This window comes from Protomyctophum parallelum (genome assembly GCF_964188405.1).
Source record: "Protomyctophum parallelum genome assembly, chromosome: 18".
Taxonomy (NCBI): domain Eukaryota; kingdom Metazoa; phylum Chordata; class Actinopteri; order Myctophiformes; family Myctophidae; genus Protomyctophum; species Protomyctophum parallelum.
The window spans coordinates 1,646,761-1,790,939 of NC_139716.1; positions in this window are offsets into that span (position 1 = coordinate 1,646,761).

Below are 144,179 nucleotides of genomic sequence, written 5' to 3' on the forward strand. Positions count from 1 at the left end.
TGTCTTCTGATTGATTGATTACAGTTTGCAGAAAAGAGCACAAGAAAGTACAGTTCAATACAAGGTCTGCTAAGAGGATTTATAATTACTAGTCCTTACCCGTTGTGAGATATTTGTCCCCCCCTTGTGGCCATGAAGGGTACTGCGCCCGGGTGCGTTTGTAATTGACTAATAAATTCATTAATAATCATTAATGTGTCAAATCGAAAAAAGGGCTTCGTTACGCCCTCCATACGCCCCCCAGTACCTCCACAGTGCCCCCAGTGCCTCCCCAGCACCTCCCCAGTGTCTCCCCAGTGCCCCCCCAATGCCTCCCCAGTGTCTCCCCAGTGCCCCCCCCAATGCCTCCCCAGTGTCTCCCCAGTGCCTCAATTTACAATTTACAATTTACAATTTAGGCATTTAGCAGACGCTCTTAATCCAGAGCGACTTACATTTAAGAAAGAACAAAAGCATGGGAATACATCACATAAAAGCATTTATCATGAAACATGCGTAAGCTAAGAAGGTAACAGTGGAATATCTATATGATGAAACTATACATACACTATACATAATAACCTATACATATTCACTACTATGCTATATTATGTACTATGGCGTGCTATGACTATATACAATACAATTATAGTGCTGTCTACATAACATGCTATAAGTCTGTGTCAAATGCTATCTAAGCCAACAGAAATGCTATCTAAGGGGTTAGGGTAAGTGCTATGGGCCATGATGGAGTCTGAAAAGGTGGGTTTTCAGGCTACGGCGGAAGATTGGGAGTGATGCTGCAGTTCTGACTGCAATGGGAAGTGCATTCCACAGTTTTGGAGCCAGAAGGGAGAAGAGTTTGGGACGTGTGGAGCGTTGTCCCGGCGTTTTTAGTGAGGGTACTTCCAGTTTCCCTGCGTTGGCTGATCTGAGTGCGCGGGAGGGTTTGTAGGGTTCAATCATACTTGTAAGATATGGGGGAGCCATATACCTTTGGTTGCTTTGAATGCCAGCATCAGAGTTTTGTATTCTGTGCGGGCAGCGACCGGGAGCCAGTGGAGGGAGCGGAGCAGGGGGGAGACATGTGAGAATTTTGGCTGGTTGAAGACCAAGCGAGCTGCTGCATTTTGGATCAGCTGGAGAGGCTTAAGTGCACATGCTGGTAGGCCAGTAAGGAGGGAGTTACAATAGTCGAGTTTTGACAAGACTGTTGTCTGGATTAGGAGCTGGGCTGATTCCTGGGTGAGGAACGGTCTAATTCGTCGTATGTTATAGAGTGTGAACCTACATGATCGAGTGACAGCTGTGATGTGAGCTTTGAACGAGAGCTGACTGTCCAGGACAACACCAAGATTCCTGGCTGTTGGGACAGACGTTACCAGGGCGTTGTCTACGGAAATAGTTAGCTCCCGCATAGGGCAGGACTTAGCTGGGAAGAAGAGAAGCTCAGTCTTGTCTGGGTTCAGCTTGAGGTGGTTGGAGGACATCCACTGTGAGATGTCAGCCAGGCATGCAGTGATGCGCTCTTCCACCTGAGTGGCAGAGGGGGGGAAGGATAGGAACAGTTGTGTGTCATCGTGTGCCTCCCCAGTGTCTCCCCAGTGCCCCCCCAGTGCCTCCCCAGTGTCTCACCAGTGTCTCCCCAGTGCCCCCCCAATGCCTCCCCAGTGCCCCCCCAATGCCTCCCCAGTGTCTCCCCAGTGCCCCCCCAGTGCCTCCCCATGCAGTGTCTCCCCAGTGCCCAGTGTCCCCCCAGTGTCTCCCCAGTGCCCCCCCAGTGCCTCCCCAGTGTCTCCCCAGTGCCCAGTGTCCCCCCAGTGCCCAGTGACCCCCAGTGCCTCCATGTCGCTCCCCAGTGTCCTCCCCAGCACCGCGAAAAATGGCGCCTGGGGCGCCAGATTGCTCAGGACCGGCCCTGACTCGGCGCACGCACATGTGCCATTTTCGGACCCCTCAGTGCCCAACGTTCACGCAAGGGCATGGGGCACTGGAGACGTGTGGATAGAGCCCTGAGGCACCACTGTCAAATAATAACGTATACATATAATGCAATAAAGAATTATTCAACTCTTTGTCATTAATAATACTGTAAGTACATGATAATACTCTGTAAGTATCCGGCACGTACAGAGAATGTTAGAGAGGCAGGGGCTGAAATCCCATAAGAGGACACTTTTGGCCCAAAGTAGCAGATCTACAAGCTCACAACGCAACGCGCTGCGACGTGTTGTGAGCTTGTAGATCAGCTATTTTGGGGGGCGCAACCCTGCACTCTTTATGTACTGGAGATGCGGTGTACGGCATGGATTTAGAAACAAATTAGTTCAGGAGACTTTGGGAAAAAAAACAATTCTCCTGAATGCTGCCTTCCGGTATGGCATAAAAAACATTATGCAAAAAAACATATATTAAAAAAAAAAATATCAACAACTTGAACAAATTTAAGGTTTATTTTCACTAAGGCTGTCAAAAATAACGCGTTAATGGCATTAATCAATTGCGTTAATTAATTGCGTTAAAATATTTAACGCAATTAACGCATGTTAGTGTTCCCCCTAACATGCGCCCGTGCGCGCGGCTCAGGAACGTCCAGAGCATAACAAATATGTCACTGTGTAGCACACAGTCATGATTGAACAACACCAGAGAGATAGCTTGTGTATTGTAGTTTGGTTGCAAAGTGGTTTGATTCTGTAACTCTGTTGCGTTACTTTGTCTGCCTAGCAAAGCCCCATTAGGCTACACTGCACACACACACACACACACACACACACACACACACACACACACACACTACTAGTGTTAGCTATCAGCGCGCTGCAAGAATCACTCGGGTCCGTCGCAACTTGTGGACATTTTGAAAATGCCATTAATGTTTGTCCGGCTGGTTTCGTTTTGTCCTACGCGATTACGTGAATCAGCATGGCTGCGCCTGCAGTAGGCTATTACCAAAACAAACACATGGTACTTTTGTGTCGCACATGGAAAGCAACTGGAAACGACCATGGATATATTAAAGACAGTTCTCCTGTGCTGCTGTGCACCGCGGAGATAATGCGCAACTCCAGGTACGAACCAAAACACTGACTGAAGCTGATTCACGACTAACTATCTCCAGACTAGTCCTGCAGTCCCGCAATGAAGGAGAGACAATCTCGCCTCTCACTACAGTCCACTAGAATGCCATTCTAGCCTTAAAACCTACATTTATATGTTATTCAATAATTACTTTAGCGCAAAATATAGGCTTTTCTAAACCAAGCCCTGTTTCCAAAAATGCTTATGTGCCATTATTGTATTTTGTGAATTTCAATTAACTATAGTCTACAGTTTAACCTCAGCTATTTTAATTTCAAGGACCCCCAAATTAAATTGATAGAAAGTAGCCTAGGCCATTTTATTATGATTTTCATCTCTGTACTGGGACTCCAGTCTCCATTCATCCATCCATCCATCTTCAACCGCTTATCCTTAGTCGGGTCGCGGGGGCAACAGCTCCACCAGAGTGTTCCAGACTTCCCTCTCCAGAGCAACATTAGTGACTTCCTCCTGGGGGACCGCAGTCTACATGGCCAAAAGCCAGTGTTGATTTAACTCAAAGTGTAGGCTAGGCCTACAAATGCTCACATCACATCATGTCTATACTAAATGCATTAGAAAACAAAAATCATTCAAAAACAAATGTATATCCGCTTTCTGTCATTTATATTTCCATTTCCACAACAATAAACAGGAAAACATGGCATATTTTGGACATAGTTCGAATGGTGATTAATCATGATTAAATTAATTTTGAAGCTGTGATTAATCTGATTACATTTCTTAATCATTTGACAGCCCTAATTTTCACATAACACGTGTAAAAATTGTCATCAGAAAGAGAAACAGGAATATCCATAAAGGCCTATATCCATAAGGATATAGGCCTTTATCCATACTAAACGTCCTGGGGACTTGCTTCCATTCTGGTCCTATAATGCAGGTCAATATCCGAATATTGATATATGATTTCAGCTGTTACAATTCTAAACATGCAAACATGACCTGCTTCAATTACTTCAGTCTATAGAGGGTATGCGCATGCATAAAGTGAATGGCATATCGAGGGGCAAATCGAGTGCCAAAGTGAGTGGCAAAGTGAGTTTAATGCTGTTTAATTAAATATATCGCAATGCCCAAGTTCACTACCTGGTATTTCACTAACCTTTGAGAACGGCCACACCAACATCATCATTGCTTTTCATGAAAATCCGCTTTAAAATGGTGTAATCGTTTGACGTAGTGTTATATAATAATCCAAAGTGGCGTCACAACAACAGAGCAGAGGAGGAACGTGCACGCTGCACGCCGCCATTGCAATGCACTAGGCCTCAATTTCCCAGAACCCTTTGCATGCCAGTGGGACGGATGTTTTTCCGATGACATAATCAAACCGCATCACCTATGTCTGATGCGGAAACCCCGTAAGTCTTAAAACGCATTAAAAGCGCAAATTAAACAATGAAAACGTGTGTAACTCGTTATTTGGAGGGAAGCTGTATTCTACAGTCAATTCACTCGTGTAACTCGTGTTTGGGAGGGAAAGTGTGTGCAGCTGCAGCATTGTTTTCTCACTCAACAGTAAACACATGCAGTATAAGTGTACACAGGGTAAATGCACATTTCTAAAGTGACAATTTAATCCATTCAGGACGGGAACCCCTTTTGGGGGAATACAAAACGAAAAAAATGTTGAATGTAGTGAAAAGTTCATTTAGTATTTCACTCCCTCTCTGAAATCTGAAATTATCTTGTATACAGATTAATTTGATTGTATAGTAGTCGATCTCTATACTCTGTAAAATTAAAGGTATATTCAGTGATTGCATTTGATTCAGATATCACCCCAAAAAAAAATTATTGTGTTAATACACCTTACTATAGAGTGCGCTGACCATATAAGGGGTACCCCTCTATCCCCAGTGAGCCCCTGGGGGTCAAAAACCCTAGTTTCGGTTTGGGCTGTGGGACCCAAATCTCTGTCCAATCAGGATAGAGATGGGCCTTCCTCCAATCAGGATCGAGCGGTGTACGAGCCTAGGCTCGTAACCCAGAGCAGAGCGTGTGCACAGTCAGTGTTTGTTTACAACATGGCGGAGAAGTCAGACCAACACGGGAAAATTCCTATTCCTAATTTACCAGCTACAGAAAAACAAGCTAAAAGATTAAAGATTGTGCAAGACAAGAAAACAGCTGCTGAAGAGAAAAAAGCCGTTTCTAAGGAGAAAGTAGTAGTTCAGAAAAAGTCTCTGAATAAGACGAGAGTTTACATTGGACCTGCTTTCGAACGGTGGAAAAAACTCAAAGAAGAAAAGACTTTGAGAAGCGACGCAGAAGTAGCTGTACTACTACTTTACCAGTAAGTAATATCTTACTCTATTGTGTATTCTATATTGTTGTTATGCATTTACGTTAGCTGCTCTGGTCCATAGCCCTAATGCCGTTTGCTGGCTATGGGGCGGTTCTCTTCCTGGCTCGCATGAAACGAAGCCTCTCTTGTTACGAAAATAAAAAATAACGGTCCACCTAGGCTACTCGCCAACACAAAGGCGGATTTTGTATTTAGAAATGTTGGTAACAGAGGAGAGACTTGTCTTCATTTCATACGAGCCATGAAGAGAACGGTCCATATACAGCCAGCTAAAGGGCATTAGGGCTCTGGACCAGAGCTACCTTTACGTTATTTAGTCTCTTTGTTTTTTTACCGAGCGTGGTTTGGTTATAGCCATGCGGTTTTGTAAATGGCGTTAGTTCAATGAAGCACAAAATGTAACCTAGTATTGATCTGTACAGCTTCACAAGATGATGCCTGAGAAAATGGCCTAATGTGTGTGTTTTCTTTTCCTTTTTCTGTAGTTATGAAAGAGACTTGCGACAATCGACGCCGTGTAAATCAAGGAAAAGACCCCCTCCCCCATCTTCAGTGTCGAGCCTTTCAAGGAGCGAGAGAGAGTATGTATCATATTGTACTTATTTTATGTATAGCTAACGTTGCTGCTGTTGTAACAAATCAATTTCCCCTCAGGGATTAAAAAAGTATTTTCCATTCCATTCTTGTATTATCCAGCATAATGTAATTTTTTTTTATATATATAAACTAACAGGGATGATGATGAACCACATCTAGAGGAAGAAATCCCGAAATCACCAGAAGCTGCCGCTCATCTATTTGAAATTAGGTTTGTGCTATGTTATTTTACCTGCCTGGTGTCTTTGAATCATCGTTAGGCCTATGTCTTGTATACTTATTGGTTCATATATTTAGTTTACTGTGGCCTAAAAAAAATCTATATAACCATTGCATTCCAACCTAGGCTGAATCAACCAATTGACCAATAGTGTCTTGTTGCTGTAGAGCTCAAGCAATGTACCTTCGGCCATTTAGTTGTAACGTGCCTGAAACAAATATACTATCAACAGTAGCGTGAAGATCTAAAATAAATCCTCTGTTTTATTTATTTTTTCAAGGGAGGAGGAATATTTCCAGGATGTTCAAGTGGAACTTGAAATTCCATTTCAGGAATCAGCTACTGAGCATCAGCTTGAATTAAGGTTTGTACTATATTACAATATAATATTGTTTCCATTCCATTCTTGTATTATCCAGCATAATGTACAATAATGTACAACAATTAAATATCTGTTTACACAAGCAAAAATCTTTGAAAATCGTGATCGTTACTGAAGTTTAATAATTTGATTCTGCATTTTCTTTCTGTAGGGAGCAGGGTAACTTGCCTGATGTCCAGGAGGTACCATTCCAGGAACCTATTCTTCAAATAAGGTTTGTGCTACAATATAATATTTTGATTCTCATATAGTAGTTATGTGGTTAAACAAAGTGATGAAAAATTACATAGCAGTTGTACTCATGACTTCAATGTATTTATTTACCCCAGTATGTCCTCTCTGGATTTGAATGATCCAATTGATGCAGAGGAGTTCAACAGCCTTCATAATGCTACGTGAGTTGACATCTTTTGTTGTTTTTAAACACTTTAAAAAAAAAAGGTTCTGTGTACTATTACATGTAGTAAGAACTCTACACATTGTTTTCTGCAGAATCGATTGGGAAGATGACGAGACCTGGCACAGTGGTTTGGAAAGTTTGCCATTTTCATCGTCTGAAGAAAATCTCACTAGAGAATTCGACAGCGATGAATTTGACAGTGATGATGACTATCGTCCCCGCTTATGTGTTCGGTAGGTTAATGTAACATATATCATTTCAATGACATATCAATTTCTTGTGATTATTTCTGAATCTGATCCTACTTATTCCTGCAGTACTGGTGGTGCCCTGAAAGTGACCATTGCTCATCTTCCCGTCTTGAGTCTTGATGAGTCTGTACATGATGGAGGAGATGACATTGAAGAAAGCAATCCACTGCGAGATGAAGATCACGAGTTAGATGGCGGGCCCACCATTCTCCAAGACCCTGCCTGTATAGCTTACCACATGTCTCTACATCAACTAGTGGAACGGCTAGAATTACCAGAGACTGAATGTAAAAAGTGTGGAACCCCAAAACCTTTTGATGTTCCGATTACTTCTCGTGGTACAGCAGCCATAATTGAATGGGTGAGTTCATTTATTTATTTTTTACTGTGTAATTTGCTGTGGTACTGAATGCAGCTATTGTACATTCCTGCATCTAATTTTCCTGTGTTTTACAGATTTGTACACAGGGTCACACAGTGTGGAAGTGGTCATCCCAGCCATATGTGAATAATGGAATGCTGTATGGAGACTTCCTTCTGTCCTGCAATCTCCTATTCTCAGGAAACAATTACGCCAAGCTCAGACTCCTATTCAAATTCATGAATATGGGCATGGTAAACAGGACCACATTCCACAAAATCCAAGACCTCTACTGTGTGGACACGATCACAGCGTTCTGGAACAGAAAGAGGAGTGAGATCATCACGCAACTAAAAACCAAAGCCAATGTTGTGGCCCTGGGTGAGTGTCTGTATATAGCACAATACTTGAGAATGAGAATAGGCCGATGTTCTCATGATCACTCATTTCTATGAGAGGTCTAAAGCGGTATTCATATTCTGGATTTTCGGGGGTGAGGTGACCACCAAACTACAACATGACGTCACTGAGCCGCGGTGAAGAGCAAACCACCGCTCTCCCCAGCCCTTCTCTCTGTTTTTACTCACCGCCGCTCCATGTTGTTACAGCTCCGGTGGTCAGCTCACCACCAAAAATCCAGACTAGGAATAGGCATTTACACGGATTTGAATAGTCCAGATATATTTGGAACGTAATGACATGTGATATATTTTGATATTTTGAATGATCAGGACTATGAGAAGGCTAACTTGTGTCATTATTTAATTTGTTTATACTAGGTGATGGTCGGATGGACAGTCCAGGTCACTGTGCACAGTATTGCACATACACCACCATGGACAATGACACAAAAGAAATCATACATGTGGTCAACATGGATAAGAGACAAACTGGGAGAAACTCTGTGATCATGGAGAGGGAGGCATTCATCCAATCATTTGACCAGCTCCATGCAGAATTGAACCTGTCAGAGATCTGTACCGATGCACATATCCAAATTGCCTCTCTTTTTAGTAAGTCAATCTAATTTCATTGCTATTGTATTTGGAGCATTGCGTCCAAAATATGTTCTGTCATTACAGTGCTTTATGCAGTACTAACAGAACATGGGATTCCATGTTTTAATTATGCAATAAATGTTTTTCAGACAAGGGGAAGTACAAGGACACTGGAGTAATTCACTCCTTTGACATCTGGCATGGAGCAAAAAACCTGGGCAAAAAGATACACGCTGTAAGTGCACTGAAAAGTGTGAAGTACATTTGATTGCAGTGTGCTTGGGTACATGTAATGGTCAAGAAATAATATACATTCAATCTAATTTATTTTCTCCCTATAGCTACATCCATAGTAACTTTTTGCCTGTTGATTGAAATAAAATGTTTGTTTTTATATATTTTGATTAGGCTGCTCAACAAAAAGAATGCTCAGCCCTCAATGACTGGAATGCTCACATCTGCATGCTCAGCCCTCAATGACTGGAATGCTCACATCTGCACTCACTTCTGGTATTGCTGCGAAAAGGCCAATGACTATGACACATTTTTTGTAAGTATTAACAACACTATCATGTATTGTTGTCTTGATTGAATTGTCTACACCACACAAGTGAGACATTTCAGAGTAAACACAACACAACTTGTTTTGCTGTGTTGAACAAATTGACAATTTTTTGTTATCACCAAGTTTGTTCAATCAGATAATCTTATCTGTATATCACCAGCATGTAAACACCATTCCTATCATAACCACTTGAACTATAGTATCCAGACTTTGGGGAGAACATTAGCACAAAATAAGAACATATTCATCACCTACAAACATTACAGTACGTATCAGCAAATTTGCTGGTGTACAAAAAATATCAAGCTCAGGTCTGAACAATACTGAATTGTTGTTTTTTCAGAATAAATGGTCTGGGGTCCTACACCACGTCACAAACAAACACAGATGGCTTTTTAATGACGGTGGATGTGACCACAACATGCCATTGCCAGCAGAAGAGCGAGACAAGCCGTGGATCGTGCAAGACTCTACAGCACATCAGAGACATCGAGAAATTGTTTTCAACGCACGCTGGCTCAAGTCTGTTCACCACTACCTGACATTCAGGTTAGTAAAGCAGTTCTGTTTTTAGGAGAGTCAGGTCTGATGTGTAGCACAGCAAAATACTGGCCAAGAAATGGTTTTGTGGTGAATGAAAAAAACAGACAATAAGTGCTAAATACAAATGCTCTCTATTCTGTTTGTGTCTGTTTAGATCAACTGCCGAACTGGAATCGTTCCATAACCACATGCTAATGTACGCTTCCAAGCGGTTTTCATTCTCACCCCCTGCGTACGGAGCACGGATTCTGCTCGCTGCATTGGACTACAACCATCATGTCCATCGATTACCGAAACTGAAGGCAGATGGATCAGTAAGGTATGTTCTACATGAACACATCGTAAGCTTTTAGTATTCATTATATGCATTAATGAATGAATTATTATTGTTTAGTTTTACAATTGCTGTTATTTTTACTCACAGTCTCAGCAAAGCATGGAGCAAGAAGTCTAAAGGCTATCACTTGGTGGCAAAGAAAGTGGACAAGGATTATAGCTACATCCCAGACCTTCAAAACGCTGTTCTGCAGAAAAGGTTGAGCAGTGGGGGGATGCCTTCAAAAAGCCACAAGAGGCCAGACGATGCCAGGCGCCTAGGAGTTCTGTCTGGAGTCCCAGCCCCTTCCATAGAATACTTGTTGCAGCAAAGAGCGAGCAGAGAGACACGTGAGTGATACAGGCATAAAGTGCCAAGCACTATATAAATGCACCATCACATATGATCTGAAACGTCACATTAAAATGACCCCCATAAGTGACATTTGTGACTTTTGAAAATAATAAATAAATCTATCTCAAATGAATGTAGTACATAAGACCACTCAATCAAATGAGTTGTACTACAGAACTGTCAACCGTCTGAAACGTACTATTTGCCTCGGGATACGTTAGAAATAAGATTAGATTTTTGTGGATACTGATATTTTATTTATTATTTATTTATTATCATAAAAATAACTGCCTGACCAGTAGTCTACTATAAATAATGACAGTTCTTATTTGTGTTCTCAAAGGTCCATCCTTGCCAGAGAAAGACACGTGACTTCAACGTCGTCTGCTCTCAGATGTCGCCAACTGAACCCCGCACACAGTGACCATCAGGTCTGATCACGGATGTCGCCATGCGTAGAGTCAATCTGCTTGAACAATCCAGGCTTCTGCCAGTGAAAGACTCCTTTAGTACTTTACCCCCGAGGACGATTCTAGTTTTTTGAAAATCATATATTTCTGTCAGTGGTGCTCAACCTTTCCATAACATTGACCCCCAGAATTATCTGTATTTGGCCTTTGACCCCCCCATCTGAAAGTATGTTGTTCCAGGCATCCCCCAGAATCAAAGATTTGAGTTAAAAACAAGATTATATATTCAAAGATGTGTGCCACATTTTCAAGATAAAAAAAGGCTGATCTAAAAGCGTGCCGCACTGAGCTTGTAGATCTGCTATTTTACAATATCTAATGTATAACATAATGCTTACAACAACAAAAGGGGTTCCTGTACATAAGAATAATTACAAAATGATGTGTCATTTTTATTGTGTGTATACCGATATGTTTTTCTGTTTTTGAGTGAAATAAACATTTTAAATCTTGCAAATGTATTATTGTTGCATAAAAAGAACGATACTGACAATTATGTTATAGTACATTCAAAGTGTTATTTCACATTGCAAAATGTAACATTTTACAAAATATTGACACCAGAGTTGAAAAAACGAAATTGTAAACTAGTAGGTCAGTGCAGAATAATTAAAATTATTTGCACACTAGAGATCCAATACGAAAATTGATGTATTTGGCCAACTACTGCTGTGACTTCTCAGTTGTAGGGTTGTAAAACTAGTATGTGTTGTAATGACACGCGTTGTGAGCTTGTATATTGTGAAAATTGTCACTTTGATTCAATACTTTACTGGCAGAAATGTAAACGGTAGGATACACAATACAGTCAAACACTTAGTCCCAAAGGATGTCACAGAATAAAATACTTGGGATCTTGTGTCCTTGTGCCACTATAGTAGCTTTATAGTTTTTTAGGATATTTACTTTGGAAAAAGGTAGTCTTACATAAAGCACAATAGTGTATATTGAAAAGACAGCCTGAACATAATTCTACATTCCGTCAAAATGTCTGGGACGGGGCTCTGGGACATTCTACATTTTGCAAAATGTCTGGGACGGGGCTTTGGGAGATAGGTGGGTTATGAGTCTAAAGATCATTACAATATGAAGTATGGATTAGGTTGTTCTGTAGTCTATGACAGACAAAAGCATTTGGTCATATTCAAACTTCGTTGATATGCTATATGAAATGCTGACGCAAGAAAATGAAAAAAAGAGCAACCTGCATTAGCTCAAGTCTGTTGCTCTCCCCAGGTTGGCGGAGGGTGTGTACAGCCCAGGATCACATTACATAATTGACACAGGGGTGGGTGAAAAAAGAGTTACGAAATCGTGGGATAAAAAATATATATAAAAATGAAAACATGACAGGTTGCAGGGCCCTGGCATAGACAAGAACAACAGTGTAATAATGATGAAAGACCTGAAATATTTAGGAGGGGGAAAAACCTTCAAGTATTTGTATATTTTATATAGCATATTCTATATAGAGCACCAATAAAGACACGTTGCTTGATTGAAACATTTATTCTCAAAAAGAACATTGAGGTTCTCCCTCATTTGCAATGCTGCCGAGATTACACACACACACACACACACACACACACAAATACAAGACATTATGTAGTAATACAAAATAAAAAAAATCCACATGCATGTAAGGCAGAAGCAACGTAAAGTGAATAGTTTAAAAAAGTTATTGGGTATATCGTTTATACCAGCAGCATAGTTCTTTAGTAGTGCAAACAGCAATTCACAGTTTATCCGTGAATAGTTAAAAAAAGTTATTGGGTATATCGTTTATACCAGCAGCATAGTTCTTTAGTAGTGCAAACATCAATTCACAGTTTATCCTATGTGCAAAATATTGGATTGTTTCACATGGAGGGGGGTGGCTTTGTTCGTTGTGACCTACACCCTACTGGGGCGAAAGCCGGTGTACTGGCCGTTGGAATCTGGATATGTATCTCGAATAACCCAAACACAACACGATGGCACGACAACTCTATTTCCAGATCCCAGCACACCATACTGCCACATAACAAACTGCCTATAGGCCGCATGACGGAACTGTCTGTTTCTGTCATTGTGGTTTTGGGGTCTCCCCTGATTACGGACCTCATTCCAAATACCAACGGCCAGATGCAAAACTCCTCCCTGGACAATGAACACATTCATATGAGGTAGCCTGGATGTGCACCATTGCGGCTGCTGACGACAGCAAAGGTTCTCTACATCTGTGCCCATCTCCCGACAATGTCCACAAACACACCAATGTGGAATCACTGCGGGAGGTGGTGGTCCTCCTGAGGTCTGGTTGTTCGGGTGACGCAATGCCCAATATATTAGGCCAAAGTCAGTGCCTTGGGCCCTCAGCAGCGTCGCCAACATCTCATCTCGAGATAAATTCCCCATTGCTTCCTGAAATTACAATTATAAAGTATTAGTATGTTATGATATGATATTTGATCAATACAAATAAAAGTATTAGGACATTATTCACACGTGATAAACAACATACAAATTAAAAGGAGAGTAAAGGCCTATTCATAATCCAGTTTTCAGGGAAGAGGTGACCACCGTTTGCTTATGAAAACAGAGAGTTGTGTTGTGTGAGCGGTGACCACCACTCACTCAGTGACGTCATATTATAGCTATAGGTGGTCACCTCTTTACCGAAAAATGGAATAGGAATAGGCCTTTAGCCCCCTCCCCCTCCCTCTCCCCCTCTCCGATGGGGTGTCCCATTCTCGATCATCTGCATCATGCGATCTGTGATAAAAAAATAAATATATATATATATATTGCATTTGATTTACAGATAGAGAGCTTTGGCAATGTAAACGTATGTTTTCTCATGCCAATAAAGCCCTTTGAAAATAGAGTGAAAATAATGCTACATTCCTCTCACACCTCACAGAGCTTCACACACTACCCCCTGCCTGCATGGGAACCTCTGAGGTGATGAGCAGACAGTCTCCTAATCCCCCCATGATGATTGACAGAGATGTACATGACCCATTGACATAGAATATTGCAAATATGGACTATTGTGAAAAATGGATACCACAATGGTTCATTCATTTATTTACCCGATTCAAGGAATATATATTATCATATATATACATATATATATATATATATATATATATATATATAGCAAGTTAGCAACGGGGGTCATCGCCATGTTGGCTTGGTGGTGATCAGAGATCAGAGATAGATAGCCCCAGATAGGTACAAGGTTTGTAACTCAAGAGTGTACAAATGGAACCAAATGGACCCTACGTACGGGGCTACGAATGTATTTGGTTCCATTTCTTCACTCTCAGAATTATGGGGGTCCTTGGAAAATAAAACATTTGAGAATCGTCAAGCCTACTACCAGTTTGTCCTAACGGGTCGTAGAAATTATTTAGAATGCCATTCAGTAATTGGCCATTATGATCACAATAACATTTAGATACAAGTCAAAGATTTGACACGGACAAGAACAGGTTTTTGCACTTGTCCGTGTACAGACATAATGATGACCCATAGATCGCGCGGTGAAAAAGTTGTTGCAGTAAAACAGAAACGAACTGTTGCCTAAAACAGAAATGTGCATGGATAGGGGCTGCCAATCGAACCTTTTCTGCTTATATTTTTTACTTTCAACCACGTCTTTCAATTTCAGAAGCTAATAAACCTCTGACCGACACAAAACAAAGTCTCTGACCGAGGCGGCCAATGGATAGATGTTATACGGGTAGACTAGTAATACTAAATAGCGATTATATTTCTAACTGCATATGCCAATGAATACTATAGTGTAGCGTCAAAACCAAAACATAGAAGGTGATTTTTATAACAGCATATACCGGTGCTACTAACGTCTTGAGCAGTAGTAAAACTATAGCTATTCGTACACATAAATGATAAATCACGTAAATATAAAGCGAACGGGTGAATTGTAGCGCCAGTCTAAATGTTCTCAAAAAGATTATATTTTGTACTTACTGATTTGAAGATGACGAACTCGACTGATCCATGATGATTGTTTTTTTTTGCTTTCTCCTGGTGTAAAAATAAGTTTAGTATTGAAAGTTGTTGACAGTTGTGGTCTGCGCTCTGTCTGACTCTGTGCGCGTTCACGAAACAATGACGAATGCGAGGGAGGGGGCTTCCGGAGAAAGAGGTGACTCTCTTGGCGCCCCTAGTGGACCGGGGTTCTCAAAAGACTTCAGATCACTGACTATACCTTTAAATAAATGTAGCAATAGCACAATGTAGAAAATATTAAGTCACACGTAAAAGTCATGTTTCCACAGATTGCTTGATTGATTGATTGAAGTATTTATTAACAGTTTGCAGAATTTCATATGAAAGCACTAACTCAACTTTACTCAACTTGAGTAAAGGTTTAGTAACTTTACTTGGCTTCCAAATATACATCATGTATTATAGTACCTAAGTAAGAGTACTCAAATATATCAAAATGTGTCTATCACCTATTTGAAAATGGCAGATCTACAAGCTTGTCGCATTACAGCGCATTGTGAGCCTGTAGCCTGCATGGCTATTTTCCAAGGATAAAACCATGAAATAGGTTTCAATTGGTTAATGTATTTCTTGTTATAATATACTTATTACTACTACTTTGAAGATTTACATTAGTATAACAAGAAATACATTAACCAATTTAAACCTAAAAATCACACCTTTTACCATGATACATAGTTTAAAATGCATCTTTTCACCATGATCATGTAAGATGAGATGACAACTGAATTTATAATGTGATAGCCTATATATATAAGCCCCGAGCTGAATTAAGTTGGCAAATGTGACACGAGTTAAAGACAAAAAGCTGTATATAGGGCCAGATTTATTTAGTTGCAACTATACGCGTTCTTTATCCCAACTACACAAAATGTCTTTTATAGCCGTTATCCAAACTCACACCACGTGATATTGTGACTGAGCTTGTAGATCAACTCTGTTTTGGAAAACCTTTTTCTCTGAATAGGGATGCTGGGTTCAAGTGGTTATTAACTTGTAAAATAATTGCCATCAAAAAGTACATTATTTGCCTCAGAGATGTAGTAGAGTCGTGGGTCATAAACCTTAATCCCATTACCAATACAACTTGTAACATGTGAGTTTAGCTTGTGTTATAACATGATGATTGTTGTCTATACCTCTATTTCAGATACCTTACCCATGGGGATTCTATTGCCACCATAGCCTACAATTTCCGCGTGGGAAGATCCACTGTGGCTGAGATTGTGCCTACTGTTGCTGAAGCCATCTGGCAGTGTTTGGTACCAGAGTTGATGCCCGTGCCGACGAAGGACGAGTGGAAAGCTGTAGCCAATGTTTTTGAGCAGAAGTGGAACTTCCCTCACTGTGTGGGTGCACTGGATGGCAAACATGTTGTCATACAGGCACCCAGACATTCGGGGGCCCGTTTCTACAACTACAAAGGCCAGTATTCCATCGTCCTTCTGGCTGTTGTAGATGCCAATTACCTGTTCCGATGTGGGAGGTTATGGCGCATCCAACGACAGTGGCATCCTCTGGGCATCAGCGTTTGGTGAAGCTCTAAGGGACGGAACACTGGACCTCCCTGACGCTGAGGACCTGGGACCGGTCCCATATGTTTTCGTGGCAGATGAAGCCTTTCCTCTGCGGCGGGACATGATGCGGCCAGTCCCTGGAAGGTACCTCCAGGCCTACTCCCAGAGCATTTTCAACTATCGTCTGTCCCGTGCACGGATGATGGTGGAGATGACCTTTGGTTTGATGGCTTCACAGTTCCGTCTCTTGCACACGGTGATTGATCTGAACCCGGAGAATGCGGAGAAGGTTGTGAGAGCCATCACTGTCCTACATAACCTTCTCAGATGGCACCGGCAGTCATCTGCTTCCGACGTGGCAGAGGAGATTCCAGAGTCCCTCCGCCCAACTGGAACGGTTGTTGAGAACAATAACCCAGATGAAGAGGCTCGTGCTGTCAGAAGTAACTTTGTGGAGTACTTCAACTCACCAGCCGGTGCTGTATCATGACAGGACAACCATGTTTAATCCTCACCTACCCATTACCCTCATTTAATTTTCCTTCTCTATTTAATTTGTCTTCTCCTCGGATCGCCACCTTGTAGTGGTGGAGAAGCTTGTGAGTTCCAATGAACCTGAGAGCTATGCCGTCTGGAGCTTTGCTCCTGGTAGGGTCACCCATGGCGGAAAGCTCAAGGGGGAGGTTCCAGACAAAGTGCGATCCAACCAAAGCAAATGAAAGCTGCAGCATACTTCACGCAGTGTTGCAAATAGCCTGCATCCTGCGACTCACTAAATTGAGAAAGGACCAAATCCTGTCACCCTCTGGGGGTTCTGGCCTAGCCTGGGTAAACCCCTCCCCCCTCGCCAGATTTGCATTCTGCCTGAGGGGTGAGTCTGGCATCATCGCCTGTGTGGCTGTTTAGCCGTGGGGCGGGAGAGTAGCGTTGACGGACAACCCCTTCAGCCAATCAGCGTATATCAAAACAAGAGGCGTCATCTAAACGCGTTCCGTTCCTACTTCCTCCTGTCCCCCACACACACACACACACACACACACACACACACACACACTCTAAGCACACACACACACACACACACACAGTACATACTCTCTATGCATTTCACACAGCAGCAGCGAAATCTTCTTAAGTTGCCACACTAGCAGTCTCCGTTTATTTTGTTATTTTGTCATTGTTATGGCTGAATCGAATGTAAATGATTTTTGCCGTCTATGCAAAGATAATTGTCGGAAAGCCGGCCGTTTATCTAACACCAGGAAGATTTACGAACGGGATCCTAGCCAAAGAACCATATATCAGCGTCTGGTTTCCGTTGGCGTACAGCTGCTTCCACAAGAGGACAAATCATTGCGTATTTGCAATAAGTGCTTCAGACAGATGACAACAATAGAGGAGTCGTTATTAACACTCCACAAATGGAAACAGGCAGAAACTGGTGCCGAACTGGCCGCTAGTAGCCGATCTCCAACCACTCCGACGCAAACCACACCACCACAAACGGAGAAAAGGATGAGAGATTCCCCGATTAAAACACCACGGGCAGCCAAAAGGAAAAGATATCACCCTCCTACTCCAAATCGCAAATCAACCCCACTCAAAACTCCAGGGACAGTCACAAGACAAAGTGTGATAGAGGTAAGAAGTTCACAATCACAACGATGTACTAACCTGCTATTTATTATCTTTATCGTCCGTATCAACTCTGTGGCTCAGCACCAGCATTCTGTCAGTCAAGCAAGTTAAAAATTAGGAATACGAGACTGCTCGCCCCTTTACCAACTCGCCCCCGTTTTTTTTGTAGCCTAATGTAGTTAATAACAGTTCATTTAGTATTTCCCTGAAATCTGAAATTATCTTGTATACAGATTTATTTGATTGCATAGTAGTCGATCTCTATAGGCCTACTCTGTAAAATTTAGAAAGAATAACATGTCACAGTGACTGCTTAATTAAGTTAATTTAGGACCTTCTAGCAATTTCGTTTTATTTATCACAATTTTTCCATGTAGCCCATGTTTTGTAATGGCATCATCATGCTAGTATGCCCGTGGATATACAGAGTGAAATTGATAACAAGTGATAACAGTGAACAATGAGTGATAACAGTGTGATAACAGTGATAACAAGTGATAACAGTGAACAATGATACATTTATATTATAATACCTTTTAAATAATCACAAACATGAATTATGTTTGTTATTTACAGATAGGTAGAGTAGTGGGGCGAGATGGAAAAGGGACGAGCGTACCTGTTACCAAAATGAGAGAGAAGGTTTTCACTTACATTAGTGGTTTTCAACCTTTTAACAATGCCAATTTGTTTTTGTTTTTTTGAGCCACGGACCACCATTTCATGAGATGTAGTCTTGCTGACCCAACACTAAAGAATGTTATCGTTGGATACGATTTTGTCCACAATTTCATTCTGTAATTATTAGACTTATGTAGACTAAATTAAGTTACTGATTTAACTCTTGATACCGTAAAATGAAACCAAATGGACCCATAAGGGTCAAAAGGTAAATAACTTATAAGGGTCCAATTGGTTACAAACTCCATCATTTAGCTGGGGACCAGCACCACTGGTGGTCCCCGGACCACTGGTTGAAAACCACTGACTGTTTCCTGTTTCAATTTAAAATGTAAGTTTTACTTTGACACTGCTCATGCTCTGCAAGTCTGCATACCACTTTGTGTTCAAAGTATGGTGTAAGAAAAATGTTTATTGATAACAGAAGATGTAGCCTATTATAAAATATAAACCTAACCTCACGTCACCAGGCTTTCCACCTCTGAGGAAAGCCTAGTCTGTGTTACTAAATTGCTGTGTGAATCGGTCAGGAGCGGATGATATCAAGTTGTATTCATTGTTTTGTAGTCATCAGGCACCATCAATCTGGAACTTCCTGTCCCTCAAACAGCTCACACAGCTGTTGGATTGCAGTATGAGATTATATTACTTTAAGATAAGACACCCCGACCCCTGTGGTGCTGACAGCATCCTAACAAAGGCTTTGATTACAGGCCTGGCTGTAAATAACTAAGCAGTTTACTCTTTCTTATGCAGTCACCACAGTTTGTATGTCCCAACTGTGTGTCAGCCAGTGTACTTTATCTGACCAATATTCATCAATGGTTCCTGCCTGATGACTACAAAACAATGAAAACAAAGCAACGATATCATCCGCTCCCGACCCGGAAAGGAATGCTGCCCTGGCTATTATAAACCTATAATTATGTATTTAAGTTGTAATGCACACTCTGCTTAATCTTTCAGGTTATCATCCATTATCCTGCGGCTAAACCAATCACACTGAGATGCCCCACATCTGCAGCAGGGATTTTGGAGAACATTGCAAAGGGGAAATGGTCAACTGCCGCAAACCTCATCATGAAACACGACACACTGCTGGACACAATCAAAGAACCTGCGCTCATTCTCCTAAACAATGAATGCAAGAGACTTTGCCTGCCAAAACAAGATTTCATGCTGTTTCGTTGTTCTCCCAAAAACTTGAAATCCTTTTCATTTGCCAAGATGGGGTCAGATCTCCAACGTCTAGCTCCATTTCTGTTCTCACTGTTGTCCACCATCACAAACCAGTCTCCACTCCAAATCTGTGCTGCTGCATCGGTACTCTTGAGAGGAAGAAATGAAAAAATGCCATCTGCTTTTGCATATTATATAAACAGTGTTCTGCAGTATGGTGGGGCAAAAAAGGCTGTGTTTCAAAGACTTTGCAAGTTATGGATTTCAACCAGCCATGGCTCAGCAGTCAAGAAGCAACGTTTACTGGCAAACACATGTGGTGAAGCACTTCAGAAGCTCAAAGCTGCCAACGAATTGTTCCTCAACCCCCAGCCAAACTCAGATGTTGACCTGGAACTCAACCCCCAGCAAGGCTCGGATGGAGATGTTTTGAGATGTATGGAAATGCTTGAATTGTCTGGTAAGAGGGACAGAATATTTTAATGTATAACCCTCAAATTGAATATAAATGTTTATAAAATGATTTTTTTTTAATTATTCATACCCAGAGCCTTATAATAAATGTAATTATTTCCTATTATTCTTATTTTTCTTTTTGCAATAGAGGGAGCAACACCGAGCACTTCAGCTGTAAACGAGGCAAGTGTCAGAGAGGACATGGACTGGTTAGACATGGACATCCAGGAAACCGAGGAACAACAAAGCACTTCACAACAGCAGCCCAGTGAATTAGAATTCCAGACTTTCAATACATTAATGGCTGCCGCAGATGCATCACCACCACTAAGCCTAGAGTTAACCAACCAGCCACCACACAGCTACTCAATAATATTAGACAATCTGGACTTCTACATTCCCACACACCACCAGTCAATAGATAGATGCAACAAATCCATACACTGGACTCATCTCATGGCTGTGGAAGACAGAGTACCCACCCACCACCTCAGCAACGAGAAACCCCGGCTGTCTCTCACAGGGTACCCCATTAAGACATCTATGCCTAGCCGTGAATCGCAATGGAGCATGGAACAGGAATTCATTGTACTCGGAGCAAGAATCCTCACCCAGCATCTTGACGCCTTCAAACCCCTACGCAACGTTGCAGTCCATCACATTCCCCATGAGTATTCAGAGAACATGTCAAAGGCTTCCACCCATGTAAGTGCTGTTAGCTAAACAATGCAATTAGTATTAACCTTCACTGTTAATGTGTATAGACATAAGCCTGTGTTATAATCACTATATTGTCAATATACTCTTCATAGCATCCCCTTGGTCTCCTCTTTAAAAATGAGACAGTATCTGACGACCTGCAAGCCATTCTGGAGCATATACAGACCAAGTAAGTACTTTTAAATGTGGAGTGTGTGTGTGTGTGTGTGTGTGTGTGTGTGTGTGTTTGAGAGAGAGAGAGGCTGAATGGTGTTAAAGACTTTTGTGTATTTTGTAGCTATGTACCAAAGGGCAAGGATGGCATGGAAACTCTCCTGGTTGGAGGTGACAGGCTCACTGAAGGTGCCAGTCGCAAAATGCAGTGGACCATGGGCAATGGAAGATCACCGGAAGTAAGACTGGCAGGAATGCAGTTCAAGTTTGAAGACTGGCACGCTATCAGAAACCTTTATGAAGTGAGTGAATTGAAATGGTCAACAGATGGTTACGAAATGAATTGTTTTTTTGGCTAATAAAATAAAAGCTTGTGCTGTCCCCCAATAGCATGTTGACTTCAAGGATATCTTTATATTTAAACACACAATGCCCTTGTCTAAGAGAACATGTAATAATACTTTATGTTGTTGCAAATTGTACAAAGTTTGATTACCATATAAAAACACATCAAAGAAGAAAAACTGAACAATCAATATTACCAACGGCATAGATTGAAGCTTCAAACTTTTGTTTCTGCTATAGTGTAATCTAATACAAAATGTCATTCAGATATATCATAAGGTCTTCTTCAAAGACACGTCTGCCAAAGACCACGGTACCTTGCTGGCGAACATGAACAAGCTCAGGTTTGTAATACCGGCTCACTCAAAATGTAACCCTATTCAAAAATACCTTATGATCATATTAGTTGGATGCTCATAATTTCAGTTTATTAAACCTGTTTATTTAACTGTATCTTCTGTTTATTCTGCAGTGAAAACCGGCCCCATGAATTTTGTCCTGTCCATGTGCATGCGTGCGTGTTTGAGTGAGTGAGTGAGTGAGTGAATGAGGGAGAGAGAGATAGGGCAAAGTGATCTATGATGTCCTGTCCCCAGTGAACACCTGGCCACTATTGGCTTGGTATCAAAAGATTCAACTGGTTAGTGTAATTGTCTGTCTGTCTGTCTGTCTGTCTGTCTGTCTGTCTGTCGTGTGTGTGTGCGCGTGTGCACACGTGCAAAAGGAGTTGGCCCAGTCGTCTTGCAAGTGTGAGTCTGTGTGTGAGGGAGAGAGAGAGAGAAAGAGGGGCACAATATAGTGCAATTAAACTGTTAATATGTCCTGTAGGTGCAGCAATGCAAAGAAGGGCCCAAAAGCTGCATTCAATGCTTATAAAGAGTTTGTGGCTAAAGACACAGCAGCACTTTTCCTGGCAGCAGCAATGACCATTTTTCAGCTGAAGGATGTCACTGGTATAACACATTTTGTATCAATTAAAACATTTTCATTCCTATATTGGATTAATAGTATTTCAATCAACATGCTGTTTTTTCTTGCACTGTTTCCGCTAACAGAAACACCTGAGGGATTCATCCCAGACAACGTAAGGGATGCAGAGGATATGGAACTCAAGCGGACGTGGCTGCATGACAAAGCAGCGCTAGTTGTGAAAACCTTTGTCAACATCAATGACACCACGTCTGCCGTTGCAACAGCAGTTACCCTGGCCGAAGAACTACAACCTGAGGTTTTTTAACATTTCCAGAATATTAATTTATTTGTTTGTTTTGATGAGGCCGTGCCATCTAGACTAAAATAGTTATTATGTATGTTAGCAATAAAAAATATGTAAACCATATTGTAAGATATTGCATTGTGACTGTCACTGTACCACAGGGGTGCCCACCCTTTTTTGACTTGAGAGGTACATTCAAAATGACCAGCTCAACAAGATCTACCCACCTGAAAATAGTTTAAATATGTACCTGAGGGTGCTTTAGAATAGCGGCGCTGGCATTACATATAAGACAAATGCACTTGGAATGGGAAATAGATGGGGGGGGGTGGAATAGGTAGGGTTTTTTTTGTATTTAATTTATAATGCTACCGATGTTTGTGCACAGCAACACTGAAAACAAAATGTTGCATTGTGGATTTGAGCTGACAGGTGCTTTTTGATGTCAATCAATCAAGTCACATTTAATTCAAGTGGCAGATGCCAATAATTGTCTATTATATATTTAATTGAAATATTCTTTAGGGGCATGTTGTCATGTGATCTACCTGCACAGCCTTGGGCACCCCTGCTGTACCACATTTGTCTTAGGCATAGCACACTGTATTACACTGTCTTTCTTTTAAGTCTTACACTGTTGTCTCCACAGACACAGTTTATGTGCCGCATGGAAGGCTGCTCAAAGGTCTACAAGCACAAGAAGTCTCGCAACACACATGAGCTCAAATTCCACAAACTCCAGCTACAACCTGATGAACCGACCTCCCCAACCACCCCTACAATGGACCACAAAAGCGAACATTCAGTGGCAAGATTAAGCTTTGGTTTATTTTTGATGAATTTACGCGATGCTGTGAAAGAAGGAGACGGAAAGAGGCTATTGAAGCTGTACAAAGTGGCTCTTATGTACTATAAAGCCTATGGTCACACTCAATATGCCTACAGCACCTTCCTGCTATCGGTGCAACTGAATGCCACTCTTTCACCCAAGTTGGTCCACAGCATCACACATAACCGTTTTTGGAGCAGCAGGGGTGGGAAAGGAAATAACATCAGCCTGGACTTGCACCTGGAACACCTGAACAATTTCCTCAAGTCTTTCTTGAAGGGCCTTGGAGCAAACCTGACCGAGCAATCTGCCAACAGAATTAGTAGGTCCATCAGTGTCCTCAAGCACTTGTTAGATGCCACAGACGCTGAGTTGGGAGTGGCCAAGCAAAGTGGCAGGCATCACACACCTGACCAGACAAACGACATCCGAGCACTGGTACAGGTTGCCCTTGAGGGAGAGCTCTTTGCAAGTCATCCCGGCAGAGAATTCAGTGCCTTCCCTGGTTTTGACAGGAACCTCCTGTCCAAATTCGATTACAGCGAATTTCATTTGTGGATGAAGGCTAGGCTAAGAGAATGGAGAGTAGTTCAAATGTGAAAAGTATTTTGTCTCCCATTTCTCATGTGCAATTGCAACTTTGTACAGGGACATATTTTGGCTTAACAAAGCTCTGAATATAGGGTAACCATTTGTCCTTTCCATTTCTTTTATAATTGTAAATTGTGTGTATGTATAAATGTAGTTATAAATGTTGCTTTTTCATTGTTTAATTTGTAAAATAAAATGCTTGGAACACCACCTTTGCATTTCTTAAATAGCACTGTGTTAATACAGCATATGGTCTCAAAGGACAGGCAGTTGCAGGCAGTCGTCACAATTTATTGTGAGAGAGAATAAATTGATACATACATGACATGATAGGAGATACTGCAGGATATAGTGTTTTTGGGTCACACCTCTGGCAATTGCTTCAAAGGATTAGACAGAGAATGGCTTTCTCTACAGGGTACTGCATGGGAAGGGAATCTCTTGAGGTGTTGACCTCCCAAAAGTGTTACCCAAATAATGATTCTACATTCTGGACTTAATTAACCCCTGAGCTGCATGAGACCTGCTTTATTGGATCAACCCAACAAAAATGTTTCCCGTTACTAAAGCCAAAATTTACCTGGAAAGTGGTCCATCTTAACATTCTAATGGCTTTGATTGTTATGTCATGTTGATAAATATTTAACTGTCCAGAAGAGAAAAGCACTCAATGGATGGCTGATGTTTGATGTCAATCTCACCTAGCTCTCCCGGATTTAATCCACACCATGCAATAAGGGAACACCATCTTAAAATATATATTTAGATCAATGAGCAAGGAAATTGATAAGAAGCTCCTGGATTCTGTTTGTCTAGCAGTGGTTTAAAAAAAATATCAAGGTCCATTATTTGGCATTTGAGATTTAGCCCATTCTGTGTGTTTTAAGCATTGTTATACTGTAGCTGTTGAAACATAGAACTACAAGCTTGTAGATCTGCTATTTTCTTCTTACAGAGCGAAGGTTTTTAACTCAAATCTTTGCTTCTGGGGGTTCCCTGAACAACATTTTCAGATTGGGGTCGGCAGCCAATGACATATTTTTGGGGGTCCTTGACATGAAATTGTTTGAGAACCATTGACATAGAAACATGCGTTTCAGAAAACTCTTAGATTTAGAAGACATTTGTAGAATCGTCCTCAGGTCTAAATGGGTTAAGCTCTGACCTTAAACGTTAAATATTTTGTTATCTTTGGATAAGATTTTGTCCACAATTCCATGCTATAATGTGGTACCATAGGAGAGAGAAACGTTTACCAAAATAATTATTCTACATTCTCTAATTGTGTATACTGTAAATTAAGTAATGCAGACTATAATAGAACTCTAGGGAGTGTAAAATGAAACCAAATGGACCCGTCACTCGGTAGACTTAAAAAGCAAGGCTTTTGCACACCTACAACAACAGACAATAAATAGAGTATCCAACAATGAAAACTTTATTAAGTTGCATTCAGAAAAGTACATAAGTATGACTCAAAACAAAACAAAAGTACATGCTCAGGCCAACTTAAAATGTCATCATTTGAGCTGGAATTGGAATCCTCATTGGAATCACAGTATGTGTCTTCATCCGACTCATCAAAATAGCCACGGTAGTACATATCTGGCTGACAAAAGCTAGCACCCTCTGGGGGGTTGGCAGGCGGCATATCTTCAATGTCATGAAAAACATCATTGATAACTTGTAATATGTGCCGTGCATGTTCGTGGCTGTAGACAGGAAGGTGGTTATCTATGTAATCTATGTCGAAGATGTGTGCACACTTTTCCAAAACGGCAACAATCAATTGATCACTAAATCCTGTACAAGCAGCCTGGCTAGTAAATAGGTATGGGAGGTCTGCAACCAAATCGTTTTTGTACTTCTCCAACTGTGCCTTGATTAATGTTTTGTGATTATGTGTAACCACTCTTGACTGCAAAGGTACACAAATCTTTTTCTGCTGCTCATAAATGGGTAGAGGCTCCACACAAACACCTGATCCATCACATGAACATGACTTATGGCAAAATGTACAGCACAGATGACCTGGCTCAAGACTTTCTGTGATCTCTTCAAATTTACTATACAAAGCTTTTCTTAAGCAACTGGTTCTGCCTTCCTTAACCAAATCTCGTACTGCCTTTTCCACATTAAATGACTGTTTTGTGTCTTATAAAACTGCGTGTGATTGCACTCCATTTCTCCCAGCTCTGCCAGCCTGTTGGACTATCGCTTCTTTGTCATTTGGTGGACCAAACATCACCACATGAGAGATATTGGGAAAGTTGAGGCCCATCCCTAGCGCAGTTGTGGCAGCAACAACTCTGCAATTCCCCTGTCCATTCAGTGAACTAATTTGTTGTCTTTGTCTGTCCCTTTATGGTACATGCCAATCAGTTCATTGTCCCACTTTTTCTCTGGGTCCCTGTCTAACCAGAAATCTTCACCTAGTTCTGCTTTCAGATAGTGGTACACCTCTGCTGTCCTGTCACGTGACGGGCAGTAGATAATGATCTGTGCCATCGCTGTTCCCTTGGCTCGAACATCATCCACTATCCAGTCAAGACATTGTACTTTTTCTAGTCGTGGTGCTGAGGCTAGTCCTAGCCGGATGTTGCTTCTGTTGGGGCTCACAATCACCCGTGTTGCATTCTCCATTGCTAAAAGTCTGGTGACTCTGTCTCTGGACTCCATGTCTGCTGATGCGGTCAGAGCCAACACTGGCCTGCCTGAAGAAGACATAAGAATAAGAATATAATACATGATGACACAAATAAACAGAATAGTGCAATGGTAAATTACAAGACAAAGATAATTAGCCTGGTAAAACAGAATGTGAGTTCACGTGACCGGCTGGTTTATCAAACTATCGGATGAGACATCAGACCAAACCAACAGAACAGGTTTATTCATTATGTACCGCACTACAGTTAACCCATTTAGACCTGAGGCCGCATCTGTGTCGCCTTATAGCTTTTATCCATTATTTAAAACTGTAGCTGTTGAAAAATAGCAGATCTACAAGCTCGTAGCGTGGCACTCACCTTGTTTCACAATGGATCGTAGTACACTAAGCTTTGAAAAGCTCTCTCTGAAGGCAGGTTTCCCCTTTGCACCCAGTCCCCTGATAAAGACAATAAAGCAGACAATGTTGATTACCACAATGAAGCCAGTAGCCTAACGTTCCACTTGTGTTCACACTCACAGATAACATGTTGTTGATTGATTGAAAATATTAATACGTTTGTAGAACTGGGGGTCATCCGGTTTCTATTCATCAGAACATTTAAAGACAAATATACACTTCTATGCAACAACAACAAAAAAATCATCATATACACATGGAAAATAGTGGGCCTACATTGACTAGCCCTGGTAGTCTACTCTACTACAGTGATTTTTAACCAGTGGTCCGGGGACCACCAGTGGTCCTTGAGCGGGTTACAGGTGGTCCCCAGTTAAATTATGGAAAGTTGGTTACCAAATGGACCCTTATTATAGATTCTCTCAACTCTCTCTATTGTTAAACCTCTGCATTACCTAATTTACAAGAAGTCTACACAATTACAGAATGTAGAATGTTATTTTTATCAACGTGTGCCTGCTATCTCTCCTAATAGTACCAACAACAACATGGAATTGTGGACATTTTATACAACAATAACACAATATTGAGGCTAAATGTCATCAAATGGTGGTCCGTGGCTCAAGTTCTGAATAAATAAGGTGCCTTGATATGAAAAGGGTTGAAAACCACTGCCCTACTAGTCTACAACACAAATAATCATAAGTTTAAACAGTAACAGGAGATTCTATATATTTACCATTTGTATGCAACGTGTACTTCGTCGACCACTATTCCCTTGATGTTTTCACGATACACAGGACTTTCCAGCATTTTCAGCCACTTCTCATTCATCAGCCAAGCCTCTGGACTGCCAAATACTAACTGATAGGATCCCTGTTCTAGGCCCGTAACGTTGTGAACACCAAGCTGCATAGCAGTAACTCCTAGTTTTGTTGCTTCTTTTATCTGGTCCTCCATGAGCGCGACGAGTGGCGAAACAACGATGAAGATAGGATTGCTGTCGGGGAACATTTTCTTTGTCACCAAGGGAGCCAGTTGATATATTAAAGATTTTCCAAATCCAGTTGGAAGAAGCGCCAAAACGTCAATTCCACGGAGAAAGTCCACAAGTGCATACTCTTGCTCTTGTTTAATTGCTGTTATTGAATCCATTTCTGCAATAACTTCATCTATGGCTGTTTTTATTCCATCTGTAACGTCGCTGCTATCTACTAGCTCCGCCATGTTTGTTGTTGTGAATGAGTCGAGGAGTTCACACGTCATCAACTGCTCAAATCGTTCCTGATTGGCCAACGTGCGCTGTCAATCACAGAGCCCTGAGCTCGGTCGCGGATTGGCTCGTACCAAAGCTGATACAATCTTAAGGACTTTGTATTACTATTTAGCCAGACTCACCCCTCCTGGCAGAATGAAATGTTGTCCAGCAGGGGGAGTGGGTTTACCCAGGCTAGTTCTGGCCCTCTGGGATGCCAGACTCTAATGTTGTTGAAGAAGGACTCATAAAATGTCTTTGGAACCCACCCCTGGGTCCCAGGACCCATTACATTGAAAACCTATTTACACCACTGGGCCCCTAGTTCTCTTGGACTCCATGTGACTGGACCCTCCTGACCCACATCTGTTAAGGACAGTGTCTCCCCACATTACACAAACGCACAGGCGTCCTCCATGAAGGAAATCTAGCCACTATGACATCCCTCATTTTACCGGTTTATTTTAAATCTTCCCTCATCCCAAGTTCTTCCACCTTCCCAGTAACTTAGTCACTTCTACATTTCGCTGGTACTGGAGTCACTCTGCTGTCACCCAGTGAGGCTGTAGGCGAGAACTTGATGCCAGCAGTCCTAGGGTCCTCACTGTGGACTGACATTTTTGTGCAACATACAAAAGCAGCTACCTTTTTCAAACAATAGTAGTCTATTTCCACAAAAAAATACATCCATGTCCTACCCATTCCAAAAAAATACCTTGAGACTGGCAAGTCAGTAACTACACTGGCTTTGCTCAAATATTTGCCACGGACATGGAGAAGTCTTGCCATAGCCATATTTGTCTGTGTATCGAGTACTAGGGCTGTCAATTGATAAACATATTTAACCCACCTGAGGCCGATTAAAGAAAAAAAGGCTTCTAAATCAGACAATTTTCTGAAAAAACAATGTTCCGAACTTCCTATATATAACTATTTCATGTCAAGTACCCCAAAAATTACTGTATATGTAATTGGCCGCTGACCCCCATCTGAAAATATGTTGTTCCAGAGACCACCCAGAAGCAAAGATTTGAGTTAAAAACGTTCGCTCTGAAAGAATATATATTCAAAGCTTTGTGCCACATTTTCATGATTTCTCGAGTGCCGTGCTATGAGCTTGTAGATCTGCTATTTTTCAACAGCTAAAGTATAACATAATGCTTAAAATACCAAAAGGGGTTCCCGTCCTGAATTAATCTGATTAATCACAAATGAATCGCATATTTTTTCAAGTTGTTAATGCTCTCATCAACTAGGGGTGGGGATATGGGTACCTCACGATACTATGGTGATATTAGACCCTCGATAACGATATCACGATGTTCTATATATTGGGGGATTGCAAAAAATGAAGAAAAAAAACATAAAAGGCAAGATCTGGACTACTCAGTCACAAACTGGCTAATAAGTACATGAATCGTCCCTCCCCCAAACAGTAAAATAACTAGTCTACAACTTGTCTGTCCACAACAATGGGCACTACTAGTACTAACTAATCAATCCACCCCTAAAATATGTAGTGAAAATGTAATTGACAAGAAACAAACAAAATAAGATGTGCTGAGCATAACATGCAATGAACCTGGACCGATTCCAGGTATTCATCACCAACTTGTTTTATGTATTTTAAAGTTGGGCCCATTTTACCTGTAACAGTGTATCGATTATTCATCGCGGGAGGAATTATTGCGATATCTCGTAATATTTATATATTGGCACACCTGTATCATCACTGTGGGCGTAGACAGATGCTTTGCTTTATGCAAAAATGCATGTTTTTTTCAATTATTGGAACAATGACAAATACTCTCCAGAAGTAACAAGGTCTGGTGGGCAATGGAAAAAAAGGAACAATATTAAAAATAATTATTTTATATATAGACGGATAGGTTGAAATCAGGTGATCTATTCTGGGCCTGAACGTCCTTGCTGGGAAGGAGCATGCTGACGGACATGGAGAGCTGTGTCCTAAATTATATGTAGGCCATATAGCTAAAACAAATAGGCTAAATATGCGATTAACATAACAGTGAGTTAATTGCAATTAATCGACATTGACAGCCCTAGTACGGACACATTGATGATCCTGCACCAGTCTAAACCTCTTTAACTGACAGTGAGCAGTGTCCCCATGAGCAAGTAACACATTTGGGAGGCTCCACACTATTCATCCTAGTTCCACACCCCACTGAGCAAGCATCCTCATTCCTCACCCCCCAGAAGGAATTTAGTGAGAGCGACAGACATTTGCCCTCACCGCCTGGCTTCCCTCCTGCAAGTCAAGGTTCTGTTCAAGACTACAATCATACAGCACCATTCTAATCTTCCGACTGCTTCAAAGGGCTGGCCAATAAAAAACTGACCAAGTCCAATGCAACACATTTGGATTTCCATGACTGCAGTGGGATTGGCTATTTTCTCCCGCTGTAACAATTTAATTCTGTCATCTTCTTAGTCATGTCAGTGTGAATTTAGCTACCTTAAAGTACCAACTGCTGACTAACCTCGACATTACTGACTGTTCATCAGCTGGATCTCCATACATAGAGAAGACAACACATCCTCTCACATCAACAGGATGACTAAACAAGTTCAGCAGAATAGTATAAAAGGAGCAGACCTCCCCTTGTATAAAATATTTCAACCAACACACTCAAGAATCTACAAGACCATCCATCCATATAGCTAGCCAACAACAGTCCCAGGATCTTGGGGACTGTCCAAGACAGGACACAGACCTCTTCAAGACTACATTAAAGACCTTTGACCTTCAGTAGACAATCACGATCAAGCACACCTCAGCCCATACGAGCCAACGTATCTGACCACTCCAGGTACCTTTACTAGATTCCTTACACCATCTTTCCAATGACACGTGTTAAACATCCCGGCTCAGGTTCTAATCAGGTCATAATCCTAGCCTTTGAATAACAGTCCTTTTTTGAACTATAGTAGTCTATAGCCTGGGGGAACATTAGACAAAAATAGCCCATCTACAAGTTTACAATGCAACGCATTGTGAACTTGTAGAGCGGCTATTTTTTGGCAAAGACTAGACTAGGGTTTAAGTGGTTAAGCACTAAGTTGAGCAACAAACATGACGTGAGAGTATTGAAATAGTTGACACCCACTATATTGTTCAAGGCTAGATTTCTGACAAATCTGCGTTCTTCTGGGTTTTAGTTGGCAGACAATCGGCATACAAGACCAGAGGCATACAAAAATAACCTTTAAAACTGATGTGTTAGGCTTTGTAACATCTGTCAATCTTCACACAAGCAAATCAAACTGAAACAGTCTAGTCTTCAAATATTTTTATTCACAGAATAAACAGAAAAACATTGAAAAATAACCAACGCTCATCCGCTGAAAAAACGTAAGATAGGTGCTGGAGCCACAAAGGGAACATGAGAAAAAAATAAAGGGAAGCTCCGCACACAATCAATTTAGGTCAGGAAATCTGGCCCTGAACATAACTTTCATTAGTTCCATCTCCGTCCTCATCTGAGTTTCAGGATCCAGGTTCCGGAGCTGGCTGGCTATGTACAGGCCAAAATGGGCTGCCCCATCCCTGTTTTGGAGCTCTGCCATGGCCCACTGCTCGAACGCGTCTGGGCCTGGGGCTGGGGCGTCACGCGGCGGGGCCTCCTCCTGTCCAGTGTTCCTGGCCCTCCTTCGACTGGATGCTATTTAGTAAGGTTAAAGCATTGAACATTGAGCAATATTGCAATATTGAGCTGCACTGGATTTTGTATTGTATTACAGAGCTTGATTTAGGATGGTATTACATAACGTTCATGTAAGGTCTGAATTCTTACCACTTGTAGAAGTGGGGGGCCCTGCCACAGGACGAGCAGCTGGTGGTGGGGGACCTCTGGGTCCCCGTGCTGCTACCCCCAGATTGGAATTCCCCCCGCGGTGGACTATAAAGTAAGTAAATTACGTGTTATATTGAGCTGAAGTGGATTTGTATTGTATTTCAGAACTTTCATGTCAAATCTGAATGTCTTACCACTTGCAGAAGAGGATTCTGGAGGAGGATTCTGAAGACCAGCAGTTGAGGGACCAGCAGTTGAGGGACCAGCAGTTGGACTCGCCGGGTGCACTATGAAGTAAGATTGAATGATGTGTTATATTGAGCAGGAGTGAATTCATATTGTATTTCAAAAAGTTTGTGTCAAATCTGAATATCTCACCAGTTATGGGAGTTTCCTGCGTTTGTCTAGGCTGCAGCTGGGGACCCGGACCCGGGGCTCCCAGCGCTGCTGGACTCACCGGGCGGACTGTGAAGTAAGATTCAATGATGTGTTATATTGAGCAGGAGTGGATTTATATTGCATTTCAAAAAGTTTGGGCCAAATCTAAAAATCACCACTTATGGGAGTGGGTGGTCTCACATGGTGTACACCAGTACTCCCCCCGTGTGCCACCGGCAGTGATGGCATGGTCACGGATACTATTGGGTAATAATCAAACATGTCTTACACTAGGTTCAATAGTTTTATTAGATTTGTAAATTGTAAAGCACAACTAGACTTGAGTAGAGGTTTGGGTTGTGTAGTTTACCTTGCCATATTGGAAGTCCAATATGAAACAGTTGGGGATTTGAAATATTAGACATTGGCATAATCATTCCTCTTTCTTTGTGCAGTGTAAAGGGGGAGACTATTCTGGATTATAGAGCAACTGTTGAACATATCTCACAAAGATTTTGAGTTGCATCATGGCTACATTACTACAAAACACAAACATCTACCAAAGTAATTTGTCTTGAGTGAGTCATCTGAATACCTTACCATATCCATGTCCAGCAGTGCTCCCATGTCCTCCTGTGTCCTCCAGTGTGGTGTCTATGAAGCAAGGTTTAAACATTTACTGTGTAGGCCTACATTTTTAGAGTTTGCTGTTGTATTTGTAAACAGTCTGACTGATATGTATCTCTTACCACTTTCAGCAGGGCTGGAATCATTGTGCTCCACCGCCTGCTGCTGGCTGCTCCCTTTAAAGTTAGGTTCAAACATTTGTTAGGTACAGCTATGACAACTGATGTCCTCCACAATGGCAATGACGATGTCATTCAATCAATCTTTCAGTAAGCACATGCTGACCTGCAGTTGGAGACGTCCGGCTGAAGTTGGATGACGTTTTCCTAGGTGTAAGGGTCTAGGAAATGCAAGATGCCATAGCAGATCCATTTTGTTTTAGGGGCTCCCCCTGCACTCCCGCTTGCCTTCAGCTCCTTCATCCTCAACTTCCGATAGTAGTCCTTGATGGACTTCCATCGTGATTTGCACCTGTTAACTGTATGTGGCGGACACCAAAAGCATTTTGAGATGAAGTAGAAATAGTTTGTGTTCTGTCCTATTCAAATTGTTCAATTATGGGCTAAGGCAATACCATGGAGATTCTTAGTTTGAGATTCTATTTTGGGAAACCTGAACCCTTCAACAGCAACCATCTCTGCTTCATATCTTGACAGGATGAAGTCATGTACACGTTGGTTGTTTTCAAGCTACACTGCAGTGTATGTTGACAGTATTCTGTATGTATAGTGGCCACAAATATTTGGTCCAATATTTTATATAATTGTATAATGTATTATCTTTGGTCAGTCTTTTACTACATACAGTATAAATTAACTGGTGGTATTTGGGATTCATCATCTGCTGTGATACAGCTGCTGGATCGAAAATAAAAGTCTTCACATCATTGTAATTTGTGCGTTCTGGTTTCATGAGTAGGAAGAACATTGACAGTACATGATAGTTGTTTATATGTGTGTAGCTGTACAGGTTCAAGTATGTCCACGCATCATACAGATGTCTGATATTGATTTTATTTTCCATGCGACTTTCAACTCCTCCAGTCACCAAGACACCGTGAAAACTAGAATAAGAACAAACATACATTTGTTGAGTTGTAGGAGTCCATACTCATTGTGAAATAGGTATTTAGTGAGTCCACACATGTGCATTCAAAAGATCACACTAATTCCACAGTTCTACATTAAACAACATTAAACAATCCACAACAACACATCACAATAAAATAACAGATATGTATGTACCGTGTGCGCCTTTGAACCATGTGCAGAATGATAATATCGTCTCTCTCTCCAGACGTTCCCAAAACATACAACTTTTCTCCAGGAAGTCCGTTCAACCTCTGACCCTACTGACAGGTGACGTCACGTGAGTGACGTGACACTAATCACGTGACTCCCTTTCAAAGGGTGCATTTTTACCTTGAGAACAACCTTTTTAACATATTTATTGCCATACTTAAATTATATTTATTCATAAAGAAATCAACCTTTTTACCCAAGTATGATCATAACCAAAACCATATTTTATAATTTAAGTTTATACCTGAAACCACTGTCTCTCGTTCTGGGACAGTTACACTCCCACCAATTACTGCAATTCAGGGTTTACATAATTATTTGTAATAAATTCAGTAATTTCCTGAACCGACCTCTTAACTCTTAGGTCAAGACTTTTAACCTTTTAAGGTAAAAATGAAACACTTATCCCTTTTCTTCCCTCCACACAGGTATTATAATGCCCATTTGGCTCCTCTCTAAGATGGTGAATGCGACTGTTCACATTCCAATGTACTCCCACCACTGGCTTGGTTAAGAGCTTGCCATGATCCCCCTCTGAAACTCCACTGGCTTGCTTACTGTCAGGACTTGACTCCAACACTTCTCTGTAGTCGGGTATAAACCTGTGAACGTGTAATCTCCTTCTCTCAGGTGTCTCCTTCATGTTTTTATCTGCATGTATCTGCACTTCATGTTTCTTTTCCACTTCACGTTCTGGTACCGTTTTGTACGTATACTGGCTCTCTTCCTTTGAGACTTCCATCTCCTCTTCTAGACTGAGTGTTGTGGAACTTGTTTCTCTACTGTCCTCTGTGTCTCTGTCTTCCGCTGTCTCTATTTTGTTCTCTGCTTCAAGGGTTCTGATGACAGCAGCTGGTGTCATTGGCAGAAGTTCCTTGACTGATATCCGATGACACACAACAGTCACCTCTGTTTTCTTTACTTTCTGTGGTATGCTGCCAACGATGCTCCATCCTAAGTCAGTCTTTATAGCATACGGCTCGGTCACCTCCCGTGATAACTCTCCGTGGTGCCAATGCTTTTGCGCAGTCATACCCAATTAGTAACCCTACCTTGCAATCCATCAGCCCTGTCATTTCGTATGCTATACCTTCCAGATGCTTCCACCCTTTGGCCGTCTCTGAGGTGGGAATTTGTGAACGCTCATGTGGGATAAAATCCCTGGTATAGGCTGGTGGCAAGTCAACATGACTTTCTGAGTCAACTCCTCTAACTCTTAGCCCACTAACTCTTTCACTATTAACAATGCAGTCTTTTCCCATCATAGTGGTAAGCCTCAACTTGACTGGTTCCATAACTGCCCCCATTCTCTCACACACCTCCTTGTCTACAAAGGTGTTGCTACTCTGGGTGTCCAATAGGGCATACACTAGGAGCGGCCTTGTTTCAGGGGTGGTGGTCGAGGAAAGCCATACAGGCACTATCATGGATGTGCTCCCACCATCACCTCTGTTTACACAGCACGAAAGGATGAGGTGCTTTCTTCTACTTGCTCAAGCTGAGAAGATGATTCATCTCCAACCGGACGGTTTTCATGAAGGGGTGTCGGATGGTATTTCTTACATATGTTGCAAGTGGCCTTTTTCTTGCACTCTATAGATTTGTGCCCTCTTCTAAGACAACCGAAACATAGGTTATTGTCAAATATAAACTTTTTCTTGTCTTCACCAGATTTGTCACAGAATGTCTTGCATTTGTAGATGAAGTGGTTCTCTCCACAACATGTACATTTGACTGTGTTTGAGGAAGCTGAGGGAGGTTTTACTTCCTCGTCTTCAGAAGTGTCCCCCGAACTACTCCCTCCTGCACTGTGTGTCTTTGCCACCATTTTTGGCTCATCTCTGGTACTTAAGTTTGTGACCAACACATTTGCCTTTGGGTGCGTAATGTCTTTGGATTGCCTCTCTTCCACATGTTTCAGCGCATGCAAGGAGCTCACTGGGTTGCATGCAATATATGCTTCTTGTGCAATAAACTCTGCAAATTCTTTGAAACTAGGGTAATCCTCATTTTCTTTCAGGCATTTTGAGACTATGCGATTCCACCGAGAGGTCACCCAGTCAGGGAGTTTGTGGAGCATCTCTTGATTCTTTTCCCAGTCGTTCAACGATTGAAGCCCCTTCACATGTGGTATGGCATTGCTGCAAGCTTTAAGAAAATCACCAAACTGTCTTAGTTTAATTGACTCTCGTGAACCAATCTTTGGCCAGTTCTTCAGTTTATCTCTAAAGGCACGCTGGATTATAAAGGGGTGGCCATAGCGTTCATTCAGTGCCTCCCATGCCTGATCATAGGCTTCTTCATCCTTCCTGAAGAAGCTTCCCTCCAACACAGAACGTGCCTCTCCTCCGACATATTTTTGCAAGTAAAAGAGCCTGTCTGCTGTGTTTGTGCAGCGGCGTTCAATTAATGCCTTGAAGCTCGTGCTCCACTCTAAGAAGTTCAGTGGTTCGCCTGTAAAGATGGAGGGCTCAGGTGCAGGTAGTCTGGTAAGCACCATTGTGTCATAAAGGGCTTGAACTAATGACACTTCATTGTTGGTACTGTTTGACTGTACATAGTCCTTACACGTTCCTTCACTTTTTCTTTCTTTCTTGCTTGCACTTTGTATGTCTGTCTTGTTTTCGTTTTTTATTGTTCTTTCATTTTTTGGTACTGGCTGATGAATGGCCATTTTGCTACGAACTGATCTCTCCTCAGAGCCCTCGCTTGAGTCTGCTTCCGAGTATGCCTTAAGCTTGGCAGTTAGTACTTTAATATCCCTCTGATTTTCTAGCTTTTTGAGCTCTGTTGCCATAGCTTGTTGCTGTGCTGCCATATCTGCTTTCATAGCACGTTGCTGTGCTGCCATGTCTGCTTCCATAGTTTGTTGCTGTGCTGCCATAGCTTGTTTTTGTGCAGCAATAACATCCTCCATATCCATTTCTGCTTGTTTTGCAGCCAATTCTGCTGCACAATCTGCAATTTTTGCTAAGACGCTTTGGTGTTCTGATCCATGTTGTGAGCATTGCTTCCCAAAGCCAAAGGTAAATGTAGTCTCCACTAAGGACTGGGCATATTCTTTGTCAAACACTGCATCGAGTCTTGTCATTTCTTCCTCAGTATTAAACTCCAATCCTACTTTTCCCTGGCGTAATTTCAAGAGCTCCATCAGCTCTCCTGTTAGGGCTACACAGCCATCTATTTTTCTCCTAGTCTCAGTAGAAGGTGTTGACTGTGCTCGTATGTTATTATACGCATCTTTCAATTGTGTTTCCAACGCTTCAACCCGGTCCATCATTTCTGACAATTTACTGTCAAGGCACTCAAATTTCAGATTTGCACGTGCAAATCTCACATAACCCTTCCAACCATCATACAGAGCGCTAAATCTATTCTCCATTCTGGAAACCTCTTGTTGTTTCAGTTCCTGCATTTTTGGGGTAAACTCCTCTTCTGAGACTTGGAGTATTTGTAGTTTAGCATGAATTTCACCTATTAGTATTTCTAGGCTTTCTCTTTCTTTATCATCACATTCTGTTTCAAGTTTTTCTTTTAGTTTGTTATATTCTATTTGAAGAGACTCAATTTCTTTCTCATCTTCTTGGCCAGGCATAATTCTGTTTTATAACCTGCTGTATAAACCATCAACTTATAGTAAATACTCAAACTCTGAAGTGCAACTTAGTACAAATCAAACCCAAAACTGTATACATTACTGATATTAAACCTTGTAGGCCTAAGCCTATATGCACTCTGCATGAATAATCAATGCTAATGAACTGTCAAAAACACATACAAATAGAAGGTAGTATATGCATAGCAATACGACATCAATACAGCACAAATAACTTGCTATTATTATTATTATATATTGACCCTTTTGTTTGTTATTTTTCTTTGACAAAAGGTCTATTCTTGGTCTATTTTCCACTGTCAAACCTTGACGTCTGGGATGATGATGCAATCTTGCACACAAGTCTCTTGTAGAACTGTAGTGTACACTGATCAACGCTACCCTCTCCTGGTGACACCGCGCCACTGCAGCTTCAGTTGTTCAAAGCGGATTGTCAGTTCTTTCGTCGGACGTTCTCTCTGCGTCTGCGAGACAGCGACACGTTCTTGCGCTTGGATAACAAAGTCTCTTGTGGAGCTGTAGTGTACGCTGGATCGACGCTGCCCTCTCTTGGTGACACCGCGCCACTGCTTCAGTTGTTCAAAGCATACTTCCTCTCGTTGGACGTTCTCTCTGCGTCCGCGAGCCAACGACACGTTGGTAATGTTCCACTTATGTCAGTCTCTTTTCAACAATGTTGGCGTGCCGTGTTACATTCTCTCAATCCCTCTGGGACCACGCTGGCATGCCGTTTTCTCTGGTGAACCACGCTGGGCGTTACGTTTTCACTGTAGCTGTACAGGTTCAAGTATGTCCACGCATCATACAGATGTCTGATATTGATTTTATTTTCCATGCGACTTTCAACTCCTCCAGTCACCAAGACACCGTGAAAACTAGAATAAGAACAAACATACATTTGTTGAGTTGTAGGAGTCCATACTCATTGTGAAATAGGTATTTAGTGAGTCCACACATGTGCATTCAAAAGATCACACTAATTCCACAGTTCTACATTAAACAACATTAAACAATCCACAACAACACATCACAATAAAATAACAGATATGTATGTACCGTGTGCGCCTTTGAACCATGTGCAGAATGATAATATCGTCTCTCTCTCCAGACGTTCCCAAAACATACAACTTTTCTCCAGGAAGTCCGTTCAACCTCTGACCCTACTGACAGGTGACGTCACGTGAGTGACGTGACACTAATCACGTGATTCCCTTTCAAAGGGTGCATTTTTACCTTGAGAACAACCTTTTTTACATATTTATTGCCATACTTAAATTATATTTATTCATAAAGAAATCAACCTTTTTACCCAAGTATGATCATAACCAAAACCATATTTTATAATTTAAGTTTATACCTGAAACCACTGTCTCTCGTCCTGGGACAGTTACAATGTGTACTTTACACAACTTTGTAATGCTGGGTATAAGTATTGTTACATGATTCACTCCTTGACATTGCAGCAATGACAATTACCAAACAATAGCAATATTGGGAGGTTAGACGGGAATAGCACATTCAACCAACATAGGTGCAGCCACATGGTCTATGGAATATGGATCAAAGTATTTGGTAAATGTTACATATACTTACGTTCAAGGCCTGATTCTGCACTTATTAGACGCCAAGCTTGTTCTTTTTTAATTGTATTTTTATAGTCGGCATGACCCAAGTTATAAATGACTGGGTGCCGGCTGACACTCATGATGAGCGCCTCATCTGTTGCCTCTATTTGTATGTCCTGCTCCTGCGACATGCTTGCTGCTCTCTGATATATATTGATTGTGCATTGGGCTGTTTTATAGCATGTGGGGGGAAGGGGGGGCACAATCAGTACTTGATGAAGTAACGGGTGAGCACCAAGGAAGAGTGGACAAAAAATGAAATGGGTCAATTTGGAAAATGTATGTTTTTAAGTACAGTAAATTATGCATGATTAGAACATGCTTATCTGACAATTGGGGTCTAATATTTTTACTGTTGCTACCTGCACATTCACAATCCAGTCATTTGGGTGCATAAACAAGAAGTTTAAGAATGTATTTAGCCTGATAATGTCAACCGTGCATGTTCACATCATGTACACTTTAATAAATAATTGGGTGCCGGCTGACACTCATGACGAGCGCCTCATCCGTTGCCTCCAGTTGCCTGCTCCTGTGACATGCTTGCTGCTCTCTGATATATATTGATTGTGCATTGGGCTGTTTTATAGCATATGGGGGGAAGGGGGGGCACAATCAGTACTTGATGAGGTAACAGATAGGTGAGCACCAAGGAAGAGTGGACAAAAAATGGGTCTATTTGGAAATTTTATGTTTTTAAGTACAGTAAATTATGCATGATTAGAACATGCTTATCTGACAATTGGGGTCTAATATTTCTACCATTGCTACAAAAGTTGCTACCTGCACATTCACAATCCAGTCATTTGGGTGCATAAACAAGAAGTTTAAGAATGTATTTAGCCTGATAATGTCAACCGTGCATGTTCACATCATGTACACTTTAGTTTATATGATGTAAGGTGGGTGCCTTAATGGCTGCAAGTCCAGGGCACAGGGGTGCTTTTGATTGATTGAAATATTTATTAACAGTTTGCAGAATTACAGTACCAAGTTGACAGATATAAATCTGAGTGAGGCTATTCAAATAGCGAGAAAAAAGTGAGAACCCAAAGTATCAAAACGCCAAAAGATGAACTCTAGAGAAACTTAGAGTAGTGCAAAAGACCTGAAAGGATTTTGACACAAGACACAAGTTCTTAAAGTATCTAAGTTATCTTTAGTTTTCTTCAGATCCAGAGCGTGTACAAATGTAAAGTATAGAGAAGAGATAATTATCCTAAGTGCTCTGAATGAAAGTCACATAATTTAGCACAAACATATATATATGTTCCGTGATTAGGATTCTGTTAATGACTTTTTATCTCATGGGGTGAGAGTGTATGTTTAGCCTCATCTTTAAGGCCACAGTTGTCATGTTGTTATCCATTTAACTTATTTCCCTTTGGTACAATGGTCAATCTGGAGTGGGTGACATTTGATAGTGGAATTAATACACACGCAAATATTGATATGACATCACTGGGATACTTTTTTAACATAGTAATAAGATGTGAACATAAAATATGAAACAATAAATCATAATGAACAAAATACCCATCAACAAGCTCACATCATGTCACGTTGCTTGTATAGGCTACTGCTATTTTATGTCCCCGGGTTCAAGTGGTTAAACGTACAGTATAAAGTTATTTTCAATGTCATGGAACAGGGTTACAATAAATAAATAACAATATAATTCAATTTATTAGTGGCAAGATACTTTTCAACCTGTTCATAGACTATTTTTCCATCACTTTCGAGATGGAGCTTAGAATAGAAATAGGGCGGTAGTTGCCGGGTTCTAATTTACTCCCTTTTTTGTACAAGGGGGTTACTTTGGCCAGTTTAAAATCTTGGGGGACCTGTCCCTGTTTGATGGAGAGGTTAACTATGTGGGTGATGACTGGAGCTATGGAAAAGGCTGAGTCTCTGAGAAATTTGGAGGGAATATTGTCATGGCCAGTGGCCTTGTGGGGTTGGAGAGCACTCAGTTTTTTAAGTACCTCCTCGGTTGTTACCATTGCCATTTTAAAATCATCTTTACAAACACCAAGGTTTTTGTAGAAGGCTTTGATGTGCTCTACACCAAAACGCCCAGAGTGGGAGGGCAGTTTGCTAACCAGCTTTGTCGCAATGTTTGTAAAGAAGATGTTCAAGTGCTTGGCTACATCGAGTTTGTCAGTGATGAGGGTGTTATTCGATTTGATGTTTATGTTAGTAAACCTGGTTTTTAGTTTCCGACCACAGCCTAGTTGGTTGTTTAGTAACTTCCATAGCTCCTGAGGATTGTTTTTGATTTCCTCGGCTTTATCATTGATAAAGTTACATTTGGCTGATTTGGTCATGGCAATTACACCGTTTCTTAGCTTGTTACACTGGGCTTTTAGGTTGTGCAGTTTGGTTTGGAGATCACTGTCGAAGCGCTTGCACTTGGCTAGTTTGGACTTGCATTTAAGAAGTTCAGAGCATTTGTTGTCTCTGGCTTTCATTGCAGTCAGTATGTCCGAATTCATCCATGGCTCCGAGCGGGTTTTGACCCTGACGGTTCTCAAAGGAGCCATGATGTTTAGTACTGATGTAAATTTGGTTTTAAAGCCAAGCCATGCTTCTTCGACTAGTGAGCTCCTGAGCACATCGGACCAATCCAGATTCTCCAGTTCCAGGTTAAAGGCCTCACTAGAGTAGGTTTTGAGGTCCCTAGATATGACTGTTTTGTGACAGTCAAACTTTAGTTTTTGTATTTTGCGGGTACAGAAAATCATAAAATGATCACTGAGCCCACATACAATAACCCCTTTCTTTGAGATTCTGGATTTGTCCGAGGTCAGAATGAGATCAATGACAGTTTGAGTAGAATCACACACTCTTGTGGGTTGGGTAATTAGCTGACTGACACCATGCAGATCACAAAACCGACTAAATGACTTGAACACAGGAGCTTCCTTACGACGCATATCCGTATTGTAGTCGCCAATCAGGATCTTCTCTACACATTCCTCCCCAGCTAAGCACCCCTCAAGTATATCATAGAACTCATTCTGATCAGGGGGTCTATAGACGGTGCCCACTAATACTGATTTAGCATTTTTGAAAATTAATTCAACCCACACAGTTTCAATTTCATCATGCTGCAAGTCAGTACGAGTAATGTATTCAGTATCTTGGTGAATATACATGCACACGCCACCACCAAGCAAACATGAGAATCACTGCTTTACATTACTTCAGACGATTTTGGACAGACAATGTTACTTTGAGGTGCCCAGATATCTCCCTGTATCCCTCGACATTCACAAGTCCCTCCCAGGGGCGTTTGGGTCTGTGAAAGAAGAAAACTCCAATTGAAACTCCGCCCGTAGATGGCCTGCAGGCTGCATCTGTTCCATTGGCTAGTGCATATCACTGCCGGGTGACACACTGCTTGTCGGCAGCTTACATCTGCCGCAGAGGAGAGCGTCAGCTGTAGGCTGGCCGTCGCGCAAGTCGTCGGCGGAAGTGGAGCATTTTCTCCATCCACCAGCTGTCTAAAAACCCGGTTTTTCGGCTGCCGACAGCCGAGACTGTCGGCTGCGGAAAATCTTTTCCGCTATGGTGTGGAAACAGGGAGAGACAGGCTGTGAGTCACACGCACGCACACACGCACTGACACAGGCTGTGAGTCACACGCACGCACACACGCACTGACACAGGCTGTGAGTCACACGCACGCACACACGCACTGACACAGGCTGTGAGTCACACGCACGCACGCACGCACTGACACAGGCTGTGAGTCACATGCACGCACGCACGCACACACACACGCACTGAGACAGGCTGTGAGCGATACTAAAATAATACAAAAACTAAAATTCAATTTAAGTTTTTTGGTGTTTTAGAGATATTTTGAGATGGGGGTCCGTGGCCCAATAGAGATAATTCTGGAGGTCCTTTACATGAATAAGGTTGAGCACCAACTGACATAGAAACATGTTTTTTTCAGAAATCGATTTGATCGGAAAAAAACAAAAAAAATGTGTTATTTTTTAATTCAATTCCTACTGTTGATCAGGTTATGCCAAAATACAAAGGTTCGTTCTGGAAATTGAAGCATGGTCCTGATTCCTTTTGTGGGCTAGAATATTAGAAAGGTGAACCAATATTTGATATTTGTTCAGAAACAAACATCAAAAAACGTGTTTCTTTACAGTCAATTCCTTAAAGGGACACTTCACCCTTTTAGCTAAAAAATATATATCAATGACCTTTATAAGATTTACTACACTTTCCTGGCGTTATTTTTCGTGTAATCTCTGGTTTTAGATTTTTTTGATTATCCGATTTGCACTGACGTCAGAGCCAACGTTTTCACTACACGTCCGGACTACAGGGTGTTTCGTCAGACTGCAGTCTGACCAGCCCCAAACACAGCCGTCACGTACACCGGGGTGTCCCTAATATTGTTCCACCTCCTACAACCTTTGATGACCCCACCCCTACCGCACCGCTGCATTCCTCGCAGCTCGCATTGTTTTGTTTACAACATGGCGTCTGCAGGAACACCAGAGAGTGAGCGCTCCATGGACGAAGAGGACTACTTTCAAGTCATTGTGGAATCCGAAGTACAGCAGGGTTATTTATTTGAACCCGTGTACACAGAGGAACAACTCCGGCGCAGAGACGAGGAGGAGGCAGCTGCTGCTGCAGCCAGGCAGGCAGCAGTAGTTGCTGGGACGGACGTGGAGGAGCAGCGCGTCGGGAATGATTTGTGGTGCCTGTGCACAAACTGCGTGCCCATGGACAGTGAAATTGCCTCGCTGTGTTGTCACGAATTCCCCCGTGCACAATTCCTGATAGATGAACTGTTGGATGAGCGAGATGCCAGGGGGGGGGGGGGGGGGGGGGGGGCACCAGGGCTGCCGATCTGTGTCACTGTCCACGGCAGCTTTGGAGCGCAAATAGACAGACATGTCCTGGAAACCTATTTCAGGATTCCCAAAAGAAACTGGGCGGAACAACCCAAACCAGCGGGTGTGGATGGACTGTTGTTGACTCACGAGTAAGTAAGTAAGTAACTTAGCCTGGTTAATAAACCAGACTAATATCGCACGGATCCGCGGGATATTAGTCTGGGGAGGCTCAGCTTGGATTTCATTTCTAGGGAAACATTTTCTCTTTGACGCAATTGGTCAGAGCTACTGTCAGTCAAAGGTCTCAAGCATTGAACGTCACTGTACCAAAGCCCGCCCATATTGCATACCGTGTCCCTATTGGGCGCCCACATTCTCTGGTGTAGGAAATGGGCGTAAAATTGAGCCTCTCCAGACCGAAATCCGCCGGTAGGCAATTTTTTTTTGCCAACGGCTGATTCGGTCTGGTTTATTAACCAGGCTAGAGCCAACTAGCCCTGGTCCAGTGTCTAACGCACTGGACCAGTGCTAGGAGGCAACACGAGTCCTGATCTGAGTGAATTAGCCTGTTTTCTAAATACAATAATAAGCCTGGTCTATCCTACTTGAGCAACACAACAATATGGCATCAATCTATTTATTCTTGGATTTCTGGAGCCACAGGCAGCTGGAATTGTGTTATTGTTTGTCTGACTAGTGGTGGCTTGCATTCCTTCTTCTAGACCAGTGGTTCCCAAACTTTTTCATGTCAAGGACCCCCAGTTTGACATGCATTAGTCTACAGACCCCCATTTTAATGGCATTTCTATCTCTGGAAACCCCCATTTATATTGTAAAATCAATGTTGTACACATGGAACAGTTACAGATCAAGGGTCCATTTGGTTCTAAACTATCATTTAGCTGGGGGTCCCCGGACCCTACCTTGGGAACCACTGTTCTCGTTTTACATGTCAATATAAGACTGTGTATATTTACTGTAAGCATTGAAAGTAAATTCTATTCAACTGCTATGTATTATTTTTCGAGCTGTCATATTCCAGACTGTGTCTGACATAGTTGTATCTAATCACTTTTTACTGTCAATTATATCTTTCAGTCAATATCGCTTGGTAGCCTACAGGCATTTCTTGGAGTGGATCTTACAAGGAGAGAGACTTGGTGCTGACAACCGTATAGTCTTACCGGCTTGTGTCATAAAGGCCATCCGGTCCAAATTTCCCTCTCCAACGGGACAGTACCGTGGTTTCCAGGAAGTCCGTGCAGCTTTTGGAGAACTATAACAGCTACAATATAGGCTACTTCAACTTCATTGAATGTTTGCCTATAATAACACTGAACTTCACATTTTGGGTGCAATATTGTAATAAGTAGGCTACTGTATTTATTACTTGACCAGTAATTCAACTGTTTCATAACCATTTGATAGCATTTCAGCTGTGGCACTGACACTGTAAAGTGAAGGGTCCTTTTGAACATCTTCATTAGAAATGGTCTGATAAGTCTCATTTGGCCTAGGATTTATTTGACAATGTCTGATAAAGTATTACTGTCCATTAGTCAGATAACAGTGAAAACTACCCAAGAACATGTGAATAGTAAAAAACATAAGCAGAGAGCTTAGAGTGCTTTCTAAGCATCCAAGTCTACTAGCCTGAGGTCAATATGTATGATGTATCACCATTATCAACTTCACGGGCTGACAAATAACAATTGCATCTTACATGACATAGCTTGGTATATGCTGGGAAAAGGACACAGTGATGCAGTAGTTTTTTTTTCTTTTTACTTCAACATCGGCACATACAAGAATGTTCTCTAAAACCAGGGCATTACAATTACAGTATGCAAAATTATCCATGGCAACCAACCATTCACTCAAAATAAACAAGCAATGAAGGCCAGCCTCAAGAGCTGCAGTCTGGATCCTGAGACCAACCGCTCTGTAGTCAGACATGGAGTAGAGGAGTCTGAAAAGCGCCACATCCAGGAAGCCAAACTGAAGCGTCCAAAAGATCAGAGCAGTTCCTCCCTCTCACCTAGCCACCCCCCAGACATCACATGCCCTCACTGCAATGGGACATTCAGGCACACCTTGATTGACAAATACATAAGCAATGAGATACAGGTAAAAAGTTTGCATTGCTGCTTGATTCAATAGGCACACCTACTGTAGAAGTAATAGTAACATTGTATGCTTTGTCGTTCCTCAAATTGCATTGAGTAAGCTATAGAATAAGCATGAATGCACACAGACATGTTCTGCCAAAACAGTATGGGTATCCAACACACTTTCCTTGTACTACTATGTAGGCCTACTAATATATAAATATGATATCTGGTCCAGTTATTGTCACATAACAAGTTTAGAGGAGTGAAAATGTGTGAAATGATTTGCATTTACAAAATATAGTAATACAGGAAGATAGAAGTGATAATTCCTGTTTGATGTGCCACATAGCCATGCAGCAGCAAGACTCAACACCCAGCTTGATGGATCATGGAAAGTGTTCTGCCTTTTTCAGCACATGCAGTTTGTGGACCATTTGGAGGTCCTCGTGATGTGTACTTGAACTTTGAGTGTTGAACAAAACTGCCATTTTCCATTTCCTGCAAATGAGAGCCATAGAAGACAAGAAAATGGTCAGATCAAATGTATATACACACACACACACAACACTGCAGGGTTCAAGTAATGACAATGGAATGAGGCAGCACGACAAGGAACTTGAAATTGCTGACCGTCTCCACTGCTGCAACACAGTAGATTCCCAGCCTCCTGTGGTCCATAATCAGCTCCTTGAGTGTCCTTCGTTGAGTTTGAGGTCGTCATGACACCACTGTACAGTCTTGCCGTCACTGAAGAAGCCCATCAACGTTGAGTCATCTGCATGGTCCCCGGCAGCAACTGCATCAGGAGAGGAGAGGTGTCACTGTCACAATCAAGGAGAAGACTTTTGGTTTCTCATCATGTAGGACTTACCTGTTAGAGCCGACTCATATGCCTGGCCAGTAATTCCTGCAGTGGAGGTGCAGGTGTCGGAGCAATGTTGGGGGGAAGATCTGGTTGAGGCTGATGAAGTGAGGATGTCGGGGCTTTGTAGTGCACATCTGGGTCCTGATGGCGCTCATAGACCATGTCCATGAGCCGGTGTCTGAAGTTGGTGGTTCGAGGCTTGTAGATCCTTTTCATGACCCATTTGCCTGAGCGCCTGCAGGTGACCCTCTTGTGACGTAGTGCTCCTAAAATGAAGGAGAAAAAAGTTTTGAGAAGGACTCACCATTGAAATTATGCTGCAAGTGTAACAAATAAAATGTGATATATCTGCTCACAAAACACACCTGTACAAGTAGTGGCTTGCCTCCTCTTTACAATATTTTCATTCTGATCCATAATCGCTAGATGAGCTCTCTCCTGCATCCCCATATAGGAGAAGTGTTGGCGCTTAGGCATGTACTTCAGAAGAGCACTGTGGAACACCTCCAGCTCACCTGTGTGTTGCAGCCAGAAAGCACATAAACATCTAGGGCTCCATCTTGCGCCACCCTTATCCCCAAACTAAACTAAACTTTTTACTATTTTAAAAAACATTTTAGAATAGTTCAACTAGCCATCTACATCGAAACATTGTGAGCTTGTATATCGGCTATTTGAACTATTTTAAAATGTTTTTTAAAATTAGTTTAGAGATAAGGTGTTGCGCAAGCTATAGTGCCTACTGTAAAACAGTATGTATCATTTGAAAATTGGAACTTACCAGTATGCTTGAAGAGCCCCATTTGTCGAAGGTCCTTCAGAAGCCTACCGTCCTACCAGTGAGGCCAGCGTCCTGAAGGATGCAGAGTCACTCTTGAGCCACTTGGTCATCCGCCGCTGCTCTGCACTGAGTGGAAGATGACAGCACCGGTACGTGTTGCCATCCTCTGTCCACGTGTGCTCATCACACACATGGTGCAGGACGGACAGCCAGCGCTGCTGCAGTAGCTACAGTAGTGTGAATATCAGTTACACTGCTTGGTAATGACTGGCACAATGGAAAGAAATTGCAACTGTCTGAGAACAATCCAGAATATTACAGATGCACAGATCCCTCACCTCTGTGTCACCCTCACAGGTTCCACAGGAAAACCACATGTGGTTATAAATGGACCTTTGAAGAACATACATCAAGAAAAAGTGATTAGACATCACGAACAAATGACATGTTTGAAATGTGTCTACTTTGATGAAACACTCACATTGTCCAACCGCGCAATAGCTCCATGCATTTCTTCTGGCTTCTGGATTTCAACTTTTTCAGGAAACCTGCAAAAAAACACACACACACACACACACACACACACACACACACACACACACACACACACACAGTGCACTGTATTGCATCACAGTATATAAGCATAAGCATAATATATAAACAGCTTTGAACCCATTATGAATCTCACTGTTCTACAAGTACGACTACACCGCCATAAATATAGCTAACCTTTAGCAGTATGCCATATATCAAACTCGTGTTTGATCTCAGGGTGCTCAATCCTCATCCTCTTCCTGATTGATGGAGAGCGGTCTGTGGTCATCACCTCCACGTCTAGCCCCATACCAAGCAGCGCTGCAAGTATGGAAAATGTATTTATGAAGTGCCTTTCAAAACATAGTTACAAGGTGCTGTACAATTATCAAAATGAAACAAACAAGGCAACATAACAGCAATAAAGCATAATGAGGACCTGTCATTCCACGCTTGAAGCCCTCTGGTTCCATCATAACGGAGCTGGATGCTTCGGTGACCTGGAAGGAGGAGCAAGAAACAAAACGCAGCAGAACAGAAAGTTATTTCAATAACAGCATGCTACTACACTGACGATCCTGCTGTGAACACAACATTTAAAAACCTCAAAATTACCTGTACTAGTTCAGTGTGAATGATCTCCTTCGTGTCGTCCAACATGAAGGAGTAATGGCAGTATTTGGCACTGAATCCAGGTGTGTCACATCTGGCATCACCGCTGAGTTGGGGCCGTTGTTGGGGCTCATCATCATCTGGTACCTGCTTCAGGAAGACTCGTGCCAGGAGTTCATTCCGCTGTTCCTGGTACAGTTCCTCAATGGCAGGGTGTAGATATGCCTTTTGGATGGCATGAAATGTTGTGGTACCAATCATATGCAACTTCATTGCCTTACACCAGTCTGAAAGCTCAGTGAAGGTGCCCCCCGTGAACAGAACAGAGGCAGCAGCTTGCAGGTTGACCTCTGGCATTCCCCTGACATCCGGCGATGACCTCCATATGTCCTTGTGGCCGCCATTGCACTGCCACTTGACATTCAGCTGTGCACCAGTATAAAACTTGTGCACATTTGTGTCAAGGAGTGCTTCTCCACAGACCTGGCAGAACCTGAAGAGGGACATTATTCTCTACTCATCCACAAGGACCTTCCCAGTACATATCACGTCCTCCACGTCCTCCTCCTCCTCCTCCTCCTCCCCAGATGAGGTTGTCTCGGGCTGGAAGCTGTCATCCCCTGGGTCATCAGCCTCCACACTGGTCTGAGAAGAACTCTCAAATTCACTGGAACGATATCCTGTGGTCTGAAGGAAAAACAGAATTTGATAGCAATCTCTTTCATATGAAACTGCATTACATATGCAGCTAGAAATGGATGAGACAACCTGAGTATATATTCTCAAGTGAGTTTTCTTTTCACACAGCAAGGCTAACTTACAGATTGACTTGACCCTGCCACTGGAACGCTGTACGACGGTTCCTCTGGCACTGCCACTGCCACTGGAACACTGTGCGACGGTTCCTCTGGCACTGCCACTGCCACTGGAACACTGTGCGACGGTTCCTCTGTCTGGGTGAGAGTAGAAACAGTTACTACAAAAAATTACTACATCTGGACTAAACTAAACTAAACTATAAAAATGTAGTCAAATAAATAAAGTCCCTCACATTTGTATGTAAACTCTGAACTCCGACTGCATGGGGAGAGTGGAGTTATTGCTCTGAATCTAATGATCATTATAACTAACAATGTGAGACAACATTTTTAAAATGAATGGAAAAGGTTATATTTGTGTACAATCAAAATATGTTCTATGTGGTGTCATTAAAATTAACGTTGACATGGCACACTGCCTATTTAGAAAATACAAACATGGCACTTTCTAAAAGGTTGCAGACCCCTGGCACTTTCTAAAAGGTTGCAGACCCCTGGTTTAAAATAGTTTCTCAGACTTGTAGTTTCTGAGTTAGTTGTCCAAACAATTTACACATTTGTTTTATTTTGGCATTATATTAATTGGACTTGTTTCTTTTCCTGACTAACACTAATCATGTGAGATATTATAGAAGTGTAAGATCACAATAAATGGCATTACAGCAGTGCTGTGAAACATCTGGCCCAGTCTGTGACCAGTTTGGAGGCCGGGAGGCATATGAACTATATTTTCCAACGTTGAAAAGTGAATTTGAAAGGAACTGACATGTTCCTCCAAATGTTTACAGTTGGGGGTTTTGATAGCGTGCGTTGAAAAAGACGTTTATTAAAACGCCAAACAAACAACAAAAATATGGGCCACCATGGCATGGCAGCCAAATGTATAGACCCACATTTATGCTACCGTATGTTATAGCCATGTTTTCTCAATGTACTCGGATAAAGTCATGTTTCATACTGTATACTAAATAATACCACGATTCAATCAAAACAGTATTATGACAATTACTGTAAATAACGTTATATGAATACCTCTGTGCGACTCCTTTTCGCTGGCGGAGGTTCAGCGGCCTCTGCTTGTTCCTCCAGGTTGATAGACGGAACCGCGGTGCTTGACAGCACGGCTCCAGGCATTCTACCACCCATAAGACGGTACCTCGTCATGTCGCCCCGTTCAAACTTTTCTGACATGATTACACTTCCAAAAAGTCGCAAATACAAATACTACTCAAGAAACAAGTCTGATAACTCAAGACTGCTCTGAACTCCTACTCTACAAAGTCAATATGGCGCTCCCGAGAATTTATACCCAACACCTGGGCGCTAAGCATGCCCAGCTGTGTTGACAGGTGTTATGTGTATAGCCGTGTGTTATTGTCTATTGGAACCAGCGTGGATCACAGGGTGGATGTGTTTGAGAACCGCGCCCCCTCGGGGAGGTTGGCTGCGCAAAGCATTCTGGTAGTTGAAGTTATTAAGGAAATTACGTTTGCTTTGACGTCAGTGCAAATCGGATAATCTAAAATATCTAAAACCAGAGATTACACAAAAAATAACGCCAGGAAAGTGTAGTAAATCTTATAAAGGTCATTGATATATATTTTTTAGCTAAAAGGGTGAAGTGTCCCTTTAACAGCCTGGGAGTCAGTCAGAGCATCAATGCGGCTAGGGGCCATGTAGACAGTATGCGCCGTGGTCATGACCACCAGCTGAAGTTGAGGTATGTAAACATTTTGAACTATTACTATTGAGCCTATTAAAAAGTAGAGTCATTGTGGCAAAATAAAGGAATATTACTGTCATTCAAGTATTCCAAAAAACACATAATTAAATTGCATCTAAAATACACCATATTTAAGAGTTAGGAATTAAGTTTTTTTCTTTTTTAAACACCTTTAGGTAGTAGGCCTACCAAAGAAGGCAAAAAGGAAACTGACATTTGGTCCTAGACTGACCAGGGGCAACTCATATTCACTCACATGGGACAATGCGCAGGTAAACACTTTAATAACTGCTAGAAAACACAGAACAAAGGCAGTAGGCAAATAGTAATATAATAATAATAATAGAAATTAGTGATATTATTAATAGTATATAACAGTAGTAACAGAACAACGTGTATGCTAAGGAAGGTGCATACAATTAAGTAAAAACTAAAAACAATCTAGTACACTTCTTTCAACAGTTGACATCACATGCCAAGCATCAAAGCCAAGGACATGGCAACCAGATGCTTCTTTGGGCACTTGCATTTGCCCACAGAAATAAAGTCAACTTTGGCCATCTCGAAGGAGAGGGTCAAAGGGCAGTGGATGTCCCTCTGCACAAGGTCCTACCATCACCAGAGGTACAGTGTAGCACACACATAGCCACATCCTGTGTAATAACCAAACATAAACATTTATAACATATAATTAATAAATATAAACTTTGTTTCAAACAGGATTATGATTCATTGCGTCTGCGTATGACTGTCTTAGTCAAGCGGGTCCTCGTTCACAATATACCAGCTCTTGAGAAGATCAAAGCTAAGGTGGTGAAACACATTGCTCACACCTACACCGAACTAATGGAGCAAAAGAGCACAGTGGTATGTAGAAAATATCAGGATTTAATTAATATTTTTAAAAATATCACACATTTATTAATACTATGATGATGAGTTGCAGTGCTGGTTTTGGGTCAACAAGTTTGATATACTGGTAGTGTAATATTCTGAATTATATACTTTGGTGTGGCCATATTTTATTGTTTTATTTTATTTTTGCCTATTAGGTCAGCCTTGGGGTGATCCACTCAAACCCCAGCTCAACAGAGGGAGTCCTCGAAATAATGGATCCCCTTCAGAAATCTGTGCCAACTGTTGGAGGAAAACCTTACCCGATCCTGTGTTGTGGAGATGGGCTAAGTGTGGAGCGCATGGTCCACTGCCGTGAAGCCAGGCTCAACGGAAGCACTCCTGAATTACGATTTGAAGGACTCGTGGAAGCTCCACAGGAGTTTCACAAAGACATGGTTCTCCTGCAGGTAAGATGGAGGAATATATCATTCTATTGTTTCCCATCACATTTCCCATCACTGTATATACACAGGACACCATGAACCTCTTATTCGCACAGAGTAGTGTAAGCTCTAGAGGAACATTGTCCAACTTGAAGGGGTTCTTTAACCACAAATCCCTAAAAAAGGAGGTGAAGGCAAATGTTCAACATGCCTGGGACTTCATTGAGGTACAAATTTCTACAATTCTATACTGAATAATATTTAATAGGTAATATTTAAATACAATCGTGAATGTTGATAGTACTATAATCGATAATATATGTTATCCTTTATACTTATCTCCTCCAACAGTAATTACAGTAATCATCATACCATTACCTCTATAACTGCATTATGCTCCCTTTAGTTTGTAACATCGGCATACATAACATTGTGTGCCGCCACAATGCGTGGCATGGACAATGTCGACCAGACACCCGAGGGCTATCCGGATGAGGCAGAGGAACAACTGCAGTGGTTAGACAACCTCGCCCAGCAAGTGGTAGATCTTGTTTGGATGCCACCACCACAAGATGATATTAAACGTGTTGCTCTCACAAAGAGGGTAGAAGGCGAGGAAGAGGATGTAGTCAGATTCTAGCAGAATATTGGCTGGTCATAAACAGTCAATTAAGCTCATTAGGAACTTCTGTATTGAAGTTCGCAATAATCTCGTTATCCTTGCTTATTGCCTTGCATTAAAATAAACGTCTTTTCTGTCGGACGTGAGTCTTTGAATTACTGTTGGTAAATGGTTATACGAACTCCACAGTATACATTTAAACTGAAACACAATAATCATACATCGAAATAAATGCAACTGAACAAATTGATAATTGTATAATCAATTATGGGTATTTTTATTATATCGATTACAAATGGTTACAAATGATTACAACACACAATGCATAGCAATACCCTTTGTCTAGCAATCTCCCTATTTGGGCATGAGCCAAACGCGAAGTTTACTAGCAAAATAATGTGTTGGTCTGTATTGATCACATATGATCTCTCTCTTGCTTTGACAACCGCTCGACTGAGTTTGCCCGTTCTCAACAACAAGAAAGATTCAAAATGGTTCTGATGACTACAGATACAACAAACACTGGTGGGTATGCTTTATTTACAAAACATATTTTGCTTGAATACGCGCGTCATTAAGCTACACACAGACATGAGCTGTGCTATGGCTTAGAGCGCATCTCATTTGAACCAAGCTATTTGGTGGCTGTAAATACGATCTCCACTGCAGCTACCAAATACGAATATTTAATAGCTACGGTGAGTATCCCATTTCAAAGGAGCCTATCAAATACAGTCCATCTGGGATTGTAGCAGTATTCGTGAAGACAATAATGAGAAAAGGTACAAATTAAAGAAAATATAAAGAAGGGTGAAAAGAAAGAAATAAGGATTCTAGCGTGCGCCTCTCTGGGCTAGATAAGGAGGCGAGAGCCATGTCCTACTCTGGCGGGAAGAGGGAGCTCTTTCTCTAGAATTACGTGTAGTGGGGGCCAGCCGTTTCAAAGCATATAATGAAATTAATTCGCTCAAAACCAACCTGCTTTGATGAAACCCAAAGGCTTGATGTCTCCTACGTTTCTGGATACCGGGGAAAAACACGGTGGTCTGGTTTTTCCTCTTAATCGCGTGTAACTAGCGAACGCGGTTGCCTTTAGTTATGGGCTAATTAAAGCTTTGAAAAACACGGAGAGTTCAGAGAAACTCTTGTTTGTGGGTCCTCTAAGTCCACGAGATTTCTCTGAGTCCGCGAATGTTTGACTTAAGGTCTTGGCAAGTCCTGCGGTGTACCACGACCTCTTCGGTCGGCGAGTCCAGTTGAAAAGAGAAAGAGAAGAGGAGGACACATGGCTATATTCTATATCTGGCGGGCGTTTCTTTTGTTCTCCAAAAGAAACTTTCAAACTTGCATAAATGGTTTCTAAATGCCCCCAAATTCTACGACCTATTGAAATTTAAAATAACACCCAAAGAGGCCCGCTTCCTCCAGATGCTCCCTTTGAAGCTGATCTGGTTCTTGTCCCTGTTGCATACCTATGCAGAAAACCACACCCCCCCACACAACACACACACATGTCCTCGCAAATCGCCGACACCCACTGCCCGTGCGTGTCTATTATTCAATGCGTGTTTCCTGCTGTGTGTATGGTTTGAAAGTCCGTGCGTGTGCTTTTCGTGGAGAATACCATTGGTTCACTCAGGGGTGAGACCTGATTATAATCAACAGATGTTAATTGTGTCCTGTTGCTTGGCATTTTAAGGAAGAGACTTTGCAGAGCCAGGAAACTAGTAAAAATTCCTGACCAATCTCTTCCACCCCCTTGGTTTGAGCGTTTGTCCCAATTTAACATAATCAGCTCAATTGCCTTTTTGCTCTTGTGAATAAGGTTAACTGTCTTTATACTTAAAGATTGTTCATATTTACAGATGTTTCTTTATTATAGATGATACATTTGTGTGTAAATTTGTCTAATATTAATTATTTGGTTTATTTCTGTATGTGTATTTACAGAAAAGGATGAGCAAATGGTGCAATGATGCAACAACATGTGCAGTTCCTCTTGGTTCCACCTGTCTTGTGCAAAGCCACCACTGGATGCCGTAACAGAAGATGACTGGTTCTGCTGCGATGACTGTCAAGACAACGGCAACTATGTCTACTGTTTCTGCCACAAGCAACTAGGCGGGACCATGGTCCAGTGTGAGCTTGAGGACAAATGCCGGCGAAACGAGTGGTACCACATAGGCTGTTTGAGCCCAGAAGCCCAGCTTGAGAGCAAAGGTAGGGATAGAGCTTCTTTTTTTTCAATAATATCTTTATTGATTTTTCCATTTTATGACAGTGACAAAAACAAGACAGGAAAAACAAAACAAACAAACAAAAACAGACTGCTCAGCTCATGCACGTTGTGCACAATTATACACATATACCAAAAAATAAAATACAAAAATAATATACAAATATGGACATTTGCAGTTTGGGATAGAGCATTTTAATGTACATTTCCATTAAAGTGCATATCAAAGAAGGCCTTTTTATTGTAATAGACATTATTAATAATAATTATATTAATGGTTTATAATTAATATATACAACTTGTCCAACAGGGATATGGTATTGTTCGAATTACTGCCTGTACGGCACACAGGATGAGGATCATGTCCAGAATTACAGCAAGGCAGTGATGTGGGAGGGCCTGTGCCATCTGGCAAGAAAAGACGCTGTCAGAGAGGGCGATGGCACGGAAATGGCTGCATTTTGGAAAATGGACATGCTCAGTTTTTGGAACCGGAAGCGTCCTCATCCGAAATATTTTATCCTTGCCCACCAAATGTTGACAGGTAAGATTAGTAATTACAAATGATAAACTGACTATCCTGTTTAACCCATTCTGAACGGGAACCCCTTTTGGTGTTTTTAGTATTATGTTATACTTTAGCTGTTGAAAAATAGCAGATCTACAAGCTCACAGCGCAGCCCCAAGTGCCGCGTTACAAGCTTGTAGATCTGCTTTTTTGTGTGTGAAACTGGCGCAAATCTTTGAATATATATTCTTTCAGAGCGAACGTTTTGAACTCAAATCTTTGCTTATGGGGGGGTCCCTGGAACTACATATTTTCAGATGGGGGTCGGCAGCCAAATACATATATTTTTGGGTGTCCTTGACATAGAAACATGGGTTTTTTAGAAAACTGTCAGGATTTAGAAGACATTTGTAGAATCGGCCTCAGGTCTAAATGGGGTTAAACAAGGATCTACTTTTCATGCCCTGAATTATTATTATTCTGTTTTAAGGAATTGGAAGGTCACCTTCCGGAGAGACTACGACAAGATATGCTTTGGAATCGTGTGGCAAATTTGAAAGGGAAACCAGGCGGCAATGTGGGATTGGATCTCGTGAATGAGTTTCTGAACAATGAGTTCAAAGGTATTTATTTGATTCTTCATTATGCCTTGTATAAATGTGGTCATGTCACATAACATATTGATTATTGTAACCGGATCGTGTTTTTTTTTTGTCAGAGATGCTAAAAAGGTCCAGAGGCAATTACACTGACCAGCAAATTGCCCGTTGTGCTGAGCTGTCAGGTTCTTTTGGAAAAGAGATGGACAGGCTCTTTTCTGAGGCTGGATTGGGGAATTTTGATTCTCAAACTCATGCATCGTCGTCACATCCATGAAATATAGGGAGGACATAGCCACATTTGTAAAAGAGTTCCACAGAGATGGACTCTTTGAGTACTTACCGGGAAGGTACCACAAGGGCTTCAACACTTTCAAGAACTGTCAAGGCATCCAGGATCCTCAGAAGATGGCTCACCACATGATGAGGCTGGCAGAAGAGATGGATGAGCGTCTGGAACTTCGAGACACCGAGGAGTAGGATTTCAAAAAGGTATGTTACACTGTGTTTAATCTGCCAGTTTGAATAGTCAATTACATGTGAATATTTTTAGATTTTTGCTCAATTGAGGTAAAAGAATTACCTCGTGTCACACACACTGCAACAAGCTGATTTGTTGCATGCCAAAGTTAATTCGTCTCTCTCCATGCCGGACAAGAAAAAGTACTCCAGTACACCCTTCCGTATGCACTGTGACTCAGAGGCTCCAATCAAATCTAGCATGCACTTGTCTATGAACCTGGCATGCACTGACCGGGGGTAGATATAAAGCATGGCTTTCCCCTGGAGCCCATCCCTGGCACACCTTCCCACTTCTTGCCAGTAACCCATCAAATCATTTGATGGACCCCAGTGCAACACTTGACGAATGTCGTTAACCTGTACACCCAGTCCAAATGCCACAGTTGCTATTATGCAACGTATGTTGCTGTCTGGCCTCTTGAATGTTTCAAGTATACGGTCTTGTGTGCGGTCGTCGGTGTGGCTGTGAAACATTTCAAGGATTTTCGCTTCCTTTTTGCCCGATCCATCCACATACATGTTGGTCCCCAAAGCCTTTTTTATCTTCCGGTATTCCTTGGCCACTGATCAAATAGTTATTTAGTTTATGAAAAGATATGACATAAAACTTAAATACACATCTGTCATACTCAGTTATAATTATAGATGAATTGTACAAGAAATAACATTAGCATGACCCTACAAAAAATGTTTTAATTGCTTGTGCTGCAGACATGGCCTACCGGCAGTAGATCACTGTTTTCATTGCATGCCTCCCTGAATCTTTCAGCTGTGCCACAAGCCAAGGCAGTTCCTTTTGTAAGTCCGACGTCGCACATCTCTTCATTGACAGGTGGATATTTTGACTACATAATGATAAAAATCAATGTTTGGCTGCACATGTGTGAATACAAATATTATTGATTCCCTATAAATAAATATTTAATCTATTAGTATGTATTTGTGTAATGTGTATTCACATTACATATAGTATAATAGGTTACATACACCGTCTCTGTATAACAGTGTACTGTTTTTACCGGTTAGATGATACTGAGATGCACACCACTTCGTCAAGGGAGAGGCCCATGTTCCCCAGAACTTCTGTTCGAAGCTGTTCAGTGGCTGTTGCTGTCAACATCAACACCGGGCACCTCAGGATAATCATGATCTCTGGCACTTTCATGTAGTCAGCTCTGAAAGTTTTACCCCTTTTACACAGACAAAATAGCATTCATGTTAATTAATGTTATCTGTATCTACAAAACATGAACAGTATTGTAACTTTATCCTGACACAAGATTCTACAAATGTCTTCTAAATCATGACAGTTTTAGGAAAAACCATATGTTTCTATGTCAGTGGTTCTCAAACTATTTTCTACCGCTCATTTCCCGAATCCAGGACCACCACTGTGGTTGGGAGACACACTCAGGAGAGAGGAAGACAAGTGTGGCCACTCCATCCAGGATCCCTTGTGGAATATGTAAAAAAAAAATCACACCAGTGTGAACCGAGTGGTGCAACTCCCGTCTATTGGTTCTCTGTATCGTTCCAATTTGTATCGTTCCAATTTCTTCTCTGTATCGTTCCAATTTCTTCTCTGTATCGTTCCAATTTCTTCTATGTATCGTTCCAATTTCTTCTCTGTATCGTTTGCGTCCAGCAGGTGGCAGCCATGTCACATACTTCTCTCGTTCCAATGTCACACATGCGCACACCACTCATGCTCATAGTTACAGGTAGGTACACAGGTACACGGACATTGCAAGCTGGATGTGTAGGAGTGGTTGCACCACTCAAAAAATGTAGAAATGTACATAGTTTTTTTTGTATTTTATTTGTATAAAAGATTTTTATGTTTATAAAAATGGTTTGTTGATTTAACATTACACACTTTGATTCAGATTTTTTTTAATTGTACATAGGTGGGCTAAAAAGTGAATAGTATTTGTAAATACTTTGTTTTGTTTCTTTTGGCATTTATCTAGTGATGGCTGCAGCATTTACACCAAGAGACTGCCAGGTGTTGACTTGGTCACTCATAAGCGCCTTTAATGGGCTTATTACCAACACAATGTGTTTGTTTTCACCCGGGTGCAGCTGTAAAATAAGAATTAAATTTACGAGATTAACGGGGATGGATGCATAGGGTATAGATATATAGTTATAGTGCATTCTCAGCAATTATGCTAAGATATTTATTTATTATTAATGTCAATAGGATAAAATCAAACTTACCATGTCATATATGTCTCCAAACAAACCGAAACATGCACTTTTACCAAAACCAGTAGGTAAAGAACAGAACACATTTCCCCCAAAAGCAAGTCTTGTCAAGATTTTCCTCTGTTCATCTTTCAAGTGAAATTGAGAAATTGAGTCTAAAATCCGTTCAATTTCCATTGCAATATTTGTACAAGTTCGACGTGAAAGTGATGTATGCAGTGAAGTGAAATGACGATGCACAGACAAAATTGGTAAAGTGACCAATAATTTTATTGAACACGTGCAGAAACAACAGAAAACACAGCAGGTGAAAAATGCATCTGACCATTCTGACCAGAGGCAGTAATGTGCGGATGCGGCCACAACTTCCTTGAAGTCTTAAAAACATGGATGCGACTGACAAAAGACGGGACGTAAAGGCTCAGTTCAAATGGCGACTTGGATTTTCTGGGCCGATCCTAAATTTGAATTAGTGTAAACCTGGATCAGCCCTACACGTTTTGGATTAATGGTGTAGTAAGGATAGGAGACCATGTTTTCGGAAACTTGCGCCGTTTCTGAAACGCGGTGGGAGGGGCCCAGTGTGTGACCTCATCTCGGAGCTACAGAATGAGCGTAGGGAGAGGGCACATATGGGGCTACTTGTACAAGTACTTTTCTGCAACTCTGCTTAAGAATTGAGAAGCTTTTTAGCTTATTTCTTTGCTTCTCAAAATGAGCAGGAGCTCTCTCTCTCTGTCAGCTTCACTCTAGGGTGGATCAGTGAAGAATGAATGGAGTAAAAAACGGAGATTGCCTCTATAGTGGTCAACATGTGAATTGGTGTTGAATAATTACATACAGGCTAAGGTCACATTCTCACCTAATACTTCGGTAGACTCAGATCCGTATGGGCGGGGAAAGGGGGTTCTTGCATATTTAATTGGCTGCGGTTTGCCTTCACACTGTCATTCGCAGCAATTGGAAACGCAGCAGGGGGGACCTTTATCAATGTGTTCCGTTCATAAACTATAGCCTACACAGTGAAATCTATGGTGATAAAATTACACTCATAACGTGCATGTGTCGTGCCGTCTGGGACCCCCTCTCTCTCTCTCTCTACGCACGCAGCCGCCACACACTGTTCTTTTGGGCATGGAGGCACAGCGCTGCATGAGCGCACTGATATAACTCCCCAGTCCCACACAGTGACAGCACTCCATGTTTACGGCACTCACAGACAGACAGACAGACAGACAGAATATTATGTAGGCTATAATACACTGCAGTGTTTTTATGTGTTTTCTTAAGCAATTGATTAATGTAGCCTACACGTCCTCATTTCGATCAGGGCTTCAGTCTCCTTATTCGACCACGTCTATCCACAGTAACGGGACATCTTTGCGCTGCGTAAAATATGCCTTAACCGTCTCCAACTGTGTTCAGCTCCTCACCCGCCACATTATGTTTGCTTAATTTCCTTTATTTACTGCGGATTGCATTCACACCTGCACCGAATCGTAGTCAAGTGCGATTCGAAGCGAAGCGAAACCCACGTTTTTGGGCGGAGTAAAATGCGGTTATTTGCTGCGCATTAGGATTCTAATGAGCCTTCACACCTGCCAAACGAAGCGCACTTTCTGACAATGCGCAGCAGGATTCGTTTTAATCGCAGCAAAGCTCTCTGGTATGAATGCGACCTAAGACTCTAGTGGAACATGCATTTGAGACACCATCAAACACAGACAGAATATTATGAATTAGTGACACCATATATTCCATATGGGTTACACTATGAAACTTTGAGGATTTGACAATATACTAATTTGTTGTTAGGCCTTGACCAGTCCTGTACAGAAACCCCACCACTGTCTTCTAAAGTCGAATTGGAACTAATTGAATTACATTGCAACTTTATAAAATAAAAATATAAAGGTACAGGGTTTGCAGTACTTGTAAAAGACAATATGTGAAGGCTTGTGTACTATTTGTGAAGACTGTTTGCAATACAATAGGGGGTGGGTGGCACTTTGTGTTTTGAAAACAACAGTTTTGAAAAACTGTTTTTCTTGTTGTTTCTTCACCAGACATACCACACATCTAAGTTACTGAAATAATGTAAAGAAATCCTCTTAATGGCTCTGCTGCAGTAGCACTCGATTAATATCCACTTATTCAATATTTGTATTGCCCAGTGCCCAGTGGCTCTCAAAGAGAGCTAGGTTTGGTGTGGCTGTGATAAATCTTTGACAATAGAGACCCTGACAATCTCTTGCCATGCGAGACAGATGTATTTACAACAAATATTCTAAAATAAAATAAAAACCTTACCTTCAATATCAGACTGGATCACCTCCATGGGGTTCTCCTCTGGTGAATTCCTCTTCCCTCTGCGACCGCGTGGTTGTGGCATGACTATGGGGGAATAAGACATGTTGTACAGTTGAAACTAGGGCCGGGACTAATTGCGATTCATTTAGATTAATTAACTACAGAAAAATTAATCGCGATTAACTACAGATAAATTAATCGCACCTTTTTTTTCACCGCAGAACGTTTCTCACTTTTCTATAGTACTGAAAACTGGAAATAATAATAAGTCACCCCATTTTGTGTTGCCTAGAACTGGAGGTCTGACAAAACGGTAACAATATGAACTAAGTACAGCTTTGTGATGTCACTGAGATGTACTTGTTACTGTTACTAAAAAGAATTCAGACCTCCAGTTCTAGGCAACACATAATGGGGTGACTTTTATTATTATTTCCACAAGGTATATTAATGACAGTAAAATGTTGAAAATGAGTGGTATCCTGTAGTCACTATTCATTGATTCACTGGGATACCAAAAAACATAAAAAAAAAAGGTTTCTCGCTGTTCTCGGGTTGAATATTGATATGCGATTAAAATGCGATTAATCTAGATTAATTAATCGCAAAGCCTCTGATTAATTAGATTTTTTTTTTTTAATCGAGTCCCAGCTCTAGTTGAAACATAAACATTGAGCCGATTATATATGGCTTATCCATTATGGATTTGCCCAGTAATTTTCAACCTTTTTCATGTCAAGGCCCATTATTTATTCAGCATTTGAGCCACAGACCACCATTTCATGACATTTAGCCTCTCAGACCCAAAACTAAAGAATAATTTGTTGTTGACCTGTACGTGTCCATCTGGTTTTATTTAGCACTCAAGAGTTAAAGATCTTTAAGGTGTTCAATTGGTTAACAACTCTCCATCATTTAGCTGGGGACCACCTGGAACCACCTCAAGGATCACTGGTCGTCCCCGGACCACTGGTTGAAAACCACTGGATTAATATGATCAAATTCAATTTAAAATAAATAATAATCCGTTGCAAAGCCTATATTGTCATACCAAACCAAAATGTGCCTGGGATGTGTCTGACTCTGTGCATTGGAGATGAACTCCAATCAAGATACAGTTTTGCAGGATTTAACAGGTGTAGGGAATTCTTCTAATCAGGCTTAGGTTGCCATGGCAATTAGTCTTTATACACGTTAAACAAGCGGTTTTCAACCAGTAGTCCAGGCCCAGGGACCACCATGTCCCTGTTAGTAACCATATGGACCCTTAGCACTAAAAGATAGTTGTTAGCACTTTAATCCATTCTGGGCGGGAACCCCTTTTGGTGTTTTAAGCATTATGTTGTGCTCTAGCTGTTGAAAAATAGAAGATCTACAAGCTTGTAGATCTGCTATTTTTGAAAAATCGTTAATGTGTCAAATCTTTGAATATAATATTATTTCAGAGCAAACTACATATTTTCAGATGGGGGTCAGCGGCCAATTACATAATTATATTTTTGGGGGTCTTGGGATTAACATGAAATATTGAGCACCACTGACATAGAAACATGGTTTTTTTCAGAAATTTCTCATGATTTAGAAGACTTTTTTATTTATTTGCCTAAATGGGTTAAGATAAAATACACATCCCTATTATCCATAGCTTAAAACAGGTCTTTAACAGCGGTCCAGGACCCCTAATGGTTACTACCGGGGGGTGGGGGCTTTGTACGTGCACTGAATACCAAGGTATGTGAATACATTAACACAATTTTTTTAGCTCATCTTTGACAATAGAGGCCATGCGAGACCACTGTATTTACAACAAAGATTCAATAAAAACCTTACCTTCAATATCCGGCTGGGCTAGATCCATGGAGTTCTCTGGTGGAATCTTCTTCCCCTTGCGACCGCGTGGTTGTGCCATGACTCTGGGGGGAGGGGAAATATATATATAAGATACAATTCAACAGACATGTTGTAAGACTTATCCATTAGTAATGTGACCCATCAATCAAAAACAATTATTTTAAATAATAACTAATAATCCGTTGCAAAGGTATTGTCATCCAAACAGGACTTTAAGCCTACCAAACCAAAATGTGCCTGACTGTGCAGCTTGCATGAGTGAGTGGACTGAGTGAGTGGAGAATCAAGATACAAGTTTGGGGGATTTAACAGGTGTAGGGAATTCTTCTAATCAGGCTTAAATTAGGGTTGCCAATTGCCATGGCATGGTCCAATGTGGTGCTTGAGGGGGTTCCAGGTGGTACTCATCTAAATGATAGTAACCACATGGGCCCTCAACAGTAACAAAAGAATAATAAAAATAAATAATAATAATAATACACATCCCTATATTATCGATAGCTTAAAACAGGCTTTCAAAAGGTGGTCCGGGAGCCCTAGTAGTTACTACAGGGGCACAAAAAAATAGCTTAGATTAACCACTTAACCACCGCAAAATCCCTATTCCGAGGGGAATATTAGCCACAAAAAATAGCCGGTCTACAAGCTCACAACTGACGTTTTCTAAATGTTGTGGGTCTTCTACATTAACACATGAGCTATACAATTCTAACGCCAGAAATGGGGTCCTTGGCCAGTGGCCACGTTCAGAATGTTTTTGTTGGATTGTACAGCTTGTTTCCAGTAAGCACTAGTTAGTTAATAGTTAGCATGCTAAAGGAGGGAGTCCTACATGCAGTGGATTACATTTGATCATGTATTCATTAAAATACACAAACTTAACCTCGCGTCAACAGGCTTTCAGTTTGGTCGCATTACTTACCAAGATGGTTTTCTTTCGTTGAAAAGTTTCCCTGATCGGACTTGTGCAGGTACTTCTCCTCGGCGGCTATGTCCTATTTTGCGTGGTGACGTAGTTGACGCTGCATACGTAATTCCGCTGTGGACTGTGGAGGTGTCAAGCGCCCAATGCAAATCCGACATTCCATAATCCAATATACTTCATCAACTCACGGGTTATTTACTGGTTGGAATTAAAAATAAAAATAAACTCATTGAACGGGGTCCCACAGCAAACCTGGGTTCTGAAATTATGACAATTCAATAAATTAATATGTAACTAGTCTAGTCACGGTGCTCATGGTTAGTGTATTTCATCTCTCCGAGTTGTTGTGAACGCAACATCCGGTGATGCAACAGCGCGCTCCTACAAACTACTCTAGCCGCCAAATTCATTTGGACTGTGAGTGCACAGTGGTGCAGATCTGTGCACTGCGTGAGAGTGAGAGGCAGGCGGAGACAATAAAACAACATGACTTTGACAAGAAGACTACTTGAAAGGACAGCGCGAGGAGGTAAAACGCTGATAAAATGGCTTCAGGAGGAGAGGCTATTGGCTAGGAAGAAAAGATGCCCTGTTTGCTACAACAGAATGCAACTGAAAACAACAAGCACGACCAAGGATGGCTATCGGTGGTAAGTAAATTATCTTTATTGCCACACAGTGCTTCGACCGGAGGCCCGAGCCACGTATTTCACAGTATTGTACGGCCCCGTTGTTCAATAAAAACATTGTAATCCTCTGTGGCTTTTTTAATGTAGGCATATCAGAGCTGCAATACACTAAAAATCCCATAGACTGTAGGTTCTCATATTTTAAAGCAAATGGAGAAAAATCGGAGAAAGTGACCATCGATCTGATTAAAATGCTTTTTATTTAACAATACGGAATATACGGGTACTTCTCTGGAACCGTGCAGTATTGTAGCAGCCGTGAGGACCGTCAACGTTTATAGATGTAAGGGACAAATATGGATAAAGTGCGCAAAATCAGGTTGAAGCTGACCTATGACAGATGTTTCAGGGCAAAGGCAACACCCAGTCTGTAGCCACACTCACAGCAAACGTTATATATCTGATTGCAAATACATGTTTTGTTGTTTTACATTGAAGTCAATGGCCAGTGGCTTGTGTTTTCCTCCTAAAAGGGCCAGGGCCATATTGCCAATCTGATGTAGGTCTCCTACTCATTATAATCTATGTTACTACTTAGTTTAAACTATATTTACAGACATGGATGGTATGTTATCAGGTTCAGGTTTATTTGTCATTTGTATAGATGCAGAGTATACATACAATGAAATTTATTTTGCTCAGAGCACTCTCAGTCTTACATACACAGGACATAACAAACATCTATAGTGCAAGAAAAGACAAAAACAGGAAAAGAAAAGTGCAAGTGAAGTGAAGTGCAATACAGTTCAAGGTCAGCTGTTCAGCAGCCTGACTGCCTGGGGGTAGAAACTGTTACTGAGACGGGTGGTACGAGATTTGATGCTCACTCACAGTTATGTTACAGGAGCTGCAGAAGGTCAACCCACAGGGGAAGGACTATCACAAGGACCATCAGAGATGGCTCAATATTCTCCAGGTCTCACATCTCATTTGCATCATGGATGCAAATTATGCACAGGTGGGAAGCTCTCTCTCTCTTCAATGCATATGGGGCATGGCAGTGTATAGGCATGATGTAATGCATTTGTCTCTCATGCTCTCTCAAGCTGTGTAAATGTGTTTTGTTGCACAATAATTAGCTTTTTTGTGCATCTCAGTTCATCTCATTTTATCTTTACATGCAGATGCAGATACCACATGTACAGTGTCTCTTAATATAAATAACCAAATGCATACTGACTATTACATAGAGTGCACACTCCAAAGAAATCCAAGAAATCATGCTTCACTTCATTGTTCATCACAACATGCACAATGGATATTGTAGCACCAACCTAATTATTTAACGAACCCTCCCTGACTACAATACTTTCCTATCCCAATTGCTAATATGTTGATAGTTGTCCTCTTTTTTTGGCTCAGTTTGTCACAGGGTTTGAGGAGAAGGCATGTGGATATGATAGAGGATGGAGTATGTGCGGGCAGCAAATCACTGACCAGGGTCACAACACTTCTCCGGGAGATTTGCTGTGAAGCAGTCAGACGACTGGAAAGAAGACGGGACATGCGGATAGGAGGGAGAAGAGCGTTCGTAGCGATTGACGAGAGCAAATTCAGACACAAAAGAAAGGTAGGATTTTATTTTGTTCATAGCCTGTGTTGTACAGTGCAGTAATGCGATGCTGCTAAAACAGGGACAATAGGTTGTAAAAAAGTGAAAGGGATAGTCGACTCAAAAACATATACAGACTATACAATGTATCCACAGGTCCATGGAAGTTTGTGATTTTTTTTGGGGGGGAGGCAGTAAAAGCACTGTTTCCTAAACACTGGGTCAGGACCCATTTGTGGGTCTGTTCTTCATTGTTGTCTTCTGACGAAAAAAATCACACCCGTGTGAAGTGAGGGCGCTCTTATCAGCTTGATTAGATGATGTAATGCTTATGTAAAACAAACATTAAATTATCTTTATTGTCAATGGCGTTTTTTTAAACAAACTGTGAACTAAAAATCACACCTGTGTGAAGTGAGGGGCAGTAATATATTAAAGTCTAACTCATGTTGATTAGGTGATGTAATGGAGATATAAAACAAATGGTGCAAACACAAACATTAAACGCCATTAACAATAAAGAGCCAATATGACGTAAATGACACATTATGACGTAAACTTTCCCTTCATTGTCAATGCATTTACTAAACAAACATTGAACTAAAGGACTCAGTGGCCTTGTGGTTAGAGGGTCTGCCGTGAGACTGGGAGGTCGGGTTCGATCCCCGGCCGGGTCATACCAAAGACTGTAAAAATGGGACCCAATGCATCCCTGCTTGACACTCAGTATCAAGGGATGGATTGGGGGTAAGCCCCTGCGACATACTAGCGTCATGTCCAGGGGGTGTACTTGTTCATCAAGCTGCCTCACGCTACAGAAACAGGAGATGGTCACAGCCAACGTATTTCCTGTAGGCGGAGTCGACATACCTGCGGTTTAAATCTGCACCTGACCTGACTGACTGATAGTCTGCCTCAAACGTTACTCTTTTACCTGCTTTTTACTAACACTAACATTACAAAGATGCCCAGAACATCGGGATGAACCTGTGTAGTTTATGGCTGCTCCAACATTAGTGGCAACATTCTAAAAAAAAAAAAGAACGAATGTGAAAATATCCACCGCGGTGGCTGAGACCAGAGCCATAGAGTAATGGTTGAGACAAAGCTGTGAAAGGTCCTGAAAGACACATAATGTCAGTCTTACCCAAAAATACCCAATCTTTCTGTTTTATGAACACAAGGCTGCTGTACTTTATAGTATACCTCATACTTTAAATGCTTAGTATGAGGTGGACTGCCATTAAGCATGACATTTTATTTCATTTCAGTACGGACGTGGAAGACACGGGAACACCTGGCGAAGACGCTCCTGGGTCTTCGGGATGATTGAGGTGAAGGGGTCCCGTAGACGCCCTGTGCTGAAACTAGTGCAAAACCGATCCAGGAGGAGATTGGAGCCAATAATCCACAAATATATTAGACCTGGAAGTGAGGTAATCAGTGACTGTTGGGGTGCCTATGATAGGTTGGCCTGTGATGGGTACATTCACTACCAGGTCAATCATCGGCGGTATTTTGTCCACCCTGGGACTGGTGCTCACACGCAGCACATTGAGCGGGCATGGCGGAGCTACAAGGAGGACATCTACCGGTACAGGGGGAACCTGACTGAGAAAGCATTGAAAATGAACTTAAGATTCATTGAATGGAACCACCACAGAGTGCTGAGTGCTGCGATCTTCTATTTTATAATTCTTGTTTGCTGTTGCATTGTTTGCACTAAGTTCGTCTCTCTCTTTTGTTGTTGTAAAGATGAAGTGTAAAAGAAAATAGTACTGTTCCGGTTCCATGTGGTCCAGGTAAACCATCTCGGTCACAGGAATTTACATTATCAAGTGTCTTCTGAGGACCTGTCCGGCCCGGGTGGGTGCCAGTACCGGTTGAGTGTTTTTCAGAAACCAAAAAGTTAAAAAAAAAACATCTTCCACTTTTTGGTTTCTGAAAAACACTCATCCAGTGCTTGGGGCCAGACCGGTCTGCAGAAAACACATGATGTGAATTCCTGTGACCGAGAGGGTTTACATTTAATTTTTTATAATTTTATAGTTTTATAATTCTTGTTTACTGTTGCATTGTTTGAACTAAGTTCGTCTCTTTTTTTGTTGTTAAGATGGAATTGTAAAAGAAAATGGTACTGTTCCTGTTCCTTTATTTGCACTCATGTGGTCCAGGTAAACCATCTCGGTCACAGGAATTCACATTATCAAATGTCTTCTGAGGACCTGTCTGGCCCGGGTGGGTGCCAGTACCGGTTGAGTGTATTTCAGAAACCAAAAAGTAAAAAAAAAAAAAAACATCTTCCACTTTTTGGTTTCTGCAAAACACTCTTCCAGTGCTTGGGGGCCAGACTGGTCTGCAGAAAACACATGATAATGTGAATTCCTGTGACCGAGATGGTTTACATTAAATTTTATAGTTTTATAATTGTTTACTTGTTTACTGTTGCATTGTTTGCACTAAGTTCGTCTCTCTTTTGTTTCCATTATTTGCACTAATGTATTTCAGAAACCAAAAAGTAAAAAAAAAAACATCTTCCACTTTTTGGTTTCTGCAAAACACTCATCCAGTGCTTGGGGCCGGTCTGCAGAAAACACTGTGACCGAGATGGTTTACATTTTATTTTATTCTTGTTTACTGTTGCATTGTTTACAGCACTGCGGTCTGTCTGTCGACTGTAGAAGATCAGATATATATAATATATATATATATATACAACGTTCATTCCGTCCGTAAATCGCTGTGTCGTACATATTGGTAGCCTATATTAGCCCAATATTGCCGTTACACATTTCACTGAGGTTTTTGTAAAGATTAAAATCTATCTTTGACAGCTCACCTGTTTTAGCGCATTTGTCACAGGGTGGCGTGTGTGAGGAGGTGTAATTCTAATGGAAATGTCACGTGTGGTCCAACTTTCTAATTACTGGGTAAAGAGGATGTAATTATCAGACTTATTGCCCATTGTTCAACTCTTTAGAAGCTACAATTACCAGGTAAGTACAGGGTAATATTGTGGAAACAAAACACGCTTTCTTTTACAGTCCAGTTCCACCGTAATTACTGTGTAAATACCAGGTAAATATTTGTGTAAATACTGAGAGAGTACCAGGTAATATAATGGAAACAAACCACGCTTTCTTTTACAGTCCAGTTCCACTGTAATTACTGTGTAAATACTGAAAGTACCAGGTAGTAATATGGAAACAAACCATGCTTTCTTTTACAGTCACAGTTCCACTTTAATTACTTAGTATATACTAGGTAAATACTAGGGGTAATTACCAGGTAACACATGGTAGTCATCAGGTTAATACCTGGTAATTACAATGTAAATAGTCATTAACAGCCGCACGGTCACTGCACCACTTGATTGATAATGCATGAATCAATAATAAGTACTCATAATTACATGGCAATTCCCGGGTAGTAGTTAAGAAAATATTTGATAATTACCTAGTACTTACTGGGTATATTTCCCTGTAGTTGACATGTAATTGACTGGGTAATACATGGTAGTTATCAGGTTAATATATGGTAATAACAATGTAAATACTGTCATTAACAGCCTCACGGTCAACTGTACCAATTGATTGATAACACATGAATGAATAATTAATGGGTAAATACCTGGTAGTCATCAGTGAATTGTATAGTAAATACTAGGTAACTGCTAGGTAACTACATGACCATTATCCAGTATTTACAGTGTAATTAATTGGTAACTACCTAGTATATAGGTTATAATTTCCTGGTAGTTGGCAGGACAATACGTAAGGATTACCTAGTACTTACTGGGGAAAACTTTGTATTTTCAATTATTGGTTTAAATTACTGGTATTGTAATTACCGGTCACATTACCTTGTAATTACCTGGTAAATACTCATACTTACATGGCAATTACTGGGTAGTAGAAATTACTTGATAATTACCTAGTAATTACTGATTAGGAATTCACATTATCAAATGTCTTCTGAGGACCTGTCTGGCCCGGGTGGGTGCCAGTACCGGTTGAGTGTATTTCAGAAACCAAAAAGTAAAAAAAAAAAAAAACATCTTCCACTTTTTGGTTTCTGCAAAACACTCTTCCAGTGCTTGGGGGCCAGACTGGTCTGCAGAAAACACATGATAATGTGAATTCCTGTGACCGAGATGGTTTACATTAAATTTTATAGTTTTATAATTGTTTACTTGTTTACTGTTGCATTGTTTGCACTAAGTTCGTCTCTCTTTTGTTTCCATTATTTGCACTAATGTATTTCAGAAACCAAAAAGTAAAAAAAAAAACATCTTCCACTTTTTGGTTTCTGCAAAACACTCATCCAGTGCTTGGGGCCGGTCTGCAGAAAACACTGTGACCGAGATGGTTTACATTTTATTTTATTCTTGTTTACTGTTGCATTGTTTACAGCACTGCGGTCTGTCTGTCGACTGTAGAAGATCAGATATATATAATATATATATATATATACAACGTTCATTCCGTCCGTAAATCGCTGTGTCGTACATATTGGTAGCCTATATTAGCCCAATATTGCCGTTACACATTTCACTGAGGTTTTTGTAAAGATTAAAATCTATCTTTGACAGCTCACCTGTTTTAGCGCATTTGTCACAGGGTGGCGTGTGTGAGGAGGTGTAATTCTAATGGAAATGTCACGTGTGGTCCAACTTTCTAATTACTGGGTAAAGAGGATGTAATTATCAGACTTATTGCCCATTGTTCAACTCTTTAGAAGCTACAATTACCAGGTAAGTACAGGGTAATATTGTGGAAACAAAACACGCTTTCTTTTACAGTCCAGTTCCACCGTAATTGCTGTGTAAATACCAGGTAAATATTTGTGTAAATACTGAGAGAGTACCAGGTAATATAATGGAAACAAACCACGCTTTCTTTTACAGTCCAGTTCCACCGTAATTACTGTGTAAATACCAGGTAAATATTTGTGTAAATACTGAGAGAGTACCAGGTAATATAATGGAAACAAACCACGCTTTCTTTTACAGTCCAGTTCCACTGTAATTACTGTGTAAATACTGAAAGTACCAGGTAGTAATATGGAAACAAACCATGCTTTCTTTTACAGTCACAGTTCCACTTTAATTACTTAGTATATACTAGGTAAATACTAGGGGTAATTACCAGGTAACACATGGTAGTCATCAGGTTAATACCTGGTAATTACAATGTAAATAGTCATTAACAGCCGCACGGTCACTGCACCACTTGATTGATAATGCATGAATCAATAATAAGTACTCATAATTACATGGCAATTCCCGGGTAGTAGTTAAGAAAATATTTGATAATTACCTAGTACTTACTGGGTATATTTCCCTGTAGTTGACATGTAATTGACTGGGTAATACATGGTAGTTATCAGGTTAATATATGGTAATAACAATGTAAATACTGTCATTAACAGCCTCACGGTCAACTGTACCAATTGATTGATAACACATGAATGAATAATTAATGGGTAAATACCTGGTAGTCATCAGTGAATTGTATAGTAAATACTAGGTAACTGCTAGGTAACTACATGACCATTATCCAGTATTTACAGTGTAATTAATTGGTAACTACCTAGTATATAGGTTATAATTTCCTGGTAGTTGGCAGGACAATACGTAAGGATTACCTAGTACTTACTGGGGAAAACTTTGTATTTTCAATTATTGGTTTAAATTACTGGTATTGTAATTACCGGTCACATTACCTTGTAATTACCTGGTAAATACTCATACTTACATGGCAATTACTGGGTAGTAGAAATTACTTGATAATTACCTAGTAATTACTGATTAGGAATTCACATTATCAAATGTCTTCTGAGGACCTGTCTGGCCCGGGTGGGTGCCAGTACCGGTTGAGTGTATTTCAGAAACCAAAAAGTAAAAAAAAAAAAAAACATCTTCCACTTTTTGGTTTCTGCAAAACACTCTTCCAGTGCTTGGGGGCCAGACTGGTCTGCAGAAAACACATGATAATGTGAATTCCTGTGACCGAGATGGTTTACATTAAATTTTATAGTTTTATAATTGTTTACTTGTTTACTGTTGCATTGTTTGCACTAAGTTCGTCTCTCTTTTGTTTCCATTATTTGCACTAATGTATTTCAGAAACCAAAAAGTAAAAAAAAAAACATCTTCCACTTTTTGGTTTCTGCAAAACACTCATCCAGTGCTTGGGGCCGGTCTGCAGAAAACACTGTGACCGAGATGGTTTACATTTTATTTTATTCTTGTTTACTGTTGCATTGTTTACAGCACTGCGGTCTGTCTGTCGACTGTAGAAGATCAGATATATATAATATATATATATATATACAACGTTCATTCCGTCCGTAAATCGCTGTGTCGTACATATTGGTAGCCTATATTAGCCCAATATTGCCGTTACACATTTCACTGAGGTTTTTGTAAAGATTAAAATCTATCTTTGACAGCTCACCTGTTTTAGCGCATTTGTCACAGGGTGGCGTGTGTGAGGAGGTGTAATTCTAATGGAAATGTCACGTGTGGTCCAACTTTCTAATTACTGGGTAAAGAGGATGTAATTATCAGACTTATTGCCCATTGTTCAACTCTTTAGAAGCTACAATTACCAGGTAAGTACAGGGTAATATTGTGGAAACAAAACACGCTTTCTTTTACAGTCCAGTTCCACCGTAATTACTGTGTAAATACCAGGTAAATATTTGTGTAAATACTGAGAGAGTACCAGGTAATATAATGGAAACAAACCACGCTTTCTTTTACAGTCCAGTTCCACCGTAATTACTGTGTAAATACCAGGTAAATATTTGTGTAAATACTGAGAGAGTACCAGGTAATATAATGGAAACAAACCACGCTTTCTTTTACAGTCCAGTTCCACTGTAATTACTGTGTAAATACTGAAAGTACCAGGTAGTAATATGGAAACAAACCATGCTTTCTTTTACAGTCACAGTTCCACTTTAATTACTTAGTATATACTAGGTAAATACTAGGGGTAATTACCAGGTAACACATGGTAGTCATCAGGTTAATACCTGGTAATTACAATGTAAATAGTCATTAACAGCCGCACGGTCACTGCACCACTTGATTGATAATGCATGAATCAATAATAAGTACTCATAATTACATGGCAATTCCCGGGTAGTAGTTAAGAAAATATTTGATAATTACCTAGTACTTACTGGGTATATTTCCCTGTAGTTGACATGTAATTGACTGGGTAATACATGGTAGTTATCAGGTTAATATATGGTAATAACAATGTAAATACTGTCATTAACAGCCTCACGGTCAACTGTACCAATTGATTGATAACACATGAATGAATAATTAATGGGTAAATACCTGGTAGTCATCAGTGAATTGTATAGTAAATACTAGGTAACTGCTAGGTAACTACATGACCATTATCCAGTATTTACAGTGTAATTAATTGGTAACTACCTAGTATATAGGTTATAATTTCCTGGTAGTTGGCAGGACAATACGTAAGGATTACCTAGTACTTACTGGGGAAAACTTTGTATTTTCAATTATTGGTTTAAATTACTGGTATTGTAATTACCGGTCACATTACCTTGTAATTACCTGGTAAATACTCATACTTACATGGCAATTACTGGGTAGTAGAAATTACTTGATAATTACCTAGTAATTACTGATTAGGAATTCACATTATCAAATGTCTTCTGAGGACCTGTCTGGCCCGGGTGGGTGCCAGTACCGGTTGAGTGTATTTCAGAAACCAAAAAGTAAAAAAAAAAAAAAACATCTTCCACTTTTTGGTTTCTGCAAAACACTCTTCCAGTGCTTGGGGGCCAGACTGGTCTGCAGAAAACACATGATAATGTGAATTCCTGTGACCGAGATGGTTTACATTAAATTTTATAGTTTTATAATTGTTTACTTGTTTACTGTTGCATTGTTTGCACTAAGTTCGTCTCTCTTTTGTTTCCATTATTTGCACTAATGTATTTCAGAAACCAAAAAGTAAAAAAAAAAACATCTTCCACTTTTTGGTTTCTGCAAAACACTCATCCAGTGCTTGGGGCCGGTCTGCAGAAAACACTGTGACCGAGATGGTTTACATTTTATTTTATTCTTGTTTACTGTTGCATTGTTTACAGCACTGCGGTCTGTCTGTCGACTGTAGAAGATCAGATATATATAATATATATATATATATACAACGTTCATTCCGTCCGTAAATCGCTGTGTCGTACATATTGGTAGCCTATATTAGCCCAATATTGCCGTTACACATTTCACTGAGGTTTTTGTAAAGATTAAAATCTATCTTTGACAGCTCACCTGTTTTAGCGCATTTGTCACAGGGTGGCGTGTGTGAGGAGGTGTAATTCTAATGGAAATGTCACGTGTGGTCCAACTTTCTAATTACTGGGTAAAGAGGATGTAATTATCAGACTTATTGCCCATTGTTCAACTCTTTAGAAGCTACAATTACCAGGTAAGTACAGGGTAATATTGTGGAAACAAAACACGCTTTCTTTTACAGTCCAGTTCCACCGTAATTGCTGTGTAAATACCAGGTAAATATTTGTGTAAATACTGAGAGAGTACCAGGTAATATAATGGAAACAAACCACGCTTTCTTTTACAGTCCAGTTCCACCGTAATTACTGTGTAAATACCAGGTAAATATTTGTGTAAATACTGAGAGAGTACCAGGTAATATAATGGAAACAAACCACGCTTTCTTTTACAGTCCAGTTCCACTGTAATTACTGTGTAAATACTGAAAGTACCAGGTAGTAATATGGAAACAAACCATGCTTTCTTTTACAGTCACAGTTCCACTTTAATTACTTAGTATATACTAGGTAAATACTAGGGGTAATTACCAGGTAACACATGGTAGTCATCAGGTTAATACCTGGTAATTACAATGTAAATAGTCATTAACAGCCGCACGGTCACTGCACCACTTGATTGATAATGCATGAATCAATAATAAGTACTCATAATTACATGGCAATTCCCGGGTAGTAGTTAAGAAAATATTTGATAATTACCTAGTACTTACTGGGTATATTTCCCTGTAGTTGACATGTAATTGACTGGGTAATACATGGTAGTTATCAGGTTAATATATGGTAATAACAATGTAAATACTGTCATTAACAGCCTCACGGTCAACTGTACCAATTGATTGATAACACATGAATGAATAATTAATGGGTAAATACCTGGTAGTCATCAGTGAATTGTATAGTAAATACTAGGTAACTGCTAGGTAACTACATGACCATTATCCAGTATTTACAGTGTAATTAATTGGTAACTACCTAGTATATAGGTTATAATTTCCTGGTAGTTGGCAGGACAATACGTAAGGATTACCTAGTACTTACTGGGGAAAACTTTGTATTTTCAATTATTGGTTTAAATTACTGGTATTGTAATTACCGGTCACATTACCTTGTAATTACCTGGTAAATACTCATACTTACATGGCAATTACTGGGTAGTAGAAATTACTTGATAATTACCTAGTAATTACTGATTAGGAATTCACATTATCAAATGTCTTCTGAGGACCTGTCTGGCCCGGGTGGGTGCCAGTACCGGTTGAGTGTATTTCAGAAACCAAAAAGTAAAAAAAAAAAAAAACATCTTCCACTTTTTGGTTTCTGCAAAACACTCTTCCAGTGCTTGGGGGCCAGACTGGTCTGCAGAAAACACATGATAATGTGAATTCCTGTGACCGAGATGGTTTACATTAAATTTTATAGTTTTATAATTGTTTACTTGTTTACTGTTGCATTGTTTGCACTAAGTTCGTCTCTCTTTTGTTTCCATTATTTGCACTAATGTATTTCAGAAACCAAAAAGTAAAAAAAAAAACATCTTCCACTTTTTGGTTTCTGCAAAACACTCATCCAGTGCTTGGGGCCGGTCTGCAGAAAACACTGTGACCGAGATGGTTTACATTTTATTTTATTCTTGTTTACTGTTGCATTGTTTACAGCACTGCGGTCTGTCTGTCGACTGTAGAAGATCAGATATATATAATATATATATATATATACAACGTTCATTCCGTCCGTAAATCGCTGTGTCGTACATATTGGTAGCCTATATTAGCCCAATATTGCCGTTACACATTTCACTGAGGTTTTTGTAAAGATTAAAATCTATCTTTGACAGCTCACCTGTTTTAGCGCATTTGTCACAGGGTGGCGTGTGTGAGGAGGTGTAATTCTAATGGAAATGTCACGTGTGGTCCAACTTTCTAATTACTGGGTAAAGAGGATGTAATTATCAGACTTATTGCCCATTGTTCAACTCTTTAGAAGCTACAATTACCAGGTAAGTACAGGGTAATATTGTGGAAACAAAACACGCTTTCTTTTACAGTCCAGTTCCACCGTAATTGCTGTGTAAATACCAGGTAAATATTTGTGTAAATACTGAGAGAGTACCAGGTAATATAATGGAAACAAACCACGCTTTCTTTTACAGTCCAGTTCCACCGTAATTACTGTGTAAATACCAGGTAAATATTTGTGTAAATACTGAGAGAGTACCAGGTAATATAATGGAAACAAACCACGCTTTCTTTTACAGTCCAGTTCCACTGTAATTACTGTGTAAATACTGAAAGTACCAGGTAGTAATATGGAAACAAACCATGCTTTCTTTTACAGTCACAGTTCCACTTTAATTACTTAGTATATACTAGGTAAATACTAGGGGTAATTACCAGGTAACACATGGTAGTCATCAGGTTAATACCTGGTAATTACAATGTAAATAGTCATTAACAGCCGCACGGTCACTGCACCACTTGATTGATAATGCATGAATCAATAATAAGTACTCATAATTACATGGCAATTCCCGGGTAGTAGTTAAGAAAATATTTGATAATTACCTAGTACTTACTGGGTATATTTCCCTGTAGTTGACATGTAATTGACTGGGTAATACATGGTAGTTATCAGGTTAATATATGGTAATAACAATGTAAATACTGTCATTAACAGCCTCACGGTCAACTGTACCAATTGATTGATAACACATGAATGAATAATTAATGGGTAAATACCTGGTAGTCATCAGTGAATTGTATAGTAAATACTAGGTAACTGCTAGGTAACTACATGACCATTATCCAGTATTTACAGTGTAATTAATTGGTAACTACCTAGTATATAGGTTATAATTTCCTGGTAGTTGGCAGGACAATACGTAAGGATTACCTAGTACTTACTGGGGAAAACTTTGTATTTTCAATTATTGGTTTAAATTACTGGTATTGTAATTACCGGTCACATTACCTTGTAATTACCTGGTAAATACTCATACTTACATGGCAATTACTGGGTAGTAGAAATTACTTGATAATTACCTAGTAATTACTGATTAGTTTTCATATGAATTACCATGTAGTTACCATGTAATTACATAGTAAATACCCAGTAATACCTAGTAAATACACAGTAATAACCATATAATAACCATATAATTGCATGGTTATTACTGTACTGTAAAAGAAAGGGTTACCGGTGAAAAGTCAAAAAAGGAGGCTATTTGGGCCTGCTGCCAAGAGAACCTGTTCCTATTCTATGACATGGGACAATGTCCAGGTATGTTGACTATGTAGAAAATACATTGACAAACAACATAGTGGTGGGATATTACACACTCGTTAAGTAAGCACCCTTACTTTTAAGAGTGTGCGGCCGAGCTGTGCCCAAGCAAGGTCACTCAGTGACAAGACAAATGTCTATATAGTGACTGGTAAAAAGAGACACGTCAGAATTCTCCAGGGCAGATCGCTGATCTGACCTGCTTTCCTACCCGGGGCGCCCTGCAGACCTGATATGGAGCCAATCACTTTGTGAATAATAACAGGTCGTGTTTTATTTTCTATTCATATTCATATGCTGTTTACTACTCATTTCAGGGGAACTCCCCCGTGTAATCAATAAATATGCCAGTTTTAAGAGAGCTAATCAGATCCACCTGTGTGTTCCAGTGTATGCCATTGGATTTTAATAGATGCTTACTTAGGGTAGAGAGTAATCTGTCTGTTCCGCTTACCCTCGGACCTTTTAGGATAACTCGAGCATCCGCACTGTCGTGTAGCATCAATAGATTTGAATTAAAAAATGAACAGAACAACAGCAGTTTTTGTTGCAAAACGAAAGAATTATCGATAATGTATTAATTACGGATTAAGGACATGTAAGGCCTTTTCGGACAGGGGTCTAAATACATAGACCTCAATGTTGTGACGTTAAAATGTATTGTTTCACTGTTTCTCATAGCAGTATGGCCATGCAATATCAATGTTTGATTGACAGCTAGCAACCTGTTTGCTTTTGTAGGACTTCTGTGCAAAGGATGGATAAATAGTATTCTCTTGTATCTCTATCCACGTTCAGCCTGGACAGAGGTGTAATAAAACAGCTGGAGTCACAGTTTGAGGGTCTTTACCAACAGTATAGCATACAAACCATCTGTCCAGACCAGAACAGTTGCTGTCTTTGTGGACTGCAAAGAGCATTGAACAATGTAATCTTATTCATGTGAACAAAAGTAATAGCATATGTATTTGTGGTCCCCAGATGTTGGTGCATGTCTGGAAAACACCAGAGCAAGGGCCATGCAAATCTGTTCCTGCTCTATGCACTAACCTTCGCTCACGAAAACAAGGTGAACTTTAGTCACCTTTCAGGCAAAGGATGCAGAGCCATTGAGGTACAACCCAACAAACTTCTGCCTACAAAAGGGGTGAGTGACATTCTAAAAATATAGTGTTAATTCTACAAACACATACACACACACACACACACACACACACACACACACACACACACTGTATATAATTTTGCAAAAACATGATTGTACATTTTATTAGGTTTACAAAAGACTGCGAGATCGCATGGTGATCTTGGTTGAGAGAATTTTGGTTGCCAACCTGACTGCTCTGTCAAAAATCAATGTGGAACAACACATTGCACACGACTACATACAAGAAATTAATGGCAAAAGCAACATAGTAAGATTTATGATATCAGTTAAAATTTTACACGATGCTTGTAAAATGTGAAGATGAATAAACATAATTAACTCTGTTCACTTTCCGCTACAAAGGCCAACCTAGATGTGGTGTCAGCCAACCCCAGCTCAAATGCAGGCGTCATTGAAATGATGAGATACCTCCATGAATTTGTGCCTGTAGTGGATGATGAACCTTTGCCGATACTCTGCTGTGGCGATGGACTGAGTGTTGATAGAATGATCAACTGCACGCAGATGACCAATGGTGCTCGCACGTCCTCTCTACGCTTGGAGGGACTGATCCCTACACCCCAAGAATTCCACAGAGATATGCTTTTTCTACAGGTATATTCAACATTACTTATGTTAAAAATAAGTAGTTTTAATGCATAACATTATCTATGATATTTGTATTGTAAAACAGTAGTACACTGTATTAAAGAAACATTCTTTGTCTCATCCAAAAGGTACATCTGGCTTCAAGTCCACATATTTAAGTCACTAAGTAACCTAAGAGCACTTTCTTTTGTACAATAGGACAATAGTATGAATATACTGTACGAAACGGAGAGTGAATGTGCAAGAGGGACCATTGCACAGTTGAAAAACTTCTTCACACACAGGTCTCTGAAAAAAAAAAGTGTCTGCAAATGTCCAGCATACATGGGACATGGTGGAAGTGAGTACATGTACAGACATGAGTAATCAATTTATTCAGTTATATATTCCTCTATTCCTTCCATCTATTACATATATGTGATTTCAAATGCTTGAATCTAATCTCGTATATGTACTACCGGTACACTTTATTTCTCCCTTATGTAAAAAGTTTGCTACTTCAGCCTAAGTCACTCTGCTAGCCACAACAATCTGTGGAATGGTGAGGGTAGATGAAGTTCCAGAAAATCTGCCCAGCAGCAAGGCTGACCGGAAGGACTGGCTGGAAAAACTTTCCAACAGGATAGTAGACTACGCCTGGATGGCTCCAGACCAAGAGCAAATCAACCTGGTAGCAGCTTCTGAGAAAGACTTTTTTCTTTACTGCCATTGCCAAGACGGTATTTCTCACACACACACACACACACACACACACACACACACACACACACACACACACACACACACACACACACACAGTGCCGCGCTATGAGCTTGTAGATCTGCTATTTTTCAACAGCTACATTTTAAACTAATGGTTCAATTGGTTAGAGGCTAATGTGAAAAAGTCGTAAATGGGTTAAGTTAGAATCATCATGTCTGCCTACGTGGGCTACATAGGATGTCAGTAATAATTACATAAAATGTTTTTTTGTCCATAACTGTACATATTCCTTTTTTTCCTTCCTTTTGTTTGCAGCCAAAGAAGAACCCATGGTACAGTGCTGCAGCAGCCTTTGTGAGAATGGGTGGGTTCACCTTTCATGTTCAGGTCTTACAGAAGTCCCAGGGAAAGACGTGGACTACTTCTGTTCAGAAGACTGCAGTGAGGACGGGACTTACATGTACTGTACGTAAGAAAAGAAAGGGAGTGAAAATGGTACAATGACATATGGCGGAGTACTGCAAAAGTAGTGAGTGGTACCACACAGAGTGCCTCCTGCCATCTGACAAAGTTGATGCACAGGGCATGTTTTGCACTTGTTTTATAAAGACGAGATTATGTTTAAAATCAATACATCTTATATATGTAATGGATTTTACCAATTATTTTTATTTCATTGATCACTCTCTACAGAAAAGTGGTACTGCACTCATGAATGCTCAACTGCTGGCTCAGAGGAGGACTTTGTCCAAAACTACACCAAGGCATTGATGTGGGAAGGACTGAACCATCTGGCGAGAAGGGATGCCGTTCGAGAAGGTGACGGTCCAGCCATGGTTGACAGCTGGAAGGTGGACATGCTTCGGTTTTGGGGAGGAAGCGGCAGAAGCCATCCCCACTATCTGTTTATTGGCCACTACATGCTAACTGGTAAGATTTTAATATTTATTAAATAACTAACAAAAAAAACAAAAAAAACATGGTTAATTTCATGTTTGTGGAGTAGAGAAAAAAATGTCTTTATTGAAACATTTTGAATGTAAATAAATGTGCATGTTTCATTTTCTGCTCTTCTTGTGTCGACTGTCTATTCCTACATTCATTGCAGCAAGCGTGCCTAAGGACTTCATAATGTTTGATGTATACATTTGGGTACTTAATATACTTGTAATAATTAGTAAACAACACAGAATTATATATGTTTAGATTTGCCTTTTTACTTTAAAGATTTACTTTTTATTCATTGTTTCTCAACAATGACTTCAAAGGCATGTACATTAATGAATTGTACATGATGCATGTTTTACAAAAAGGACTATACAGTATCTAAATTACTAGGATTATCTTTAATGATGTTTTTCAGCTGTTGGAAGATAGCCAAAGTAAACTACTAAACAAGAACAAACTTTGTTACAGAGATGATGAAAAGATCACGCGGAAGGTACACCGACAAGGAGGTCCAAAGGTGTGCACAGATGGGGGGAGCATTTGGGAAGGACCTAGACAAGTGCCTTACCGACGCTGGACTGGTGTCACTTGAGGAGTCCTGGTCTCGTCGTGACAGCCACAAGAAGAGGCAGGTTGCGGACATCAAGGCCTTCGTTAAGGAGTACAAGTCTGATGACCTGTTTTCCAATGTCCCTGGGAGATACCATGAGGGACTAAAAAACGTCAGGTACAACAACAAGGTGGAAAACCCAATGAAGATGGGTAGGAAGATGCGGAGGCTGGCTGAGGACATTGACCGATGGGATGTCTTCTCTGGTCTTAAACCAGTGGTATAAACTTTCAAGTGTTGCGTTTGAGAGGCTAAGATGGTGCTCTGTGGCTAAAATGCTGAAGAAACAATGGACATTTATATGAAAAGGATTGAAAAACAGTGTTGATGTGCACCAAAACTTACTGTATTTGCACTATACTCATCAATGAAACAATCAAGCAACGTTCAGTAAACATTTTTATTGTTAAATACGAAAATACAATTTGAATACAGGAAAAATAAAGGAAAGTTTTACACACAAGTATTTACTATTTACATTATTTACACTGAAAATGTGGCACGTGTGCTGTTGCAAGAGCAACAGCAACCCTCCCGTTCACAGTTTTGTGTGTAGTCCCCCATGCCTTCAATGTGTAGGTATTCAAATACCCTTTTTCTGATGCAGCTTCCAGCCTGTACCTTTTCCATCAGCTCTATGTAATGACCATGGATGTAGGCCTTGCTGACTGAACCCGTATACAGAATGGTAATGGCCTTTCCAATGCCACCATCCCTGGCGCAGCGGCCAACTTCCTGCCAAAAAAACCTCAGAGTTTACAAAGTACTGTACAGGAGAATAAAATAAAATAAAAACAAGTGCACTAAAGCTACCACACAGAAAAACAACAGCGAGAAAACAAAGTACAAACAGTGACAACAACTGAGACACATTACAGAAAACAACAGAAAAACAACAGCATCACAGTGAGACGAAACATATACAGTAAAAGGACCAAAGGAACTCAAGCGGGGTTAAAAGCCAAGGTAAATATATACATTATGTGGCCTCCTAACCCCCTGACTGCCGTTGTCGCATCGACACGGCCACCCAGTAGATAGAGAGAAATCAGAGTATAAATGCTTGTGTACCTACCTGTTGGCCGAGCCTAAGGGGCCCTAGGTACCATACTCACCCGGTCCCTTACCAAGTACTTTTACTCGGATTACTCAAAGCCGTGTATCCAAGTACTTCTACTCAAAAGTACTCTTCTGTGCCCTGTGGATAGAGAAAGCTACCTACCACCGTACCTACCTCCGGGGGAGCCTCCTGGCGCCTCTGGAACCTGGAAAAGAAGAAGAAAGGAAGTTGCTCCTACTTGGCCTCACCCCCCGAACCCACCTCACCCCTGCCCACTTTGACAGGCTGGGATGGCTTAGGGTCGACGACAGAGTACAGCATCTTGCAATGGGTCTGGTCCACAAGATTCGATACACCACCAAGATACCCATGTACCTGTCTAAATACTTCCTTAATGTAAACGAAGTCCACACCCACAACACCAGAGGGAGTGCAACAAACCATGTACAACCCAGATTCGGCACAAACAAGGGACTAAATTATTTTCGCTCCTATGCCACCAAAATGTGGAACGCCCTACCAACAGTCATTAAGACATGTGAATCCCTTGACTCCTTCAAAACCGCTCTCAAAGGGCACCTACGGATGGCTGCAATTCGAAACTGGCCTCTGTAAAATCTGAATCCCCCCCCCCCCCCATTTTCCCTCACTGTATATTGTATCTTTTCCCTTTTTTGCTTCCCATATGATGAATTCCTGTTCTGTACTTTAGCTACATAGAAATGTCTATTTGTATGTCTCTAAATGTCTGTATGTCTTTACATGTTTTGATGAATTGAACAATGTGGACCCTGTTGTAAACAAGTGTAATGCTTAATTGGGTCGTCCACTCACAGTTGACAGTCTTTGTATTGAGTTTGTGCTTAAAATGTACTGTAAATTCTACAAACTGTTAATAAATATTTCAATCAATCAATCAATCAATAGAAAAGTCTAGTTGGTAGAATTGCCTAGACCGGAGTCTCAGGCCCCAACCATGTACTTACCCTGTACTCTGACCGTATGCTAACCACCCCTCTCATCCTCTGCAGTGACGACCCCCTCCACGGAGCCGGGACTTCATGAAAAAGAATATTGTCTGTTTGAGTTCTGATGTGAAACTGACTTTTGTTTGAACCTCTTTGAGAAATAAAACAAGGGGCGCCATCGTGTGTCTAACCCCTGATACTGCATTCCGAGTACTGTTTCCCACCCGACCTCCCACAAGACGTATATACTATTGTATGTTGTGCATAACCTTCTGTCTATTGTATATACCTTTATTGTAATACGGTGAAATAAACAACAGTTCACTTGCCAGCCGTGTTGCATCCTTTAATAACCCCTAGACATCTAAGGGAATGTAACACTGCTGCAGAGATCTGAGCCAGCAATCTTGAGACAATTTTTCATGTTTGGCCTGCAGCCCACATCATGTGCATTTCTCTAAAACAACTTAAACTATTCTCATGTTTGAGTGGTGCAACCACTCCAAGGAACAGCAATGTCCGTGTTCACCTATGTGACTGTGTGACTATGTCTGTGTTAACATATGAGCACGAGTATGAGTACCAGTAGGGGCGCTGTTGTGCCTTAAACAGAGAGAGAGAGATAGTGCTGCACTGTTGCCTGCTAAAGAGAGAGAGAGATAATGAGAGAGAGAGAGAGAGAGGGGGGGGGGGGGGGGGAGAGTTGCACCACTCAGTTCACACGGGTGTGATTTTTTTTAAACGTTCCGCTCTGCAAAAAAAGAAAAAAAAGGCACACTGACTGGTAAATTGAGACCCTTCCACTATAGCCACCTTCACGGTGCGACTCAGGAGATGTAGGACCCAATTGCAAAACAGATAGTCAAGAGCAGGTCAAAATGCAGGGTGATTTATTCTCCAAAACACAGGGACACAAGAATGAATGCAGGTGTAGCCCCCAGCCGATACCCAGCCCGCAACAGCCCTGCCAATCGGGCTCAGCCTTATTGGCATGACAGGTTGCACGTTGGTCTGGCGAGTGGGAGGCCAGGGTTTCAATCCCCGCTTTCCGCACATTGCTACACAGGGAAAGAATTTGTTTTGATTTTCTGTTTTACACACCATTGTAACCAAATTACTGAATGCCCGTCTCCAGATTTTCTTCAGAATATGTAGGACACTGATTTATGATACCATTAGGAGTCAAACTAGTAATAGTGCAGGTTCTCAAATTTGCAAGGACTCTGTGTTCAAATGGAACCAAATGGTCCATTGTGGTCAATCAATATTTGTGTGTTTCTGGTAATATAAATGTTCCACTCGTTTTGTATGCCCATGGCAAAAGTTCAATTTTGACAAAAATGTCCACCACAAGCCAGCATGGGCATGGAACGCTAGGAGAACAGAACTAGTGCAAACTGTAACAACATCTAAGATCTGAGTGGCAGGGAGGGAAGGGAACACAAGGTACTGAGGGTTTAAATAGACACAGGGCTAACCATAAACAGGTGACACTCAAAGACAATCAGCACAGGGATTGGCTGGGAGACTAACGGGACACAGGTGGAGAAAACCAATAATGACAGGGAGGTTAGACAAGACAGGTAACAGTAACTAGGAAACACTAGGACACCACTACATATAGACTGGGTCCGTTTCCCCAAAATATGAACCCTGAAGGCAAATCGTGTTAATTTATTACATACTAGGGGTATTAAGGTCTGCTGAATCCAAATCTGCTGCATGTATAACTCAAACATGGCCCTCAAAATGGACCATTTAAAGATGGCAGCCACCACTGTGCTGAAACATAATAAAACTCTATACGTTTGACTAAATAAGGTAGAAAATAGACTGAAATGTAATTTTTTTATGTTAATACATTGACATATTCATATTTAAGATCAATTGTGAAGGAACCACTTTTATATCATTTATATTGTGAAAATTGGGATTTCTAATAAGGTTTGGTTCATATGCAACAGGGGCGCCCGTGATGGTCATGAAGTGTGTGTGTGTGTGTGTGTGTGTGTGTGTGTGTGTGTGTGTGAGTGTGTGAGGGTGTGTGTGTGTGTGTGTGTGTGTCCGGAGGCACACTGGACGCGCACGTCCCGCGCAGCTTAAAAACCGGGTTTTTATAGCTGGTGGATGGAAAAGAAGCTCCACCTCCGCGCCCGACGGACGCAACGGACAGCTTCACGGACGCCCTCTCCTCCGCGTCCGTCGGGCGCGGAGGTGGAGCTTCTTTTCCATCCACCAGCTGTGTAAAAACCCGGTTTTTAAGCTGCGCGCAGCAGGGGACGTGCGCGTCCACACGCAACAGTGTGCCTGCGGGGTTTGTGTGTGCATGTGTAAATGTATTGTTTCTCTTTTCTGCAGCTGAGCAGAGCTTTCTGTGAGGTTCAGCTCCTTCTGAGAGAAGCAGCAAGGTGTTAAGGTCTCCACACACCAGGCGCAAATTCAGATTTCTAAGCGCCGTTTCTCCATCGGTTTTCCGAAAAATGCGGCCGGTGTGCAACCACCTTTAGTGGCTGATATTTGAGTTAGGCCATCTGTTAAATACCACATGCTTGCTATATGCTTTTTGAGCAAGTATTATGGAGTTGGTTACCTTTATATAATGACACATTTATGTATACAATAATTGGGAACATACTGTTACATACTGTAAGTTATCGGATAATGTTGTAAAATATTGACCAATAAATGACAATTTTAACAACATATTTGAGTTTTACGCAATTTACTCACACCTTATTTGAAATCTGAATATAATAGTAATTGGATTCCCCATATATGAAAACCTAATACAAATAAATAAATAAAAGTTTCTATACCTTTTTTGGTCAATTGTTTGAGGGCTTAGCATCCATTTTTGAGTTATACATACAGAAGATTTGGATTCAGCAGCCCTTAATACCCCTAGAAAACATGTATTTAATGAATTAACACGATTTGCCTTCAGCACTTTAAATAGGCCCATTTTCTGAAATCAAGCCTAATGGAAGTATACAACAGAGAGATCATGACACCTTTAGGTCCTTTTTCATTTTAAATGTGCTCTCTTCTTCACTCAAACATCTCCACCTGTAACACAATAAAATAAAACATGAATTGTAATATAAGGACACAAATATTGATATTTAAATACTATTCTGATTGGTCATGCAGTCAAGGCCAGGTCTGTTATTTCTGAACAACAAACCACTGCTCTCTATGTTGATGCTGCTACATGGAAGCAGAAGACACCAGGCAGTGCCAGGCAGATTGTGATGATACATTCTATGTAACCTGAATAAAGTGGAAGCAGCTTTAATCTTCCATTCTTGGAATAATAGAGGCAAGAATGAAACAAACTGTTCTTCATTCATAATACTTAAACGCTGAATGGTGGACAGTAACTAAATACATAACTGATTGTTATTATTATTACAGAACACACTGACCACGTCAATCCTAGGCCATATTGCGGCTATTTGAAAATAGCCGATCTACAAGCCCATAACGCGTCACAAAATGTGTTTAACTTAATGGTATTTCTACGTTGCGATATTGATATTTTTACTTTAGTAAAAGATGTGAACTGCATGGTACAATGTGACTGACCTGAATTTATTCTCACAGTGGAGTAGATGTCTTGTCCTGCAGAGGTCTCGTCTAAAATAAAAAAATAAAAACAAGAAAACCTCAAATGTTAAAACACAGAGAGTGAGAGAGAGAGAGAGAGAGAGAGAGAGGGGGGGGGGGGGGGGTGGGTGGGGGAGAGAGAGAGGGTGGGGGGAGAGACCTAACTACTAAAGTTTGGTCCACGGTTTATTTTTTTGTATTCCTAAAGAGTAGATGTCTTGTCCTGCAGAGGTCTCGTCTAAAACAAAAAATAAAAACAAGAAAACCTCAAATGTTAAAACACAGAGCGAGAGAGAGAGAGAGAGAGAGAGAGAGAGAGAGAGGGTGGGGAGAGAGAGAGAGAGGGTGGGGGGAGAGACCTAACTACTAAAGTTTCGTCCGCGGTTTATTTTTTTGTATTTCTAAATTTGTGTCAATTATCTAATGTAATCCTGCACTGCGAAAAAAGCATGGAATACGTGTGTGTATATTACAGGAAACTCCCGTTAAACTTTCCAGCAAACTCCCGAATTGTACCATTACACCTGTATATTACCGTATATTACTGTATATGCCTGCTAAACTTGAGGTTTACAGGCAAATCTAGTGCCCATAATTACCCGTTAACTCCTGTTTTCACGCAGTGAGCTGTGCGCTACTCTTCCTCTGCCAACCTGGGTGGGGCAGCGGACTGACCTCATGCAACACGCACGCACGCACGCACGCACACACACACACACACACACACACACACACACACACACACACACACACACACACACACACACACACACACACACACACACACACACACACACACACGCAGTATATTAGTCCTTGGGCCGGGTGAGATATCGTTGCCCTAAAAAGGGACAAGACATAATGTGGTATCATTTTGTTCGTCTGACATCCAGGAGTGCTAAATTGTGTGATAGCAGTTTCAGAAGGGCAGCTGAATATGATTTTAGGGGTATAATCGGATTATGCAAAACCATATCATTCATTGTTATCTAAACTCCAAAATTATTCACTTTTATGCACATTTCTGATGTTTGTACCATGGATGGGCATGACCAACATCATACTAGAACAACAGACATGCTGAATTATACTTCTTGTAGCCATACCGGGAAAATCCACAATAAGTCTTTAGGCCAGAGGCCTTATTATCGGATATTGTTGCCATAAAAAGGGATAAAGCGACAATGTGATTTTTGTATTGTTACATGTCTGTAGTTTATGAAATGATGTGATAGCAATGTCAAAATGGTAGCTGATTACTTGATTACTCTGATATATGATGAAAAAAATGGTTTATAGTGAAAGGCATAACTCAACGACTAATGGGCCGATTTGGATGATTCTGACATCAAAGTATACATTTTCTGGGGTGCTGAGTTTATTTAAGAGGTGACTGAAGCAATTCATGTTCAGGGTCATGGGTCAAAGGTCAATGTCAAGGTCATTTTGGATCCAAAATGTCCTGAAGCCGTAGATTAACATTGCACGGTGGGGGCACGGTGGCACAGTTGGTAGTGCTGTCGCCTCACAGCTAGAAGGTCCTGGGTTCGATTCCCGCTCGGGGCGCTGTGGTTGCTGGCGGCGTGTTTCCTCCTCCGCGTCATCAGTGCCCATACCCGAAGGCGGGGTTGGCGAAAGGGCCTTTCTGTGTGGAGTTTGCATGTTCTCCCCGTGTCCCCTAGGGTAGGTACCCTAGCAAAAAACATGCAGTAATCCTGGTCTCTAAACTGCCTCCCCCTGGCCAGCCGGGATGGAGGGGAAAGGAACTGGTTGGAATAACGTGCTCCTTCCACGCGCTACGTCCAACCAGGGAAACTCCCCCCTGTCAGGTGTAAAGGAGCAACTTGGACACTCAAGCATGAAGTTAGCATGAGTTAAGTCCGTTGCTCTCCCTAGGTTGGCGGAGGGTGTGTAGAGCCCAGGATCACATCACAGGATGATTGACACAGGGGTGAAAAATCGTGGGACAAAATATATAAATTATAGATTAACGTTGCACAGGTTGTGGAAGAGCGCCCTCTATCGTAAACACTGAAAACACCAAATTACGTCTATAGATGTCAATGGCTGTATTGAACTATGGAACCTCTTCCTCATCAGAGCTGTCCTGTTCAACTGTAGGCTTTGAATCTTCCTCAGGTGCTTGGTTTGTACAGTTCTGGAGTTTGCAGAGGTCTGTACATCTCAAACCATTGCTGAGACAACTGCAGTAATGAAGCTTGCATACGTGTGCACATTTACAGGCCAAAAACTAATTTACTCGTTTATTACATGTTTTCCTGAGTTGCGTTGTGTGCTGGGGTTCCTGACTCTTCAAAGTAATGTCTAAATGGTTTCTACATCCTCATAAACCCATAAAAAGACGTCTCATTCAGAAGTTTAAGATGTACCCTGTTTCAGAGATGCAGGTATTGTGGATTTTCCCGGTATGGCTACAAGAAGTATAATTCAGCATGTCTGTTGTTCTATTATGATGTTGGTCATGCCCATCCATGGTACAAACATCAGAAATGTGCATAAAAGTGAATAATTTCTGAGTTTAGATAACAATGAATGATATGGTTTTGCATAATCAGATTATACCCCTAAAATCATATTCAGCTGCCCTTCTGAAACTGCTATCACACAATTTAGCACTCCTGGATGTCAGACGAACAAAATGATACCACATTATGTCTTGTCCCTTTTTAGGGCAACGATATCCGATAATAAGGCCTCTGACTATAGTCTCTGTCGGGGTGGAAACCTCATATGTCCAAGACTGTTACTTTTCAGGATTCAAATTCAAAAGTAGCAGATCTACAAGCTGGAGACACGTCGCAGAGATCTGCTACTTTTGATGCTTTTGTGCGATGCTGTGGTATGATCAACTAGGAGGGCATTCATTTATGAAATAATTAAAAGTTTGAATATGGAGACTGCCCAACAGCGACTAATCAATACAGTGTAAGGCCAGATCAAGTGTGAGCAGTATTGTCAGTGTGAAGCTGTGAACAGTAAATTGCACAGGCTGTAGATATAGACCGATTGCACAGGTTACAGATTATCAGTGTTTTAACATGTGTTAATAAACAAACATCAATAGCCTCCAAATTGCCAGAACACTGCTGCTGGAATATGAACTAAAACTAAGAGAATAGAACATACTGTATCCTGCACAGGTTGCCTCTCTGTTTTAGGATAGATTTGAAGGTTTCGCACGTTATTTTTGAAGAAATTCATGACATGGTCACATAGATTTATCATTTTCTTTTCCCCTTTTCTTTTCTTATTTTTTAACCCATTCAGGACGGGAACTCTGGTGTTTTAAGCATTATCTTATGCTTTAGCTATTGAAAAATAGCAGATCTACAAGCTCACAGCACGGCACAGAGTGCAAGTCTTTGAATATATTCTTTCATGGCAAACGTTTTTAACTCAAATCTTATCTTGGGGAGGGGGTCCCTGGAACAACATATTTTCAGATGGGGGTCGGTGGCCAATTACATATAGTTTTTGGGGTCCTTGACATGGAAAACTTTGAGAACGGCTGACATAGAAACATAATGTTTTTCAGATTTAGATTAAGACATTTAGTAGAATCTGGTCTCATGGGTCTAAATGGGTTAACAGTACAGGATTCAAACGGGATGTATGTCCACAATATAAAGACACACACGGGGTAAACAAGGCAAAACATATTGCAGGGAAAACAATAAACCACTATTTTGACTACATGTGTTTTTAGGCTCACACAGTGAGTTGTTTATGGTAAACCTTCCCTATAGATGTAACCATTATGCTACATTGAAATTGGACATGAACGCTCCTGAAAAGATCAGGGACAGATCGATCGACAGATATGACAGAGTTCAAACATGATGAACAGTGTTGCTTTTGGCATCAAATTTTGATTTTAGTTTTAGTCATAGTCTCTTGAATAGTTTTCATTTAGTTTTTGTCACATTTTAGTCACCTGGAATATTTTAGTGTTAGTCTAGTTTTAGTCGACTAAATGTCATAAGATTTTAGTCGACTAAATCTACAGTTGATTTAGTCGACTAAATTGTATGTTGGCGGGCCTTGATGCTGTTGATGCTGATGTTGTAATGACAGTTTTTACACTTGCTGAAAATAGTAGATCTACAAGCTCACAACGTGTTGTGGGCTTGTAGATCAGCTATTTTCAGCATGCAACCAAGTGTAAAATGACTTATACTGGATCTCTTATTCACTAGTCCCTTCCTAACATTTCTAGTCTAGTTTCTATCTGTTGACGAAATTGTCAATACATTTACACTTAGTTTTTAGTTTTCATTTAGTTTTCGTCGGTGAAAAAACAAAAAAGGTCGACAAAAACAACACTGATGATAAAGTACAAAAACGACTTCACCGCATGGACAATGCCAGAGTGTTTCTGTCCTTCTACGACCCCCGCCCCGCCCCCTCCCGACCCCCAATATAATGTGACTGCTACAATAACAATACACCATAAATAAATACTGAAACCAAATATAATCTTTAGGGAAGGTGTATGTATGCATGTACTATATGTGTACTATGTAAACTCTTCATTTCCATTTTCAAAATATATATATATATTTTGAAAATAATTTGGGGACCCCCCAACATAATTTGTCGACCCCTGAGGGGGTCGCGACCCACAGGTTGAGAACCCCTGTTCTACAGTGATACTCGTCTCAATGACAATATGAATAATAACTATGGGCTACTACATCACATCCTGTAGACTCTTTACAGCTTCTGTAAATGTCTGAACCTACGTGACGTACCACGGCACTCCTTCCAGAGACACAGACCCAGAATCAGCAGGAGGATGGAGACTCCAGCACACACCAGAGGATAGAGATATGGAGGCAGGGCGTTGTCTTTGGAGGCCAGAGATTGAATAGAATCTGAAGCAGAATGAGACCCATATTCTTTAGATACCCACACGTTTAGGAGCTGTGAATCTATTTTAAATGTAACAAATAAAAAGACTTGTTTGGATATCCTTAGCCTTATTAATTCAGATTAAGACGAGAAATTAGCGTCTGAATTGAACCCTCTAATTCCTAATCCTATGGGCATTTTCTAGCATGTTTGTTTCAACATCTTGTCTCGCTAATTGTAAAGAATATTTTTTAATGTTTGTTTGTGGCTTTCACTTTATTTTATATTATTTATAAGAGGGATAGACAGTAGGCTGACAGGAAATGGGGAGAGAGACGGTGGCAAAAAGGAGTTGAACCCGTGGTACACTGCCAGACAGGATTACCAGCCAGGGTGCCTGGACTGCTGAGCCATGGCCCAGGCCTGCATCCTGGTTTTAGTTGGTTAATCTAATATAGCTAAGGCAGTTTCATTTGTATAGCTCATTTCAACAACAAGGCAATTCAATGTGATTTACACAGAACATCAAGCAAACACATGCAGGGACATTATTAGGCTATAAATGACATGTACAGATATACAATTATACAGTTGCAGTACAAGAGAAAGAAAAGATAAAAGTAGGCTAACTCAATCAAAGGCAGTGACAAACTGAAAGGTCTTTAGTTGTGATGATCTAAACTCTCAGAGGGTGAAGCAGAGAGGTCATTATGTCAGTTGACCTTGCCTTGCCACTTGCGATCATTGGCCATGGTCAAGTCTATTTTATCAGCCCTAGGGGTTATACAACAGTTGACCAATCAGAAAAACCTCTCAGTCCTCTTATCACGCAGGTAAAATAAAGTCTGGGTTTGTGATACAAAAGTACAACAATCTCACCTGTCACATCCATCCAGCTCTGTGGTGACTCTCCGAGGTCAGAGATGTGACACTTGTAGAGTCCTTCATCAGACTTGTAAACACTGTGGATGGTGATCTGTCCTATAGACTCAGTGCCGATGAGGGATCCGTCTTTATAGAAATCAGCTGGACGGTCAGAGGATGGTCTAGCAGTTTTATTTAATTTGTACGCGCAGTGCAGAGTGACATCACTTCCTTCCATCACAGGAAGTGCAGGGCCCTCCAGGATCACATCTCCAGCTGAACAATGATATAAATAACATCAGAATAGAAGAACATTAGACTGAGGTTACATCACTCTGAGCAACACTATATCCCAACATGAGGTTTAACATGAAATACTCTTGAACAAGGTTCAAGGTTTCTTTATTTTGTCTCCCGAGGGAGACATTTGTCTTGGACCCCAAGGACCCGCCCTGCAGCATACAGATACAATACAATACAAGACAATACAACAAAGGCACACAGTGACCCGTACAACAGACAACTGAAATAAACAGAACAAAGTTGATGACTTGCTGAACGTATACCAGTCACAGTGAAATGCGCTGGGTTGCTCTTCCCCTTTGAAGACTCGCACCAGTAAGCTCCACTGCCAAACGTTTGCATGGACCTGACAAAACATCCTGTGTTGTTCATCCTCCCCCAGCGACCGTCACTACACTCTGAGGTGATGTTGTGGATGCTGGTCCTCTTCAGTCTCCACACAGCAGAGTCAGACAGTCCGTCCTCACAGCTCAGAAAGACAGACTCATATTTAAAGAACTGAGATCTGTCAGGCCTGGGTCTGAGAGAGGCTGTGGGACAGAGACAGAGATATAGGAGGATGCAGGTACTGTGTGTTAAAAACATATATATTACTTGTTATTCCCTGATTTCAGTGTTGTGGAGCATAAAACGTACTGATGTCCAGGTGGTTTTCAGAACACAAACTCGCACTCGTGCAGGAAGGCAGGCAGGCAGGCAGGCAGGCAGGCAGGCACGCACGTCGCATGCACGCATATACGGTATACATTTTTCTTGCAACTGATTTTTTTTTTTTTTCACAACCTCAGCTGTCAACAAGCAACCGAGCGTCAACAACACTGGGAAATAAACAATATTGAGGACAGAAATTACTGGAGATGGAGGAAAGCGTATGAGTACACCGGAAGGTCTGGGGAGAAGTGTATTTGGTGAGTTGTTACTCGGGATTCCGAAACTTGCTACCTCATTAGTAGAGGCAGTACAGGACTCCACCTTTTACTAAATATGTTTGGTTGAAGCCTCAGGGCATATGTAATTTGTTCCATCTGGTAAATGTCCCATATTCTTTCCACCCACATACTATATGTTGGTGGGGCTGGTTTTAGCCATTTAATTGTAATGCATTTGATGGCCGCTGTAAGCAGCACATGCAATAAATATATTTTGGCTCTACATTACTATGGGATCCTCTGGGATGTTTTGACCCAAAACTTCTGTTAGTGCTTCAGAAACCTCTCTCCAGAATAGTCTCAATTTGGGGCATGTCCAAAATATATGAGTATGATTCCCAATATGTGCTCCGCAGCCCCTCCAGCGTCTATTCCAGTGATTTGGACCCATTTTGGCCACTATTTGAGGCGTCCTGAAAAATCTAGATATTACTTTCCATTTAAATTCTCTCCAAGTATTCGAGTTGGTTAATTAAGACTTTTTGAAACGTCTATGGGGGAAAATGAATGGGGAATTATTTACTGGTGCCCTCGTCGCTCTGAAAGTGGGCGGGACTGCGAAGCCCTATACGTGAGTACGATAATTGAGTATAATTGAGTGTTTCTACTCACAGACTAGAAGGTAGAGCGATGTTTGCTCCATCCTGTGTTGCTGCTGCTCACTGACTGACTGGCAGACAATTCATAATGAGACCTTTAGTGACGACGTGGTGGAGAGGAAGAGGTCGCATCTTACCCAGAAGGTGGTCGACTGATGCAGTCACGGGGGAGGAGGCTACAACAAAGGTAATGGTGTGTGGGCAGGAGGGCTACAATGTGGTCCACCCATGTGGTTTAGTTTCTTTTATTTTTCATTTTTTTCCGTTGTGGTCCTCGACATACAAACATGACTCAAGGACAACCCATATTTTGAGTTAATTTAGGGTAGTGGTTTCCAAAACGGTGAAAATAGCCAAGCTCACAACACGTTGCTCTCCGCAACGCGTGGTGAGCTTGTAGATTGGCTATTTTTCACTTCCGCTTAAAAGTTGCAATTGTGGAATTCATGGAATTTATTTTTTCATTGTTTAGATCTTACGAATGATTTTTTTTTAAATATTGTTTGAATTGAATGTTTTGAATGTATGAAAAAGGCCCCATCACCCAGCTCTGAATCAGTCTTGAGAGATTACATTAGACAGGTTAGGCTACATAATAATAAAGCATGTTGAAACTTGAGCAGCCATAGTTTAGTGGCTATATATAGTAGTACAAATAGGTCACCGATTTGCGTCCCAGCCCTATATGTCTACGTGTGGACACGACTATAAAATATAAATAATAAAGGTTATAAAAACCTTTGACCTCTGACTCGAGTGGTGTTGTGTAAGGAACACTGAACATTTAATCAATCATAGACACGGAGTCAAGGTCAGCTGCGCACTTTCACTTTCAGTTGTGTCAGGGGATTTCTGAGAAATGGTCTGATCTACTTTGAAGCATCATCCCACACACACACCATCCCACAAACGCACGGACGCACACACACACACACACACACACACACACACACACACACACACACACACGGCTGTATCGGTATCAGAACACTGCCATGCTGCTGTCGATTCAACTGCAGTTTGTATTGACAGCAAAAAAAAATGCTAATTATAGAGAGGAAAAAAAAGTCTTTTTAAAAAACATCTAGTTTAAGATGCTGAAATGAAATATGAAATACATGATTTCTGCTGCTAGCACGCTGTAGTACTACTGTAGTAATACTGTAGTTTAAGATGCCACATGTTTAAATTAAATACATGTTTTCTGCTGCTAGGACGCTGTAGTACTACTGTAGTAATACTGTAGTTTAAGATGCCACATGTTTAAATGAAATACATGTTTTCTGCTGCTAGGACGCTGCTTGTGTCCCTGAAAAAGCTTTCTTGCTCCCGGCCCCACAAGTTGCCGTGTCCTGCAAGCCACAAAAACAAATGTCAGAGTCAGTTGTTATTACTGGTATTTAAAGGACAACTTTAGTCTTTTTCAACCAAGGTTCATGTTTTAGGTTGTTATTAGAGAAAGTAAAAGATGAGTGTTAATTTATTTTTCATTTGCTGCTTTCTTTGGTTTTAGCCATTTTAGTGATTTCTTTTGTCAAATATGTTTTTATTGAACAGATTATAAATTATTACAAACATTATGATATGAAAAAAAAAATTTTAAACAAAATGAAAGAAAAAAATAAACAAGACAAAAAAGAGAAAGAAATCCCTTAACCCTCCCACCCATACTGCTCAGTGACACTGCATACTATATAAGATGATAGAAAGCTCATGGAAAACATCTGAAAAGAAAATGGCGTACAGTCAACCATATCAATGGTATCCTGTCTATTAATCGTTTCTACTCACGTAATGGACAAGGGGCAGCCAAACCTTATCAAACTGTCTCTCCCTGTTTCTCAGGAAATACCTAATTCTCTCCATTTTAGTGATTTTTGACAGGGGGGGGGGGGGCATTCGAACATGGGGATAAATATGTATTTCTTTACAAGATTGTATAATTTACTATAATCCTACTAGACCCCAGGACATTACATCTGGCCACAAAAGATCATGGGATCTACTGGTGTGGAGGTAGAGGTACTGTCTGGGAGGCTCCCATACTGTGTGTTGTAGGCTCAATATGTCACTTTTTCATTTCCTCCTTCACACCAGTAGTTCCCATGATCTTTAGTGGCCAGATGAGACTATAGTAAATAATAATAAAAAATAAATCAACATAAAATGCTGTAAAGAAATACATATTTAGCCCCATCTTCAACCGCTTATCCTTAGTCGGGTCACAGGGGCAACAGCTCCACCAGAGAACTCCAGACATCCCTTTCCAGAGCAACATTAGTGACTTCCTCCTGGGAGATCTCGAGGCGTTCCAAGGCCAGTGAGTCAGTGTGATCCCTCCATCTGCGGCTCGGTCTGCCCGGGGGTCTCCTACCAGTGGGACGTGCCTCGAGGACCTCCCTAGGGAGACGCCCGAGAGGCAACCTAACCAGATGCCCGAACCACCTAAGCTGGCTCGTTTCCAGGCGAAGAAGCAGCGACTCTACTCCCAGTCTCTCTTGCGTGACTGAAATTCCTAACTCTTAAGGGAGATGCCAGCCACCCGTCGAAGAAAACTCATTTCGGCCACGTATTCGCGACCTTATTCTTTCGGTCATGACCCACGCTTCATGACCATAGGTGAGAGTAGGAACGAAGATTGCTCGGTACCTGCCAGCGAGCAGATATATTACGAGTCACCATTATTTTTTAAATCACAGATTTATTTGACGCAATGTGCGCATGGTGCCTGCAGGCTCTGTGTGCCCAAAGTGAGAAGTTGCAAAACTTTCATCCTCCCTTAGCCTGCTGGCTAATGTTGCCTACAGAGTTGTACTACACTCTGCACTGCAGGCAGAAACTGTCTGCCGTCATGATCAAAATGTGTAGTTTTCTTGATACACAGTTGTGTGTACAGATACATGGAGAAAATAATAATAATAATAATAATAATCCCGCACGCACATGCATGCACACACATGCACACGTATGCACACACATGCACACACACGCTTCAACCCCTGCCTAGTCTAAAGTATACTTCAACTCTTAACGAGCTTACACTTAAGACGGAGGGTGGAGGTTGGAGGTGAGATTTATTGCAGATGAATTGATTACAGTATGGAGCTGGGATTGAGTGAATGGACAGAGAAGTGACTGACAGTATGATAACAGAATGATAACAGAATGATGACGGTACGAGGAGGAGACAGTGGAGGAGCTTTGGCGTGGGCCCCCTGGGGACGGACCAGAGCCTCGGTTCGGATCCTGCCTGGCGGAGGCAGGGGGGGCTCTTGAGCCTGCCCCCCTGGGGCCGACCTGGTGGAGCCTGCTGCTGGGCGGTCGTCGGGGAGGTGGCGGGTACCTGAACGGAAGCACAGATGAGCGAAGGGAAGTGAGGACCGTTTATAAAGGGGTGCGGACAAGGTAACGCAGATCTGATTGGAGCAGACGGATGATGGAGCATTACAGCTCTAAGTTGAACTATCGTTAACAACTAAAACTTCAACTCTTAACGAGCTTACACTTAAGACGGAGGGTGGAGGTTGGAGGTGAGATTTATTGCAGATGAATTGATTACAGTATGGAGCTGGGATTGAGTGAATGGACAGAGAAGTGACTGACAGTATGATAACAGAATGATAACAGAATGATGACGGTACGAGGAGGAGACAGTGGAGGAGCTTTGGCGTGGGCCCCCTGGGGACGGACCAGAGCCTCGGTTCGGATCCTGCCTGGCGGAGGCAGGGGGGGCTCTTGAGCCTGCCCCCCAAAAGGAATTTAAAGAACATACCTGGAGGTCGTTTACCGCTTGGGTTGCCCTAGGGCGCCATTGGACCGCCTGGGGCCTGGAGGAGAGAGAGAGGAGCCTGCGGAGATGGGACCTTGCAGAGGCGGATGGAAAAGAGAGAGTGGGGTTAGTAGCGTAGGAGTGGACGACCTCTCGGCAGAGGGTTGCGAGAAGGAGCAGTGGCGAGAACTTTGGTTCACCTGGCGATGGTGGTGAGACAGGGAGACTCCCGGCGGAGGAGGCCCGTGTGGCCGGAGGACGGGTCGACCGTCGTTTAGGAGGAAGTGAGTCATGGGCGTCCTGGAGAGGGAGAACATGTTTAGAAGTGGGCAGAAGAGGAGGTACCCGCCACCCGACACATCCACCAGTCAATGTAGGTACCGCGCTGGAGGACGCCATGGACTTCTGGGCATCGAGCACGGAGGCGGAGGAAGGTCTAACGTAGGAGGAGAAGGCGTTGGACGACCATCTGCCCAGGGCCCGCAGGGTCGGGACAGAGACGCCGCTGGCAGCAGCGGTGGTGGCGGCGCCGATCCTCAGAGAGTGGCTGGAGTAACGGTCAGGCGGGAGGCCACATCTTTGGAGCAGGGAGCGGAGGTGAGAGGTGAAGGCGTGCTGGTGGAGAGGGAGACCATTCGGGAGGCTGAAGAGAGGAAGGTGGCCGGAGGAGCGTTTTCTGGCGGAGAGGAAGCGCAGCATGGAGGAGAAGGGGCAGAAGCTGCCGGGGACCTTGGCCACCGAGACGAGGCAGCCTCTGTGGTCACGGTCGGCTTTTGAGTGTTTCAGAGATAGGTTGAAGCAGGTGGGGGTGAAGCGCAGGTCGGAGACGCAGACGTCTCTGGAGGGGTCGAACGCCGTGGACCTGGTTGTGAACTCGCCTACTCTAAGGAATCCATAGAAGGCGAGGAGAAGGGCGGCTTCGAGGAGGAGGTCTAAATACGGAGTGAAGACTCCTTTCCTGAGTTCCGAGACGAGGGAGTGGAGAATGTTTAGAGTAATGGGGAGACGCTGGTCTGGGGCGTGGCGTGACGATCGCTGAAAGCCCTTTAGGAGGAGTTTGATATATTGGTTGGTGAACAGGCTAGGGAAAAAGGGGTCATGAAGGCGGGCGTGGAACTGGACCCCTGCTAATAGGCTGTTCATATAGCTGTGGCTGAGGTGGTTAAACTTGAAATTAAAAGTGAGAAAAGGGGCGACGGTCGAGACTAGTACTGGGAAGAGGGGAATGGAGTGACAGGCGCAGAACTGACCGAACTTGCGCCAGGCCGAGGCATAGCAGGAAACAGTGGCGGGGGAGAAAGCGGATTTAATATAGATGTTGGTGAGAGCACGGAGGTGATGGATGTGGGGCATCAGGACAGAACCAGTTCTCGGTGCGCCGGGCAGATCAGGGGGAGTGGCTTGGCGGAAGGGCATCGCCGGTGGAACTCCTGGAGTTTGAAACGAGAGAGGCAGTCGGCGATATTGTTAAGGTGGCCGGGGACGTGAGCTGCGCGGACCGTGAAGTTGAGCATGACGGAGGACCAGGTGATGAATCTCATAAGGGGCATGATCTGATTGGAGGAGGAGCGGCCTTTATTTATGACGAAGACTGTGGCCTCATTGTCGCAGTTGAACACTATACGCTTGCGAGCCCAGCGGGACCCCCAGAGCTTGCAGGCTACGGCGATGGGGTACAGTTCGAAGTGGGCTATAGAAACCGGTGGCTGAGTTAGTTCGACGGGCCATCTGTCGGAGAACCATTCCCTTTGGAAGATCCCCCCAAAACCTGCAGAAGGCGCCGCGTCGGTGAATAAGTGCATTTCGTGAGCCGGAGTTACGGGGTCGTGATAGAAGAGGGAAATACCGTTCCAGTCTTGCAATAACTTTGACCAAAATGAGAGATCGGACTGACAGCCTGCGTCTAGAACAACTACGTCGCTGAGGGAATCGACGCTGCTAGCCAGCTCCAGCAGCCGGGATATGAACGAGCGGCCCTGGGGAATTATTTTGATTGCATAATTAAAATGACCCAGAAGTGAAAGCAGCTGGCGCTTGGTGCGCGGTGAAGCGGCGCTCTGGATTAATTCTTTGACACGAGTTAGCTTTTCCAACGGGAGGGAAGCTTTCATTTCTACGGAGTCTAGGAGGATGCCGAGAAACTCGACGGACTTGGCCGGGCCGACTGTTTTTTCGGACGAGAGGGGAACCCCTAGGGCGTTAAACGTTTCTTTGAGTGAACGGAGGCTGGTGGGGGGGGACTGGGAGGGAAAATCTATTAACAGAAAGTCGTCGAGAAGGTGGAGGACGAAGGGTAGACGGTTAACGTTCAGCAGAACCCAGCAGAGCGCCTCCGAAAGCTGGTTAAAAATGTGGGGGCTGCTTCTACAGCCAAACGTTAAGCGAGTGGCGAAATAAAACAAGTTCTCCCATTTAACGCCGAAAAGGGACCACTGGGACGGATGGATTGGCATTACTTTAAAGGCGTCTGTGATATCTGCTTTTGCCAACCAAGCGCCTTGGCCTGCTATTTTAATGAGTTTTATTGCGTCGTCGATAGAAGCGTAATGCAGAGAAAAGTTTTCGAGCGGAATCATGAAGTTTACGCTGGGGCACAGGTCGTGACGGGGGGCTGACAGATCTATGATTAAACGTTTTTTCCCTGAATACTTTCGCGTAGCGATCCCGATGGGATTGCTGCGAAACGGATTGAAAGGCGGGGTGGGGTAGGGCCCTACCATGAAGCCTTTGAGAACCTCTTTCTCCAGGAGAGAAGCGACTATTTCTGGTTCTGACAGGGCAGATTGGAGATTAGGAAACACGTGAGAGTGAGTGAGGGGTGAGAGAACGCCGACGCGGAAACCTTGCGATAAGCCTGTGAGAAGATAGTCCGTGAATACTGGGTCGGGGTGAGATGATAGAGCGGCGGATAAAGCGTGAATGTGGATGGGGGTGGAGGGGTGGCTACTTAGAATGGTTTGGAGTATCGAGGAGTTTTGTGAGATGGACCCTCCCTGCTGGCATCCCTCGGAGGGCGGGTTCGCCTCGGGCACACGGACTTTGGGTGGGGGTCTTTGCAGTAGCTACAGACGTGAGAGAATTGGCATTTACCGAAAGTACAGACATTTTCGTTAAAGTTATTACATATGGGCATGTTGTTAAAGAAAGTCACCTCTCTTCCGCGGGAGTCCCTCTGGCCCGGGGGGGGCTGGTCCTGGGGGTAGGGATCTTGAGAATCGAAGGCGGAAGGATTCGAAGTTTTTGGGCGGTTTTCTTTTTTCACAGAGGGAGCGAGAAACACGGACTTGGGACATGATTCGGCGGAGTGATCTACTTGGTTGCACAGATGGCAGGTAAGGGCCCTGTGGCCGCCTACGTGCAGAATGAGCAGCTCTGTGTCTAGGCACGCCCAGTTGAGTCTAGAATTGAAGCGAGCGAGGAAGTTAGCCGCTTTAGCTGAGAAGGCTTTATGATAATCGTAAAACATGGGGCCGCCGTATCTACGTTTGATTTCGCTAATGAGAGCGAGGTAGGAGTCTAACTCGGATCTACGCTCTGGGAAGGCATCACACAGGGTGTCCCTAAACAGGCCGAAGGCTATGACGAAGTCGCAGAAGTCGAGGGAACGGTTAAGGCGGGGATCGGAGGCGCGGAACACGGCAGAGAGCTGGTCGGAGCCTACCAGCTTTCTGTCGCATTCGGGAGTGGGGAGGATGAGAGAGGCTAGGTTAACGTCCTTCCCTTCGGTTATTTGGGCTCTGAGGTGAGAGGAAATGGCGGAAAAGGGAGAAATGAAATAATTACCGGCAGGGGCAACTGGCTGGGCGGAGGAGAGTGTGAACCCGGACCGCGGGTGGGGTGGCACTGGGTTGTTTGGAGGAGGAAAAGAGGACGAGAGCGTGGCGCTGCCGGCCGCTGGAGGAGGGAGCACGGGCGCTTGCTGAGAGAGCCGTGATTCGAGTGCCCCGATTGCGCTGGCCAGGGTGGCCATGGCTGACAGCAGCAGGGCGGTGGAGTCGTGAGATGGCGGCGAATGCGGATCTTGAACGGGGCCAGCGTAGGCCTGGGAACCGCCGGGTTCGTCCTGGGTGAGCTCGGCTGAACGCGGGGTTGCATTTTTCTTTTTACCCTTACTCTTGCCTTGGCTGGGGGACTCGTGCTGCTGAGTCTGCGAGGACTCGATGGTGGCGAGAAGGAGATCCACTAGCTGAGAGTGGGTTAGGCCCCGTTCGGGAACGATGCCGTGGCCGGAGAGCGCGGCGTAAATAAGTTCGTCTGGCCAGGAGACGTACTCGGCGGCAGCAAGCCTGGAGCTGCGGCGGTGAGAGGTGCTGTCATCTGGATCTGACATGATCGATGGGCGTTTACCTGACTACCTGAACGGAAGCACAGATGAGCGAAGGGAAGTGAGGACCGTTTATAAAGGGGTGCGGACAAGGTAACGCAGATCTGATTGGAGCAGACGGATGATGGAGCATTACAGCTCTAAGTTGAACTATCGTTAACAACTAAAACTTGCCACTGCCCTGCATGGGCATTTTGTTCAAAACGGACCACAAACAGTTTGGATGCCAATCTTAACCAATCAGGATAGAATATGAAAAAGAATCGACAGATCCTTGTTGATCGCATGACTACAGAGATAATGTGTACTGATTTGCAAAAATCTGAACGAGTTATATAAGAAAATCTGTTTTGCAAAAAACTAACCAATTTGAGGGTTTTTTCTTAGCCTATAGGAGTATGTGTTTGCAAAGTTTCACGCCGATCGGTCCAGTTATAGGTAAAACGTGAATTGGCCTGTTATAGTGCCACCATGAGGTTTCACGGCAATCGCACGCTGTGTTCATGATTTGAGGCATTTTGTTCCAAACGAGCCACTTTGGAAGCCAATCTTATAGCCAATCAGGATGGAATATGACAAATCGGACAGATCACACGACTATAGAGATGCTGTGTATCGATTTGTGTGATATTTGGACAAAGTCCGTAGAAGAAATATCCAAAAATCGGGTTTTGCTAAAATCGGCCTCCTGGTGGCGCTACAGCAGCACAATGTGAAAAATGCAATGCCACGGTTCTGCTCTGGCCTCCTTCGGCCTGGTGGAGCCAGTGATAGCTGACATGTCATAAGCAAGTCCAACAATATCTATAGAGTGTTTCTAGCTAAATGTATGAAGGACTTTGATAGGTGGCAACAACAAGACAACAAGAAATAATAACGATAAAGAATAAGTAAACACTTTGTTACATCATCACAGATTTAGGAGTTTAAAGTGGCAGATTTTTTTTCCAGCAAGCTGCAGCTGCTTACTTTCACTTTCACTTGTGTCGGGGAGACTCTTTTCTTGGAAATGGCCTGATCTACTCCAAAGCACACACGCTTGCGCGAGCGTGTGTGTGTGTGTGTGTGTGTGTGTGGTTAATAAGTGCATAGGGATCAGGGAGTCGGGAGGCGGGTCATGTTACAGCTGTACTGGGCCAGTTATAAAGCACACTGGTTTCCCTGCCTCTGTCTTTCATTCTTCAGTTCCACCAGTCTGGGTGGCAACTATGGAACCTAGAGAACCCATTTGGTAAAATACAAAAAAACAAACAAAAAAAACAGCAAAAGAAAAAAAAGATAAAAAAAATTAAAGAAATACAAACAGATCTGTCTTGCCAGATTACAGTTCCACTGGATGCAGATCAAGGAGAAGTCAACTAGCCTATAGGTGAGTTACAGTCGGTGGTGTAAAGTACTACTAAACTACATCAAGTAGCCTACTGTATTTATTGATATTTACTATTACTATTATTTAACAGCTGTAATGGCTATTATTTCATAAAGTATCGAGTTATTGATCACATTTGTATTGCCCATATATGAAATGGGACATTCTGTATAATGAGTTTAATTTTGATATACCTTTGTATTTTTTATTTATTTTTTGCTTATATAATGCTGTTTACATTCATGTGGATGGAACGTCACCCCTGCAGGGATTATGGGGGTTGAGACGCCGGCACTCTGGCAGAAACGTGATTCACTCGTCCCATGTGATACCATTACCAATGGCAGCCTGCTGGGAGCACCATTCAGATAAACCTTTTGGTTAGACAGGTCACATGATGAGAAAACAGAGTGGACTGTAGCAGAGGTTTTCAACCAGTGGTCCGGGGACCACCAGTGTGGTCCTTGAGAGGATTCCAGGTGGTCCCCAGCTGACCTTGTGATGATACACAGGAATGGAGCTTCTTTCTTTCTTTCTTTCTTTCTTTCTCATCGTTTTTAGGTATGAAGATGCTGTGGCCACACGTGGTCTACAGTCAGAGACATTCTTCAGGTCACCTTCTAATTCCAGTTCTGTGTCTGCTGTGCTACACTGGAGGTGAATTACACTGCAAAATGAACCCATTTAGACCTGAGACCAGATTCTAAAAATATCTTCTGAATCCTGACAGTTTTCTGAAAAACCCATGTTGTCCCATGTGTCAGTTTCACCCCGAAAATATATGTAATTGGCCAGCGACCCTCATCTGAAAATATGTTGTTCCAGGGACCCCCCCCCCCCCCCCCAGAAGCAAAGACTTAAAAACGTTCACTCTGAAAGAATATATACATTTAAAGATTTGTGTCACATTTTCACGATTTTTCAAAAATAGCAGACCTACAAGCTCGTAGCATGAGCTTGTAGATCTGCTATTTTTCAATAGCTAAATTATAACATGTTTAAAACACCAAAAGGGGTTCGCGCCCCAAAATGGGTTTTAACATGCACTGAATGACATTGAAAATCGGTGTGTTGCCCTTACATGGCTTGTTATAAAAACCATGACAACAAGACCACCATAGACATTAAACAGTTTTAATAACAATGTCACTGCAGAATACATTCTACAAGAGAGTATTTCCTGACTGCCTTTATACAAACAAGGCATTTCCTGTGATTGTAAGAGCGGATAAATCGCCCTCCAGCTTCAGTAGTCATACATTAATTATGAGATATGATTATTGTAAGTAGAGAGACTGCTTCAGTAATCATGCATGCAGGGCTGGACTGGGACTAATAATCCGCCCGGTCATTTTCGCGACGAATGTGGCCCAGACCACAACCAGCGCGCAGATAGCAGAAACTGTACCGCCCGCTCTGTCGAGTCACACGCAAACAAACAAGCCCTAATTATACCACCACATTTACAGAACAACATAAATTATACAAACCAACAGACAACGACACAACCCTTTGTTGCTCTCACAAGAATGATTCCAGATAGAAGAGGGTTTATGTGTCACTTACTGATACAGGTACATTGAAATTATCATGGTGGCCCTGGCAGAATGGCAGCAGACCTTTCCCGGTGGCCTGCCGCCTATTGGCCTGCCTGCCTGTCAACAAAAAAATAATAATAATCTTTTATCATATCATAACTTGAGCGGCCCCCAATGGCCAGTCCACCCCTGCATGCATGCATTAATTGCATTATAACTTAAGTCATGATTGTTGTGTAGAGAGGCCTCCTGAATCCTGATTCAATAGAATTGTGGATAACTATATGTCTATTGAAGTAGGAGATTTCTACACTATTAAAATCATGCTGCTACCAGCTCAGCTCCTTGTGGTTAGAGTGTCCGCCCTGAGACTGGGAGGTCGGGGTTCAATCCCCGGCCGGGGTAATACCAAAGACTCTAAAAATGGGACCCAGTGCCTCCCTGCTTGACACTCAGCATCAAGGGTTGGATTGGGGGTAAGTCCCTGCGACATACTAGCATCATGTCCAGGGGGTGTACTTGTACATCAAGCTGCCTCACGCTACAGAAACAGGAGATAGGCTCCTGCCATATGGGCCTCAAGGCTACTTACTTACTAAAATCATGCTAGAGACCGCCTGCCCTCCTGCTTCAATGCATTAGGGCCAGTGGTATGGCTTGCCCTGCCAACATGGCAGCCACATTGATGCATTGCTCCAATTAGCAGTGGCACTGGCCAATGTGATACATCTATGCCTGCACACACATGGGTGAAGCTGCCTTTTACAAATCATGTGGCTCTCTATTTGTCCAATATCGCCCCTGTGTTCAAATTATATTATATATACTACTACTTATATACTATTATTATTATATTTTACTCTGCCTGTCATGCACTCTAGGGCAATACATGACAAAAAGGGAGTCCACACACAAGGCAAACCTTTTATATTATATATAGTATTATTCTATATTAAATAGGTTAGGCATAATCAAATAAACTGGTATGAGATGTGATGTCAGTAATCAGTCATGTATGCAGTGTATGGATGATGTATGGAGTGTGCTGTGTGTGAGTGTTGTAAAAAGTGTGCAACTGCTTGGAAGGAAGGAAAGAGAGCTCACTCGAGAGCATGGAAAGAGAGGCCCTTATATACTCTCCCAAACCACACCCCTCTCAGGTGTACACAGTTGGCCTGACGGCCTGCTCCACGCCCTAATCACCCAGGCTGCCCGCTAGCCTACAGTGAGGCAGAGGGGGCAGGGCCGTCACATGCCACAATAGTCTTAATTACACATCGCTGGCTAGTTTATTAGAAATTAAATAGCTGCCATTGACCGGCCAGTGATACCTCAATTTATTTATTTCATCAGGAATATTTGTAATATCTGACCTGATTTCATTGTTCTTTCTTTCTATCTATCGCTGTCTTCCCTTTCCTGAAAAAGTACATATGAAAACAATATTTGTAAACGTGTGATATCAGTTGAGCTCATTCACTTCTCAGTGGAACTATTTTTCATTTTATATTATTCCATTGTATTTTATCTTACCAGAGGTACCTGTCCTGCGCTTTTGCTGCTGTAACACCTGGATGTCTGGGGATATCTTGTCTTGTCAGGGAATTGTCTGACGGTAACAACACCTGTTGGAGGTGACGCTGTTCTACCATGTCAGGTCGATCCCACCACGGACCACACTGAGATGACTGTCGAGTGGTCCCGGTTGGACCTTCCCCGAGACCAGTATGTGTATTTCCAAAAGAACGGGCAAGAGTTTAAGGATACCAAGAATCCTTCCTATGACGGAAGAACATCCCTCTTCATGGGTGAAGTGAAGAAAGGCAACGTGTCCCTCAAACTCTCCGGAGTGAATTCATCTGATGAAGGAATCTACACATGCTTCCTTCCTGACTGCCAGAAGGAATTCACTGTTCAACTTGTTGTTGGTAAGACACATATACTGTGAAATAATTTAAAGGTTAATTTAAAGGTCTCATGACATATTATTATTATTATTATTATTAGGGCCCGAACACTAACAGTGTGAGGCCCTATTGAAATCGTAATGATTATTATTATTATCATTCTTTATTCCACCGAATTAATTGCGTTTTTGAGCCGCATAACTTACTTGAAAAGTTGTGAAACTTTGCACCCACATCACAAGTGGCAAGTTAACAGTTTTGTATTGAGTTGTGCTTGAAATGTACTGTAATTCTCCAAACTGTTAATATGCCTACTTCAATCAATCAATCAATTAATGAAAAACAGAATAAAATGAGTTAGCTGAATTCTGCCGGACAGCGACAATATATTGTATAGTCAACCAGGAGCAGGAAAAACAGGATGAGAAGTGTGAGATTGAATCTTGTCATCAAATAACATTGTTTAAAGAATGCTGACAAAATAAATACAAGTGTATTGTTGTTGTGTTTATCAGTGTTGGTTTATTTCTGGCATTTCTTGTTATTCAGAGGAGCATGACTCAGACAGTGGTTCTACAGAAGGTATAGGTACGTAACCACACTGTTATTGTTGTTATTGTTGTCTACCTACATTGACACAGAAATAGAAAGTTAAGTTAATTATAGAGAGCATGCATTTGCAATAGAAAGGTGTTTATCAGTCATGGTTTCAATTTCTTGTTAATTCGGGTGAACTGACAAATATGTCGGGAAACATAAGAAGGTAAGTAACCATGTCATAATTTAAGGTTCAAGGTAGGTAGGTTTGACAAGCAGATAGGAATATAATAATATATATATTTTAGACTGTAAGGAACAGTTGTCTCAAGAATGCAGAAAAATAGTACATTTTTTGTTTGTTGTGTTTAAATCAGTCCTGGTTTAATTCTGGTATATTTCTTGTTAATTCAGGTGAGCTGGCACTTCTGTTGGACAGTGGTTCTGACAGTGGTTCTGAAGAAGGTAGGTAACCGTGTTGTGTGTGCGTGTGCGTGCCTGTCCGTCTGTCTACAGCTAATCTCGGCAGCGTTGAACCTATGGGCGTGCACACACACTCCCTGGGCACCAGAGCAGAACCTCTGTCCAATATTTTTCACATCGGCCTGTTATTGCACCCGTTATAATAATAAATGGCATATGATGTCTGTCTGTCTGTCTGTCTGAGCGTGCGTGCGTGCGTGTGTCAGCAACTGTATGAGTATCATTCACAGAGTTTTTGATGATTCAGTTACAAACAATAGTCGATCATGGAGCCGTAAGGAGGATGGATGACTGAACCTCTGTTCTTCATCTTTCATTTCTCTCTTCCCTCCTCTTCATCTGTCGTGCTGTCTCTCTCTAGAGCTTTCCACAGCTGGACAGTTTCCCTGGTGGGTTTGGCTCGGGATCTTCATCAGCACCATCAGCGTCATCATCATCCTCATCGGTGTGGCCTTGCTTTTATGTAAAGGTACAGTATATGTGTTGAATTCATGGCAACTCACCTCACGTGTCATTATCAATCAATCAATCAATCAATCAATCAGTAAACATTTCACCACATTATGTTAACTCATTTTCTGCTAAGGAGGACATTGGACGAGTTTTATTAAACGTCACAGATCGCCTACAACGACATTGGATACGTTATTAGTTGTCTCCACCAGGCCGAAGGCATGTTTTGCACTCCGTCCGTCCGTCTGTCCTTCCGTCTGTGAGCAGTTAATCTCCGGCACCGTCAACCAACATTTTTTCACACACTCCCTGGATGCCAACGATGAACCTCTGCCCCAAAACTTCCAGAACGGCCTGTTATAGCGCCACCAGGAGGCCGCTTTGTGTAAAACAAGTTTTTGGACAGTACACCTACAGATTTTGTCCAAACATCACGCAAATTGGTACACAGTCTCTCTAGAGCCATGCAACGAAACATTTATTTCAAATTTCTCAGACTCCATCCTGATTGGCTAAGATTGGCTTCTAAAGTTTGCAGGAGTGCTCAGTTTCAAACAAAATGCTGCAAATCATGAACACATCGTGTGATTTCCGTGACATTGTGCACGCACATTCCCACTAGGCCAAGGAAGAAATGCCACATGAACATTTTCAACTGGTGGTGCTATAACTGGCCGAAAAGTGTTTTTACTTTCTAACTGCACGGATCTGTGGATAACTTTGTATGTCAACTCCCTAGAGGCCAACGAAAAACCGTTGCCTGGATTTTTTCACATCTGCTCTTTATAGCGCCACCAGGAGGCCGACATATGTAAAACACATTCCCACTAGGCTTTGGAAGAAATGCCACTTGACAGTTTTCAAATCAGCCTCATGGTGGCGCTACAACAGGCCAAGCCGCGTCTCTCACACACACACACACACACACACACACACACACACACACACACACACACACACACACACACACACACACACACACACACACACACACACACACACACTTTTATATTGCTCCTAAACATTTTGCCAAACATCACACACACACACTCCTATCCTCCTGGTGGAGACCTGTGCCCAGGGCACTTTTTCTAGTTTATAATGCATCGAGCATCGCTAGGATTATTTCTACCGGTTCTTGGCGTCTCCGTCGCCTGGTAGCGCTTTGCTTCCACGTTGTGACTTCAGTGAATAGTTTCCCAACTTTCCCTCCATCCACAGTATCTTTAGTGACGATCTTTATCTGCATTTTTCTTGGAATTGAAGCTCAGATTGAGGTGATCATACAGAACATAGATGGTTTTAAACCTTATCTAAGTGAAAGTATATCTAGCGTCTGCTGCCGGAAATGATTGATTGTTACTTTTGGTTCACCAAATCAGCTGGTGGCTCTTCAAAATAAGGGCTTACTGCTGACCTCAAAAGGTTGAATTATTCTACTCTAAGTTAAAAATGATCTCTTCTTTCTCCCCTCTCTGCTCCTACCCTCTCTATCCCCCCTTCTCTGTCTAGCGCTGCTCAGTCCTAATAAGCAGAGCTACTCTGTGGTCAAACCATGTCTGAAGTACTTCTGTTGTGAACCATCGGAGCACTCATATAGCCCCGCAGTTCCCGGTTCGATCCCTGATGTCCCCTGCGTTAGCTGGGAGCGTGTCCATGAGCAGAGCACTGAACCGTTACCTGCTCCTGTTGAGTAGGTTGTACCCACTCCTCACTCTCAAGCCCATGAGCAACAGGCTATCATATCATGCATGTAATGAAGTGTTCACAACTGGCCTGTTGGGTAATACATGAATAAATAGCTGTATGAAGATGTGTTTTTACTTCATCTAAGCATCAACTTTAAACAAATGGCTGCTGGAGTATAAAACCTGCAACCAAGTAATAGATTTGCACATCAACTAAACTTGTTGTTGTTGTTCTTTTTGTCATATGTCCACTATGGTGTAAGTGGAAATATTAGTATATTTTTAAAGCTTTGGAGCATTACTCAGTGAGCGGACCTTACTTTTTGTTCTATTGTTACCATACCTCGGCCCGGCATCTGGCTTTAAGTTAGTGGATGTGCGTGCTTTATTGTACTTTTTTATTTCTGTTTCATGTTTCTGGTAGATTCCAATTGGTTGAAAGAGTTCTCTTTCAGTATGCTCTCACAGGTAGGCTATAACGTGTTTATATTTTTACTGTACATTAACTGATTAACTGACCTGATGTCCTGCTAATGTCCTTTGTTTTTGTACAAAGATACTTGCCGGGAGAGTACTTAGAAGTGTGTTCCTCTCTGTAAAGAATGATGAGCTACAAAATGTGAAAATAGCCAATCTATGAGCTTGTAGCGCCTCGTGTTATGGGCTTGTAACACCCCTCCTTTCTCTGTAAATAGATCTGCTATTTAAAAAAAAAAAAGATGTGGAAACGAGTCAAACTAAATGTAATGCCTCAACTCCAACAATTCCAAGTACTTGGCAGTTCACATATGATCATTTTGGGGGTGGGGTTGGTTGAGAACAACTGCTCTATTGCACGTATCGTTGCTGCCCGGAAGAACCCGCCTAACTCCATTTCTGAAGATTTGGATTTTTAGAATAGGTTTCCTCCCATAAATTACAAAAACCTCCACTTGAGCTAGATATTGTTTGACATCACTCACTCAAGGTGACAGGTACTCTCATGTGGTGAAATGAGAATAAACAGTCATATAAAAGCTCAATACACCAGTGCAAAGAAAAAAGAAAATCATAATAATCCATATTAATAATCATGACAGTATACATTAGGTAACATTATTAAATAATAGGGTATACAAAGATCATGATGATAAATCAAACATTTTGCAGGGTGAAACTTCATGAAAAACGTAAAAGAAAAAGGGAACAGTTTACAAAAGGTAAGAACAGGTACAAAAAGAAAGTAACCAACATTACAATAAGTTAAAAACGCTAAGGAGCAAATCTGAAGGATAAACTAAGATCACAGCATGACATTTAATAGCAATTCGTCATTAAGACCTCTAGGTGCCAATGTTTGTAGTGTGAAGATCCAGAACGCCTCACGTCTTTTTTAACAGCAAATCATGATCACCACCTCTATGTGGCGGATCAACTTGTTCAATGCCGCAGAAGCGTAGTGAAGAAATGTCATGTTGATTGTCTTGTTGATCATTAAAATGTACCGCCACATGGGTAGTCTCTATCATTTCTCCGTATAGAGCTTTTATGCTTGCGTATTATTTGTTTTAATTTCCTAGTGGTTTTGCCCACATAGGCTAAACCACAAGGACAGCACAGCATATACACAACATGAGTGGAAGCGCACGTTATGACACGGTTAATGGGAAACACTTTGCTTGAATGGGGGTGGCAAAAATGATCAGTTTTATAAGTGTTGTTGCATTGAGTGCAACTGCCACAGCGATAGTCCGTAGTTGCCATTGGGTAGCGGGGCTAGCAGTGTCTGGCTGGCCTGTAAAGGCCTTTGGTCTGCATGGACAAGCATATCTTTAATATTACGCCCTCACTTATTTACAAAAAGGGACTCGTGTGTAAAGATAGGCGCTAGAGCCGGGTCGGACGTAAGAACATGGCAGTGTTTTACGGCTTCATGACGTCCGAGTGGGAGAGAAGGTAGTAATACAAGTGACAGAAAACCTTTTCTCTTGTCTCTTACTCTTTTTGAGGAGGTCTGCCCGAGGTTTCGTCAGTGCCGTGTCATACGCTTTTTGGATCCACTCAGCCGGGTAACCTCGTTTTTAGGAACCTAGCTGTCATGTCATCTGCTTTCTGTATATTACTCAGTAAGTTCAATGATGAAGTGATTAGGTGGATTAACAGTAGTGTCATGGTTATTAAGATAATAATAAACGAGTGTTTACAATTCCCAGCAAATACACAAAACGACGTAACTACTCACCGACACAAAGCCTGCTAGACCTTAAGGTAAAAGTCTATTCTCGAAGCTGGGAAGCATCTCAGGTCCCCAGCTTCTCTCTAAAATGCACTTTGTGCCATTTTAATAACGCAATGTACCCTGAATTTACCGGGCAGAGTCATTTCTTCTACTACGGCATTTCCGGGCTTTGCCTGCGCCGATCTGGTTGGATTCATATTATTTAATGATTAAAATAGTGCATTTTAGAGAGAAGCTGGGGACCTGAGACGCTTCCCAGCTCCGAGAATAGACTTTTACCTTAAGGTCTAGCAGGCTTTGTTTCGGTGAGTAGTCACGTCGTTTAGTGTATTTGCTGGGAATTGTAAACACTCGCATGGGAGTGAGAAAATCACTAGAGGGCTCTGGAAGGGACTTCCACAGGGCGTCAGAGAGAGACTCGCTGTAAGCCCTGGACCAGGACTAGTAATGAATGTATGTAGGGTTTGATGAAGTAGTCAACAAGTTCAGAACCAACAAAGAATTAGTTTGGGCAACAATAGGACGACCCGGGGGATCGGGTGTATACACCACTGGATGCTGACAATGTACTGTACAATCAAGACAATTGTTTTCAATCAAGACGACTGATCATCATCTGCACCTGTATGGAATCTTCACAAGCCGCACGCATGTGCAGCTGGCAGGCAGACAGGCAGGTGTGCGCCTGCCTGCCACACACACACACACACACACACACACACACACACACACACACACACACACACACACACAGACACACACACACAGACTCTCTCTCTCTCTCTCTCTCTCTCTCATAGTAGAAATTAAAAGGTGAGTAGTGGAAGTAGTTAGCTTGCAATCAAAAGCTTTTTATATTAAATTAAATGATCACGAATAAATGATAAACGTTTTATTTAAGTAGCATAAAAGTAGTGATATATTAACATAGCCTATACTCTGTTACTAGTAAAAGTCCATGCTTTAGTAAAAAAAATAAAACAAAATGGTTAGGAACAGTTGAAAGTAGTTGATTTGTGATTCTTTCTCATAGCAATGTTATGCTTCATGCATTTTTTAATACATATTTGAATAAACGGTCTATTTAAAACCAGTATGGACGCATGAAGGTGTATTATTCATGCCAGTGTTTCTCAGAGTGGGGTGCGGTGACCCCCAGGGGTCATTAGGGAGGTTCCAGTGGCTCACCAGCATTAAAAAATACTAATAATAATGATGGTTAAATGTATACATAAATGTGGGGGTCCTTGACTTGAAAAGGTTTGAGAAGCATTGATACCATCCATGATAATCTTCAGACAGTGTCTGCTGGTGAACACTAGATGGCGCCAAACGGCCGTTTTACAGTCTGTCTATGACAAGACTGTAAAAAACAGTGACAATAGATTTCACTCGAGCAGTGGTTTTCAACCCATTTTTCATATCAAGCCCATTATTTATTCGTAATTTGAGCCACGGACCACCATTTGATGACACCTCTCTCTCAGACCCAAAACTAAAGAAGATTTTGTTGCCGTTGGACAAGATTTTGTCCACAATAAGAGACAACAGGCAAACATTGGTTAAAATAACAATTCTTCTACATTCTCTAATCGTGTATGTAGACGTTCTTATAAATTAAGTACACACAAAAAACCCATGGGTCAATATTGTAACCCAATTCTTGTGTTAATTGTGTTAGGTCACATTCCTGGGTTATTTTTCAAGTCATAACCATTTCCTGGGTTATAGGGATTTTATTTTGACCCAATTCATGGGTTTTTCAAGTTTGGTAATATTTCTGGGTTATTTTTCTGAGAGTAACCAATTATTGGGTCACAGACTTGGGTTTGATTGATTGATTATTTGATTCAGTGGTTTATAACCCTTTTCATATGGTTATATCTTTGGCATTTGAGCCACAGACCACCATTTTATGAGATTAAGCCCCCAAAATATTTTGTTGTCATTGGATAAGATTTTGTCCACAATTACATGCTGTATTGATGTGGTACACACAGACACAGAGAAGTCTTGGGCTATTTCCATGAACACCTTGCTGGGTACAGGAATTATTATAAATGTCTCCCATCGTATGGGCCCAGATGTGTGTACTGTGCTGAATACTACTGTTTGATATATATCGGTTCTCTTTTTTTTCTTCTGGTCTCCTTGCATAGTATGAGTGTCCAGTACTACACATCTCTAAGTCAGACCATTGTCTTTGTAGTCTAGTGGTCTGTGCTCATACCACTGGAATTATTGCTGCATGTTGTAGCTGGTTCAAATCCTGCTCATGGCAAACACAAACATGAACTTATAATGTTCTTTTGTATATTGTATGGACACAAGCTACATTTTTGACGGTAACATTATTGTAAATCATTTGATAACACTTCTATCAAGAAAGACGTTGTGTATTGTATTTTTTAAACGGGCTATAAACTTGTTGGACTGCTCTCCTCTCCTCTTCTCTCCTCTCCTCTCCAGAGGAGTTTTGTGTCTTCACTGTGAAGACACAAAACAGACCTTTAAAACATGTTTTTTAATGTTATTGTTGGTACACTAGACGTATTCTTCATATTCAGGATATGCCAAATTCAATGGCGGCAGTCTCGAATTTCCACGACATTTGCAAAGGTCAAAGGTCAGCCAAAAGACTCACGTTGACCTTTGGCCCAAATGCCTTAAAAATGGGGCTACCGCCGCGACCGTATGTCCGTTTGGCCCGAAACTTATATGGCTGTGATCGGGGCCGCGACCCGGTAGCAGTGATGGTTTTGGATTTGTTCTGCGACTTTCGCGTCAAAGTCGCAGAACTTATTTTTATCTAATTAACACACGCCCCTAATTAGCATCAGAAACACCCCCATAAACCGCACCCCCAATCGGCATAAACCACTCCCACAAAAAAGGAGGTGGAGCTTAAGTTTGCAAGAGGAGGCTGGGCTTAAGTTATCAAGAGGCCTAAATTAGCGAGAAAAGTCGTGAAAGTCGCAGAAATAATCCGAGACCATCACCGCAACCGGGTCGCGGCCCCGATCGCAGCCGTATAGGTTTTGGGCCGAACGGACATACGGTCTCGGCGGTAGCCCTGCACGAATGCCTCGAAATGTGCGACTTTGACGCGAAAGTCGCAGAACAAATCCGATACCATCACTGCGACCGGGTCGCGACCCCGATCGCAGACGTATAAGTTTCGGGCGAAACGGACATACGGTCGCGGCGGTAGCCCTGAACGAAGGCCTACAATTTGCCGACTTTGACGCGCGACAACGCGACAACGATAAAACATTACGGTCCGACGTTCGGATATGTCGGAGAGCTTGCCCAGACGAACGGTTTGATGTCTTCGATGTACGCCTCCGATAGTCGTACAAAACGTCCTTCACTTTGGCTTTGTGCATCAGACACCTCATAGACCCATAGACTTTAACAGCATCCTGACTGAAAAAGTGAAACGAGACCCCGCCTCCTAGAAAGGTCACCCGAGGACGCGTGCGTCTCTGCAAGCTCTATAACATATCCGAAAATCAGACCCGAAGGCCATACCGTTGTGCCGTTCTAGTGAAGCAAAGGTTTGTCCTTCGTGTGTTCTACGTCGATGATCGTAAGTCTGTTCGGGATAAGCCTTATATCTCTGTAATCGCGGCGATGAGCCGATCGTCGTGATAGTCTCTTTTCTTCTGCGACCTTTGGAACCTCAAATCTGGCCCAAAGGTCACCGTGGCAGTCTTTTGGCTGACCTTTGACCTTTGCAAACGTCGTGGAAATTCGAGACCGCCGCCATTGAATTTGGCATGTCCTGAATATGGATATTGGAGGTTGTTACATATTTTTTTAAATATCCTTCACCCCATTTTCTAAAGAATTTGGCCCCAAAGGTCACCGTTGCAGTCTTTTGGCTGAACTTTGACCTTTGCAAATGTCGTGGAAAGTCAAGACCGACGCCAATGGATTCGGCATGCTCTAAATATGATAAATACGTCTAGTGTCCAAAGAATCACATTAAAAAACATGTTTTAAAGGTCTGTTTTGTGTCTTCACAGTGAAGACAAAACTCCTCTGGAGAGGAGAGGAGAGAAAAGGAGAGGAGAAAAAACAAGTTTATAGCCCGTTTAAAAAATACAACACACAACACGTCTTTCTTGATAGAAGTGTTATCAAATGATTTACAATAATTTGGCTTGTGTCCATACACAATATACAAAAGAACTTTATAAGTTCAAGTAAGTGTTTGTCTTGAGCTGGAATCGAACCAGCTACCACAGGCTGCAATAAATCTAGGGGTAAGAGCACTAACCACTAGACTACAAAGGCAATGGTTTGACTTAGAGAAGTGTATTAGTGGACACTGATACTATGCAACAAGACCAGAAAAAAAAAACAGAAAAGAAAGAGAACCGATATTACACACAATAAGCACTTTAAAGACTTTTTATTTATGCAGCTATACTGCACTTTGACTTTGCAGGGCATAGATATTTTACTTAAAAGCCACTCACTCACTCACTCACTCACTCACTCACTCACTCTCTCTCACACACACACACACACACACACACACACACACACACACACACACACACACACACACACGCACACACACACACACACACACAATACGATGGGAGACATTTTCGCGCGCGCTTTGGGATTTTCTGTTTCAGCACCCGCGCGGCGCGCGCGCACACAACACACACACACACACACACTTTCGTATTTCCCTCGGACCGGATGAGCTGCAACCGCTCCACCCACCCTCCTTCTCGCGCCAGTTTAGAGCATAAGCGCGCCAGTCACAAACAGACATCTCCCCGCTTCCCCGCAGGCTGACCATCAACAGACATAACAACAGTTACAGCTACAGTTACAACAGTTACAGAACGTTTTGTTCGAATATTTTTCTACCTGCAGCAGAAAGAAAGAAAAGACGACGCGCTTCAAGCGTCTATTCAAGGTAAACATTTGTTTGTATAACGTTATGCATGTTTTAGTCCGCGGCGCTGAACAATAACAACAGAAAGTGCATGGCCGACCAGGCTAGCGAATTAGCTGGCTACAAGGCTACTGTTATTCAATGCTAAGTTTGTTTCAGTATGGTTGATTGATATTTTTTTTATCGTGGCCTATAGTGTGATGCCGTCGTATTAAGTATCACGGTGAAAGAACAGTTTGTCTCCGTCAATGCTGTTACATAATGTACTGTAGACTGTAGTTTGCTGGCTACTAGATGTTGTGACTAGGTATTTGTGTCCCAAGCTAGTAAATAAACGGTCAGCAGTTTGCTTAAATATGAACCGTGTTATTTATATTTTCCACCAGCTGTGATGTAAAAGCCATGCTGATGGCAATCTTAGTTTTAAACATTGCTTTCTGTTTTATTTCAGGTCGTTCTTAATGGACAACTTTGTGGTAGACACGCTAACCGAGTGGCAACTCCCAGAGCTTATTGCCAATTTTAATGGTGAGTACTTTTACTACTTTGACCATGCCATCCAAAACGTGTCCATGCTTAAGTATTTTATGTTTAGTATAGTGTTTATCTGTATTGACTTATTCTTAAAAAGGATATGCCACACATCACCTTTGAATCATTTGCAGTCCGAGTTAAACCAAATATGCACAGCATCCATAAAGAAATTGGGCGTCTTCTTACTTATCAATGATGCCAATTAATGCTCTGTTTCATTTAGTGTAGTACAGTGGTTCTCAAACCTTTTAATTTCAATGACCTCCATAACTCTGAGTGTGTACACATGGAACCAAATGGTCCCATGTGTAAACCTGTAAGGGGCCATTTAAGGCAGTGGTTCCCAACCTTTTTATCCTGTGAACAAAAAAATAGATCTACAAGCTCACAACACATCGCTTTGCACCATGTTGTGAGCTGGTAAATTGGCTATTTTCACTACTACTTGAACATTTGTTCTAATATATGGAATTTCTTAATTTCTTCTGTTAATGTAAAAAAATGTAGAAACAAAAAACAAAGGGACCCATGAAAATGTATGTTTGTGAATCAGTGATTTAACCCGTTTAGTATGGGAACCTCTTTTGCTGATTTAAGCATTGTTATACTTTCATGCTACGAGCTTGCAACATATTTAAATTATAATTCTGGGGCTCCTTGATATGAAATAGTTTGAGAACCACTGAGAACCACTTTGTCTTTTCTTTTTAGAAAACTGTCATGATTTAGAAGACATTTTGTAGAATCTGTTCTCAGTACTAAATGGGTTAAGGAACCCCCTCAAGGAACTATGAGGGTCCCTGGACCCCACTATGAGACCCACTTGTTTAGCATAGTGTTGTTACATGCACAATATCAGCTCCCTGACCAGATCAGACTCTAATCAGCACCCTGAATGGAAAGTGTTGGGAATTGTATTACTGTAAAAATTCTAAGATGTCTGTGTTTTATGTCTTCCAGCTCAAGACATTGATGAAGAGGCATTCCATTTGTTAGATGAGGACACCATTCGCAGTTTGATCCCAAAAATTGGCCCCAGGCTAAAATTCTCTAAACTTTATAGAGAACTTGTAAGTAGTTATCACTGAAGCTCCAAGGGGCTCAACATTATCTAACCAGATGGCATTTGTATGCTTTAAATGCAAACGGAAAATTCCCGGTGATGACAGGTCTCTCTTTTCACATCTACGCATTATTCACAATATAAATAGTTCTTCGACTTACTTCCAATGTTGTGAAAGTGGCTGCAACAGACAATTTTCTTTCATTAGATCGTACAGAAGGCACATAAGAAGTGTACACACAGAGAACCCGGGCCTGGCTCAGCCAGCTGATGTACCGAATCAGGCTGCTAACATTTTCAATGCCGAAGAGTTAGTGCAGCAAGGTGATCAAGTAGCAGAAAATGATGAGAATGACGACGACGACTGGGATGAACTAGAGCAAGAGGGAATCACAGAGAGAGTAGCCCGTTTTATAGCTCATCTCAGATCTAAATCTTCCCAGACATTTTCAAACGTTAACTATGTGGTTCAGCAAACTTCAAGTTTAATTGGAGATCTAGTGGGCAGACTACAAACTAAGACTATGTCACTGTTTAGTCAGTTTGGTCATGACCAAAGCCCACAGGTACAGGAGCTCAGGCAGGACTTTTTAGATGCAGTTGACCCTTTCAAAGGACTTGAGACGGACTATAAACAGATGAAGTATTTTAGTAATTCTGGGAACTTCATTCAGCCAATTGAGGAGGTTTTTCCTGGCAGTCATACCTTTGTACAGCAGAGGGACTCTGCCACTGGCAATGTTCGTCAAGTTGCTGTGACTGATGCCTATCAGCGTATTCCACTCAAGCGCCTTTTGGTCAAGATACTGGAACTTCCTGGTATTTTACAGGCCATGATGGAATGGCAACACGAAGAGAGGGGTGCTCTTCAGGATATATTTGATGGGGAGTATTGCAAAACCCATCCACTCTTTTTGAAAGAGGTGTCTATCCCGTTGTTGTTGTATAACGATGAATGTGAAACGGTCAACCCTCTTGAGTCAAAGACTGCGGTTCACAAGCTAGGCTTTATTTATTTTATTTTGAAGAGTTTGCCACCAGACCTACTTTCCAATTTGCAGTCACATTTCCTGTTGGCAGTGTATAAATCTGATGATGCGAAGACCTATAGCATTGATGCAGTGATGCGCCCTATTGTGGAAGAACTAAAGTGTCTTGAGAGGGAAGGCATTACTGTTAACACTTGTAACTTTCAAGGTGTTGTGAAATTCACAGTTGTCCAGGTAGTGGGAGACAATTTGGGCTTGAATGCGATGCTTGGCTACATTGAGAGCTTTTCAGGAAACCATGTATGTCGGTTGTGCCGAGTACATCGAGATGTCTTGAAAGTGCAGACACAGGAAGATCCTACGCTGTTGCGTGATGTCACTACTCACAAGGCAGACTTGCAGACAAACGACAGCAGTAAGACGGGCCTAAAAACAGACAGTGTCCTCAACAGCCTGTCATTTTATCACGTGACAGACAATATAGCAGTAGACATAATGCATGACATCTTGGAAGGGGTGGGGCCATACGAACTTAAGCTTGTGTTGAATTCACTCATAGAGCAAAAGCATATCTCCCTAGATAAGCTGAACTACAGCATCACAAGCTTTGATTACGGCTTTAGTGATATGGGAAACAAGCCCTCCATAATAGGTAAGAGTGATCTAAAGAACATCGACAGCGCCCTGAGGCAGTCTGCAGCCCAGACGTGGTGCCTACTGAGGTTACTTCCAGTGATGATAGGTGACCTGATCCCTACCGGCAACAAGGAATGGGAGCTTCTCCTACTATTATGAATGTGTATGGAGATAATCTTCTCTCCATCGGTTACTCCTGCAGCAACACGTTACTTGAATAAAATCATTGAAGAGCATCACACTCTTTTCCTGGAGCTATTTCCTGAGCGTCATTTGCGTCCCAAACATCATTTCATGGTCCATTATCCCAGAGTTATTAGAACCCTTGGACCATTGATACATTTGTGGGTAATGCGTTTTGAGGCAAAACATGGATTCTTTAAACAAGTCAGTCACGTCACTTGTAACTTTCACAACATCTGCAAAACCATGGCATATAGACACCAGATCATGCAATGCTACAGTTTCATGTGTGGGTCTGTGTTAAGCCACAACACGGACATTGGTCCAGGGTACACCACCTTCCTGGCCAATCTTGAAGGCCATAAAGATATTCAAAGTGGTCTGGCAGGAATTCCCCTATTCAGCGAACTCTATGTACCAGCCAGGGTCACGGTTAAGGGGACAACATACAGACCAGGCATGACTGTGTTTATGTCCTATGACCAAGACGGAGATCCTCAGTTTGGGCTTATAAAAGCCATTTTGGTTCTTGAGCAAATGGTAAAGCTAGTTGTGCAGAGGTGGGAAACACTAGGGTTTGATAAGCATTTCTTTGCTTACTGTGCGATCCCCACCACAGATTTGTTGGCTATAGATGTGAAAGAGCTGCTTGATCATCACCCACTACATGCAGTCCAGTCATACAGAGACGATGATAACACTTTGTACATCTCTCTGCGCTATAAACATTTCTAGACTGCAGGTAGACATCTGAACTGCCACTTGTAAATATATATATACTTTCTTTTTTTTTTTAAGCCTTGTTTCACTGGAAACGCATTAACTACATGTTTAATAGTAATATTTCGTGCTACAAAGTTAGAGGATCAGTGTATCTTTGACTGAGATACATTTTTGGACCACTGGGATGGGAAACTGCTGGGACGACTGAGATGAGATAAATTGTGTAAGTGTTGTAAGTAAAAGTTTTGTTTTTGAACTAACCACTTTACCCCTATGACACTTTCACCTGGAGGGTTAATTCTTAACATTATTACTGCTTAAAAAAATCATACTTAATGTTTAGCTTCTGGTTCTTATCCGTGGTCTGTATCCTTTAACTTTTCTTGAATGGAAAACAACACTGTTAATGCATCCATGTATCCATGTATACAAGAACCTAAAACTTCTATGTAAGCTCAATATGACAACCTTCCTTTGCAGCAGAAGGCTTCAAATGCTCTGCCGCCTACTGAGCCACCAGCAATCCATGATGCCCCCATAGAGGAATCAGGAGCAGCATCTGGATCTATGAGCCATGGCATCCCTAACATATCCCCCATGGTTGAACCGAGAGCAGCAGAACCGATGTTGGTTCTACAACCGGCTCCAGCTTTTGTAAGTTATTCTTTTATTTTATCCTAAGCACTTAAACCAGCTGATGTTTCTAGATAAATGGAAGTCTAGGAGCACTTGGATCCAGTACACATCTTAGGACTTCAATATTATTTAAACTACATGGTCTATATTCTTGTCAGTACTTGTTCCTTTTTATTTTGCTAGGGAAATGTTTTTGGATATCAAATGTTCACCTTTGATTTGTGTGCGGAATCTGTATGCCAGAGTTAAATTGGTTAATGGTAATGCATCCTTAACAGCTATTGTCATTTTTCTCAGAACATCCGAGAAATTCTTTCTGCCGTCCCCAGTGGCCTGGACCTTTTGAAGATCCTTGAAAAAAATGAAGCTATCTGCGTAAAAGAGCGCATTACCCTAGTCCAAATATTGGTGTCATTCCTGAGGGAAAGGTTCGGAGAGAAGTAAGTCTAGGTTTAAATCTGTCCTGATCAACTCTAGTGTTTTGTGTTCAGGGAGAGAGTGAGTGAGTGTGTCTGGAATTGTAAAATGTAGGAATTGCACTGTAGGAATTGCACTCTTTCACCTGGTTGTTTATTTACTGAACTTTGCTTCCTTTTTAAAATGTTCAGATACCAGAAATGGTGAAATGTGCGTTCTATCTTTACAGGCCGGCCAAGGAAATAAAAGAGGCCATGGCTCAATCCTTGGTGCAGACCTTCCCAGTACTGAAAGATGAATCAGCCACTGGCTATGTGAGTTTTCTTCCCCTGGCCTTGTTGTTTATATTTTTACTTTTGAATAAGTGGTCATACTTCACAAGCCAGCATGCAGGACACCTGGTGTTACCTGAGCGGTAACTCAGTAGCGGTAACTCAGTAACCTATCATTGTATATAGTCAATCATGTTGAATATATCTAGCTGGATTAATTTGGTGATAATTATGTCAACTCAATTGGCCTCTCTGAAAAAAGCACTCATCATTTAACAGCTTCTACCTCTGTATGTGTCTTCATGTGTGTTCATATTTTTACTAAACCTTTAGCCACAACACTCAAAGGGCTTTCCCCCTGTATGAGGAGTCATGTGTCGTTTTAAGTCCCTATTTTGACTAGAGCCCTTGCCACAAACTGTACAGGTAAAGGGCTTTTCCCCTGTATGAGTCATCATGTGTGCTTTTAGCTTATCTACAGTATGCGAATAAAGCCTTTTTCACAAACTTTACACTCAAAAGGTTTTTCCCCTGTATCGTGTGTGATTTTAGATGACCATGTTGACTAAAGCCTTTGTCACACACTGTACAAGTAAAGGGTTGAAACATAACATTGCAAAGGTTGACACAGAGTTCTATCTTGTCTTTATCGTTTCCAGGAAATATGGTGGATCAAAAGCCGGAAGGGACAAACCAAAGATGGTAAAACGTGCTACTTTCCAGCTACTGGATTCATTGAGGAAAGGCTTCATAATTCTCGAAATAGGAAACGGCCTCAGTCCAGTCAGCACAGTTCTGGGTCCAGTGGGCAAAGTCCTGGGTCCAGTCAGCAAATGCCGGAAGCCAATGAGCGACACAGGGCAGAAATACCAGGTAATACAATTGGGTTGGTTGAAATTTGTCTTCCTGCTATTCTATTAAGACATTTAGATTGTGTCAAAGGTCATGTCTCACCGAGACACGATATGACACAATTTTTGACCTAGTGGTCAAGATTCAACTGACTAATAATGAGCTTTTACCATTGAATTAACAAACTGTGCAAACTTGTCATAAAGGAAGAACAATGTTTTGTATCTTTTCTATAGAATCGACCACACCAGACGGAGCGTCAAATGGGAAAAGAGAATGGCTTAAGCACAACTTGGAACCCTTCGCCCAGGTCCAGAAGTATATGAAGGACACCGTTCTCTGCAGAGCCAGATGGATACGGGAGAATGCATCCAAGGATATCAAAGAGATCCTAGCAGAGTACCCTCGTCTCACCAGTCCAGGCATGGTATGGATAAACCATGCCTACTACATATTCTCATTGAAATGGCAGCTGTTGCATTGAATATCTTTTAAAAAGATTTGTCCTGTTTTTTTTAGATATCACAGGACTTCTTGGAGCTTTATGGCGAGGCTGCACCAAAGTTGTTTGAGACATGGGTGACCGAATATGCAGAGAAAAAACTCCCCTCATTTCCTGTCGATGAGATGTCACTGGGTATGTTGTTCTGTTTCATAGCAAGGATCCTGTGATTCCTTTACTTTTGATTTAGATCATGGGAAATAGATTTTCTCCAACCGTGCTCAAATGTGTTATGAGCTAGTTAGTCTCACATAGCCATCTCTGAATGCCTTGAGTCTGGAACTACACCTCCTTAAATAAAAGTAATCTGTTATTTCCGTTAACAAAAATATATTTTAAAATAGCTTTTATTTCCATTTCTACTAAACAGAAGGCTATATATGCTTAGGTGATTTCTTAAGAAAACTTTACGGGACTGTAAAGACGAAACATACAATACATGTAAGTGGGGAAGAGTCTCGCTTTATCGCTTACTCATGATGGAGCTTTCGTTACTCCTGTATGACTGAAGCGTTTGAAAATTGTGAGAGGCAACAGTCTGGCCATGTGAGACTGAGCTTGTGGATCTACAGTTATAGCTTTTGCCAAGTTCTGTTGATTTGTGATAATAGTCTAGTATGTCCATCTCCTTTTCAACAGTAATTGTATTTTTTGTCTTTGAGTTATTGAAAAGGTCTTAAAATGTATAAAATTTGTATTTGACACTTGTTTATCTACAGATGCCAAAGGGGAACTTGCCCTCAGGCTGCTGCCCCGGTTGTTACCACAGACTGTCTATAGATCCAACAAAAAGTCTGTCCGGCACTCCGCTGAAGAGTCCCGCTTGGCCTTCATCGATCTAGAAATAGACGCAGAAAAACTTGTCCACGCATTTGTTACCTCAAGGCTGGACTACTGCAACTCGCTATTATCAGGCTGCCCAGGTAAGTCTCTGAAAAGCCTACAGCTAGTTCAAAATGCTGCGGCGCGTGTGCTGACAGGTACCAGAAGAAGAGACCATATCACTCCTTCACTGGCCTCTCTACACTGGCTCCCTGTCAAACACAGAATAGAGTTCAAAATTATTCTTCTTACCTACAAAGCTCTCAATGGTCAGGCACCACAATATCTCAAAGATCTCATTGATCCTTACAAACCAAATAGAACACCAGTGCGTCTACAGTATGCAAAAATGCTTACTGTTCCAAAAATATCAAAAGTTACAATAGGAGGCAGGGCGTTTAGGTCCCAGGCACCTCAGCTGTGGAACCTTCTCCCGGCTTCGGTCCGTGGGGCTGACACGCTCTGCACATTCAAGACTAGGTTGAAAACCTTTCTCTACGACAAAGCCTATAGCTAGAGTTGTCTCCAAGTCTGGCTGGATACCATGGTCATACATTGTTGTGTGGGTCTGTCTCCCAGCAGTACTTGTAATATACACTATATAGGCTCCAGTAAGGCCTGCCACTAATCCAACATCCGGGGAATCTCTCCCCGGAGTCTCTTTTCGTCCTCCCCGTCGCAGTTCTGTGGACCTCTAATACTAACCCCCAACTGACTGAATGAGTGTGACCGTGGATCAGGCCTCTTCATGGAGCCCACCAGAAGTGTGACCTGGACCCGGCCTCACAGAGTTCGACCAGATGTGGACCAGATGTGGACCAGACCCCTCCACGGAGCCCACCTGTCTATTTCTGTCTATTTCTCTCTGTCTATCTCTCTCTCTCTCCCTCTACCCCCCCCCCCCCCCCCCCCCCGACACGGTCGAGGCAGATGGCCGCCCACCCCAGAGTCGGGTTCTGCCTGACGTTTTCTCCTCTCCTAAAGGGGAGTTTTTCGTTGCCATTGTCGCAAATTTGCAATGTTGCTTGCTCTGGGTGGATCTTTGTTGGTTGTAAAGTGTCTTGAGACAACTCGTTGTGATTTGACACTATAATAAAATTGAATTGAATTGAATTGAATCTCAAGCCAGTAAGTACAATTGCATTGATTCTGTTTTTATTTTTTAATGATTTATTGTTGGGCTTCTTTATTGATGGGATAGGTTGACAGCAAATGGTAAGAGGGCTGGTGAGTGCAGGCATGCAGCAAAGTCTGTCAGGAGCGGGACTCTAACTCTAGGCTACTTTGGAGAGGTCCAGACCCAATTTCAGATAAAGAAACATTGCTGCACTTTTTTTTGGTTTTGAACCCATTCTGGGCGGGAACCCCTTTTGGTGTTAGCATTATGTTATGCTTTAGCTCATACAAGCTCATAGCGCGCCACCGAGTGGCGCCCTACGAGCTTGTAAGTCTGCTATTTTTGAAAAATCGAAGAACCACTGACATAGAAACATAGCTTTTTCAGAAAACTGTCAGGATGTAGAAGACATTTTTTTAATCTGATCTCAGGTCAGAATGGGTTTAACTAGATTTAATTTGGCTTCCTTGTAGTTGATATAAATATGATAACCCAAACTGGTATTTTGATATCTTGCTTATGATTTGCTTTCAACTAAACATTCACTTTAATTTTTCTTTCTTTGTGCCCCTGTCTAGGTTGGGACAAATATGGTGGAGTACCTCCTGCAGACTGAGGGAAGGCCCCCATCTGTCCTCGTGCTGGGGGAACCGCAACGATGTGCCGCCCAGGCCTTTGTGATTATGGCAGGTCAGGCATTCCCTGAAAACACACTGCTTGGGGCTGTTGATGTGTGCTTCAAGGCATTTTACGTATTTGACTTTGACTACCCCAAGCAGTGTAGGCCTACCCATCCATGGCAGTTTCTCCAGCGGGTAGTGTACAACTTACCAGGAAAAGAGTCAAATCAAGTTGCATTCTTGAGGAAAGCAATAGTCAATACCAGACTTTAAAATGGACAGTGTTTTCTTGTCCCCAACATCGGAGGGTTAATTCTTTTAACATTATTACTGCTTTAAAAAAAAATTCATACTTAACCGTCTTCCTGCCATTGCCGAAGCCCTTCGGCAATTGAAGCATTAATTTGATATTAACGCTTGCTGCCATTGCCGAAGCCCTTCGGCAATTGCCCTTTTATAGTGCATATGATTGATCAAGCCATAATGCTACTCACGTTAGCCGGTTAGCTAGCAGTGTTGTTAGCACTGCACTGGATCGTTCATATTAATTCACCGTCACCATAAGAATCCATTCTATCCGTTTCTTTCAATCGCCTGTATCTCCTATTCCTTGTCCCAGATGGCATTTTTGGTCAAAACAGCGTTTCTTTGACGGCACGAGCCGACGTTGTGGATGGCTAAAATGTACCGGCATTGATTCGATCATGTAAACAAAGGTTGTCTTGGCAACGTAAAGCTGGCAGGGATAAGCTCACTTCCGGTTGAGGCAAAATGTGGCTTTTCAAAATAAGAGCTCAAATTAAAAAAATGCTGGCATGAATTAGGTCCTAATTTCTCAATAAATGGCAGCAGTAAAAGGGTTAATGTTTAGCTTCTGGTTGTTATCCGTGGTCTGTATCTTTTAACTTTTCTTAAATGAAAAACACTGTTAATGCAGATCTTTGTATACATGTATACAAGAACCTAAAACTTGTTACAGCTCAGTTCACATGCACTGTGCAAAGTTACTGCCTGCGTGAGTTTTAGCCAATGTTTGGCATCTGACCAGGGCCTATTTGATATATCAATACTGTGATATGGTGTGTGCTTTTGTTTTTCCTAGTATTAAACAACAAATTAAGCTCACATGTCTTGCATGTCTCATATTTGTGACTTTTGGCCGATGTTTGGCAGCTGCATCTTTCTTAATAAATATTTGTCATAAGTTCTCTGGTAGTTTATTTTCATAGATTTATACCTTTGAGAATATGTGCATGAATTTAACATTATCTAATGTTTAATGCAAGCCAAAATTGTTTGTTTTTTGCCACTGGGGTTCCTGCATACCCTCTAAAAGTTAAAGGACCACTTCACCTCCAACATGGGTCTGTTCAATATAAATGCATTAATTATACATTTTTATTGCATTAAAGGAAAATTTCACCACTTTATGCAAAAAATATATAAACTTGGGTGAACCCAAGATTATGGATCAAATCAACTGGCATTTGGGTTATTTTGACCCTCAATTATGGGTTATTTATATAACTTTGGTGAACCCAAGATTATGGATCAAATCAACTGGCATTTGGGTTATTTTGACCCTCAATTATGGGTTATGGGTTATAACTTTGGTGAACCCAAGATTATGGGTCAAATCAACTGGCATTTGGGTTATTTTGACCCTCAATTATGGGTTATTTATATAACTTTGGTTAACCCAAGATTATGGGTCAAATCAACTGGCATTTGGGTTAATTTGACCCTCAAAATGGGTTAATTATATAACTTGGGTTAACCCAAGATTATGGGTCAAATCAACTGGCATTTGGGTTAATTTGACCCTCAAAATGGGTTATTAATATAACCCAATATTTTGGGTCGAATTGAATAACCCTTCTTTGTGGGTCAAAATGACCCAAGTACCAGTTAGTCCCTTTTTGACCCACAAATTGGTTGAAAATGACCCAAGTTGGGTCGTTTTTGACCTAGGGTTTTTCTGTGTGTGGACTCTGGTGTTGAGTTAGTTGGCTGTATGTAATACCAGTGAGTGAATGGGATACCGTCATCCCAAATACAAAAAAAGTATTCACTTTACAATTTATAGAGGGTTCCGAAAGGGGCAAAGCAATTTATTGAGTGATATATTGAGGTAATATTTTATTAGCAGTTCACATAGGAAAAGCAAAGGGCTGTCAGGGCAGTACTGTTCTCATACAAGGTCTACTTTTGTGATGTGACACATTGACAATACAGATGATTCTGATTTGAACCCAAGAAAGTACTATGGCTTGTTTATATTGGGGTCCTTATTCATTGAGACCTTGTGGTCCTTTGTACTCAATTAATTGAAAGCTACTATGCCTCTACTTCATAGTTGGTGAGGCAAAGAAGTGGTGGAAGAACCTGCGGGACACCTACATCCGTCACAAGAAGGAGAGAAAAGATGAGGAGAGGAGTGGCTCAGCAGGCAAGCCAAAGAAGAAGTGGGCACACTGGGATGCCATGCATGCCCTGTTAGAGAGGCCCACTGCATGCAGGAGGTACTGTAAGACCATGGTTCTCAACCTGTGGGTCGGGACACCCATGGGTCACTCCCCACATAATTTTAATAAATGAAAAATAGTATAGTAGGCTACATGATGTTTTTTAGTTCTAGTATAGTATAGATATGGGACTGTTCTGCCCTCGCATGAAATGCAGACCAGCCTCGTCTCTGTTGCGGAAATATAAGGAACGTTTTACCTACTCACCAATACAAAGGCGACTTGTGTTATTAGAAAGCCTACTTTCCTTATAGTGGATGCACTCTGAGCCTGATTCTTTCTGTAATAACAACCTAAAACATGAACCTTGGTTGAAAAAAACTAAAGTTGTCCTTTAACCCATTCTAGACGGGAACTCTACATTGTAACTGTACCTTTAAGAACGGGGACTCCATGTTGTATCTTACCCCTTCAGGCCGGGCACCCGAATTCGGGTTTTCCTGTAGTTTCTACCTTTTCCGGTCTCACGGCCAATGAAATGGATCATGAGTCGATGACGTATGTGTTCCTGGATATCGCAATGCATTGTGGGATTTTTTTTGGGCCGTTTTTTTTGTATTAAAGCAACTTTATTTGTCGGAGATTCAGTGCAGGTTTTTTTTTGACAATAACATTACAACATGGCACAAGCAGCAAGAGCACACCGTAGTGGCGAAACCGAGGAAGATGCATTGAGCGACGGCAGTGATATCTGCGATGACTACAGTAGCAGAGACGAAGACAATGATAACATTGCTAACGATCCCGACTATTTGCCTCCGTCGGAACCATTAGACAGGGCTCAATGGATCAGGGATATGTTTAGTGACGACGACGATTCCGGCGACGAAGATGATGCTCCTTTCCGTGGGTTCCATGCAGACTGGGTAGCAGACGAATCCGACTTCCAGCCAACGGAAAAGAGAGATTTTATCCACACACCAGGGGTGAAAATAGATATCGCGCCAGATGCAACGCCCGGACAAGTTTTTGGACACATTTTCACAGATGAATTGTGGTCGCATCTCATTACAGAGACGAACACATTTGCTAGACAGTCCAGAGACGCTAGACCAGATCCATCACCCCAATCCAAAATGGGTAAATGGAAGTCCGTTACTTTGGTTGAAATGAGAACATTCATCGGCCTTTGCATCGCTATGGGAATCATGCGTCTACCAGTCCGTAGAGATTACTGGCGACAAACAAAGCAATTGTTCCAGACCACCTTCTTCAAAGTGATGTCCCGGGACAGATTCAACGTGATTTGGAGGTAATAACAACACTAATACAAACTGAGTATGATGATAATTATAGGGCGCGTTCGGAAATAGCGCTCTGTGCAATGCAAACTAATAGGCGAGTGCGCTCCGGTGCGGTATTTCCGAACGTACCCATAATAAGACAATATGATAGTAATAGCAATATAGTATGATAATACTATGGTCTGTAGACCACTGCTTGAACACCAACAACAACAACCAAACTTTGTACACAGAAGTAAACACTACTAATTGTGCCATAGTAATAATATTGTATTGTATAAATAAAAAAACACATTTGCACTTTACACAATACACTATAATGAAATATACACGCTATATAATGTTGAGTGATACTGAGGGTAATAATTGATGTTGACGCTGTGAGGAAAAAGTACGCTCAAAATGGCGCCTAGGCCTGTCCCTTGTTTTGTCCAATGGAACAATGGAAAGACCCCAACCCCCATCGACTGAGGCAGTCGCCATTTTGAACGTACCTTTCAATAGTTTACTTTATTGAGATGGCTTTGATAAGAAGTGTTATTCAATCATTGATACAAAGTAGTAGTCTAAATGTAAAATATAAGCAAAATAGAAAGTGTATGTCTTATGATGATAATACATAACTAATGCATAATGAATGTTGATAAGTATAATGGCAATTCACCTGGAATACTGCAGTGTATATTGTGAGATTCAATTTATTGTCAATGTACAATACAAGTACAGCACAGCTAAAAGTATTGTTATTACTGAATAATATACATATCAAAAGTATAATAATACTGTAGTGTATATTGTATGTTATTACTGAATAATATACATATACATATAAAAGTATTATAATAAAGTATAAACATTACTATACAAAAAAAGCATAAACAATGTAAGTGACTAACATCTATGTGAATTTCCAGCTATCTACACCTCCAGGATAACGAGGCAGTTGATCTGAATCGGGAGGACAAACTGTGGAAGCTGAGATGGTTCCTGGATTTCCTCGTCGCTCGATTCCAAGCACTGTACCAAGTCAATGGATTTGTTACAGTGGACGAGAGCATGGTGAAGTTCAAGGGACGTCTGGGTTTCAGACAGTATCTCCCCTTGAAACCTACGAAATGGGGAGTGAAGGTCTGGGTCATGGCAGAGAGCTCCACAGGCTATTGCATCAACTTCCAGGTAAGAGAATAACGCACACCAAGTAGCTATCATTTGCAAATATTTATTGTAAGAGTTGAGTGAAATTTCAAACACCAAAGCTCTTCCTCAGACTTGTTTTTCTTGCAATCTTTCAGGTCTACACAGGGCGTGAGGCAGCAACGCACGAGAAGGGTCTCTCACAACGTGTGGTGATGGAGCTAGCCAAACCGTTCTACTTCACCAACCTGGCTGTATTCATGGACAACTTCTACACTGGGGTGGAGTTGTTGAAAGACATGAAGAACCATGGACTCTACGGCTGCGGAACTGTTCGTGCCAACCGGAAAGGACTCCCAAAGGCCCAGACGCTGAGCAAGAAAGCCCCGATGAAGAAGCATGACTACAAAGTGGCTCAAAACAATGAGCTCACGTTCTGCGTTTGGAAGGACACCAAGGTGGTCATGGTGCTGTCCAACTACCACGACCCCAAGGCGACAGGGACGGTGAACAGGAGGAGGGAGGGCGCAGTCCGTCAATCGGAGGTGACGGTGCCAGGATGCCTCTCCGACTATCAGAAATACATGAAAGGTTTGTTTGATTTTATTGACAAAAAAAAACATATATTATGAACATGTATCTGAAAATGCAGTATATTTCAAAGCAAACAAAAGCTGGAGAGCTCATTTTCCTTGTGGTCCTTTGAGTGTAAACAAGTGTGTAAACTTGAGTGTCATGTGTTTTTTTACCAGGTGTGGATCTGATGGACCAGATGACTGGCTACTACCAGTTCCAACATCGTTCGAAGAAGTGGTGGAGGAGGGTCTTCTTCTTCTTTTTGAGCACGTCCTGCCACAACGCGTTCATTGCTGCGAAGTCTGTTGGAGGAAGAGACTTCAAGAAGAAGTACCCTGGCTACAAAGACTGGGTGGAGGACCTGGCACAGGAGCTGGTCAATCCAGTGACTGATCCTACACGCTCCAGACCGGCCCGTCAGACCCCACGATCCACACCGGCTCCTTCTCCTTCCACTTCCACTTCTTCTCCTGCTCCTTCGTCTGCGTCTGCGTCTGCATCTGCGTCTCCTTCAGCAGGCAGATCTGAGCATGACCTTGTGCCCAAGCTCACTGAGAAGAGGAGGGGTTGCACAGTGTGCTTGGAGGAGAAGAGTGGCACTTCGAGCCGTGCAAGAAGTGTCACTTCCGGCTGTCTACAGTGTCAGGTGAATGTGTGCACACAGTGCTTTGGCAAGCATATTCGCAGTTGTGAGTGACAGACACTGAACGGTATACAAACTGTGACTCATAAAGACCTTGCCAGCTACTAACTGTTTGTGCTGCTTGTGAACTGTTTCCACGGAGGAATGTTCACACTTTTTTATTGAACAATAACAGACACTTTATTTTTTATTCTCTTTTTTTATATATATAGTGCTGCTTGTGAACTGTTTCCACGGAGGAATGTTCACACTTTTTTTATTGAACAATGACAGGCACTTTATTTTTTATTCTCTTTTTTTTATATATAGTGCTGCTTGTGAACTGTTTCCACGGAGGAATGCTCACACTTTTTTTATTGAACAATGACAGGCACTTTATCTTTTTTTATTGAACTCTTTTCATATTTTATTATTATTTGAAATAGTGCTGCTTGTGACAGTTTCCACAGAAATGTTCACACTGTATTTTCTACATTTTGTGTTTTTTCAAAGTTTGCACAAATAAAAGTTGTTTATAAAAGCCTATGGTGTAAGATCTCAAATACTTTTTTACATTTAGTTCCTATCTGCTATAGAGGCTGAGAAATTCATTTTTGGTAGACATTTTATTAGTTTTATGGCATTTTCAAAGTTTGTAGATTTTGTAATAAGACTTGGACCAAGATAACTAATTGTCTATGAAAGCCAAAGGTGTAAGCTATCAAATAGTGTTGGAATTGTGTTTCTATATGCTACAGAGGCTGAGAAATGACAGAAATTAGTTGTTTTTAGTAGGCGTTTTACTAGTTTTATTATAATTTCTGAATTAGAACATTTTTCTGATTTTTTTATAAAGGTTTTGACCAAAACAAGTAATTTTCCATGAAAGCCAAAGGTGTAAGCTATCAAACAGTGTTGGAATTGTGTTTCTATCTGCCACAGAGGCTGAGAAATAAATGTTTTAGTAAACGTTGATACTTTTGTGAAAAATTCCAGAAAAAGTCAGGTTTTAGGGGTATTTTTCAAATCGGCCATAGGTTTTAAAGGCTTTTTCGGATTCGGATTTAGGCCTAAATGGGTTAAGGATATGGGAAGTTTTGTATACAAGTGAGGCAGTGATATTCACCGATAATGTGCTGGAAAATAATTCACACTTCCACAAATTTCACACTTCCATGTGTATTTATTTAATTTTAGTGAATTAATATTTGCCTTTACACAATTTCGCCAGAGACATAATACTAGACATTATACTACTACCAGTTCAAACATGATCCATGAACCACTGCTGTAGGATATAGCCATGTTGCAACTCGTAATGTCATCAACCTACTGTAATAAAAGGGGATAATATAAAGATCATAACGTATCTTGTCTTTTGTAAATTGTCACTGTCATTCTGTCACTCAATGTTATTTATTTAAAACAAAGCACTCCTAAATGTCTCATTACCACGTGGTGGCACAGTTCTAATTAGTTCTCCCTAAATAGGACAGAGAGCAATTTGAGGATGGTGGAGGATGGTGAGGAGGGTGACGATGGTGAGGATGGTGCTGCAGGGCCATCAGACCATGCTGTGCCCAGCAGTGGTTCTGCTGTAGCCTCCAGGTAGAACTGCAACTATCGATTATCTTTTTAGCAATTATTTGATCAATTACTTACAGTATATTAGTTGCTTTATGAGCTTATCGATCAAACAGATTAGTATACCTGTTGCACCCCTCTAGCTCTACTCCCAGACAAGCCAGGCCAAAAAGAAAGGCAAGTGAAGACACCTTCTTGGAGGAGTACCTTCTGAGGAAGGAAGCCAGGGCAGAGCAGCGTGACAGAGAAGAGCAGAGAGACGATGTTTCTCTGTTCATGCTGAGTTTAGCACCTGCAATGAGGCGATTGTCCCAAGAAAGGCAATCCTGGCTGAGGCACAAGATCACAGGGCTGTTCCATGAGGCCGAATTTGGACCGGCCTATTCTCAGCAGCAGCAGCAGTACCAGGATTTTACCTGTCTTTAATGTGTCTTCATACTAGTCCATGATAAAATACCACAATCAGAAACCCGTCCACCAGTGACATCATTTGCAGCAGATTTTTCTTTAGATTTCTAGATTTAGATTTCTATCGTCGTGAGAATGATGGCTTCCATTTTCGCATTGCAACTTTTAAGGAATAGAAAGCCTGCGGTTTCTATTAGCTTGGATTCCCCATCGATGATGTCACTGGTGGACGGGTTTCTGAACTGCCCACAGCAGTAGTAGTATTTTGAGTTCTTGTTCGCTGCTATTGTTCGCTGTTGAAGCACTTTTTTAAGCACTTTTAGTTTTTTTGTTACATTTAATTGTTTAAATTTTTTTTATATGTTTTTTATATGTAACTGTTCTGTTTATTACATAAACAAAGTCAAGAAACATGGCATTTTTTATTTATGGTATGTGTTCAAAAACAAAATCTGAGTAAGAAAGTACTGCCGAAGCAGACAACCCAGCACTCCAGGTTAGAATAAAGTCCTTACGGTGCAAGGCTCGAATATACAAGTTGAAATGAAGAAAATGCCAGCACTCATTGTAGGTCATTTTTATATGAATTTATTTACCTCTGACGTTGTTACGGTCTGTGTGGCCTTCGTCAGTGTTATTACAGGTATTTCTTTCAAAAACAACAAACAAAATGTTCAAACTGGCATACTGTAGACTACACAAATCAGAAACTACAAAACATTTCAAAGTAAAAGGTTCCACCATGTGTCTACACAGTAAGCTGAATTATAAATGGTGTGAATGGAGTTTCTAGGTGATTTCTTTGACATGCCAATGTCTGCCATTGAGCCCCATTTATACATTACACATTAGTGTCAACTGTCAAAGTGTCCTTGAGCAAGACGTCCCAAATTGCTCAAACAAGTACAAGTTACACCAGGTCTAAACTCTAAATGGGTACTGACAGAACCTAGCTGACGGTACACTCACCCAGGCCAGCACTAAACACACACATAACAAGAACACAGTCTTTAGTCTCGTCTGCCAGTCAAGGCTCAACTGTACAGGAGATGCACTGCAATCAGACTCTCTGCCTCAGGGAGAGGCTGAGGGAAATAAAAATAGGAGCAGGGCAGCGATAAACAGGGAGGAACTGATTTTGACATGACCTTTGGTCTGCCTTGGGCACAACAAGTTTGAAAACAAGGATTAGGCCCATAACAAACCTAAACATGCTAAACATGTAGCTATGTGTAATGGTAGAGACCACAGAGGACATGTAAATATGAAATAAATGCTTAAACATGTATACGGTCTAATGTTAGAGACCACAGAGGACATGTAAATATAAAATACATGCTTAAACATGTAGCTACTGTAGGTGTAATGTTAGAGACCACAGAGGACATGTACATATGAAATAAATGCTTAAACATGTATACGGTCTAATGTTAGAGACCACAGAGGACATGTAAATATGAAATAAATGCTTAAACATGTAGCTATAGGTGTAATGTTAGAGACCATAGAAGTGAACCTTTTCAAGCCTGTTTTCTCAACTCGCTGTTTCTCTGCAAGACATTACTCTATAAGCCAAATCTCCAAAACTGGTGGGTCAAACTGAACAACCAATATGTCAATTTGAACATGAACATTTCAAAGATTCCTTTTCAGGCAAACATGTCCACCGTAAGATGAACCTAAATGGGTTTGAATGGGGTTTCTAGGTGTAAATATACAGTAGGACTAGTGGCATGCCAAAGTTTGTGCTAAACATGCCAAAGTTTGTGATAACTCAGAAACTACAAAACATTTCAAAGTAAAAGGTTCCACCATGTGTCTACACCAGTCAGCTCCTCACACGACACGAGAACCACGGCGAACATGGGCATATTGCCAAGGCACTTCTCCAGCTGGTGAATTAAAGTACTGGCGAAATGTGTCCCTGGTTCTCTGGGACTCCTCCGACGCCCTGTTCCCCCGCAGGTTCCTCAGTGGTCTGAGGATGCTCTCGCCATCCTCAGAGTCGTCCTCATCTGGCTCCTCAATCTGGCCCACAGTCTTTGAAGACTGGATGAAATTGTGGAGGATGCAGGTTGCCCTCACCACACTGTCGGCTGTTTCTGGGCCGACTTGCATTCTGCCAGTGTAGACCCTCCAGCGTTGGGTGAGGATGCCAAAGGCCTTCTCCACCATCCGACGGGCTCTCGAGAGGCGGTAATTGAAGACCCGTGAGTCTTCAGGAAGACGGCGCCCCGAATAAGGCCGGAGGAGGTACGGCTTCATGGGGAAGGCCTCGTCACCCACCACCACATATGGCACAGGTCCCAACTCTGCTGCAGATGGTAGGAGAGATGGTGGAGGGATGTCCAGCTGGTCTGCCTGGAGATCTCTGCCCAGCTTAGAGTTGGCAAAAATTCCCCCGTCGCTGTTGCCACCATAACCCCCGATGTCGACACTGATGAATTTATAGTCTGCATCGACAATGGCCATCAAAACTACAGAGAAGGTGCCCTTGTAGTTATAAAACAGGGATCCGGAGTTGGGAGGGGCCTGGATTACGGCATGTTTCCCATGTTTCCCATCCCAGAGCCCCGATACAATGCGGGAAGTTCCAGCGCTCCTCAAACCTCCTGGCAATGCTCAGCCACCTATCCCTGTCTGGAACAGGCATGAGGGAGTCTTTCAGCACATCCCATATGGCATCGCATGTTTCCCGCACAATCTGTGCCACAGTAGATACCCCAAGGTGAAAACTTGTGGCGATTGTGGTGAAGCTGTCACCGGTGGCTAGGAATCTGCAAAGACATGAGAAGGAGTATTAGCTTTTCTTACTTATCTATCCTTATGGTCACACACACAAATTGGCTTGCTTATAATATGTATTTATTTTCTATACAGGTAATGTTTATATCACAAGATGTAGGCTACAAATCAAAATCGGATGGAAATATATAATTTGGATGTGGTGTCATAATTAAACGTAATGTCGATACGCCGACTATCAAGAAAATAAAGACACAGCAAAAAGGTTGCAGACCCCTGATTAATAGCCTATAATTAGTATTGTTTTTGTGGGTGTGGTGCACGGTTTCCCCCAGCAGGCTGTGCCTTTGAGTAAGGTGAGGAAGTTTGACCGTCACGGGTTAAAACAGATTGTTATAAGGTGTATTTAAATTTTATTATTTGTCTATTCAATGCTCAAAGTAATTTGTCTTCACAGGTTAGTGAGTGACTACTGTAGGCTAGTGAGGAAATCTTTATATCCTGCCCTGTATCGTTCTTGGCTGGGAGTAAAATAGCCTATAGCCTGTCGATATATAAAAAGGGATTTGAAAAACAGGCTGTAGCCTACTAGGTATAGCTATAGGTATTGTTGGGCAACATGAATAGTGTTGTAGTCGTGGTACACTATTAAAACATGCAGTGATGCAGATGTTATTATTTAGAAACGTATGGTTTATGAATTATTATGCTTAATCGTATCCCTAAAAGTAGGCTAAATATAACATAAAATATAACACCCCTACAAATTAATGGGAAAGTTATTAATCTCAAAGTTAAAATATGTCTTTCTTTGGAGCGCACAGAGAGGCCAATTGAATAGAACAGATGTATGGAGGCCTGTTTATCATTTTATTAAACACGCAATAGGCCATCCCATTCAGTTCCTGAATGCACACATAGGAGGCGGTCGACGCAGCCTGCATATGGACATAACGGGACTTCCCAACATAACGGGACTCCTCATATAGAATATACTATAGCCTATATATATTATATTAATACGGTTTCTTACCTCAGACATGTGGCTAGCCTCTGTTCGGGATCAATAGGCTCCCTGAAATTGGTTGTCTCCCTCTGGAGACGTGGAGTCAACTGACGGAGAAGCTCTTCAAATTGTCCGAGGGACATTCGGAAATATTGATGGAATTTCTTGGGGTATTTCTTGAGCTCCTGTATTGTTGTGTGGAACTCACCCATGTCCTTTCGCAAACATAATATTGGGTGTACCCAAAAACTTCTCTTCTTTCTTTTTTTATTTAAAATCATCATAACTAGCTCTTCATCGCTTGAGGTAGACCCCATTGTTCCCAGTAGCTGTGGCGCGAAAGAACTCCCGCTGCGCCAGTGACGAAACAATTAACTCCCGCCACGCAACTCCCGCCACGCCAGTGATGCCACGAAACAATTTATTTATTAATTCCCGTTTCTATATAAATAGTGGGGAGGTGCTGCGTGCTGACCACTGGAGACAAAACTTGTAAAGGGCAGCTTGTATTGACGATACAAAACACATTTATTAAAGACCAACGTTGTTACGTTGCAGTCAGGCACTTGCAGAGGAGACAGAGGTTCCGCGGAGCGGCTCACGGTCCGGCCGCGAACCGACTGTTGGGCCGCCGGCCACGGTGAAGAGAAATGGAATAAAAAAAGCCTCAAATAGGGCAGGCACTTGGACCATGCGGCCGCCCATGAGCGATGTGGCGCGTCTCTCTCTCTCTCTCTCTCTCTCTCTCTCTCTCACAGCAGGGAATCATAGCTTCAAATTGACATTGGTTGTTCAAGTTAAATTGATGTGTTGATGACGTTATTATGGTATTTACCATAGGCAATATGCCAATATTGAAAAAAGTTAAAATGACCAATGGCTCATCAAAAAGGTAAGATTTGCACTAGGCTATTTCTGCTGTGCAGATCCGTTTTTGACCCGAAAATAAAGACTTTATAACCGGAATATATGCCCACATGCACAGGCGCGGCCGGTACCAATTGTACCTTGTGGGCCGGTACGAATTGGACCCCTCTCTCTCTCAGAGAGACGCGTCTCTCTCTCTCTCTCTCTCTCTCTCTCTCTCTCTCTCTCAGTCTCTCGCTCTCTCTCAGCAGGGAATCATATAGCTTCAAATTGCCCACATGCACGGGCGCGGCCGGTACCAATTGCACCATGTGGGCCGGTACCAATTGGACCCCTCTCTCTCTCTCTCAGAGAGAGAGAGAGAGAGAGTTATAAAGTCTTTATTTTCGGGTCAAAAACGGGTCTGCACAGCAGAAATAGCCTAGTGCAAATCTTACCTTTTTGATGAGCCTGTTCACTGGTCATTTTAACTTTTTTTAATAGAGAGAGAGAGAGAGAGAGACGCGTCTCTCTCTCTCTCTCTCTCAGCAGGGAATCATAGCTTCAAATTGCCCACATGCACGGGCGCGGCCGGTACCAATTGTACCATGTGGGCCGGTACCAATTGGACCCCTCCATCTGTGAAGTACTGGATCCTGCACATTCGCAGGCGAACTGCAGCACCAATCAGAATGCAGCCCAAACTTGTTGCTCTGTATAAACAGCGGCGTTCCATACAGTAGCTGTCAACAGAGCAGCAGTCGGTCCGGCTACGCAGGTCGGGATAGCACAGCAGCACACACTGTTGCACACGGTCACACCTCCCCTCCTACAACTCGTTGGGTGTGTGTGCGCTCGCGTGTGCGTGCGTGCGTGCCGTGGACATGGCACCTGGGTGTGCAACACCAACAGAGCAGCAGTCGGTCCGGCTACGCAGGTCGGGATAGCGCAGCAGCACACACTGTGTTGCACACGGTCACACCTCCCCTCCTACAACTAGTTGGGTGTGTGTGCGCTCGCGTGTGCATGCGCGCGTGCGTGCGTGGTGCGTGGACATGGCACATGTGTGTGCGTGTGCTAACAGCACGCAACGGCATCAGCGAGCAACGGGCTCCGCCAGACTTTGGTCTGTATGTAGGGTGGTCTCAGGTAAAGTGGGCCATCACTAAGGTAAAATGAGCCAAGGTTTCTGCCTCCTAGACCTTTGAGTTTTAACAGCCAATGCTGCACATCATGTGCACACAGCACATATGTCTTGACGCAGCTGTACTTGACAAAACAATTGATTTGATTGGTCTATTTTTTATTTATTTTTACCATGGCAGCCATTTTTCAAAATGGCCACCAGCAACAACTGTTTTCTTATGAATGATGGATATAATATGATATTTCAGACTAATTTACCATATAGTACTTGGTAAGTGTCTTTTGCATAATTGAAAATTGTCATTGAATATTCAAGATGGCCGCCATCACTTGTATGATTGTCTGATATGGGTGATATGGGTCAAATCAGTATTTTTTTATGATCCAGAATTCAATCTTTGGAATTGGCCAGAAGCTTCCTTCTACCTCACAAATGAATATCAACAGGGCATGTGTATAAGCTCAGAAGCCCATACAGCCCACGCAGTCTATTTCCTGTGGCCAACATGCTTGACACAGTGTCACAACCCGTCAATGCATGGAACACTGGTAGTTTGTGTGCTTTCTCCTGCCATAGTCCTGCTGCAATTTAATGGGCTGCTATAAGTATCGGAAATTACTTATGGTGCTGACTATGTTCATGCTTTTATTGACACACCCAATAATAAAAATAGGTATTCCATTGAGTATCTCATGGTCAGAAACCATGAAATAGACACCAAGTTTGCGTTTCTAGCTCATCTGGTTCAGAAGTTCAAGCCAAACATATTTTCTGCGTGCTAATATTGTGGCGGCCATATTGGATTTCATGGAAACTTTCAATGCAAAAAATTTTCGTATTCATATTATTGATCAACCTGTGAAGTTTCGTGGAAATATCTCTGTTAAAATAATTGCCCTATTCACCCCCCATTATAACTAATAGGGGCTAATATTGGGGCGGCCATATTGGACTTTCGCCCAACAATTGACCAGGTTGTCCATATAGGTTGTGATCCTACTGGGTCATAGATATTATTTCTGGTGGACAACTTTGTATGTTATGACAAATGCAGGTCAACCCCTGTTGGAGCCAAAATGCTTTTTGTTTATTTTGTTTTGTTTATTTTAACCTAATTAATGATGTCCTTCTTTACGATGACGTCATGGGAATCAGTCAGTCAGAATGGTGGGTGGTTGTCATAGAAACACTCATTACCTGTCAGTGTGATGGCACTCAGGTGCGACAGGGGAAGACGACACAGTTTTCGACCGTGCGTGGTCGACAGGTTCAGTTGTTTGTTTGTTTGAAAGTTTACACAGTTTATTTACGTTTGAATACTACTGCTGAAAGAAGGTGGATATCAATAAATGGATTGACATATCCGAAAGTAACACAACTCTCTGGACATTGAATTAATCACTGCACGCGTCAAACTCAGTACAACCCAGTTGC